At 38.5% G+C, this 123,449-nt stretch overlaps 2 protein-coding genes across 2 annotated transcripts; both read left to right on the top strand.

Moving 5' to 3' along the window:
* Nucleotides 1-26,729: 26,729 nt before the first annotated feature.
* On the top strand, nt 26,730-95,962 carry LOC140227364 (uncharacterized). Its single transcript, XM_072307776.1, has 8 exons — nt 26,730-26,880; nt 27,196-27,204; nt 36,022-36,259; nt 62,129-62,396; nt 75,643-75,789; nt 85,155-85,222; nt 88,183-88,247; nt 95,034-95,962. The coding sequence occupies exons 1-8, from the start codon at nt 26,730-26,732 to the stop codon at nt 95,960-95,962; spliced, it is 1,875 nt and encodes a 624-aa protein (XP_072163877.1).
* A 6,451-nt stretch (nt 95,963-102,413) lies between these two features.
* On the top strand, nt 102,414-119,479 carry LOC140228056 (transducin beta-like protein 2). Its single transcript, XM_072308459.1, has 12 exons — nt 102,414-102,610; nt 103,010-103,216; nt 104,237-104,288; nt 107,484-107,546; nt 108,623-108,731; nt 109,176-109,281; nt 109,997-110,083; nt 110,450-110,585; nt 111,240-111,289; nt 113,862-114,044; nt 114,833-115,019; nt 115,924-119,479. The coding sequence occupies exons 1-12, from the start codon at nt 102,463-102,465 to the stop codon at nt 115,979-115,981; spliced, it is 1,386 nt and encodes a 461-aa protein (XP_072164560.1). The 5' UTR covers nt 102,414-102,462; the 3' UTR covers nt 115,982-119,479.
* The last annotated feature ends 3,970 nt before the right edge of the window (nt 119,480-123,449 follow it).

Below are 123,449 nucleotides of genomic sequence, written 5' to 3'. Positions count from 1 at the left end.
TGGGGGTCAAGGGTCAAATTCTCGAAAAGTCGTTGGTTTTGTTATGATTTTTTTTTTGGGGGGGGAGCCAAAAGTGGGTGTGTGGTCCCCCCCCCCCCCCCGCTCCGCGGCCCCTGCACTTGATGATAATTGATCGTTGTATAGAATGACTAATTGCTCACAGATCACATATTATTTACTCTTTGTATGGTCTATCAAACAAATTATATTAACTTTTCCACCTTTCCATCTTGTATCTGCTATACATTCTCATTATGTTAAAACAATATCTTTAACTCCTCTTCTCTCTTTCTCTCTCCCTCTCTTTATTTTTTCTGTATCAAAGGAACAAAAATAAAGGTAGGAAAAAACACAAATTAATGTAGCAAACCCATAGACATTTATGTATTGGTCCAAGAATTCGACTGAAAAGTACTTTTATGCAATAGTTTGGAGATAAGAATAATCAATGTGCGCTTAAGCAGGGATTGATTTGTGTGTTATTGTGTTTACGGCCAATTGCTTGGCGCAAACCGTCATCGTGACCATAGCAGTCAAACGTCCATCAAATTCTCGTTCAAACCTTATTTTTGATGACCACAAGAGGACATTTTTTTTTTCGTTTCAAAGAAAGAGGGAAAGGGCTAAATGTCCGGAAAATAAACGATCTTCTTCAAGCATGTACGCACTAACAGTGACAAACGGCACCTGCAGTTAAACAAACCTCGGCGTCTACTTAGGAGAGGCGCAAAGCTCGCGAGTAAACATTAGTTCGTATGCAGCCCATCACGAGAAAAATACTAGCCGTAGAAGATCAATAAGAGGTCGGGACGACACTACTCGGTATCAGGTCTGTTATCATCCTCCTTTCTTCCCGACATCCTCACAATAAATATTATCCCCTCATCTTCGATCCTCTAAAGAGATATTAAATATAAGGCGGAGATATGGTGACGATGCAAGCTAGGCGGACGTGAACTCCTGCCATCTTCGTAAGACGTGCCGTGCGCCACGCGCAAGAACATGAGAACCATGACGCTATGTTTGCACAGGGGAAAACGGTCGCGCGCAGGAACGAGCGGAAGCAAAGATGCGCTTTTACGGGTTTAGATATGAATCGCGGAAAAGACTGGGAGTTCGGGAGATAATGAATTAAACAACAGATTCCTTCTCGAAAGCGCAGAAAAATCAAATTATGGAAGTGACGAAGATACCACTGTTCTTTTCATAAACATCACACACCAACCGTCTCTGTCTAACGGGGAGTTTGTCCACTGCTAAGAAAACAATGAATGACACGTGCTTTACGTAGACATAATGTAAGATCTTTGCGGACGTCTGTTGATACACGTCAATCATTTTTGATAGAATATTTTATGCATTTCAGATCTATTATCATATTGACACCATATCCTTAAAAAACAAATCGGCCAGTTGTCATCATCGTTGTAAATAACAATGTTGATCAAGAAATACCACTGTGTTATGCTTCATCAGAAACTCTTCAGGCAAGAACCATCATACGTCCATCAAATTCACTCTTCACACCATCTTCTGCCTAAAGTGCAGATACCTACGTTATACATTTTTCAATTCGTAATAGGCCTTTCTCATGCACTCATAATCGACGGAATGCTTTTATAGTAGCTTACCTGCATATTAAGCGTAGAAGTTCCTGATAATGCTAAACATCGGATCCCGAGTGTAACATAAATCACAACCTGAAAATGTGATACTGATTCAGCTAGGTATACACTTCTCCATAAAAAGAGAAAATGTGATTTTTCAATTGTCTGGTGAACTGACTTAATAGTGCATGGATATTGGAAGTCTGATCCACCCCTTAGCTGTTATATTTACATCAATAAATGTATACGACACTGCCCACTGAATGAGTGGTTTTACGGTAAATATAAAAAGTCAAAGTGCAATAGGACTAATTTCTCAGTAAATGTGATGCGCAATGTGTGTAGGTAAATTTGAGTTTTCTATTTAGCATGCGGAATAACTGAATTGAATCGAATTCATAAAAAGCAGTTTCAGACTGGATATGTATAGCGATCGGATAAACGAATCATTCCACCACTACCATTGACTACGGTCTTAATCCATTGATGGAAGACTGTTACAAAATGATGTAGGTTATCTTTCTCCGCATTTTGCCGAATTTTTCGCCATGATGGTCCTGAATCAAAGGTTTAAACTGATTAAACTTTTGAACCTTTCGTTGTAGAAGGGAGTGGGTCTGTTAACATAATTCATATTGTGGGTTAGAGGTGTCGGTAAATCTGATGTTATTTGTCATCAGCTGCATGCACGGCTGCAAATGAGCATTCTATGGCAGACGATCAAGTGAGATCTCTTTGAATGATCCCACTCGAAGGGAGTGACCAAGATGAAAGCGGGAGGGGCGGGGAGGGAGTTATGAGTTAAGAAAAGACGAGTATTGAATGATACGAGATGATACAACACTAAAGAAAGACACTGTGAATAAAAGGGAAGAAACGAAGCCCCCTTCCTTCCTTCATCCATCTTCTTTTTATCTTACAACCTTTCAAGGATGCACCATTTTACTCCCCGACGAAACATCCATTCAGGTCCCGTCGCCATTGTGTTGGGGCAAAGCTTGACTGACAAATGGTTCGAGAATGAGAATGACGGTCGTTATCGAATCGCGACATTCAATCGAACGCGCTCATTTGTCAGATCAGGCGGCTCTCAATGCGCCCGTTGTGTGGTGCACACAATAGCGCGCGCACTTCGGCCTCCGTCGGATCAGACGACAGCTCGCAGCTAGTTACACGGGCCACCGGGATCCGGTGACGTGATTATCCTAAACCTATTAATCCGAAACCAAACTATTTCTCCTTACCTCTTAAGTCCTCTGCCAGCCATCAAGAGAGAAAAGGAAGGAGGGGAAAGAGGGGGGGGGGGGTGCCGGTAGGAGAGCTAAGAAAGAAAAGGGGGCAATGCCTGCGCCACAAAAGGGCAAAATAATGCCCTGTGAATAACTGAGAGAGGAATGCAAAATGTTTTAAATGTTGAATGGAGGCTATCCATACCAGAGCAAAACTTGAAAAGACGCCTAAAAAGCCCCAAGACGTTTAGGCGGGCAATTAAAGGCGAGGGATGATGTGTGCGAAGCATCATTACTACTGATCGAAGGTTATTACGTCAACCTGTCAAGCGGCCTTTGCATTTCAAAACGGATGAATGCAAGAAGTGTCATTTTAACGACAAGAAATCGTGTAGAGAAGACATTTATGTCTGTAACTCCTATACATAGGCCTATAGCTGTTGTCGGAATGGTGTAAAGTTACAGCAGCTGGAGAATATACCGCTCTTTATCTGCACATTATTGAGTGCAATGGTATAGCTATCTTCAATGTGTCTCCCATTTGGAAATTACTCAAAGGGTGAACAGAACATAATCAGCTTCTTTAATGGCGACCAAATCATAATGTTGGACTCCTTGTTTTTCAGGCCCTTTTCTATCGCCATAATACCCCTCCCTTGCCAATATAAAATATATTAAGATAAAAACCTATGATAATATTGTTATTCCAATGCCTTCTGGGAGAAGCAACTATATATTAGAGGTGATCTATGTCTGAAATATGGGTTGAATTTGAAAGCTATTGAAACTCTATGACGACTTTTACTGTAATAACGAGTGGATAAGCTTTCTTTAATTCTTCAGCAAGTTTTCTATTGCCAAATTATACCTTCCTTTGCCAATAAAAAGCATAATATTCAAATGAAAACAATGATATGTTATTGCAAAGTCGTCCGGGATGAGTACATACTTTTAGGAATATGTCCAAAATAAGGATTGAATTTTGAAGTTGTTTGCAAGCTACAGATCTATGACGGCTTTTACTGTTATAACAATTAAATATCAAAGCTGTCTTTAATCTTTAACAGGTATGGCGTCAGTTTCTTATCTTTTTTTTAAAGTGATGTTAGTGATGTGTGAAAATTCGAATTCGGAAATTCGGTAATTATCTTCTGAAGATTGCAACTAAAACTCCTTTGGTCTTAGGGGGAAAACGGGCACATCCAGTAGTCACATGGTTTTATAAACTTTAAATGTTATCCAATTTAAGCAGCTATCCCGCGAGAAAGAGGAATGGAATATAAATATTGAGTGTAGTAAGGCGTGGTGGTGGTAATGCTGGTAATAAACAACAGTTGTTGGATGGGAGTGAAAGGCAACGCACTGGAAAAAAAAATATATTACTCCTGGCTAAGACATGCAGATATTGATGATGTTGATGAAGACTTTTATCATTTATATTGTCATTATATTTACTATCTATATCTACCTCCCTGAAGAAGGCATCATAGATATACAGATTAGAGATATGAATAATTTGTAACAATGGACGTCCCTAAATATGCATTTTTATTATTATTGTGGGTTTGTTTGTTGTTGTTTTTTGGTCTGAGAGATGGTAGGATTTTGACAATCGCCTTCTCAACAGTCAACAGATTCCTACATCGTTATTCTTTTTCAAAAGTTTATGTTTAGCCATTACTTTGCTTAGCATTGTAAACCAACTGAGACTAAAACCTTTGTTGTCTTCCTCGCAATATCACATTATTGCTCATTTCTACTGGCAAGAATTCGAATGTATCTTCGTAGGTATATATCTTGTACCGTTTTGAATCATGTTTTTTTTTTCTTCTTTGATGGAAATAAATAAACTTTATAACTATCTTAACTTAATAATTAAATTGAATTGAATAATGAGGGTGAATCAGTTGGCTAGCATGCGCTTCAGACCTCAAACGGACAGAGAAATCAGTGGTTTTTCTTTCAAAAGAATACACCGGAAATAACAAGATTAAAAGAACAAAGATCTTTACATGGAGGAGACTTAGAATATTTATGATGTCAGTACCAAACATTGCCTGACATGATATAGATGATTGCCTATCAACTAATAACATTCTACGTAGACCATTTTCAGCATAAACTAACTGACTTTTGAATTTTTAACACACTGGCTGCGATGTATCAGAAGTAGTACAAAATATAGAATAAGAGGGCGTGTCAACATGGTTTCTACAGTAAAAGCAGGACAGAAACAAAACCACAGTTTTTCCACCACTTCCTTCTCCTTCGTTTTAATCACATTGTGAATCTATTCCAGTCTATACCCGTCGGTCTCTTTCCCTCTATTCTATTTTCTTTCTACCAGTCCTTTCATACTTCTTGCCCCCTCCGAATCCTTGGTATCTGAAGTAGACACCAAGTCTGTTGCCTATCGGTCAAGGTCGGAAGCATCTTGGCCGAACTTGGTGTCCCACTGGGGACGGTCCATTTTCCTCCCCTTTTGTAAACTTTGGAGATTCATAGTCCCTCCTCGCTCTTATGTAGGACACGACAACAGAACACAATGCGATTGTTACCCGACATTCCCCCCATTTAAGGTTTGGCTTTGGGTTTTTCAGGTCCGCTTGCGAAACATAACGGTAGTATCAACAAAAGGAACGCCCCCAAAACTTTGGCGACCTTAATTCACAGCGAGCGGGCCACTCGCTCATCACGTTCTCTTCTCCAAAATGATTAAATTATCTCTTCTCCAAATCAGAGCAAAGGTTTAGTACTGGAGGGGAAAATAACTACAAGGTTATTCAGTCGTATCTACATTGATGACCCTCGATGTTCACACAGAAAAAGATCAAATTCCTTCGACTTCGTGAAACTCGTCAAAAACGCCACATCATTATTTTTGCAGTATTTTTGAAAGGGCAAGGCGCTAAAAAACGCAATCAAGAAGAACTAAAGAGAATGACTATCTCATCTTTAACGTAAACATTTTTCTATCAAAATCAAAACATTTCGTACGTAGCCTTTATTCAATTTTTGTCTGGCCGAACAAACAAAAAGTCCGTGATGACAACTTGTGTGATCTTGAAACGCGTTTCAAAGTCCGGCGATATTTGAAATGCAAACATTTTGACTTTTATATCTTGCCATTTCAGTCTTTGTTACTAATTTCACCTCTGACATGTCAAACTGTCTTTTTATTCACAACATAGAATCAAAGGGAGCTCAAAAAAAGGTCACGGCAATTCTTTCAGTTTATCATGGGGAGATACTAAAGATAATATCTTCTATTTTTCTTACATATATGAGATAGAATTTCATTGTTAAATCTTTGGTATCAAGTTGTTGTAAAGTTTTTTACAACCATGTGAAAATGAGTTTACTTTTATCATTGGTAAATGAAAATGCCATTTCTCAAAACTTTGAATAGTGGTTTGCAATTGTACTTAATATGAAACACAAAATAATATCGTAAAGTTTGTAGTCTTTGAGATATCGTTTTCAGGTTTTTTTCCTCATTTATCTATAATGAGTAGATAAAAAAGCAGTAAAAGTTTCACTCGTTCCTTTAATTCTTGACTAAAACATGCACTTGTTAACAAAGTTTATTAAATAAACAGTTATCATATATATATATATATATATATATATATATATATATATATCACAAAAAATTCAACCTTGTATCATTGAGGTGAAGAGTGACTCAGCGCAATAGGCGAAGAAAATGAAAAAGACTAATAATTTTTACCATAACAAGTAAACATGAATGTTTGAGATTTAAAGGATTTTTCTTTTTCGAAACCCGAATAAATATATCGATATCACTTTGGTCATTAGTGAGTGGACGTCATTCCGTGGTGATTTTTTTTTTCAAATTTATCATTATCATTATCATTTTAACCATTACTATCATCATTATCAGTACCCATCGTTATTATTTCATCATTATCATTGATATTATCATTATAATTATCATTCTTAGTGCTTACCACGGATTCGAATCAGGGATTGCCTACAGTCGTCTTATCCACTGAATCACAGCAGCTCTTCTTTGATACTAAAGTCAGTGACAGTAGTTATCTCTAAAGGTGAAATTTTATAAAGACAGGCAGAGCACTATCTTTCATGTACGACATTATTTGCTGTAGTTGCTGATGCTGTGATTTTTTTTCACATAACACATTATTGTAACACGTTAAAATTGGGCAATAGCGTGACCATAAATTCACCTTTGTAGATATTTTCTCCCCCCCATCTCTCTCCATCTATATTTTTCTCTATCTATCTCACTCTCTTTCTCTATCTTTTTCCCTCTATCTATCTCTTTCTCTCTCTATCTATCTATCTCTTTGTCTATCTGTCTCTTTCTCTCTCTATCTATCTCTTTCTCTCCCTATCTATCTCTCTGTCTATCTATCTATCTCTTTGTCTATCTGTCTCTTTCTCTCTACCTATCTCTTTCTATCTATCTATCTATCTCTTTGTCTATCTGTCTCTTTCTCTATCTATCTATCTCTTTCTCCCTCTATCTAACTCTTTCTCTCTATCTATATCTTTCTCTATCTATCTATCTATCTATCTCTTTGTCTATCTGTCTCTTTCTCTCTATCTATCTCTTTGTCTATCTATCTCTTTCTCCCTCTATCTGCTATTTTCTCTCTCTATCTGTCTATCTCTTTGTCTGTCTGTCTCTTTATCTCTATCTATCTCTTTCTCTTATAATATCTATCTCTCCCTCTATCTATCTATCTATCTATCTACCTCTTTCTCGTCATCTCTCCCTCTCTCTCTCACACTCTCTCTTTTTCTGTGGGGAAGACCATAAACATGATAAAAAGAAGCGAAGTGTTGTTAGTATTGCCAAGATTTGCATTATTTTGACAACAGTACATTGTACTTGCATAATACATTGTAGTAAGACCAGTGATACGATTCTGAGCAATAACATTTAGCGATATATGTCCATGCAAGGGTCCATGAAACAATACGTAACAAAAATACTGCAAATATTAGTGAAAGTGCTGGGCTGCGATTCTTACTTCCGAAACACGATATAGAACATAACTTTTTTATAATGTGTTCAATGAACTGTCCTCATCAGTTGAATGAAAGTCAAATTGACGCACGTGCCGCTTTGAATCATGCTTTTTAATGGAAATAAATCGACTATTGAATTGAATTGAATTGAATTGAATTGAATTGAATTGAATTGAATTGAATTGAATTGAATTGAATTGAATTGAATTGAATTGAATTGAATTGAATTGAATTGAATTGGATTGGATTGAATTGAATTGAATTGAATTGAATTGAATTGAATTGGATTGAATTGAATTGAATTGAATTAGATTGAATTGAATAGCAAGCAGATGAGGCTTTTTTTTTTTTTGTAGTCTAAATAAACAAATCAGCGTGTTGTAAGGAAGGAGTCAACTTATTCGGTATTTACCCACATAATTCAATGATTTAGTGATTATGAGAAGAATATCATCCTATCAACAAATCCTTGCAGGATCTCAAATTAAATCGGCTTTGCTGGCATACAGAGGATAGATACGATTTGAAGATAGATACGTAGTATGTGACCTCATAAAGATGATCCGTATAGTATCTGTCATTCCACTGTTGTTACAGCCATTGTTGATGTAACACCATGCAGGAAATTATACATGATTTATTCAAATTACATTCAGTTGCGTTCGCGGCTTGTCATCGAAGTCATAACAATAAAATAGAATACATTGTAAATTCGTATTGTTATTGCAAAATATAATATATAAATGAATTTATTTGATTTATTCCTAAAGGATAGAGCTTGTCACAGTTGTGATTGTCATATTCACTATCCGTCATCAAAAAAAAAATCATTTCCTAGTCCTTCAAGCAGACAAAAATGATACAGATCCTCAAAACTCCACATAAATCGTAATTGCTTTATGGAAAACAAAGCTTGATAACGAAAAACCAATATTATGATCAACTACTCAAAAGCGGTGAGCCGTGTTTTGTGTACGGGCCGCTTTTTTTCATATGGTGGTTTTTGCATTGGGTTTCCCCGCACAATGATTTCGCGTTGAGCCCTTATTCAACAGTTAGCGAGCTGGATGAGAGCTTGTAGGCACGTCACGCAGCGAGACTGGGCGGGCTGGGACCCGAAGCACTCCCGGATGAGACATAAGATATGTAATAAATCGTTGCTCCTCCTCGTAGAGCCTTTGCAGTGATAGCTTCGATGTGTTGGCACAAAAGTGTCATTACATAACTTCATTGGTTTGAGGGCACGTACCAGGAATATTGAAAAACGGATTAGCCCTCACCGCGGTAACTCTCATGCCACGCCATTAAAGCCAGTTTTGACATGTTTAATTTGTGTTTTTGTCAAGTCAATTTATCTCAAAGATGTATCTGTATAATCTATCACAAGTTATTTCCTTTCGTATATAATTTTCAGAACACCCACACGTAATAAGTTTATAGTCTACAAGGAATGCAATTTTGACAAGAATATATCTGCTGGCTGGCAAGAGAAACGAAATCTTCCTCAAAACATGTCACTGAGAAAATGATAGCCAATTATACACTTTTTGACTTTTTGTTTATTATAAACATTTTCGTATTTTTTTACATATATGAAATCATTATAAGAAAGAAAAAACAGCTGAAACAATACAAAATGTTCATGGTATAAATACAACAAAAAAAAAACACGATTCAAGACCGATCAATTATTAATTGTCAAGCGGTTTGGGAAAAATTGTTTCCATATCTCAATATTGAGTTCGATTAAGATATTGAGCAATTCTTTTTGCGCAAAATGACATAATAAATCAAACGTGCAAATCAGCAACAGGCATTCATTTTAACGACTTTTGTCTATCATTGCTGCAACATCTCAGATGAAACATCTAGGTTATCTTTCTTTATTATGTGGATACATAATTATTCTTCAAGCCAGTGGAACGAGTCTGACCATCAGTGTAAGATGATACTTTTTTTCCCACAATCGCAAAGCATGATGGGAGTCTCAGCCGGAAACGAACTCATTGTGAAATTGCATGCAGACGACCCTTTGTTAAACGAAAGTAACATTTACAAAAACATTGTAACGATTAACTGAGAATTGAATCAGTCAATCAAGAGTATAACTCGAAGAGCCAAAAATGTAAAGATGAAGATTATGGGCTCATTCTACCATCACCGTTTCTTCACATATTATTTCATAACGGTTCAGGAAGCATCAGAAAGGGTACTAGTATACACAAACGCACTATATTGACAAAAATCTAACCTACTCTCACAACTCTACATGTTGGTACATGTCAGTTCCTTTATTCATGAAGAGTGCTATTACACAAAGGGGGTTACTTTCTTCAGTTGCGTATTCAGCAAAACAGAATATCATTTCTGGCGAATACAATCATGAACATGCTCTACTGGCAAGTTTGTTTGGAGACAACGTTATCGTGGGAATGGGAGAATTATCAGGGGTTTTTCTATTTTTTTTTTCTTTTTAAGAGAAGAATTTTTGGAAGCAAATCATCCTTCCCCAAAATGTATGGCCTCAGCCTTCATGTGTCACCCGATTTAATGAAAATCCACCTAATTGTCAACTTTGAATTCGTTGAGTTGTTTCTTTTCTCACGGTGCTTGCTATCTGTATGGCTTCCCTTTTTCGCTGGCCGAGGAGCGATTTGTCCCTCAATTAGACACGAAGCTCTGTTGTGCTGCCAAACACGTAGGCTTCACCTAAAACGATCGAGTATGGTCGATGGCCTGTTTCGCTCCTTTTTCATCTAGACGAATATTATATTTTGTTGCCCCTGTTTCATTTTGTCTGCGGATTAAAACCCATTGCTTCGAATCGGCACGTTATAGAGCTAGATTGACATTTGCCATGCTTGGGCGTCGATGTGTGTCTGGTAGCTCTTGGTATTCCTTTAGCAGGAAGAATTTTGGTTCCTAGGGATGGTAGAGTAGAGGTTGAACCACTGAGATGAAATCGTTGGTCCCATGGTCGCAATGCGCGCCTAGAATACTAAGCAATGGCTTTCAATCCATGTTCCCCACGCTCATCCATTCTACGCAAAATGGGTTTACACGCGCTGCGATGCGCTGCGGAGGGAACGCCGGCCGCGTGGCAAGTCTCCCCCGGACGTTGGGGCGGGAGGAAGCGGGTAGTCCCACATGCGATTAACTTCTCCCTCGGCACGACTCGCGCGCTGTTCAAAAAGCTGTCAGAAAATTTGCTCTCTCTCGTTTTGTGTATTTTGTCGTAGTTTGTTACTCTAGTTTTTGCTTTGTTTAACGACGAAGGCGGATCGAAGTCATAGAGTTCACTGACAGTTTTAGTCCTGACGGGGAAAACATGACATGGTGTTCCGTCAGTGCCATTGTCCGGTGAACGAGTTTGTGTTTGCCGTGTGACTACGTGGGTGAACATACAAGAGTCCGGCGGCGGGCGGAAGGCTGGGGGAAATGTTACATCCATTTTTAAGATTACATGGGCCAAGCATTAGGGGCAAGTGAAAAGTAATAGGCTGAAAATTTCAAATTGATTTGCTGTGTATTCATACAATCCCTTTAAAAAGAATTAAAAAAAATGCTGATAAAAGGTGTAGGGACCTATAAAGGGGTTGCCTGTATTAACGTTCATCTTTAGATAACAACAGCATGAAAAGGAGCTGTAAATTACCATTATGACTCGTATCGGATAAGAAATTACATAACTGCTATTCTTTCACACACACACAGACACAGACACAGACACACACACACATATCATATATATATATATATATATATATATATATATATATATATATATATATATATATAATTTCAGTTTTTTTTTTTTTTTGGCTAACTCCTGTCGGGGTGTCGTCATTATTTTTGGCCAATGTTTTGGTATTTCATATATATATATATATATATATATATATATATATATATATATAATTATATTCATAAATTGTATGCTCTACATGATATAAGACTATTACTGTGTTCAGAGATAATGCCTTTTTAGAGGTGTAGGCCAACTGGATGTAACCCTTGCAGTGACTGACATCCCCGCTGGAGTTATATTTTCAAAAAATCATTCATTTTTAAAGTTCATGTCTTAATTTTTGAAATACAACTCCAAAGGGACTATCAAGTATTACATCACAATGATGGACAAGGCAACATTTGCCGTATTATTAATGGTCTACATAAATACACATCATTTCATTTTTGCCCCGTCCGCAGCCAGTCAAAATCTTGAACTATAATGCTCTACCTGACGATCCTACCTCCGTTAGTCACATGATTTCATTATTACCAATCACCGACAATTATTAGGAAGACCATTTAATATACGTAATATATATACTTACATACACACACATCTATAACGATATACATACATAATTATGTATATAAAATCAACTTATATCAGAGTACACAATTCCATTCCCATCAAACGCTGTTTGACTACTTAGTATAACTAACGTCTTGACAGACATGACGTGTAACTTAGTGACAATATTAAGTCAATGTACGTTCGAGATCTCTGTTATAATGTTTTGTGAAATTGAAGAAGTTTATTGCGGACTTTAATTCTTAATGGTGCACTGTCGATTTGTTTTTTGGGGATTGAGAACAAGGTTGTCTGCACTGTCTACTGGACATAATACCATATAAAATCTTCGGTCGGTAATGGGGTGAAATTAAAGAAGATGTATAGAAGATGTGAACGCCTCTTATTCACATAACTATCCTTCTCTCAATACAATGTATATAATCAACTCGTCTTTCTATATCCACATGTTACGTGTGTACGTATGTGTATTTGAGTGTATGTGAGTGTGTTTGCAGGTGTATTTTTGTGTATGTATAGAAATGTCGATGATAACGCCACGCAAGTATGTGCGTGTTTGCCTTTACTATACTCTCCTGATCTCACGTAGATATGGAAATTTTTCTCAAGAGGATTGACAAAAGAAGTGGACATCCATCAATAATAGATTGATTCTTAGGCAACGTGTGCTGAATTGCGCACTTTCAGTTTTCAGTTTACGATTTTAACAAAGCTGAGTGGATTTTTTTTTTTCGTATAAAACGGATTTTGACGATCCAAACGTATCATAGTACAAGGATGTAGTTTTACCAAAAGAAATCTCATGACTAATCTTTGAGAGCGATTCTCCTTTTTGAATAAAAAGAAAATGATGTCATGCTGGCTTGTACGGGCAGATAATTATTCACAAAGGCAAGGAAGATGTGATACATTATTTTGTTCTCAGCCGTTGGTATAGGGGTGTTAGATTACGTAATGTTACCCTCCCCCATCTCCCTTGCACCTCCTCAGCTAACACGTTCGGTTTCATTCAACGTGTATACAGACATCTCTATTCACAATGTATATGATTCTCTACGCGGTATGAATACTGCATTAATATTTGCCACAGCAGACAGTAATCGTCCTCAAAAAACAGACATCTTTGGAAGTTTAGCCTTTAAAGATGACAATACGAGCAAACGACTATGATTGTATTTTTGCAAGGCTCCAATTCAGCGGTATCGATGAGATAGCGGGGAATATTATTAGTTCGTAGATCTGCAGTTTTATTCATTTATGTCAATTTTCACGTAAACAGATCACAGGTTTGTTTTTTGTTAATGCTCAAAGTCTGTGAGAAGACTACTATACGAAGCGTACACGCGCGCCAAGCGGCGAAAGAGAGGGAGCGGGAGGCCGCTGCGCTGCGAATGCTATATCAGCACGGCTGCCACCGGGAGCCTTCCCCCTGTGGAACACCGCCTCATCAAAGTTGCATGTCCGCCATCGTCACGCTTCGATGCACTCTTATCCAGCTCTCTATCATCTGGAGGATGAGACTCCTCTCTTCTTCTCCATCCCTCCCCATCCTACCCCCCCCCCCCATCTCTCTCTTTCTCTCTCGTTTCCCTCCGAGTCCAACGGCATGCTCCTCCGTCCAAACACGAGATTTAGCTAACATCCTCTCTGTGTTGTAATCAAGACAAGGCGGATTCAATACACTCAGAAGACTGTGTGTTTATTTTGAATCTCTTGCCTTATATATAATGTTATATGATCAGGGTTCCATGAGACATAATATTACTTAAATACGACACAGCCATCATATTGTGAAATCCTGCTAGAGGTAAATAGTATAGTGGATTTTTTGTTTTTTTATTCCAGACTGACAGAATTATACATCAGTGACAAGCTGAAAATAAAAGTTGTTCTTATCAATGTCTATTGTTCTCGTCAATTCCAAGTTAAAGTCTACCAACACAAAAACCAAACGTCTCTCCTAAATCCCGAGTCTGTGACGTCACAAACGTTTATGTTCTCAAGTTTGCGTCTGATTGTTTCCTCGCACACAAACACAAACTATAGTTTGACTCTTCCTCACACACGCACATACTCATTCACAAACATGATCGTGTGCCATACACAAAGGCACATTGATGAAAATACCTGCAGTGTATCAACATCAATTACCTTACGACGCGGTATAATGATAAAACTTCTACAGTAACGAGGGACACTGACGAGAGGGAAGCGGTATAGCTTTAAACTTTGCCATTTCGATTGTCACCTAACAAGTGTACATAATACACACAATTATTGTTATCTACACTTCAACAGATAGAAGTGCATATGTATCATGTGCATCATAATGTAATCTTTATGATGCGATCTGTGTGCGTGTATGAAATAGATGGACAAGAATGGAGATAACGATAAAGATCATGCCCAATTGATATGATAATGAAAACATTTGAAATACTCCTGTATTTCATTCGTCTCTTTATTGTACAGCTATTTTCATCCCTACAATACGTTTTATCTAGAACACGAAACCTAACCTGACTATTTTGTTGATCTTTCCGTGCAATATGATGATCCTTTTGATAACATTCATGCTTACGTGTATGTGTATGTGATGAGGTGATATAACTCACACATGCTGAGGGAGAATGAAGGTAAATACACACACAAACACACGTTGACCTACACGTAGACCTACACAATCGTCAACAATTGACAGATACATAGTTCTGATCTACACATACTGAAATGCGCTCCAATCACTCCCTCTTGCACTCTATTTTAAATTTTCTTTTTTCTCTGTTCTCTGGGTCTTTTTCTTATTATTTTTGGTATTTTTTCTTATTCACTCAAAGACCATACATTTTGTTTTACCGAAGGCACCATCAAAATCAAGTAACTGCTAATGAGGGAAGTCTTCTGTATTTTTCAATCATCATTTCCAAGTAATTCATCACATGGTTTCTTGGAAATGTTATTGATAACACTTTTATATAAGGCATATTGATTTATCATTCGCTAAGTTATCTTGTATCGTAAATTCTATATGTAACTTGTAATTGGTTATTGTTATATCCGATAATTTAGATGCTATTTTAATGTCATGATATGTGAAATTCCCAATGGAATTTGAATTTGAAATGAAATGAAATGAAATTTAAAATGAAATTTAGGTGTAACTTTTGTTCTGTTGTTTTTTTTTGTTGGGGGGGGGGGGAGGCGGGAGGTTGGTTGGAAAATGAAGACATAAAACAGTGAAACACAGTCACTCCCTATATGAAACTGATACATTTCATTTTCGGTGCTCGTCCCTCTCAAATGACTTAAACAAGGCAGAGATCAACTCCGTGGGAGGCATGCATTAAGTTATTTCTTAAGCCAATGGGGACAGCGCCGAGACAAGAATACCATTCACGCTCCTCATGACTCCAAAATGACTGTTCTTCTATAAATCGTTTGTGATGACCCCAGTATAATGGGCGACAAATGAAAAGGGCTGACGAGCTGACTGTTAGCACCGTTCTGGTCGTCGCTGACTGTTAGCACCGCTCTCGTCGTCACATAGAGAATGGCAGTCACAAAAATACACACTCAGGGTTTGTGGTGATTTAGAGTGCATCCATTTTTTTCAAAAACTGAAAATGGTGACGATCACTTCCCTCCCGTCCTTCGAATTCCCATCCCCGAAAAAAGATTTATAACTATGTATAACTTCAAGCCAAAATCTATATAAGTGATATGTACTTTAAAAAAAAAAAAAATCGTTTTACCCGACACTCGCGATCGGGTTCTTCTGTCACGCGATCACAGCTTAAACACAATAATTAATTAAACATTATAAATAATAACTTAATTATTAAACTTAAATTAATTAATAATAATAATTAATCTAAACTTAAATAATAATAAAACATCACGTTTCCTCTTTCATAACTGTAGAAACACCGATGTACCGAAATGAAACGAATCCACCATGAATGAAAGGGGAAAAAAATCAGTGGAATCGTGAAGTATACAGAAACAAAAGTTACCAGTATACAAAATCAACGGACATTATAATAACAGAAAATGTTATAAATGGAAATGCAATTACACATTGATTTTTATAACTGTACCAAAACAAAATTGCTAGAAATGGAGGGGACTTCTGATTACAAAAGTCGTCTTTATTGCTAAAGATGACAATTTCTGATGAGTTGGAAAAACATATAACAAAGAAATTAGGAGAAGAATGAATGTCAAAGGTAAAACACTAAGCTTTGTTCAAATTCCATTTTCGAATGATGGTCTAGTCAATTAATAGGGTGAGAAAATAAACCCAAGCAAACAAGCAAAAAAGACAGTAAAACAAAAACACCACAAAGCAGAGAAAACTGACGAGCAGTCATAATCGGCGAATCGGAATCGTCTTTCACTGCTTACAATGCAGACTTTAAGTGATCGACTCCTCAAAAGTTCTGCGGTTTGGGGGGGGGGGGCGCTGCGGGCTCAATTAAATCAATACTAAAGCTTTTTGTGCTGAATCCTATAGCTGTCTAAGGATAAGCTTTGTGCGTTGTCTAATGACGAACACTATACATGTACATTTTATTCTGAAAAGGGGAAGAGTCGCAAAGCGATATGTCTGCCCCTGTTTGGGAGGTACAGAGATACCTCTTCGGACTATACCCAGTGAAAAGAAAAGAGGAGTCTAAAACATTCTGCAATAAAGATTAGCCTACAAATTTTGGGGAAATGTCTGGCGTTAATGGGCATTAGGGCATGGCTATACGAATCGCTTTGTAAAAAGAACGCTGTTTTGTTAGCGTTAGGCAGACCCTTTCAAGCTTCATATACGTGTTTACTTTTTCTTGAATAGACCGTCCGACTTTGTACATTTTTTTTTTCATTCGGTAAGATAAACCATAAGGGTCGATCCTCACTTTTTTCTCTTTAATACAGTATTCCCTTAATTCTATATTCATTTTCTTTTTTACTCAAGTATAGTTCATCATAACGAACTGGTGTCGGTGTTTAGAATTAGCACTTTTTTCATTTACCTATTGTTGAATAAAATAAAACGGGCTTAGTGTGAGAAATGAAACTGTTCTATACAAGCTCTACATAAAGGTCCGCTGTATCGGGTATATCACATATCGATGAAGACGTGAATTAAACTACAGTTGTATTTTTAGGTAGATGTAAATATTTCGTGAATAATATTGATGCTTCCATTGACAATTATGATTATGCTAATTATGTTATCAACAATAATGATTGCAATACATAATAATGAGATAGTAATGATAATGATGGCAATTATAATAATAATTATAATAACAACAATAATAATGATAATAATATCTTTAATAAAATTGATTTAAATTAAATTGAATTTAATAGAATTTATTTCATAAATGTTATGGCAAAACCAAATGCAATACATATCACTGGACAAAAAAAAAATCATGAAAATCATAGATTACAACTCAAAACATAGAAATGACATGTAGCAACCAAAAGACATTCATGCAATGATATCAGGGCAAATAGACAACACAAGGCTATCTTTAGGTAAAGGACGGAACCAAAGCTTAGATATAAATAGGAGTGTAAAATATGATGGAACCAACTATCAGCAATGCTGGTATGTTAAACTAGTCGGTCCCGATTTTTGAATGCGTTCCAAAATTTAATAATATGATAGAATACACCCACAAGAATAAAAATATTCAATTTCTTATTATATCAAAGATAAACAACAACAACAACTGAAGACAAAAAAAGAAAAATGCAAAAGTACCATTTTCACCTCATTTTAGAAAATACCTCTTTAAACTCTATAGGGTGAGAAAAAAATGTAGGCCTATATATATGTAATTATATATGTATATATATATATATATATGTATGTATATGTATATATATATATATATATGTATATGTATATATATATATGTATATATATATATATATGTGTGTATATGTATATATATATATATATATATATGAATAGATATATAGATATTTGTGTGTGTGTGTGTGTGTGTGTGTGTGTGTGTGTGTGTGTATCTCACTTTGCCTGAACGCCATAGAATGAAAAACAATCTTGTAATTTACACTCAGCGGATGATACGGATTCATTGTCATACCTTTTTTAAACTTATGATATTAGTATGTTTTTGAATATGTGGAGGCAATGATTAATGATGATAAAGCAAAAATAACAACACCGTTATTACTACTACTACTATTACTACTACTTCTACTATATTCTTGATAATAGTAATAATAATGATGATGATAATAATAATAATAATAATAATAATTATTATTATTATTATTATTATTATTATTATTATTATTATTATTATTATTATTATTATCATCATCATTATTATTATTATTATTATTATTATTAATCAGTGTAATTATGTGCCACCACTGCAGTACAATGGATTATAGGGTGAGGCACTGGATTTGTAAACAGAAAGATACGAGGTTCGAATCCTGCCTGGTGTATTCATCATTTTGACAAGATGCCCCCCTCCCCTCCTCCATGTCATTTTCTCTCTCTTTTTTTTTTTTAAACCAAATATTGCTTCTGATACTCTAGAATTGTCTGGTTTCTAATTGCACACCCGCATCAAGAAGGACACTGTTGGTAAATCAAATTGCTGCAGGACATTCGCACCAGGAGGAAACTGAATTCAAGATTCGTTATCTATGAATTCAGAGCCTATACATACAATACGCAACGAAACAATAATGGTTCCGTATTAATAGCTACAAGACAAAGCAAGGTGAAAAAGGTGCGCGCTTGAGCCGTTTCATTAAATGCGATGGTACACAGTGTATGATTGTCTTCAGTCATGTAGTACAGAGTTTAAGCAATATGTATGTCACATACACCATTCATTGGCTAATTGATCCCATGACACAGACGACCTGGGATCTGACCCAGAATGTTGATTTGTGTATGTGTGTGTGTGTCACTGTGTGTGAGTATAATGTGTAAATGTGAATTTGTGTGTACATGTTTCTGTGTGTTTGTCGGTGATCTTCAGTATGCATGACAAACATCTGTAATATCGTAAGCAGCTAAAAATAACGAGGACAGTCACCCCCACCATTAGTCGGCATGAATACACAGTGTGTTATCACAGTGTATTCATGCTTTACAGCTGAAAACTCAGTTTTGATTTTATGTCTGTTAATCAATTACCCAATCGATGATTATTTAATTAGTAATACACAATATAGACACATTTGATTCTATCTTACATCTACAGAGGGAATTAATCGCTTTTATCAGTGGTATATAATTTCACTGTGAAAGTGTACAAAATACAAAATGTAAAAATACAAAGTACAAAAAAGTACAATATGTACAAGTTATGCATGGTGTAGCACAAAAATAATTCACATTCCTCGCCTTTCACAGTGTGACCTATGATTTGAATTGTCTCATTTTTATCACAGTGACAACACCTTCCTAGTGTACATCTCGTTACACCAACTAGACACACTGTCCTACATGGAGCGTGTCACAGTGTGTTCTCATCACAGTGTGATTTTTAGGGGAAAATTAACGTGTTGATGTTGTGTTTTCTTTTAACTTCTTAAATTAACGTACCGTGTCTTTCACACTGTAGCCTATTGGAAGGAGCACACACACTGTGCTTGCATGCAGACGGAATAACACTGCACTTGAAGAATGAACCGATGAGTGATTTTTTTCTTCTCTTGTCAAGAATACTGTGTGCACACTTATTTTACACTGTGTTACAACGGACACACACTCTCTGAAGCTGTGCAGAAAATAAGTGCTTTGTGCCTATACGATGTGCAAGATTACATGTTTCAAAAAGTTTCAGTGTGGAAATTTTGAATTTATCCAATAACATACGAGTCAATCGACCGTTTGCCTTGTCTGATAAAGTAGACCAGGACCTAGGAATCGAGGTTCAACGTCCGCAACTCTGGCTAGTCCAGACTAGTCCCATATGGCCTGGACTAAGAACGGAACGTGCCATCTCGACCATCTTGAGGTATTAGTCGAAAAAAAAAGAAAATAGATTTTTCAGTCTGACACATCTCAAAAGCTATAGGCTGTCCAATGGCCATTCTTCTGCCTTTTCTTTCTCCTGCAACAAAAGTGACTTTTCGATGTTGTCCAGACACAATATGATCCGCGCCATTCACGTAGGCCAGTGTATGGTAAGGCATGAAGCAGAGGTGAGTACAGTCTTAGAACACAAAACAGAATTGTCCCGTAGAGTGTCTAGAGTCTGATAGCAGTAATTATCGTCCGACACATTCAGCTGGCAAAGTCGATTGCTTGTGTATATAAAGGCGTGACTGCATTGTTTGGCAAAAGGGCTTCAATTTTACAGACCGCCTGATATTTCAAGGGCGTAAGAGAAATGGGTTTGGAAGAATTTTCAAACAAAAAAATAATAGTTCAATTTGACGATGGTTACGTGAAATATGCCGTCATTGTGTTGAATATTCTTTGTCCCATGTACAGTTTGTACATCAGTATTCTGAAACATTTACATGAACACCCAAATGATCGGAATGAGGCACCTCCGTATATTCTTTGATTTACTTCCATGTGACCTGTTAAGTAAAAGCACATTTAAGAACCAAGAACCCTGGAAAATGGTCCCAGCAAAAGAAATTAAGTTTTCATTACATGAGACAGTGGCGAAAACACGCATACATTCGTACACACACGCACACACACACACACACATGCTAAATGGTTCATATAGCATGATAACCCTAGAAATATTATGCTGAGCGAGTGACCCTCGGAAAGTTCATAAGTCATCATCACTTCTTTCTTATACTAGCTGGTATCAATATTGTATACCTGAATGTATAGTATGTGTACGTATATAGGCCTATTGTTTGTTGGTTTATTATCTTATTAGTTTCTGTGATACTGTTGTAACGTGACACAATATGTACTCTGTTCTATAGCGCCTTGAGTATCTTTTTTAGGTAGAAATGTGCGTTTTATAAGAGTCTCACTATTATTATTATTATCAAATACAGTTACATAAATTATATAAAATGCTGTATTATATTATCGTTTATCCACCCGAAAGCTGAACGTTAATGCCGTAGGATTTAGCAAGTGTGCGCCGTACATAGGAAACCTGACTGAAAAGCTCCCCAGAGTGGATTAGCGAGAGCACTGTAGGGGCAGGTTGGATTACTGTCACCAGGACAATGATCCGCTGGTAAGCGCTCGGAATACCTCGACGCGATGGAAAATCATTGTATGGATTACATTTACAATTATTGTTATCATCATTATCATTATTATTTTTCACTTTGCCATTGTCGCAAAGAATGTCATATTTATCGCCTTTTGAATAATGCGAGACATTATACTCGTGTCAGCGTAGGGGTGATAGGCAATGATTTGCGCATGACTGAAGTGGAGATACCGTCTTATTTAGTTTAGTTTAGTGATCTGTAGTCACAAAGTGACTTCGACCAGCGAATCATGGTTATGATACGTGTAAATTGCCTTTAGCACAGACCATCAATTTCTACCATAAGATATGTTCGCTTTAATGAAAATGAATGAAAATCAGACAGTGGCAATGTTTTCAGTGTTCATTATTATGAGGCAAAAAGAAACGAAAACTGTAACCATATTTTGTTTCATTCATTCATTCATTCGTTCGTTCATTCATTCATTCATTCATTCATTCATTCATTCATAATTTTAAGGTTGATAATGGTTCTCTGAAGACCCGGTATAAGAACTTTACAAAAACGATTTCAATCTAGATCTAAGTGAAGTTATACTTGGAAAAGCTGAATACTGTCGTCGAGGGAATTCTAGTAAATACCTTTGAATTGAGTGAACACCAGTAAATACCTTGGGAGAAAATATTAACAAATCTCTAATGGTTGTATCTACAGGCAAAACAGGCAAAGTGTGATACGCTGTGTGGTAATTCTTTCCGTTCAAAGTTGGGAACAACACTTCCAAAGTGTACTAGCTCATTTTAAATCTTCAGTAGATCAAATTTGTCTTCCTCCGTGACGGCGTAGCGCCATAATTTGCATTCATAACTTCAAGAAAAATTGATATATCGCCTCACACCAGGGAGGGGCCCCTATTTCGCTTCTGTTATGTTGTCGATAACCCGTATGACACTAGATGTATTAGACAATAATCGACAATCACGATAGGTTCGAGTGAAGTTTTCTAATGACTCGAGGGATGGGAGTGTGGAATCTCGCCACCCTTCAAAAAAGAAACCTTGCCAAATATGATACCTAGCCGTACACCCAACACCCATGCCCTATCCAGGGGGCACGGAAGATGATTTGATTAAAAGCCATAGGTGACGACTCGAACTTTCTCATGTCTGGATAAACGAATTCCTGAGACATCTTTCGGACTTTCGCTCGATAGTTTCGACGCACGGTTATGCATTCCTTTTTTTCTTCTTCCTCTTTTTCTGGACGACTATACCAGCGCGGACAGATAACTATATGTGAGACCACCGCGCGGCACGCGAGCGATTTGAGAGAAGTTCACACCAACCAACAAGAGTGAGTGTGAAAGTTGTATGCTGATTGCGAGCAATGCTTCACGAGAAGCATGGCGGAAAATGACTCTCCATCATCATATTCATTGTCTTCATTTTCCCCCTGTCTTTGACATTCATAGCTAGACACCAAATGGCTATTATTTCACTCCGCATCAACTGACTGATATGATAATCATTTCAACTAGCGCCTCAGACATAACGGAACAAAACGTCGCGTGGTCGAAAAGAGCACTAATGCATTTCTCAATCTTTCCCAAAAACATAAATGTGGGCACTTCGGCAGAACTCGAAGTTTTGTCATATGATGAATGTGTGTCGAGATATTGGCAGCGTGAAAAAAGATATGACGTGAAAAACGGAACTGTGGTTGCATTAAACACAGAACGATTACGGTGGCATAAATTCTGTATTCTCTGCGAGACATGAAATAGGTAGAGGAAAATGGGTCGCTTGATTCAAAATAGTGATGAGAAGCACTCTTTATATTATAGAACATTTTTACGTTCTAAACTCCCTTTTATTTCCAGGCCCAGTTTTTTATAGCACACACGACTTCATGTTAAAGCAAAATGCATGTAACAAGGAGTAACGGTTTCATGAAAACCGGATACAAATACGACAATCATTAAAATACAAAATGTTCAGTTTCATACGTTTTCATGTCACGGTAACGCACATATTACATTATCTGCACTAAAGTTCCTCTCTTTACACACACTTAATGAGAACAAAAAAAACAACACACCTTTCCTTAGCGAATGTCTGCAATCTTAAATTACTAAATTTGTGTGTGTGTGTGTGTGTGTGTGTGTGTGTTTGATTTATAATGTATTCAACAAAAATATCTTTGAAATTAAGAACCATCTGAGAGTAGAGACACGAGGTCAACTCTAACATGGAGAAGATTTCCCTTTTAACAGTTAACCTTTGTGAGTGTAAGTGCCATTGACTTTGGACACTGTATAAAACGGCGATTTTTGTTTTCTGCTGCGCCCATCGGCACTCAAAGCACAATCCAAAGTGTAACAACAGGATCTTATTAAAAAATGATATAAGAAATGTTTTCATTCAAAAATTGCCGAGTTCATTCTACAAGTAATATCCTATCATCGAGGGATGTCACGAATGCTGCACAACAGTCGCTCCTTTTTGTCTTTGTCGATGAATGCTTGTACATAGTGAATATCTATCAAAATCTATCTATCTCATTAAAATTATGTTTCTTTATATGAGATGCATCAACACTATTGGGTGAAAATAATCGAGGCGTGCGGGAGGGAATTATGAGGAAAAAAGGACAGTCACTTTATTTTCACGAACCACGTGAAAATCATACTTGACCTTTTAACGGGAAGCATGCGTTCGATTCGAGTGTTTCAAGATCTTTTTTAATTTTGATGGGTGTTGTTTTCGCTCTGTGCGTGTGTTTGTCCGTCAGTCTGTCTTTCTGTTTGTCTGTCTACCTGTCTGTCTTGAATTTGTACAGATTGGCACTTAATGCTTAGAGACATTCAAAGTGTCTCCCGGTGTAAAATACAAAACTTCGAGAAAACACATATTGATTTCTACTGAAAGTAGGAACCACTGTGTTATCTATAGACCAATGTATCATTACATTTTTTGAATGAAGGTCTTTTCATGGTCAAGAATATGAAATATCAAAAAGGAGAGAGTAAATGTTAATCTAATAATTGTCTATGATGTGATAGCTTTAGCAAGCACACCGCACTTTGATTTTTTTTTATTTCAACATTGATTATGTTATTCTCTCGGCCGAGTTAAACACGTCCTTCACAAAGTTATATAAATTGAGGTCTGTCTGGAATAAGACTATCCTCCTGGGGTTGACCCATGGCATCAAGGAGGTCAAAAAACCTTATTTTTTCTGCTTTTTGTATGTTGGAAACAGCACAAACCTTTAAACCTAAACAACCTTCGTTTTCACTCACTCCAGCGTCTCTTGAGAGGATAATGAAAACCAAACGGCAGCGGAGGTAAAAAGGTGCGATAATTTTTGACTCTCTCACCCCAGTTTGGACGCCAAAGATTCATATTTTGACAAGAGAACTGGATTGACATGGAAATGAATTCATCTTTGGTGAAGGAAGCTAAGAAAGCGCCAGTTGTCATAAAATATCCCCCAGGTGGCTGGTGGTATTGTAGTGTTCACTCGAAAATGCAGTGACGTATGTTTTAGATACAGAAACGGGCCGCGGAGCGAGAGGGATAAAGCATGATGCCAGGACGGGCAAAAATCTGCGCTGCTCGTATCAAATGTCAGTTCCATTTGTCAAGACGAGAAGCTCATTAAAAAATCTGAGAACGTCAAAGCTTCTTCTCTCTCTGAGGACTTTTATGTAACCTTTCATTCTCTCCCTTTTCTCTTTACAAAAAAAAAATGCTTCTCAGAAAGGGGAATATTTTGCGAGCACGATTTTTGTGAGTCGGTCTGAGGATGAGGGAGAGGGGTACGGGCGAACTACCGCTTACCATGACAGCCCTGCACTATTTGGCTACCCCCGTTACGGATGACGGACGCTCACTCACGGGCCCCCAGCCCAAGAGCTCGTTCCTTCACGCGCGCCTAACCACTGATTGCACTTACCCGCACTCTATGACTAGCAAATGAACCAGATCGCATAGACACGGCTATGGAGGTCTTTCGGTTTTTTCTCGTCGCGGAACATTTTTTGACAAATTGGGTGCATTTCGGGCCATTCAGGCAAAGCGACCATCCAGGCGTGACCAGGAGAGTGCGCAAGACGGGAATATAAGTGCGCGATAATGGGCTAAAAATTGAGTCGCTAAGAATAGGACTAGCAAAAGATTAGAAACTTTACAATTCTCCTCGACAGATGGACCACATGACATGGGGAAGGGATGGGAAGGGGTTCTGGGGATAAAAAGTGGAGGAATAGGAGAGAATCGATAGGGCATGGCTGCATCATTTCATGTGCATATTCCCGAACAAATCCGATCCATTTTGTGCTAGCTTAGTGTATCCTATTCCCATCATAACTATTATGGGTTGCATTTATAATAAAGTACTCTGCGTTGATACAAGACTTATCCTTACAAAGTGTCGAAATATTGTTAGGTAAGAATTACGATATACAAGGAGAGGGGGAAGCACATATCGAGGTTTTAATCTGTGTTTTTATCACCGTATGCCGTAAATATGAAATATGTACATGTATTTAGTTTGTTGAGATTTATCTTTTCGCTGAGAGGTAAGGAACACGTCGGAACGTTAGTGCAGAAATGCCCAACAAACAAGCGAGATCTTCACGCTGTATCAAATGCCGATTTACTCGGCATGAAAGGGCACACGTGTAATACCGGAAAATTTAACTCAAACAAATAGAGGCTAGCTGAATGGCGCTTAACAAAGAGGCAGATCGAGAGAAAATGGACGCTTTTGTGCCACCATAGGAAGCTGTCGCTACAATTGAGGGAGACGCATAGAGCGAGAGGGAGAGAGAGAGAGAGGGAAAGAGGTGGGGGGGGGGGGGGTAAAGGAAGGGGGTTGCCGTGGCGGATGATACGAGAGCAGAATTATGGGCGTGGCCACGACGCCGGCCGATGGACGTGAGTACGGGACCAATGAAAGAGTGCCTTCGCTCGCGCTTGTCTAAATGGTGTAAGCTAGTCGAACGCAGTTCATAATAGGTCTTTAATTGGTGTTTCGCCACGAACTCTGGTCATCACATCATGCAAGAAGCTCACTTTTTATACTCTTCTAACCCCCTCTCTCTCTCCTCGGACTGTGAATCCACATATAAATATACCATTCCTAGAGACTTTCTCACCGGGATCTTAGTATTCACATCCAAGGTTGGTGCGCGCGCGGTCAGATTTTTTCCTCCACTCCTCAGCCAACGCGAGATTTTTATCTCGACTTGAGAACTTCGACGCCGGAGTCTTTCGATTTTCTCGCCCTGAGAAAGTTTGTCGCTGCTGATATTTTCGCTTCTCTGTGGCTCGTGTTTTTTGTCTCAAGTGGGAAACGATGTACGACGGCGGTGACGACTATCTGAGCCACCATCGTGCCCGGGCGCACGCCTTCGCGCTGAACAGCATCGTGCCACCAGCGCCTCGCAGTTTTCCCTACCCAAGTCTCCCGATGCAGGCAGCCAATCATAACTCACTCGGTTTCTCAGGTAAGGCGACAAAAGTCTTCTCTAAATCGTGGACTATCAGCACCTTCCCGGTTGCTCACTTCTTTTATCAAGTCAGGTGTAAAACTTGTCCCTTTATTTATCTTTAGGTGTGTTACGCTCGTTCCCCAGGTTCAAGATGTTTACTTACGTAATGTGTTACTCTTTGGGATTCTTAGTAATATTTACTTTGATACATTCAAATGAAACTGTTCACTTCGTTTTGAGTAAAGTGATACCATCTTGTTAGGTAAGAAATCACCCACTGTCAGTTAACATTATTTAGGGGCAATGTTTTTGAGCAAACCTATTAAATAGGTTTATTTGGTAGGAATGACAGTATCCTTTAGTCAGATTGATTGCAATTTTTAATCACAAGTGCTTCATGTGCTTTGAGCTGAGTTGACTCACTAAAAGGAAAATGAGAAGCCAATTTGCAGAATACTTTGACTCAGGTGCCTTCCCTGACATAATGCAAAGTGTTTAAAAGTCTCGGTAAATGAATGAGTGCTCTTTGTAAAAAAAAAAAAAAATGCATACATTCGACGACACACACACATACACACACACACTTAAAATGTGGAGTTTGTTTTGATAGATATCAATGTTGAAAGTCTGTCAAAATGATTGTTAAGGCAGTGAATCCCAGTAGCATCCAGTTAACCAAAGTCGTCCGAACTAGACATCTCCCCGCTTCGCCATTATCATCCGCTGCGCGCGTCCTCTGCCGTGGTTAAATATTTACACTCCACGCCAGTGCTCGATGGGAGTACCTGTCACCTAACACCGGAGCTTGGCAGGCTGCGCCCGCTGCAAGGGTCACCAAGCAAGCCCCTATCCCGTCGCAGGGGCCGGCCGCACAACACGGTAAGACAAGCGGAAAGCACGCCACACGGTGCGGCCTAAGTTTCTCCCGCAAGACTCGCCTCGCATCCACCTCATGCCCTATTTACAGACGGAATTTAGTCGAGTGTGGCACATCCTTAACTACGCCTTCAATCCTCCTAATTCGTTCCTGTATGTGTGCGTAAAAGGGAAAAAGAGATGAGGGGACAGATCATTTTGTGTGCTAAAACAGAATCGTTTGTATACTAGGCGGATCGCAGAGCGGTGTCAAACTTGTTTGTTGCGAGCACGAAGTTACACACTCCAAAGTTCGCGATCCCTTCTTTTCTCTCACGATGCTAAAATAAACGTTAGACATTTTAAGTGCCACGTTTGTTCAGTTCATACAGCACACACATAGATACTCCCAGAGGAATTAGAACTACCTCGCATTTGATGGCCATTCAAACACATGTATATAAACATTACCAAGCCTGCAAAGCTATTTATTTCTAATATTCTCCCACTCGAGAAAAAGGAGGTAAACCAATATAGTAATGAATATAGGTAAAACCAACAAGTCGTTTATTGCGTGTCTACGGCGCAGGGCGATTAAAAGCATTGAAGAAGTCACACTCGTGATTCAACCATGGGAATCAATTTCTTCGAGAGCATTTTCACACCCACTTAATATGATCTAGTATTTGGAGAGCTATCTAAACAAGTTAACGCGCGGAAAGTTTAATCAAATTCTGCTGTCGTGCCAATCATATTGTTATAACTGTCGTCATTCCCCGCTTTCTTCTTCTTTGTCCATGGATTTAAAGGAAGACATCTCCTCCATCCAAACGTGACAGTGGTAGATGTTTGATAGCGGAGAGGCAAGAAAAAAAAAATCCGTGAATTTCTAAAGCTATTGTTCTGAAGATGTACAATAAGATGACAAAGAGTGTATTGCTGAGTGGCTGAGGCCCAGAGCTTTTAAAGTCACAAAAGGTACAACAAAATCCCTAGATTCTAAAGTGATAATATTCAAGCAAGGTTGCTTCTTAGAATATGGACGGTAAAAGTTTCTGTCAAACGCAGACACGAAAAAGGTTAATCAATGCAACAATTGCAGTCAAAACAACAACAACAACAACAAAAATGATTAACCAGGCCTTTTATTCAGTCTAACGATTTATTGTTAGCTCAATGTCACGGTATATGCTATTGTAACACATTTGTATAGAAGCCCTACACAATTTTTCTCAGACGTGAAAATGGTGATGATTAGTTTATTATTGTTTGTGATACTGTACTGCAATGTTGCGATAATTGGTCTATGTAAACTTAACAAATGCATGATATTACCTTGAAATCAAAACTGTTATCTTTTTGTCAAAAAAGATAATGTTAATAATGTTATATATTAATGCCATTTGTATAGGGTTTTTTTGGTTGCATATGTGTTGATTTTAACATTTTGTTGATTTTGAATTTTTATTCAGTGGTTTATAGAACAGACCGTAAAAAGGGAAATCATTTTCATACAAAATAAAATGGTCATGAGATTTCCTGCATGTGATAACCATTTAAATTCAAACCACTTTTAGGAGTTTTCGTTGTGTTTTCGTTAAGAAATATGAGTTCTATAGCTTCATACCCCTTGTCAGGGACAGATCTATTTACTATGATTTAAGAGAGTGCTAACAGTCTGAGTGTTATCGTTGTCAGTAGTGACCAAAGGATTTCAATCCTTTTTTTTTTTTGTATTTAAATTTTCTCGGAAAACTTTCCATTTTCAAGGGCAATTCTACTCTCTTCATTATACCCGTGGGATGACTGCATGTAATGAAAAAAAAAAATACCTGCATAGATCTGATTTTGAAAGAAAACCGATGAACTTGATGATGAAAAGAGGGAGAAAAAAATCTCCTTATGATTATTTGAAGGGGTTGATATGTTTGTAAATATTAGTTGACATACACTCGTAAAACTATAGACAAGTATTTGTAGCAAAATGCGAAAGTAACCCTAAATCTGTTGACAAAAGACTTTCCTTTTTATGATAATCTCTTTGTGCGATTCTATAATAATGACATCACTTGTTTGTATGTCATTGGCAATATTCTATCATAATAGATTATATTTCATTGCTCTGCATATCATAATTAACCGTCAGTCCTGCTTAAATTATGTTTCGTTTCTGTAGCACACTGATGTTTACAAACACTTTTAATGGCCACTTTATGAATTGCAAGAAGTTGCCAGGTTCGTTAAATGATTGCATTAAATTATTATTATACATGGGATGGTAACTGCATAGGATTTTTTTAAAGACATTTGTAACAAACAATTAGAAAACCTTTAAACTTTCTGTGAATTGATAAACAATCAATTGAGCAATCTTGAATAGCAAATATCCAATTGTAATGATTAGTGATAATAATTGATATGAGAGGCATGTGAAATCTTGTACATACTTAACCAAGAAGAAACTATCTGATAAAATATTGTTGTAACTTATTGTTTGTATAAAGTTTGTTATTCCAAGCCATTTGATGCTCCCCTTAAAACTCAGTCATTATAATCTTAAAACTGTTAGCACTGTATTATAAAGTAAAATGTCATGGCTGTCGGATAGTGTGAAGGATAATAAAGACGTACCCGATATCAAATCGCATTGTTTCTAACGTACATTGAAATTGTGCATTATTCAACGCCGACATGTCAGAAAGATTACATTCAGATCGCTCCGGATCGTCCTCTAGAATTTCGACAGTGATAGCGTAACTTGTATACGCGACCACATTGCCGACACGCGCCGTGCGTAGCATACATTTACATAGTTTAGCAGACGACCATATTTTATTCATCCGCACCGGGCGCGGGGAGTCCCACAGGCCGTTCCGTCTTCGCCGCTCCCGTTGACAGATTTGCCACTCCGATCCAAGCCTTAACAAAGAGACCCTGCCAGGATGACACCATCGAATTTATGCAGGTCGCATGCAGTTATTAACTTATCATTTTACTGACAAATTGAAGTCTTATGTACGAAATATTTTGAAAGCCTGTAGACTCTTTCAAGCTGCGTATCGATAAATCTATTTAAAACATAATGACAGTAAGAGCAATATAATTTTGCTCCTGTCTTATTAAAGCCTATCTATACCGAGTCTTCGAACACACATAAACATATCCATACTTAAACACACATACACACACACACACATACACACACACACCTACACACACACACACACACACACATATATATATATATATATATATATATATATATACTGTACATACATACATATGTCTGTCTGTGTGTGTTTGTGAGTGAAGGTAGTTACATTGAGTGGATTGCGCTTGTGTGTATGAATGTAGACAAAGAGCATAGGTGGGTTGGTGATAATTAATTTTCTGACGTATAATACTAAATACTTCGTACTGAGAATTGTTTGTATTTTCTTCATGTGCTAAGGCATTGTTCTCACTAAGAGATATAAGTGCACATGTTCAGTCCTTTCATTGACCCGTGTTTTTAGATGATGGAGGTGAATTCATTCGTATGGGTGGAAATGGATATATGTAGAAAAAAAAATCTACCTAAAAATAGTTGAAATTGAATTCGTGCTTTACAGGGAATGCAATAAACTGAACTCTATGCGGAATCTCTGTAAAAAAAAAATCGATTTCTCTCGATCATACGTACAAACAGAGAGACATTCACACAAACACATGCACACACACACACACACAGATATATATATATATATATATATATATATATATATATATATTAATCATATGAAGAGCTTGCTTATATACAAAAGACGCTAAATCCATTGAAAATGATAAATTTAGCGCCTTTTGGAAGCAAGCTCTTCATATATACATCATAGTTTACTTTAAGAAGAAATGTATACGAATATATACATATGTACCATTGTAACTTAGCATCAAGTTTATCTTGGTGCTAATTCTTGTATGAGACCGTCTGATCTCGTCAGACAATTTTGATAATAGGGGTGTATTGTATAGGTATTAGACAATATTGTTAAGCTCAATCGAGTCAGCATCATAAGTCAGTTATTCAGGTCCTAACAAGAATTCATCTCATCTCTTTTGATATCTCATCAGTTTTCCGTAAATAAAATTTTCCCCCAAATATACACACATAAATGTGTTTATATCTTTCAGAAAGAGGAAGTATATAATTATTTATATACTCCCTTTAAGGGGGGTTACTCATACATGCCCGTGAGACTATCTGCCAGTGCAAAGTGTATGCTATGTAGCAAAGCTACCGGGGTGAGCCACGCAGCATACAAAACAGCGGTGTTATGGGATGAAGTCAGGAGCGTGGAACAACCAGACACACTTCACAATCTCTTCCTCTCTCCTCCCTCTCTTCATCCTCTCTTCTCTCTTCTCTCACTCTCTCCCTCTCTTCCCTTCCTCCCCCTCTCCCTCTCTATCTCTCTATCTCTTCTTCTATTCCACTTTATTTTAGTCACTTTCTTTTAATATCATGGACATTATGCATTTAGCCCAATGATTCTTTCCATTTAATTTTATTTCCTCCAGTCGGCAAGACCCCCCCCCCCCCTGTGATGATTTTACAATGCGCGGGAAGTAATTTTACATTTTATGTCAATTCGTTGTGAAGTGTTTCAATCAATGTTGAGTTTATTTGGCCGTTGATTCACATGTAGATATTAACCAAACCTGACGTAAATACGATCATGTTACAAAATAACAGATGGTGGAGTGTATTTGCTAGTGTACAGTGTATACATTATATTCTTCATCTCCTCTTCAAATATTACATCAGCAAATTAAATATATATATATATATATATATATATATATAATACATTATTCTTCCTTACCTGTAATTGCCTGATGAAATCATGATCGTAGACCACCCTGATCTATTCCATCATGACGACACCTTTACTGATACATGCAGCAGCTTTGGCAATTAAAGCTGAAAGAAAACTATTTTTGTTTTCATTTCGACGGTTGTATATGATAGGGATCAACTCATTGGTAGAAATAAGGACATAGCCACGCAAACATTAACGATGGAAGTATATACCGACAGTTCAAACGCGAAGGACCGTGATTACGTAATCACATGTGCTTGTTATTGTACTAAAAAAACCAGCCCAACCCTTTTACTCTGATTGTAATTGTCCGCATTTATTGATAACTCTGTCACTAAATGAATCATTTTCACTGCGCTGTTAATCTTTTCCTCACACGGATTTCATTGTCAACTTTCATTATAGATCAAACTTGAGTTATTGATTTAATATAATATCTTCTTTTTCAGAACTCATATAGATATGATAGTAGTAAGAAACTTTATCATTTGTTTTCAAAGTCTTGATAAAGAAATCAACAATTTTCAGAAATCAGTTCAGACATTCCGCCATTGGAAGTCTATGGTCCTGATTTAAAAACTGAATTATATTGTAATGAAATTTTGGTTTTGATAATGACACGAATTTGTTTTGAATGGAGCCGGTATGTCGTGTTTACCATAGAAATGTTGGTACAAAATTTGAAAAGTATGATTTTTCATAGAAATTTGAAATCAGATTTGATTTGATTCATTGAAATAAATCTTTCAAACTTGCAGCAGAAATTCAGTTTTATAAGAGAAATAGCAGTCGTATTGTATGTTTTAAAAATTTGACCATGTGGCAGTCCTTGTCATAACTTGTTGGAGAAACTTATTATAAGGGATATCTTTTTCTGTTCACCAAAATACTGCAGTGCACCACAAAAGATACATAATTGTTGTGCATGTTTGAAATAACAAGAACATCGATTAGACACATAATCTTTTTTTGTTTATAAATTTTGAATTACAAGAAACTTATCATAAGCATACGATGCATTTCTATAATGAACCATTAATAAAGTTATCCGAATTTATTTATCACAATAAGTGCTTTCTCTCTCTCGTTTTGAATACTATAATAGTGTGTAAATTTTCTTCTTAACACATCATATCTTAAAGGGATGGCACAGTATTGGTGGAGATGAGAATTGGGCTTTTGACTTTTTGCGAGATACCAAGAAAACACTTATGACTATAGTACAGAGCATACTATTTTAAGAGGAATTCAAAGTTTATTTGATGAAAATCGGGTTTGGAATGACTGAAACATCCAAAAACAAAATAAAACAAAGCGATCGTAATAAAAGTGTGGGTACCACACTTTATTAGAATCGCTCTTTTTTGGACATCTCAGCCATTTTAAAAACAATTTTCATCAAATAAACGTTGAGTTCCTCATAGAATTACATGCTCTTTCATATTTCATAAGAGGTTTCTCATTATCTCATCAAAAAAAAATGTTAGAAACCTGAAATTAGGTCTCAACCAAAACTATACGATCCCTTTAAGCCCTATATAGTTGGAACAATCTCACAATGTAAAGAGAAAGTCTATTTTTATTGTTCATTGGTATACTCAAATCATATTAAGTTTGCTCTTTTATCGACTGTTTATATTAGAAAGGACGTGCACTCTGCAGTTTTTAATAGTTGGAATAGGTTACACAAGCTATCAATAATACGATCAATTTAGTAGAACATGGCTATTTTGAATTTGTTTCATTGACAACGTTATATTTCTAACCTAAGTGTTTTTATGGATGTGCTTCATTCATTTATAATCATGTTTTTCCTTCTTTTTTTTTTTGGGGGGGGGGGGGTCTATCATTAGATGTGCGCATTTTCACATATCACGGTATCAACTGACTTTATTGGGTTTTCTACATACCTTCTATCAAAAAAGCTGTTTGTTGTTACTAATAAATGGGGAGACGGCATTAACATTTTGTCGACCATGAACAGTCAACAACAGCTTAACTTGGATTTCCTTAATATACTATGACAGTTGCACAAAAAATACGTCACCGCCTTGCTAGTGATGTCATAATCGGAGAAAGAACTATCTGACTCATAGCAAGGGAAAGGTGATCATTATGTTTATCTGACAACGATTATAGAGTTCTTCAAGGGTCTTTCAAGCTGGTATATTGCTTCTATATAAGATATTTGCGGTACTATCATAATACACAATCCAATGTGCACACGCAAACATGCACACATACGCAAATGATCGTTATTCTTATTAGCCATTTACGTTGTTTATTCTAATACAGTCTGTAATTGTTTTCTCGACTCATCGTAATTCGACAACCGGACTATACAATCTGCCTTTCTGGTGTATTATGTCTTATTCATCCAATCTCTCCTCCTCTATAGGTCCTCTATGCTTCTATATATAATCACTCATCTATAGCTACATTTCCTGTGGTTTACAGCCCTTCTTTTTTTTTTCTATCTGTGTCCTGCATATTATTTAGAAGTGTCGTATCAAACCCGGTGTACGTGCTGAGAGCGTTTGTTTACACACCAATCAATTAAACCCACAATCGAATATGGTTACTCCCCGCTCGTTGAGTAGCATGAAACTGTCAAACATGTCACCGTACATCACCGTCTTCTCCACGGCAGGTAGAAAAAACACAACAACAACAATAACAACAATCCACTATCTCCCTTTCAATCATCCCTATACACTGTAGGATTGCAGTGAACAACCTATTTTTGGAAAAAAAAAGAGGATTACTATACGCATTGCTTTCTAACCCTGGCTCGGCCGATGTTTTGGCTGAGCTTTAATGGGCCGAGCTGGATATGGCGGTCGATGGATAAACGTTGGCCTACGTACGCGCTGGAGTCCGTAATAAAGGCAATTATCTTTTGACAGTAGGCCTAATGTCTTGCACTCCTCATTAGCTGCGCTTTGTGTTGGCTTTCACCACTCTATCAAAGGGGGAGGGGTATTACATCAATATCCCTTTGACTTCGATTTGTAATGGACTTCGGACCATTGTACAATCAGAATATAGCAAAAGAAAAAAAGGGGTGGCGCTTGTTTAACGTTGTCGTTGAGCTTGCCTTTCGTGGCTTCAGGCCTACAAACAAAATCTGCAAATGCACTTTCTCATTTATGAAAAAAAGAGCCCTCCATTTTTGCTTGGTTTTTGTGTTACGTAGATAACGTAGATGATACGAGATGATAAAAGTCATAGATCCACTTCAAACATTTGAATACAATGTTAGTAATGATATTTATTTTAAACGTAAAAGCACATTTCATACTGCACAGGGCGCGGGAAAACATTGGAATTGGGGAAATACTGTAATTTTATATCTTTTGTGAGCTTTTTTCATGTTGATATTTGAACAGAATCCAGACAAAAATTAAAAACGTAAATTTTTGAAAATTTGATTTTCCCACAGACCGTAGCAGTCACTTCGGAGATTTCACGCCGCTGCCCGCCCCGTCTGGCGACCACAAAAGCGCGGCCGCTGCGGCAGCCACCCAGCAGATGATGGCCGCAGCGGCAGCCATGCGTCCGCCGGACCTGGCCGTTCAGAATCCTGCAACCAAGGACATCAAGGTGACGCTGGAGGGAAGGGAGTTGTGGCAAAAGTTTCACGAGATTGGAACAGAGATGATCATCACAAAAGCCGGAAGGTGAGCAAAAAGTTAAGAGAAAACCTTTCTCGTAGGACGTGTGCGACTCTGATCAAAATGCGCGTAATATTAACTCGGCCAAATACTGTTTGAACAGGTTCGACAGTACGGCGGCGCCTGAAATAAGTTAATGTTAGCCAGATTGTTACCGTGATGCATTGCTTTGCTCATGGCTGTTTTCAGAGGGGAATTTTATCGTGGTTGGAGTTCGTCTACATTATATAGTGATCACTACATATCACTTTTTCTCGTCCTATATATTTGCGTGTTAACAAATAGAGAATGTTGTTGTTGTTTTTCCAACATGTATTAATTAACATTGCATGTACTGTCTCACTTTGTTGTTCATTGTTCATTGGAGTTCGAGGATTATATGCACATACTTATGCATGCAGACACTTGAAAACATTTTCTGTAGCATCATGCAAGATGACTTCAGGAGAAATTTATGCATCTAAATCACCTGTCTCAATTTGACTTTTTATATTCTATAATACTTGGGGATCTTTTAGGGGATTGTTTTTTTCAACGCATATTACTTTTTGCTTTTCCAAAAAAAATTGCTGTGATTTTGATCCATGACCCATCATGACATCGCTTCAAAATTCTAGGATATTTTCAAAATCTGCTACACCATTTGATCAAAGAGGAAGGTTTAAATGTCTTTAAAAAATGACATTATGTGATATAAAATGGTATGCCAATATATTGTATATGTGTGAAGTCCTACCAAGTTTGTATTGTATTCAAATCTTGTCATTTTTTCGGCAACAGTGACAACAAGGAGACAAAAGAACTCTTTGACCTTCCCTCTTAAAGGACAAGTTCACCTTCATTAACATAAGGATTGAGAGAATGCAGCAATATTAGTAGAACACATCAGTGAAAGTTTGAGGAAAATTGGACAGTCGATGCAAAAGTTATGAATTTTTAAAATGTTTGTGTTGGAACCGCTGTATGAGGAGACTACTAAGGCTCGTGATGTCATATGAGTACAACAGTATAAAGAAAATGTGAAGAAAATTCAACATATTTTCACTTTTTTCGCATGATAAAAGAGCACTTGACTTGCCTCTTTCTAAAGGCAATGGGAATAATACTACCCATGACAAAATATGTCAGTAACGAGTCAAGCGAATGTGTACTTTTTTCAAAAGATGAAATTTTGTGAAATTCTCTTTATATTATCCTATATTGTTGTACGCATGTGACATCATACACTACAATAGTCTTCTCATCCAGCGGAGACTGCACAAAAACTTCAAAAATTCATATTTTTTGAACGGATTGTCCGATTTTCCTCAAACCTTCAATGATGTGTTCTACTAATATTGCTACATTCTCTCAATCCTTATGTCAATAAAGGTGAACTTGTCCTTTAATGTAACAGCTGAATTTGAATCACTATAAAACTGTTGTAGCTAAATCATTAGAGTTCATTATTTTCACCTAATGTTGTGAGATCTATTAGAGTGTGGATGAACGCGCTATGAGACCGTCATAAAAGATTGTAAAGTGTCATGCAGTCGGAGTATTATATGATCTATTGTTATCTCAACAACATATGGCTGTTCCACCGATTACTCTCTTCTACCACCTGTTGTCTGTGGAAGCAGAAAAGCAACGTGACCTGGGCCCCGTTTCATAAAACTTGTTATCAGTGACAAGTTGTCATAGTTGTTATAAGCTACTGAAATCCTTGCATCTGATTGGCTAAGAGCAAATTTGTCATAGACATGTGGCAGTTGTCACTGATAACAAGTTTTATGAAACGGGAACCTGGTCATTTATTTTATGTGTAAAGGTGCATGAGAAACCCGAATCGGGCATCCCCATAATTATACAGGAATAGGATATGAAAAACACGTATGGTAAAATGAGTTCAAATACATCGTTAATCTTAAGACGAACAAATAATTTATCATTGGAAACATCAAGTGTATATCATGGTGTAATAAAGGCGCTGTTGTTGTTAATGGAAACGAAAAAATAAATGGGGCCGTCTTGGAAAAAGAAAAAATGCCCCGCGCAATACTGATATCAACTCAAGCGACTTTATAGGCAGGGGGCATTTTATGAAGTGATTTGTCCGAAAGATTTGTCAGAGAGTGTGCTCTCAGCCAATCAGAAGCAAGGATTTCAGTTTACCTTTTAACCGATAACAGTTTGTCAGAAAAAAAAAATATGGCAAAACCTGAAATGCCACCCCCACATCAAAAGTCGTTATCATTGAAAAATGTACGCTAATGAAATGTAAAATAAAGGCGCAACAGTATGTGAGTTCTCCTATCACAGCAAGTATGGGGAACTCTAAAGAAAAGCTTTGAAACTTTTTAATAATACTAACGGACTCGAACATTTTGAATGCTGTGATTTCTCGAAATTATTTTCGATGTTTTACGGAACAACTACATTGTTGTCACCAGGTGACCTACTTTCAACATTGATTTCGATTCTACCGATATTCGACGCCATTTTTTTCTCTCAATCGTCTGGTCGGACTAAGATGAGAAGAATGCGCTTCTTGAGCGACGCGCGGTATCGATTGCATAATGTGAGAAGTGCTCACCGTAAACAATGATCTTGTTGGGAGACTCGCTCGCATCACGCTTTGTGCGTTGATAAACACTCGTCGCATAATCTGCGGGTCACCCAAACCGAACCATTTTTTGAGAGGCGTTAGTTGGTTGGTTGGTTCGTTTTCTCATCTGCTTAAAAAAGTACGATACAGAATAATGCACTTGTTAAACAAGGCACATATTTCCATTGCTTCTGTGATCATCAATATGTTGGCTTCATGAAAGACCGTCTCCACTATTGTGTACTACAGTTTTGTTGGTATGGGGCTGTTGATAAAATGAGTAATAACCATAAAAATACTGCCTGAGAATCACTGATGATGGTATCTTAAAACGTGGTTTACAATTCAACTTATACTTTTCAGTCGTCTGTTTCGTAAACTGTCATAAATTTTGTTCTACGTGATATAAGGCGTCTTATTTTCTTAAACATGAATGATTATAATTAACGGGATATAGAGACAAGAATAGCAAGTAAGATTGATTTGAGTAATAAAGCAAAATGTGAGTTAGGCCTACTATGTTGACATTAGTGATGATGGTTAATTATCATAATTTCTGAAAATAAGTTAAAAGAATAAAGATAAGAGCACGGATATAATGGAGAAATTGGATTGAGATTGTTATACCAGTCAGTGGTGCCAGTCACTATCTATAATATACAAAGCCAAAACACATCTTCAATTCACTTTTCTCCAGTTTCCTTTAGAGATGGAAAAAAAAAAACCCGTTGAAAAGGAATGATCAAATAAGATGAAGAACAAACAAAACCGGACAAACTAATACCTTACAAAAAAAAAGAATAAGAGATAAATAGCTGAAAACAAGAGAATGATGTTGATGGCCAGTGGCCGAGCCGCTGGTGCCGACTAAACCGTCCGGAATCCCGCTTGATTTCTCGCCCCTATTGTGCGGCGGCCTGGCGCGCACATCCTGTGGCCGAGTGGCCCGGCGCTTGGCTTCACAGCTCGGGTTCAAAATCAAAAGATTTGGGATAATCAGTGACCGCAAACAGAACTGGAAAAAATTAAAGAACCGGGTTTCTGATTCATCAAAGTAACCAACAGCTAATATGATTCATACTCGACCTACTTGGAAGGTTGGATTGTTACGACTCACACATCGCCGTTGCCATGGTAGCACGTTTCTATGGAGAGGCCATTAGAGTTACACACAATGATCCACAGATGCTTTTTTTTCGGGAAACTATTAGTATTTACATCACCAGTAGAACGTGACTCAGTTGAATACTTGTAAGGATATGTTCGGCTTTTTTAAAGGGTCGTCAAAATCCTTGCAATTATTACTACATACCAATATGGTACCTATATGAAATATATTCCTACGTTGCCATGTCATAAAATCATAATCTTATCATAACCCTTTTCATCTCGGGGAATAAATATTGCATTAGAGTGCGACATAACATAATATATGAATGTTCCGTATTTCCTTTACTTTTCACTCTTGCCAACTTATTTTGTCATTTTGCTTCAATATTCATTCCTTTATGTACCTAAAAGAAAATAGGCAATATAGTCCATTATATAATCATAGTTTAACTTTCTCATCAGGTTAACATCTTATTGTATATCATTATGGCTATGGATGTATACATACTTATTATTGTCAAATGTTATATAAACGGACTCTAAAGTTGCAGCATGTACTTCTTTCACCGTTAATTCATATTGGAGCAAAATTGTGGCGGATTTGAAGTTCAAATCATGCTGTTCATTTATTCTAGGTGAACTTACTGTATCATTCTGCAAAGTGGAAAAAAACAGCTCTCTACCCATTATATATTGTGGAATGTTGATTATTCAAGCTTCAATGACTTGAGCACGCCATTGCATCGGTCATGGGAATCATATAATTGGTACAAGGTTGGATAGTAATATTTTCCACTGTTGTCTGGACTATATAGGATTTCAACCATTCCACCTTCATGTGTGTACGTATGTATGTTTGTGTCGTTCGTTTCAAGGAACCATCTACATAAATAATAACCCACACTGTATAACTCAGGCAGGATTCTTTAGGATCCACCCGTCGATGGAATTTCAACTGACGGATATAGATGGCATTGGATGGTCGACAAACTATATCTTGTTATAAATATGAACGTTGATTTCTCAATGTCTGTGCAGCTACACGCCACTGTGTTGTTGTTGTTTTTTTTTTTCTTATGTTGAGCGGGAAGTGAGAAAATTGTGGGAAGCTAAAGCCAGTCTGCTCCACAGCCGAGTAAGTCTGACACACGAGGTTTTATATTGATAGCCTTCTATACGTACAGGAGATGTAGAGTGTCTTGTGCGGTTGTGTTTAGGCGTACTGGCCTGACCTTACAGTGTAAACATTTACGTAAAGACGCGTAGCAAGGTGTGAAGTGCGAACGGGACGCGGACACGCCATATTGAGATGGCGTTACGCAGTGGAATAAGCAATGAAGGCGAGCACAGCAAAATGAGCTCGGAGGTACGTCATGTATCCAACGGTGACATACCGCTAAGAGTGTTGTTTGGTTCTTTTTTCTGTTCTTCTTCTTTCCGATTCATTCCGTTACCTTCAACACCGTTAGCAGGTCCTAAACAAACTATTCGCCTTTCATTCTCGAGCCATTGCATCAACCTCGCTACCACATAATTATCGGGATTACCGAAACAGTTAGACCTTTTGTGATCAATCCGTTTTTCCCCTCCTCTGTCCGTAGCTTACCCCCTTCCTCTTCCATAGAGGTCTCCTTAAATGCATCTATTTAAGTACAGCTATAGTCTGCCTTTAGAGGAGGCACATAGACCTAAAACACTCCATTCTGTAGTAGGTACAATTGCCATTCACGGTGTGGTTTTAATCTTGTTTTTTGCAACCCAGCGAAAGGAGATGGCGTCGAGCCGAAACTGACTGGGCGGAGTTTTAGCCGGGGCAGCGATGATGGGAAACTAATTATTTCACCATTGATAGCATTGTGAGCAGGTCAGAAAATCCATGCCGGTTCTTTGACAGGCTTTGGTGGAAGGTGACGGGGACGAGGGGCTTCTGCTGCGAGCCGATTATTGACTCCTTTCTCTCCAGTCAATAACAGTGGAAGGGATGGGATGACACAAAAAAGAGGGGTGCAAGATAAATCGAGAAGGGGGGTGGTGGAGGGCACCATTGGAAGACGGTATCTGGAGTCTCAGCTCCACCTTTTCTTCGCTGGCTGCCAAATGGCAAAGAGAAGAAGAGGCGAAGGAAGAGCCAGGAATTAAGCACTCGCTTTTTCTTTACATCTTGTCTCATTCTTTCTTACTAAACATGCCCTGACGAAACGTTTTAATGAGATCAGACTTTAGTGAAAGTGAAAGAGGAAAATAGAAGGGAAATTATCTCGATTTCTTCCGCGGATTTGCTCTTTTTATTCTTTTTGTCCGTTCCGTCTGGCGGTAAAGACGGGTCTATTCGATGCCTCAAAATGTAGAGCAAACTTACAGTCGATCTGTCTCAAGCTAGTAATGTTAATTCGAGTCAGATGCATTCTAATGGTGATAATGTAGTTAATCATCATGATGTTTATATTTTCATTTGGTTTCTGATGTATGACTTTCATCAATTAATGCAGCAACATTAATCACTAAGTATCGCCAGAGCAATAAATGATGATTGTGATATACGCTTTTAGATGGCTAGTTTGAAAAGAAATCAGTTTATTTAAGTCCCAAAAAAAAAGAAGGAAAAGTGATTTGCTTTATGGATCACAGAGGCAGAAGGTCATCTGATAGTAATTGAGATTGCCTTTTTGGAGATCTTTAGAATTCGAAATGGAAGTGTTGCGATGATTGCCACTTGATCGCCATTCATCAACATTAGAATTCAATTTCCCGTCTTCCCTGACGGTTTGATTACATCCTTAACAATGCGTTTGTAGATACTGTCCAAACAGTCCGAGATCAATATAATGTCGTGTGGGTTTTTTCTGATCTAATATTCCAGTTCCTTACCCGCTCGAAACCCCGCGTCTTACTGAGCTGAGGGACGTTAACCGTGGTTAGTTAAGTCTATTGTTTGGCGCTCGCTGGAAGAAAAACAAATTACCGATTTGCCCGATGCCACGAAGCGCCTTTGCCTGTCGTACGCCCAGCAATCAACGATAGCATGGCTTGCCTTGGGAAGGCCGATGTACAAGAGCCTCGGAAATAAATCTAATTTTACTCTTTCTAATTAGGGTCACGGAAAAGTCTATCCTAATTCTGTTTGACGTTTCCAGACATAATTCAAGATCTCACATTTTGCTTGTTTATGTACTGCGCAATCTAAAGAGTTTTTTTTTTTTTTGGTATTTTTTTTGCATTATTGTCTCCATGGGAATGGACAATTCTCTCTCCTTCCATTAAGTTTTGATCGATTCAATTTCACGAATGACGTGAATGAGATGGATAGTTGCGGCAAAAGGTCGTTGCAAGGATTGCATAACGTACGAAAGGGTATCATTGTCTTTTCTTATGCACTATCATCATCCTGCTTGAAAACATTACGCAAGATACGGATATAACTATTCAATTCTGGCGTTCACCCTAATATACAGATGAAAAGTTAGTGGGTTCTGTTTAAATAATTTTAATTCAAATGTGTTAAAAAAAGGTTCACACACACACGCGCGCATATACATACACACACGCAAATACATATAATTGTATACATTCAATCTTATGCAACCATTAATGTGCATACATTACATCTTATTGCTCGATGAGGTCTATACTTATGTTCACAACCAATATTAAACGATATTCACCCATATAATATGCTAATATAGTGTTTACATAAAAAAAAAAATCATGCAGTGCATTATGGGACATGAGTGGCACTTCCAAATAGGCAAAGTTCTATGATGACATTGAAGTTATTGCAGAAGCTAAACGTCGAGCAAACCACGAAGTAGATTATTCTCTCTGGACTCGATCTTGTGGTAAAAAACAAATAACATACTGAAACTGAACGGTATTTAAAGCAACGAAAGGGAGTGTTAAAAAGTTGGGGAAGGGGGCAGAGAGAAGAAAGGGGGCCATGTGATGAAGTGTTGGTGGTCAGGGACACAGCTTATATCGACATACTCACAAAGGGATGAAGTTAACGAAGACCCAACATCCAGACCGATCATGAGATTCAGGCTGGATTGGCCGACTTTGGATACAGCTCAAAAGCGAGCGGCACCCGTGGGCAATAATTTTGGTATGTTTGTTCACGACGAAGGAAGACACAGACACACACAAAAAAGAGCCCTCGTGTCTCGTTTCATCTTATCGAAAGTCCCATCCAGAAGAAAAGAACTCCAGCTAAGAGACGGTGTAAACAAATCAAACAACACCCCCTTAATGGTCTTAGCTCGAATAGGCAGATGGGCTACTAAAGGGGTTTTTGGCTAATTCAAAGACCTGTTCGCGCCGCAGTGCTATCGTCTGGCTCTCGTCTGCTCAAACCGCGTATCAATGGAAAGTCAAGAGAAGTTGAAACAAAATAATCTGGAGGGGACCGTCTCAACAATCTTCTCAAGACAACAGTGTATTTTCCTACAAGAAGTAATTAATATGCTTCTGAAGTAATGTCAAGGGTGCTGAATAATGTTTAAAGCAGATTGCATAATACATGCCTAGAGAGTTATACACCAGCAGATGTCGTCAATTTTCTCCCTAATTGACGTTGTAAAGCTAAACGACTCCATAATAAGTTATGCCGCTAGCTATTACGGTAATGAGGACCCACAACGCCCAAACCGAGTATATGCTAATTTGTAGTTTTGCATGTTGCATAACAGGAATAGTATTTTGCGACTTTCTTTTGAAAGGATACTGATACAAGTCTTCCAAAGAAGAACGAAGTTTGAGCTATATTTTCCGTTTATTCATTATAATCAGTATATACCCAGTCTGGTAAAATCTTGGAAAGAAAACACGGAAGACATTGGTTTTCCCATTAGCATCGGAGCATATGTCGACAATGAAAATAAAAAAATAATAGTATCACTGTCATTTTGTTTGCACATGTAGTCATTATTGCCTCAAGAAATTAGAACATTTCAATACATCTAAATTTTGAGACTGATATCTTAACATTATTTTAAAACCATGTTGTTGTTGACATTGTGTGTCGCACAAACGTATTCCATTTAAGAAATTACGACTTCGGTTATGTTAGATTTTCTACAATTGGTTTCTGGAGTGAACTAGAGTAGCTACATATGTTTTGGACTTGTTGTTATCCTGTATCTATTTATTTTCCATTTATTTATCATGATAATAACGTTGCTTGGCAAACCAGTGAGCGAACAAAATGTATACAATTTCCCTGTTTACTTCCCTCGGGGTTTGTTACATGTTTTACTTACATCCGGGCAGCGTTTCAAAAGATCGAGCAAACACATTCACACGACCGGACAACGAATGAACATTATTTGTTTCCCGCCAAGTCTTCAAATAGTGTTCAAAAATCCCATTTCCGCCACTATCTTGTCTGTTTGTTCATGTTGTTTTGCTGCGTGCGGATGCGGCTATTACAAAGGTGAGGGAGTCGTTTTGGAGCAGTTACCTCCTTATTTGCAGAGCTCTCTGAAATACCGAACAATGAGTATATGTTTTACACTGTTTAGAAAAGAACTGTTGGTAGCGTCACACAAGATATCTGTCCTTTTGTTCTGTCCTGTCTTGAGTAGCCCACAACCGTTTGCTTCGAGGGACTACTTCGCGAGTTTGGTGCGACTGACCGCTAGATTATCGGACAGTGCAGTAGCTTTGCTTTGAAGGATAAAAAGAATCGATCGTCTTGTTGAAAACTCCGAACACCTCACGGAGGGAGTCGAGATAACGATAAAGCTTTTCATGTCATTCCCTTTGCGTCTAAAGATCCAACCAGTAGAATGTCCTGCTTGTAAAATGAAGCAAGAAAATTCAGGTTTAAATGTCTTATTATGTATGAATGCAGACAAAGAAACCGGTACATTGCAATGAGCTCGAGCGGGGATGCGGTAAAATGGCTGCAGTAGCCTGCCTTTCGAAAGTAATCAACACCAAAGCCGCATAAGTGCGCTAGTTCGCCACACGGAATTTCCCCTTCCACATTCCCACAAACAAGTAAAATTTTGTAAGCATAAGCCGGAATTCATTTTTTTTTTCCGGATTGGCAATGACAGTCTAACTGAGGTTAATACTTGAGTTTGCGAAGCTGTGGCAACAGTTGCAACTTGTTATTTTTCATCTTTTCAAAGCGTGGGATAGCTGGAGCAAAAACTTAGACCTTTTCAGACTTAGGCGCCGCTATGATACCCAACGAGATCTTCAGGGTTAGGTCAACACGGATTGCAAAACTGCTCCTCTAGTCCCACCTATTCACTCTCGCGGACCCCTCGCTGGCTTGTCTTGGACCGTCAATAGGGCAGCGGAACTGCATGATGCTTCTCCGATTAGCCCCGATCCCCCACCACGAGAAAGAGATTTTCCCCTCGATTTGTCAGCCTTTTCACCGCCGACATCACGGCATTGGTGGGACAGCTATCAGCGGAGCCAGTATCCAAACAAGAAATCATCTCTCTAGTCTGCAACAGACAATGCCAACCCAAGCCACCAATGTCAGAGCCATGTTGGACCGTTTTGCCCCAAAACCACTAGTCTCTCTCCTTTCAAAAATGAATTTACGTCAAATCTAGACAACCATTGTGATCCACGTTCCGTGTTTGTGTGCTCACCGATGCGTGCGACATTTCTCTAGTATCTCTGTCTATTTTTGTTTCTTTTTTACTTCCAGGCGACTGAAGGAATTCAGTCTCTTTTCCCCAAAAAACTGTTCTGTTTACTAGACCGGAACATTATTCAGCAACGCCATGTGTAATTTACCCCCTCCTGCATTATTTGCCTGATACAATCGTATCTTATAATCAATGCTCACGCGATGAACAAAGTATATTAAATTGTGTATAGGCTACCTCCACGTGACACTTATTTAATAAAATGGACTTTTGTTTTATGTGTAAGAAACTCCGAAATTGTAATGGAATTGAAAGAAAAAATAATGATAAAGTTTTACCAAGTCATAGATTTAATCGGGCAAATCTTAATTTCTAATGGAACTACAAATCAATAATAAATAAATAGTCATGATTCATATTAGTGGTAAACATACAGTAGATAGCCTTACTTTGTTATGGATATGCCAACGTGGTCACTTGAAAGAAAAATCCTTCAATAATATATAGAGCTGTAACATGTCACATCATGTTCAATATTCTAAGTAACTGTAGAACCAGTCATTCGTCGAAAACACTGAGAAGGCGATTTTTGTTTATAGTGAGAGGGTTTGGTAGAATGAGACTCAAAAGTTTGCCAAATGAAATGATAATGATGATAATAATGATAAGTGATTAAGAGAATTGTAATCATGTGTTTATATATTTTGCATCAAACTTTATGATTTGTATTTTCTACAAATTGTTAACAATTTGATTTATCAGAAGTGTATACTTTGTATTGGCATTACCTTTTGCTGATGGAAATAGAACACGCATGAATTGACTTGACTTAACTTAAATTGAATTGAATTATATTGAATTGAATTGAATTGAATTGAATTGAATTGAATTGGATTGAATTGAACTGAATTGAATTGAATTGAATTGAACTGAATTGAATTGAATTGAATTAATAAACATACATTTATCTTTCCTTCAATTAAACCGGGAACAAATAACCACTGTTATATTCTTGCTATGACTATGATGGATGATAACAATATCAGCATCATTCAAATAATGATATTAGCATTGATAAATCCATCAACTGGCAGTGTTTGGAAACGACTTCATTGCTTTAGATTTGGTATCTCGAGTCTTCCGCAGAGCAATCAGGAAATGCTTTCTACGTTTGAGTTGTGATTGGTGATGGCTACGATATCTTGCTGTAACATAAAATACCTTAAGATGATGTCGTGTTGTCTTACACGACCATCCAAACTAACAGTCCTCGCCTACACTATAAGACAATACAATGTTCCCTTTTTATTGACAGATCATGCTTGAATAATAATACCTTTGAAGTTCTGCTGTAACTTCTCGGAAGACAATTTTGTTTTGTCGTTGGTGGCTGTAATGTCTCACTCTAACACACAAAACCTTGAGATGATACTAGGTTATCTATCAATCATCCAAACCAACAGTCCTCGCTTAGTCATAAGAAAATGCAATATTTAGTTTTATTATACATGTGAAGTTCTGCCGCAACTATCCCGAAGACAGTTGCTATGTAAAGTTCTCTTTTGCTGAACTCTAGTGCTGTGCCTTATTCAATAAACAGGATAAGGCAGCAAAGTGATTTAGCGTATTTTCATTGTACCGACACCCATCAGGAGCAACAATTCAATTCCATCATTAGTTTTAATTGACGCAACAAAGTGCTCAAGATATTTTCCCCACCATAATTCAGGCAATATTTGAGATCAAGTTAATGGGATATGTAAACACGGTAATCATCTAACAGTCCCTTCTGTATTTCTGTTCCAGCAAGGCTGGTGGCATCTTGTCGTTGGGGGAGCTAAAGGGATTATCTCAGCAAAGCCTATTCATTTTTCATCATTGATTACCAGGAGCGACAGACTGTCATCGTGCCGAGTCGTTTCTTCAGATCCGACGTCTATAATATTTAACAAATGACTTTTACTTTTTTTGTTCCACCATAGTTTCGGCCAGATCTATATCTTGGGGCACAGTTGACGGCTATGGCTATAATTGGCTCAAAGCCGCGCCAATTTGACTTGATGGAAGGCAATGAATAAAATATCTTTCCTAATACTGGGAGATTATGTCTTGAAGAGTGGATTGTACTTCTCCCGTTTCTAATGTCTCTTTCATCCTCTCTTCCTATTCTGATCACTCTTTTTTCCCCCTCCCCTCATCCAGACATGTAACAACATGCTTCATCCACCCTGCTGCATATTATTGCTCTTTTATCATACCATCAATTTTACCAAGTGGACGTCAAACCACATGCAAATCACCCATTGGTACAGCGTTCCGTGAAGTTCTGCCGCTGTACGCAGCGTCCCCTATAGTGTACTCTGCACTCTCTGTGTTAAAGGCGTCTGTTGAATCTGAGCCGTATCATTTCTGCAATGTTTTCCCGCCCGAAGCGGTATAAAGCGACACACAGGTCGCTCGCTATACAGTGTGTAGTCATTACCAACCAACAGTATTAATCCTGTTAGCTTAAACAAGGCTGCGTCAGCGTGCGGGTGGCTTTTGTTATTCTTTGATGCATATTCCCTTAATATCTGGGTGACTTCTCTTCCTGTCCCTCTCTTTTTTGAAGGAGGGTGGTATATATCACATAATACATATTGTAATCAAAATGGAGCAAGAATCGCTTGTCGCTCTTCGCCACAACTCTCCACATGTTGACGTCTTTCTTTGTTGCCAGAGGCTGGCCTTCCGGCAAATTTTGGGTGTTTAAGGGCGTACAAAGGATTATACACATGACCACTACGAGGTCCCTAACGGCCAATCTTATCACTGCCAAAAGCATGGAACTGACCACACTACAACGAGATCAGAAATATGTACGTCAAAGAAAAACGCAAGCAAACTAGGATATAGCGCCTTCACTCCGCTCGACTTAGGTAATCGTCGAAACATTTCCATCTTGTATCCCAAGAACCGAATAAACATTCTCCGGCGTCTGCCCCCGGCGAAAAAGAATTGGATAGGTGCCTAGCTTGATGAATCAGAAACCGTGAGTTTAACTCGCAAGCCAAGCCGTCAACGCCCACCACGATACGCGAAATAAAAATACGAGAGGAGTCGGATGAAATTAGAGATAGGTGTTAATTAAATGAACACAAGATTACTCAATTGCTGGATTACTTAGAATGTAAACATGTAATTCGCTGCGATCGCATGTAGCTTCGAGTTCTCGTCACACACTCGCTGGTTAAGGTTGCAATGGCGGCCAGATGCCGTATTCGGACTTCTCGTGCCGCGGCCGTGAATAGTTTTTTTTTTTTTTTTTTTTTTTGCGAAAACATTTCCCGCCTTCCGAGAGTAACTTAGCTGATTAATTTGGCAGCTTCCCGAATAATTCTGTGAAATTTGCGCAAGCAGTGCTGACGAACCATTCGGTGAAAAGAAATTTCTCGCTTCAATCGACAAACGAAATCAAACGAAAGTGAGAAGAATATTATGATAGCCTGTTCATATAATATTATAAATGATGTAAATAATCCAAAGATACCTTGTTCGCTGTCAGGGCAAACAAAAATGTTAAAAGCACCAAGCGAAGTAAAAAAAAAAATGAGCGTTCTAATATATCATGTTTTTGTTGCACTGATGTTGCTCAATCTGGTCGCCGAAAATCATCAACTACGTTATATTGTTTCCATTAGGCTAGTTGTCATCAGGTGAAGGGAAGTAAGTTCCTGCGCTTTTAAATCAATCTTGACCTTAGATGACACTTGAAAAGAATTTGTAAATCAATGGCTTTTAAAGAACCTAACCTTTCTTAAAGTTTCATCACTTTGAGATTGCAGTCGCCGACGAATTTCAATGAAGTTCTGATCAGCGCGTAAACCAGATTCTGGCTATCTATGCTATACCTTAGCCAGGGCTCGACATTGGCGATGGCCCGCTGGCCCGCTGGCCCTCTGGCCCCCTGGCCTGAGGCCACTAAATTGGCGTCGGGCCACCAAACTTTCACATCTGTCATACCCGGTATCTTTTGATGGCCCGATCTGGCAACTAAGATTCAAAATAGATTATTATGTTTCTTTTCATTTAGTACCATACACATTTCTTTTTCGGGCCACCAACATTTTAAATTCAATAATTTTACTAGCCCAAACGGACCACCAGAAGAACAAAAAATTAGAATTGAGTCCTGCCTGAGCGCACCTGTAAAAACTGGCACCTGTAAGCCGATTGAGATTCGCTAGCCAAGGAATGGCGTGGCAGTGGTAAAGACAGCGAGCGGTACAAAGACGCTTACACACTTCTTGCTACTCAGGGGAAGATCCACGTGAAAAGCCATGTTAGAGACAAGAGCTGCGTGTGTGTGTGTGTGCGTGTGTGTTAGGGCTTGTGTAGGTCTATGTTATCATACCTTATCTATTATGATTTTATGACTTGCCATTATAGGATCCCAGATGACGTGTATGTTACCAGTTTCTTGAATACAGACTTTGAATTTTGAATAGATAACATAAACGTTCCTCAGAGCTGTATTTTCGACCCCTGTAAATTCTATAACTTGTCGTCGTTTGCATGCCGAAGGGCCTTTCTTTTCCTTTTCTTTCTTTTTTTTTTTTTTTTTTTGGACGGATTAGCCACATTGAGATGTCAGATGTAAGCAGTTTTAAACAATATTTGAAGTAATTGTAAAAAAACCGTAATTTTTATAGAATAGTAGATGACATAGTAATCTAATCGAGAAAAAAAAAGTCTCATTCCGTCTAATGTTGTATGTTCTTTTATTCTATCAAAAAGCCAAGCTTAAATGTGTAAAACCGAGAATAATTCCATGACAAAAATCATAAACAGATAAATGAAAGGTGTGAGAAAAAAAAAGTTCCTTTAAGTTTGATAAGAAACGTTGAGAGAGATTGATACAGAATTATAAACTGTGTAGAAACCAAGTCCATGTCCAACCTTAAAATAACAACCGAAATGCTGGCTACTGACCAAAAAAACCCAATCAGTGTTTTGTGTCCCATCCACGCTATCCGCTGAACGCGGTGCGTAATGCTTTTTACACCCCTCCTCCGCTTCTGCTTTGGAGTGCCCCTTTAATTAAGTTTAGAATCATTAGCCACACGGGGAGAGCGACACCTTGAGATCGGGGAGAGGGGAGAAAGAAAGAGAAGGGGTGGAGTAAAAACGGTATAGACATAGAGGGATGAGGAGAGGTAAGAGAGAGAGAGAGAAAGTTAGTAAGAGAGTCATAGGAGAGAGAGAGAAATACATGAGTGAGATAGAAAACGAAAGATAGAGAGAGAGAATCATGAGAGATGGTAGAAGCGTGATAGATGTTGGAGGTAGAATGTGAAGGAGAGCTGAGATTGGGAGAGAAGAGAGAGGAAGTTAGTAAGAGAGTCGTAGGAGAGAGGGAGAGAGAAAGAGAAAGATATAGATAGAGAATCGTGAGAGATGGAAGAAGCGTGATAGATGTTGGAGGTAGAATGTGAAGGAAAAGAGAAAGTGTAGAGAAAGAGCGGGGGAAAGAAGGAGAGTGAGAGGAACGGGAAGCTTGTATTCAGAAGATGCGACCAGAATGTTGATGATCGGGATGCGATCAGCCGAGACAAGAAAAGAAGAAGAAGAAGAAGACGGTGAAAAGGAAAAAAGAGAGAGGGAGAAGGGGAAACAGTTAAGCGGGAGGCTACTCACATCACGATAGCTACCTCATGATACAGAGACCGATGTCGATTAGAAGTGGCCAATTGAATTAAAGCCAATTGATTGCTGAGTAGAAGAGCAATCATCTTTAGAGATGGCTGGTTCCTGATAGAGGTCGCAAGCTTTAAAAATGGAATGGTTCCTGATAGAGGTCGCATTGACTTAGACAGCCTCCATCACTATCACTTCTTCTTCATCTACTACAGCACTCGTTCTGCTCCTGCAACCACTGCTGCTTCTCATTTTGGACATTTTTATCCTTCTGCTTCTTCTTCTTCTTCTCCTTCTGTTTAATCGTCCTTTGTGTTTTTCTGCAAAAAAAAACGTTTCAAGGTGTTTTTTGCGACATCTATAGCATTATTTGCAATGTCTCTTTTTGTATATGATGTATAGCATCGTCACTAATATAATCTTATCTTCTAATTGTTATGGTTTCTAAAGAGTTATTATGTTTACAGGAGAGCATGGAATACATTTCAGAGGTATTTGTTATCAATTCTTAGTTCTGCACCACTTCAACGAAATATTTGCTCAACGAAATTCCTCTTGAAGGCCTATAGATTTCTTAATCCTTGGCTGTTGGAAAACAATAGAAATATGGTGACAGATTATTTTGAACGCTTCTTTAAGAGTGGTTCTAAGGCGTGACCACAGAACCAGGAATGCAAATGAGACAATGTGTTGCGTTTGTGTATATGTGTCTTAATACAAATTATGTACCGGTAATATCTTTACCTGATGTGAAGTTAGTCCTTTCTTATCAAGTGAAGAGAAATACATTATTTCGAGACCTTGATGTTTAATCTCATTCTTGTATAGGCCGAACTAGATCACGTAATTTACCATTTTGGAATTGAGTTCGAGCTAAGCTATCTGAATGCAAGCGAACGTGCCGCCACCAACTGCGGGCACGGCTCCCGAATTCATGTCATCAGCTCCCCGCTGCCTCTCCGGGCGAGGTTTCTAGGTTTCGCGGGTGCCACCAATCGCGATTCTCGAAGCCGAACTCCTTCTGACTTTGCCTGGTTGAGCGCGGTAAAATGACGGTGGTAACAAGATCGGATGTAAATAACAGCAGAACGATGAGTTTAAATGAAGAACTAATTGTCTCCTTTTCAAAGTCAATACGTATTCAGTTTGCTTTTAAGTTGACGCGGGAGACCGTGGGTCGTGCAGTGGGTTGGTGTGTCATTTTATACCGAGCCTGCAGATTACGGTGTACGGTTACACGCACGTTACATGCTCGCCCGCGGTTCGTGGGTCTTAAGACTCCTATTCCTCTATTCGTCTCTCTTTTTTCTCTCTATCTCTACCTCTCCCTTCTCTTTCTCTCCCTTCTCTCTCTATCTTCGTCTTTATTATATCTTTCTACTTTGTCTCTTCTCTCTCTCTTTCTCTTCTCTTTTTATCTTCTCCATTACTCTATTGTATTTCCCTCTCTTTCTCCATCTCTCACATCACTGATGTTGATAATCTCTCCTGTATCTCTCTCTCTCCCATCTCTCTCTCTCTCCCATCTCTCTCTCTCTCTCTCCTTTTATCTCTCCTTGCGCAATATTTACTCTTTTTTTTCTCTCTCTCTCTGTCTTTCCCTACTCTTTTGTCTTCTGCATTTTACTCTCTTGTATTTCCCGCTCCCTCTGTCTATCTCTCACATCTTAGATCTGAAATCATCTCTCTACATCTACATCCTTTGTCCGCCAACTTATATCATGTCATGTATGCTTACATGTTCAGAGGAAGGATTTTTGTCACTTTGCAATGACTTTATGTCTCTCATTATTCCTATATATTTCTTTCTCTCTTTCAATTTCTGTATCTTTCCGCGCCTCCATTGTCGCCAGATTTTGTAATGGGCTTCATCATGTGTCAATAGCTTCAACTCCAACCCCATAAAGAACTCCAATACCAAAACCAAAAGCAAAGCAAAACAAAACAAGACAAGAATAAAACAGAAATAAAGCAAAACAAACAACCAGGGCAACTCTTCCCTTTATTTCATTCTGTTCGTCGGAAATGTTTTAAGAGTACAACACTTGGGGCCATTCAAAATTCTCAGTATTGGATATTGAACATCATTGTCAACCATTAAATGGTATCATTCTTAAAAAAATGATTTTCCCCCTTTAAACCTTGAGTTTATTATTGGGTTAAAATCTTTGCCTGCAGGCTTCAGTATTCTCTTTGGTTGCGGCGTGTTCTGCAAATATGTATTTTTATTTTGTTCATTCTCATATTCTATGTTTGTACTTTGTGTGTATCTGTGTGTATGCATTTGCATGTTTACGAAGTATGTCTGTATTCTATCAGCCTTCAATCCGATGGGAACATCACATTATATCTTTTTTCTACACTCTTTTTATTGCCTTTATGTGTACAGGTCTCAAACGTGTGCATTGATAATTCGTGGATATATGAGCCTATTCCATATTTCTGCACAAATATTGCCCGTAAAATCATAGTAACTTTTATGACTCTTCCAATGAGACATATTAGCCCCTTGAAAGCAATGGCTATTTTTTTTCTTCAAAAGAATCCCTCATTGTATAATACCAATAATGACACACAATGTAATATATATAGGGTCCATTCCCTATCCTCCGTGGAACGTTTCATTTCTCTCTCTTTACCAGAAAATCTAAATTGATAGCCAAGGAAAGTCCCGCCATTTGCTCTCTTATCGTATAATTGGATGACATAAAATCTAGTTAAGTGCCCCCTCCCAACTCTATTGAAAATAGGTTACGAAACATATCCCTTTCGCGCGTAATAGCCTAGAATTCAGAATCACGAAATTAGGCCATTTTCTGGAAGCGCGATCACAGTAAGATTCGGCGGCGATTCCACATTCTGCCCACGTCACAATAGATCCGTTTCCTTGGTGTATCCATTACGGAATGGAAGGGGGAACTTGCCTTGACATGGCAAGTAAAGAGGAGCGCTTTTTTGATTGAATTACGACCGACTGTTTAATCGCGTATGGAGCCGAATGGTTGGGTGAGGTGAAGGGCACGTTCATTTTCCTTCTGTGATCGTCTTCTTGTTTCTTGGTGATTGAAATTATCAAGATTGTCCTTATCGTCTTCATCACAGTTGTCATGGTTATCATTGTTACTCTTCGCTACCATCATCGTAGTCAACATCATCGTCATTTTGATAATCATCAACATTACTTTCCATCATAATCATCAGCGTGAAACTCATGATCATTTATTTTCTTTTGGGGGTTAATTGCACTTTCCTTTTCTTTTCGCTCTTTTAAATTCGATTTCTTTTCTTATATGTCTTTATGTTATTCTCCATCTTCTGTGTTCATTCTATTGTTTTGACGCTTCTTTGCTACAAACAAAACATTTAAAACAAATAATAAATTGTTTGATTTCACATTAATATTTCGCACGTTGCTTGCAAAATGTTAAGCAACACAAGCGACTAATTTCCTACTCCATTAGTATCACTTTAAAACGTAGAGTACCGTTACACCAGACAGTGTAGACTTTGGAGAATTTGTGCAATGGACTCCAAATCATTAATATTGAGGAAAAGGAGATGCGGATTTCGCTTTCAGTGACAATATACCACATTTCGTAGTTTGCAGACGTGGAATTCATCAGCCCCCTCTTGTAGTGGAAGGGCGAAATCGACGGATACCGATAAATAAAAAGAGCAGGATGTTGAACAATGGAATACGTCTCGGTGATCAGTTTAGGCAATTTTCACATCTCGCCGCATGCGAACAGGCGACACGCCAAAAGGAGCGGGCAAAATCTAATTTGTTTATTAAGCCTTTGCTGAGTTCTTGGGCGAACCCCCGGCGAGACACACTTGTCCGCGGCGAGCGAAACGCATAGATCGCACTCGGGCCCTTGCACTTCGCGAATAAAACGTACCTAAACGTACCCTCTTCTCTCACTCCCTCTATATGCTCTCCCGTTTTTCTCCCTCTCTTTTCTTCATGTACGTTTCTCTGCGTTTTCGATGATCATTCGAACAAAATTACCCTTATCTAATGAACTGTGCACAAATAGGATTCATAAGAAATAGTACCTTGGTATGATTCTGTTTGATGAGATCAGGCCGTAATAATTATTTGCGAGTAATTCTATTTTAGGCCACCGCTGTTCTGAGCTTGCGTCCTTTTCCAAAGATTATTCCTGAGGTGGGTTGATGGAAATATGAGGCGACAAACAAAGCAACAAACAAGCAGAAATCTGTGCCAGCGGCAAACGGAGCTTTTTGAAAGCCAGGGAAAACGATAAAAAGTGATCTACCATTCTCAAATCAAGGTCAGCGTTAAATCGCGCATTACTTTCTTCAATGACATATCTCGTCGGCCTTCGAATCCCAGTTTGGTCGGTCTTTCATTAGTACTCATTGTCAATGGAGGATGTTAAGTGGTGTAACCAGGTTGATTCTCAGCACGCGGACATCCCGCAGAAAGTTAGAATCGGAATCATGAGAGAATATTCTCAAAATAATGAATAAAAGGTACAAAAGAAGACGACGACAATAAAGAAACAAAAAAGACTAGGAAACTGGTATCGTTTCGGCCGCAAGAAGTACCTGACAACTTGAGCATGGCTGATACGGAAGATGCATATCTTGTGACAATATAGTTAAACAAGAGAGGGGGCACACACGACTGACAAAGTGAATGTGTGTGTGTATGTGTGTGTGTGCGTGTGTGTGTGTGTGTGTGTGTGTATGTATGTATGTGTGTGCGTGTCTGTGTGTTATGTGCACATAATGGGTACGAAAGAGAGATAGAGAGAGAGAGACAAAGAAAGTAAGAGAAGGAGAATGATAAAAGAGAAACTGAAAGTGAGGTGAAGAGAAGGAGAAAGGAGGTAAGGCTTGGTTAAGCCCATTACAACCGCTGACGAATTGTTACCCATGAAGAAAGGTGGAAGAGGGGAAAAAAAGAAGAGCGCGCAAAGTTTCCGTCCAGCTCCCTACGGATCCGTAGCGATCTGGCAATCGATAGAGCGCTAATTTCGATTCCCTTGTTCCAATATTGCTATGTCGTCGTCTGTCATAACACCACCTCACACCCCTGAAAATCTCCCGCCATCAGCCGTGGCACTGTAGAGTCGGCTATCCGCCCCTCTGCAACTGCGTATTTCTACTTATCGGAGAAGTCGATGCGATGAAAATTAAAACCGAAGAAATCCATGGGAAATGACCAAAACGGTAAAACCTACGATGAGGATTGAGGAGTACCTTGAAAAAAAAAATTGAAAAAAAAAATGATAGAATAGAGCGACTTTTGGACTAGCTGCCTGTATAGAGCTAGCACCGAGTGCTAAAGATCGGTATTTTCACACCCAAGCTCGAGCGCACGGAGGAAGGCGGACAGTAGATTTCAGCTGCCGTTAGTCCCGAACGTGGCAAAAATCGTTGGGCGAATGTAGAGTGACCCTGCTAGACAGGTGCTGTGGTCCACTGTTTGTCGTGGAACGGAAAAGGACAAACGTCATTGTGACTATTCGCCAGTTGATATAAGCTCGACTGGTCTTTTGAATTTCCAGAGAAAGAACTATTTCACATTCATACTTCTTGATTATCTTTCCTTTTGAGCGGAGCTGAATTGTCAATGTCATATAAATGGATGGTTTTGTGGATCTTAATTGGGAAGAATGAATACTCTCCCAGCACCAACCAGCTTACAATGATAGACAAAAGAGAAATCAAGACTACCGGCTGTCTTTCTAGCTTCACTAAAGAATCAATCACTTCGACAAAATGAAGGGGGCAATGAGGTGGTGGAGAATTCATTCGTTGATTTGAAAAGCTTCAGTATTGATATCTTGCATTTCTCTCGTGATGAATTTCATTTCGTCATCTGCTCAGAACGACATGTGAATCGCCTATTTACACCAGGCGTTTTTCTAGGAAAAATGGCCGTTATCATTCTCATTTTAATCGAATAAACAAACTTGTAGCTTAAAGTAATGATATCAACATTTGATTTTGTTGAAGGAGTACATTCAAATTCAGATTTTGGTGACCTTTAGTCAAGTTAAGTGGTCAGGTTGTGCAGCTTATTACGAGCAAAACGCTCCAACTCTGGTCGCATACTTAGTGACATTCTTCCAAAGTTACACAAGCGCTATTGTTGCAATCTTGCGACCCATTGCAACTGTTATAAGCAATTCACCCTCAAACCATGTTGTGAATCACAATATTTGTACATAATGCGCTATACCCCCTGAAACCGTCAGAAGCAGTGAGTTCGTTCAAGAAATAGATTATTAATGAACTTCCCCGCCGATGAGCGCCCGAAACTAAGCAAACGTCGGGAACAAATTTGTTGGCGGTGCGTGTTTGGACAGTCAGGGGGAAAACGTGTGCTGGCGTTGCGGGGCAAGAGGCAACGCGTGGTCCTAATTCGCCGCTCCGGGGGCCTGCTCAGTTGCATCAAGGGTACTTAACAACTTCAAGTGTGTTACCACTCGAAATCGAACGAGAGCGGGTTGGTATAATCAAAAAGAAGACTGAGAGGAAGAATGAGTGACTGGAAGGACCGAGAGAGGACGAAGAGTGAAAGAGACGAACAGACAGACAGTCAGAAAGACATATAAACAGAGTGATTTGAGGTTACAAGAGGCGGTCGAAATTTAACAACTTAGTTTTGCTGTCCATGTTGTGCATACCTCTCAAAGATTTGAAGTGAAACGCAAGGACAGCGAGGATTCGGTAGCCCCTTCAACTGTCCAAAAGTGGAAATAATCCCTCAACTTAAAATGATGGAATGTACATTAATTTTGATGATACAATCACGAACTAGGACTTAAAACATTCTCTCTTTCCATTCACGATTCTGACATTTGCACGTTCTATGTTGATTTGTCAACATTTATTTCAAAGACATTGTTGTGTGAAGATATTCAGGACCCTGTTTTATGAAGAGTTAAAATTGATTATATAGTTGATTTCAATTGTAAGTCTATGGCAGCCTGTGTGGTAAGGAAATTTAAAATCGATTTTTATCTTTTGATAAAACGGGGCCTAAGGGTACTTGAGTATGATAATTACTACTGATTATTTCCAAGATGAGCTCTAGGCACATTAATTGAGTATTCACATTTTTGTTGATACCGATTGATTACTTCATAATGAAGGTGACAAAAAAAAATGGTATGAATACAGGAGAATAGAAAGATTAATAACGTTGCTGAGAAAGAAACTTAGAAACATCTGTATTGGATACCTTCATCGCATCAACATTCGCAAAATCATTCTCTTTAGCAACGAAGAAATTATCTAACTCTACAAAATTTAAGAACAGCTTTCATGAGATATTGCATTGTTTCCTCATAAATATGAGATTGCATCAAGCGGCTGTAAAATCTCGGAAAGTTTTATTGACGGAGGTGACTGCCGTAAAATAAGTGACAAATGATGATTTCTTATTAATGATATTGAGTCCACTTCAGGAAAAGTATAAAAGGTATAATATTTCCTCCCTCGGGGCCTCTCAAAATTTGATATTTTGATATGTTGCTTAGTTAAATGAAAGGCTGTAAGCTGAGACCCAGTTTGATAATGACGAGATCGTCTTAAATGTTAACAAAAATGACACATATAATATGTATGGGAGTATATGGCAGACGATGAAAGGGGGGGGGGGTGATTCGGACAGGCATCATCCGGTACTAATCGGCGGTGTTTGTGTGGAAGATTGCAATCTGTTCTACGACATTCGTCCCGGTATGCATGGCAACGCACGCCGCGTGCTACCAGAGAAAGCGGACGTGATTGAGGCGCCGAGATTCATCGCAAACTCTGTAATTGGTGTCCACACCAAGTTGAGAATCCCGTCACGAGTTGGGTTGCGGAGGGGGGAAAGAACGCCGACTTGGCGAGGTCGAGGTGATAACTGGAGAATCGGATGCCGTCAGTTCCCCCTTCTCGTTCTCAAAGACCACAGCACGCTCGGCCGGCCAGCCTTTTCATTGCTTCACACTTTGCCTAAACTTCTCCTCTCCCTTCTCCCAACGCCCATCCCAGATTATGGAGAAGGGAAGGAATTCTCATCGGAACTGAGGGTGCCAGTTAGCGGGGTGTTGAGTCGTAAACGGTGCAATTTATTTGCAATTTATTCCGGCAGGAGGGTGCAAGTGGGGTGCTGAATTGGACTGGGGTGGGGGAGGGGAGAGAGAGAAGTATTAAGGGTAATGCGGGACGGGAGAATTGGAACTAAAAGTGTAAACGGATGTTTTCCGTATCCGTCCTAATTATGTGAGCACATGGTGGCGATTCTCATTGTAAATTCATCACTACGGATGCCAAATTCCAACCGTAATCTGAACGGAATACTCGAAACAAAATTTGAGGCCACTGAACCATTGCCCAGAATGTGTACTTTTTACGACAACATCTCCATGTATACTCTTTCATTAAGGTACAATAACTCTTTCTTTCGCCCAGTTGTTGACACCACTATAAGAGAAGCGTGTATGATTATTCCACTGTGGGTCTTGGGAGGCTAGACACACGCTCTGTGTTCCTTCTTTCGTCTAAGGGTAACAAAGTTATTAGTTTAATATGAAAAGAGGCCCCTTTTCGCACATCATACTATACAAGGCGTAAGTGCCTATCCAACTCAATAACTTCTCATTTTCCCGAATAATCTATACCTTAGTCCGACATGTCCGATGATGCGAGAGCAAATTTATGAACAACTGAAAATATTTGATAATTTGTGAATATAACAGACATCATTACAAGCTTCACCTTTGGTGTAAGAATTACGCTTAATGTATTCCCAGCTGAGGCACTTACCCTGTTGGTCCTTTGACCTTCTCTTGACCTTCTCAGTGATGCTAAGTGTCAATTACTCCTTAATATAATGATATCATTACTATGGTGGCGATAATGATGATAATGATGATGATGATGATGACGACGATGAGGAGGAGGAGGAGAAGGAGGATGAGGATGATGATGAGGATGATGATGATGATTATAGTGATGATGAAGATGTAATACAAACAACGCTGAATTTCAAGAAAAGTGATTGCACTGGCTGTAAAATTTTAAAGATAACAATGATCATGATGCCATCGTCGCCATGATATAAACGTATACTCATAAATGATTTCATCATTTCAACCTACAAGAGTAGTTTCAAAGAAAACAAAGTTGTTCATCACTTTCATGGAGATTTTGGCATTTGTTCTACAATACACGGAATGTATTTCTTTCTTTTTTTAATTCAAGCATGCCAAAATTTACAGGGAAAATTAGAATTATAGCTGATAGATCAAACAACATCAAAACCATCTTCTTGGTCGGTAATCCTTGAATATCTGGGTTATTTTTCTTTAAAAATATCTGTTTGTTTCAATAATAAGCCACAAAATAGTTTCGCAGTGAGTTTGCTTATGTATTATATAACGCGTGTGCACCGTCATTTCGGCGGGCGCGGCTGAAGTTTTGTGTTGTTTGGAGTCTAGTGTTTGATACATACGTAGAAATTAATACATTGTATCTCTGAAAAATAAATGTGTCTGTGTGTTTGACTTTGTTTCGCGTTCTCCGCTTTTCTTCCTTCTTGTCTTTTCAGTCTTCTTTTTTTCTTCTTTTCTGAAAGGCCTACGCAATATACAAGCTACCAACGTTCTAGTTGGTGTCTACCGCAAGGAAAGTAATAGAATCTTCAATTCTATATTGAGAAGCACTACCAGTATTACCAAGTTTACGTTACGTCACCGATCAACTTATTTGGTGAAGTCGTATGAACGCCGGCATTGTACTCGCTGCTGATTTTTTGAAAGAATACTCTCATGTTTGACACTCATAGCCGTTATATTCCCAATGAGATGTTCTTTACTTTGTGACATTAGTCACAATATGACAAGTGATGTCTTCTCTCGTGTCCTCCAGGCGGATGTTCCCAACCTTCCGATGCAGCATCACCGGGCTGGAGCAGAACGCCAAGTACATCCTCCTGATGGACATCGTGCCCGTGGACGACACCCGCTACAAGTACCACAACTCCGAGTGGGTGGTGTCTGGCAAGGCCGAACCACACATGCCCAGCCGGCTATACATCCACCCGGATTCTCCGGCCACGGGGGCAGTCTGGATGAAGCAGGTGGTCAGTTTCCACAAACTCAAGCTGACCAACAATAATCTGGACCAGCACGGCCATGTGAGTAGCAGTGTAAGCTCCACCTACTCTTACATCAATTTCTTGAAAAGTTTCATTTTTTCACTCGTTTGCATAACTTTCTTTGGTCTATTCGTATAAGCTCGAGCACACTGGACGTGCAAAGGCGATGGAATCGTGTGTGTGTGTGTGTGTGTGTATGTGTGTGTGTGTTAGTGTGTGTGTTTGTGCGTGTGTGCATTTGTATTTACTGCAAATAAAATCATTGAAAAGTCAACAAATGGTTCAAAACGAACATAAGACACTGAGGTATGGATGAAATGAAGGACGGCACAAAATATATCCCTCTAGCTCTCTTCACGTCTCGTTCTATCTCTCTTCATATCTCTTTCTATCTCTCTATATGTCTCTTTCTATCTCTCTTATGTGTCTATTTCTATCTCTCTACATATTTCTATCTCTGCGTATGTCCCTTTCTATATCTCTATATGTCTCTATATATCTCTCTATGTGTCTCTTTCTATCTCTCTTTATATTTTCTTTCTATCTCTCATGTCCCTTTCTATCTCTCTATGTCTCTATATATCTCTATATATGTCTCTATCTATCTCCCTACATGTCTCTTCCTGTCTGTCTATCTAAGTTCTTTCTATCTCTAATTATGTCCCTTTCTATCTCTTATATATGTCTCTTTCTATCTCTCAGTATGTCTCATTCTATCTCTCTATACATATGTCTCTTTCTATCTTTCTACATTTTTCGTTCTATCTCTATACACGGCCCTTTCTATCTCTCTACATGTCTCTTTCTATCTCTCTGTATTTCTCTTTCTTTATATCTACATGTTTCTCTCTATCTCTCTATTATATCCTCTATATGTATCTTTCTGTCTCTCTATTATCTCTTTCTATCTCTCTACATGTCTCTTACTTTCTCTTCATTTGTCTCTTTCTATCTCTCTATATAATCTCTTTCTATATATCTATATGTCTCTTTCTATCTTCTATATATTTCTTTATATCCCTCTACATCTCTTTCTCCCTCTGATGTCGCTCTTCTTTGAGTGCCACTATATCTTCTTCGTTTCTTTGAGCAGCATTTTATCTTGCGCAATAGAAATCAATTAATCTGATGCAACATGTCCGCTAGGCATGCAACAAGCCCCAAACTATAAGCCGGGCCCTAAGGCGGGAAAGCACCACAACTCGTGTTCACCAGACAACCATCTCTCTTCTTTCCTTCTTTTCTTTTCTTGTTTTTTTTTTTTCTTGCCCCTCGCCGGGAAAACTGTCAGGGGCCCGCGGAAACGAGGTCAAAAGTAATCTTACAAATGTGGCTTTGCCATAAAGCTCCCACCGTCGGCCCGCTGAACTCGTGGCTATGTCGAGCAGTGGAGTGTCTTCACTAAATTTACACGGTTCGCTGAACCCTTCGGACCGTCTACGGAAGATGTTAAAGAAGTCAAAACGCTGTGCGACCGAAAGCAGCGTGTGAATTCTTAATCTCGTAAGTCCCCCTTACAACACCCCTAATTAGGTTTACCCGAATATAGCGTGCAAGATATGATTCTGCGGACTTTGAATCGCCATTTTGATTTTTCATTCGCTTTTTTTTTTCTCTGTCCCCCGTTCTTTCCCAAAAACTGACCAAGGACACAAATTTGTAAGACGAATCGGGCTGGTGCGCACGGTTGTGCGTAGTGCACGCGCTGTATTACCCAGTGCGTGGTTGATCCATGCTAACAACACACACACCATTTTGGCGCGCAGATAGGCGGACACAAATCGCATCGATACAAATGAGATCCGTCATGTCGAGCATGCTAATGCCACTTAAGTGTGCAATACGGGCTTGGCTTGGTAGTAAAGAGATTACACAAAATTAGTGAAATGGACCTGACTTATACGACGAAAAGGGACCCCTTCTCTAAATCCCTGGCGCATGCCTGTCCAGTGAACAAATTTGAGGTCACTTGCATAATAACAAACAGAGAGTTTAAGATGAGGCGAGAGGGAAAATGGAATTTACGAGCGACAAACGAAAACCAATTCATTAATACCCTCGACATAACTAAAGTATTTTTCTGGTCCTCTTCCAGGATTTCTCCAGTCATGAAAAGTTGATTCTATAATAGTCTCAAGTCAAGGCCAAACGTCGCCTACCTGATACCATAATTGCGAAGGTCTTATTGAAACGACCGTAATGATAGGGCAGACGAAGATAACGCGATACAAGGTGGTCGATGGCACCAGCAATGCTATCGATCATTTCATTGCTCCAGTGGTATCGCTGTCCGTACACTATAGCGTGCAGGCTAACCAGAAATGAAGCTCAACATATCGGTATAGCATCACCTGTCCACATCACACGTTTTTCTACGGGATTCAGCCGCTCTGCTAGCTGAGCAAACCCGTGTTCCCGACCACACCGGAAGTGAACGATACGGACTTTTAAATTAGGTCTATCAATAAGGGAGGGGGGGGGGGTCCGTCAACTAACGTATTAAGGTCCAGTATGCAGTGGAATTCTCACACTGATTTCGGTGGAAAAATATCGAATGATTGCGGTTGTATCTAATTCTGCAGGGTGCAATCGTGGATCGATACAGCTCTTTGATGACGGAAAATAATAGTCATACAGTGCTTACTTTATAAACGACATAGCTAAAAAACAGAAAAAAAAACTTTCTGCCTTTGGGTCTGGGAGTAAGTATTCAAATCGACTGTAGACGTGGCGACCTTGTTGAGTTGAAAAAAAAAATGTATGGCTTAAAAAGACACAAACAAAAACACAAACAAAAACGAAAATTAGAAGATTTTCCGGATACTTCATTGGTAGAGTCTCCTTATTATGAAGACGAGTTCTGGTGGCAACAGTGTCACGGAATCATTGTCGCGTGTAATGAATCGTCGAGTGTCACCTCGTCGTTGAGGAAATACGTTTTCACAGCTCTCCTAACAAGATGCTTTGTGTCACCGTCGCTTTACGCACCTGCGGGTTTTTGTAGCTAAGTGTGGCTGGTGTCAGGCCGCCAACTAAGAGTCATATTTTATAAATGGGTTCATAATTTCATATGTGTCCACATAATATTATCTCGGGGTTTTTTTTCTCTCTCTCTCTCTATTTTTTGTACTTTCTTCATGCTGGAATTTCTTTGCTTTATTGAGCTGGTGTATTCCACAGAGAATTTCGAAAATTATGATATTGTTCACACATAAGCCTTCATTGTCGTTTTCCTGAGAGATTTACATGTGCAGTTTTAGGAAGGTTTTATTTCAATTTTTTCAAGCATGATTTTTCTTATGATCATAATTGTGCAGCGTTTCAAATTCAATATGATATCAATGAAAGTGTTTTTCTACAAGCCACTGCTTCATTAAGGTAGTCTATGAAATTCAGAATGGAGTAGAGCTGTGTTTATTTGAACGAAGAAGAAAGAGTCGATTTGTTTACTGAGTTGCCTCTTCTCCATCTCCTGTGTCAGAGTCTCTCCGGATGCGGAAAGGGGAAAGGGGTGGATGATGGACAGAGAGCAAGCACCGTTTAATCTCCACCTAATCCCTGGTTAATCTAAAAGCGGCGTGGTGTTGGGTGCGTAATTAGGGCTGTGTAGCCAGGTCCTCCACGCTGGTCGTTCACGCCCGTGGTCCACGCACCTGACAGCTGGTTTGTATTGCCTACTTCATCCCGACCGGACCGGGCGGCCAGCATCCCCCTGTCCGACTCGTAGTTTCTTCCCTCCGTCTCGGCTCCCTGCGCAAACCCGACGAGAGGCGACGGCCTACGAGAGAGCGCGCGTGAAGCCCGCTGAATACCGCTAGAAGTGTGAAGTTTGGCAGAATCTCCCGTCTCTCAGGGGCATAGCGGTGCGACCCTCCCGAGCTGGGCAAAGCCCCCCTGGCCTCTCTCCGGTACTCCTGGCTGGCGTCCATCTCTTGGGCTCCGTTAACTTTTCACAGCTCTGGTGATATCTTACATATTGGGAAGTGTCAAAGACTGGGGGACGGCAATTTGACCGTTTCGTCATTAAATTTCGGCTCGGCACGACGTTAAACCGGGCTCTGATTTATTGCACACTGTACCTCCAGCCAAAGCCATGCACTTAAACAAACAAATCTATTTGAAGTTCATTATTAGAGATTAGAGAGACATTAACAATATCCTAGCATACCTTCCCTCCCCTTTGATATAGTCATGTAGGCCTATACACATTGCACACACTAGCTCACCACGAAGGGCAGTAACAGAGGATACATAGGAGTATGATATTGTCAATTTTTTATTCTCGAACGACAATGACTTCTACAGGTTATTTTTACATTGGTTATGCTCTGACCCTGGATGTATCAAACATCTAAGCACTAAATAAAGGTAAAACAAAACAAAACAAAATGGCACCAACAATGTATGTATAACACATGTACATGTATGTTCATGTACAATGATAATACAGGAACCAATAAATCAAATCAAATCAATTCGAATCAAATCAAATCAAATCAAATCAAATAATCATCTCTATGACAGTCTGTTTGCACGTCAATACTTAGACATACATAGATGCACGAAAGTTATTTGAAACGTAATGCAGTCCTATAACCAACGTGAACACATAATTAACTTCTCTTCATTGTATGGCGATTTCAACTAACAAACAAAAGAATACGGTTTTATTCCATGATTTACAAATTTGCATTATCACCGCAATTGAAGAGCAATTACCAAAAGGTAACATGTATAATATAATGTCAATATCACATATAAACAAATTGAATCATTGCTTGCTTGAGTCCAGTATATATATTTTTGCCGTTCATGACTGTAATTTCCTTGTATATTATGTTAACATATAGGTTGGACTTTCTTGATGTGATAATTTGCACTGATTCGTTGATTTTCGCTAATAACTTGCAATTTGTCCATGTATAAAATGAACGATCTTCACACTAACTACTTCAGCTAAAAACTCAGAGACGTCACAACATAATTATGACGAATACCTTATATCTAGGTTATGATAACAAGAAACATCACTTCCAATGAAGAATCAGCAGTAACAATCGTGTATTACTATTATTGTACAGACAAGGTTGCCACGTAAGCGCCTTGACTATTGCTTGTTAATTTCTTTTAAATAAAGATTGGCGCAGACAACAGCGGCCTGAAATGTGAGATTCCCTGTCAAAATAGTTCACAAAATCCAATAGAATTCATGGTTTGGCGAAAATCTTGTTTTCAAGAGAACTTGGGGGAGGGGGGATGACGGGTGATGCACGTGCAAGTTTGTCTGGGCCGGTAACGTCTTGCACCTGCAGCACAGGAGCGGTCCACGCGCCCGTCTATCTCAGCCCCGCTCTAGACAGGGATTATGTAAGAAGAACTGAAGAAGAGGAAAAAAAAAAGACGTCTAAACTGGGAGCAGGGGGTATTATGATCACAAGAAAACAATATATTCGATCGAAAAATTATGAGAATATTGATAAGTGACCTTAAAATTACTCAGAGAATGCACCCGCCTGGGTGGTATTATTGTAGCGAGGCAGGAAATCATAAACGCGGACAAAACGTCATACAAAGACGTGATTTTCGTCGGGAGGACAACATACACGGGTTCAGCCGCCGACTCGCTGCTATATCGAACGAGAGTCGCGGGGAGGCAGCTGAAAAAGCGCTGTAAGATTTAATCACGGACTTCCTTTAGCAAACCGAGATGTCCTTTTGAAATTGACTTTTGACTCGAATCGTCTCAGCAATGCGGATTTAATCCACGTCTCCTCTGTCTCCGAGCGCGTTTCTTTCGCTCCTCTCTCTAGTGCATATTTGCGTGGCCTTCTTCTGTAGATGATACAATTCCTTCAGTCTTTGAGAGAGACATTGAGAGAGAGGAAAAAAATCAATTCGTATCATGATCATTGCTACGCCTGAAACTGAGTCATTGTTATCACTGTGTGAACTGTATTCTCTTTGCTTTCGATATTGAATGAGATTCATTATTTCCTCCATGATATTTGGTGTGGAGAACCAGCCTTGAAAGACGCGTTATCTCCTCAACCGCCTGCGCGCGCGTGCGAGTTTGCGTACGTGCGTGCGCGCGGCCACGTGTGTATATTAAAGCCCCATGGTGTTCTCACCTCCATGTAGCTTGTGCAATCGTTTCATGTTTTTATATGTCTTTTATTTGAAAACTAGTTTACATTTGTGTGTGTGAGTGTGTGTGTTTCGAGACAATCACAAGCGCACCTGGTGTGTGCATCTACGTAGTCTGTAGATTTTTTAGCCGCCTAAAATTGAAAAAGACCTGGCTGGGTGGGAGCACAGCTTTTGTCCTTTACATTATGACTCGCATGAATAAAGAAAAGTTTATAATTGCATGTTTGAAACCTAGGTCTCATTTAGCTTGAAGCGGACTCATAATGCAAGAACATGGAGTGGCTTTGACCGCATCTATCATTGCCAATGACCATCAGTGTGCAGACACCATAATTCATAGTGTTATTATAACAAAGTATTATTGATTGTGTGTTTGTTGTGTGGGTGTAGCCAATTAGAACCTGAAACCTGGTGTCCACAGTTTCCGAAGAGAACAACTGTCACTCAAAAGAAGATAAAAGTCTCTGTATATTCTTAACTTCTCGATAACTTCACACATACTTGTAGGGGTGGAAGGAGTTCTGATTCATTCCTACGCCTTTCAATGGTATGTCACAAAGCAATTATGACATCACCAAGCAATTCTGACATTGCGCGCTGCTTCGTATTTTCACTTTGTAAAAATACAGAAAGTAACTGTGACATCACAAAGCAATTCTGACATCGCAATGTGCTTTGTATGGTCACTGTAGGATCCATCCACTACACTGCATCCGCCACACGACTTCTCGCATCATTTTTTCTCTTCTTTTGGGAAAACTTTTGATACAAAATATAAAACGAATAATGATACTCCGCATAATTTTGAGTTTCTGATGAAAATTACGGGCCTCGGTGCCTCCAAGTGTGCTATTTTGGAACCACCTCTGCTCATAGTTTTAACAAGAGACTCTCAAGGCAATATATCATTTTGTATATCTCACAATATCATATCATATCATATCATATCATATCATATCAATCATATCATATTATATCATATCATCATTTCATATCATATCATATATCATATCATAATATCGTACCATATCATTTCATAACATATCATATCATATCATATCATATCATACCATATTATCATATCATATCATAACTGTAGAATTGATAGGTCTATGAATGCCAATGAGAAAAGTAGCGTAAACTTCCAAGAAATAAAGAAATACCACCAGTGAAATGTATTCTTTACGTTGTCTCGTTAGTGAGCACAAACAAATTCGGTATAGACTGATGAATACAAAAAAGAATTTTGAGGTATTACTCTTGTTTAGATTATGACACGACAAATTGTATCGCCTTAATATGAAACTGCAAGAGCGATTTTTAGTGTCTGGTGATTGAGTCTTGATCACATGTCTTTCCCAAATTCATGTTATGATTCTAACTCTCCAAGCGGAATGCATCAATAAAATCATGCGATTTCATGATAAAGCGATGGAAAAGTGACCATATTATTGTGTTTTGTTAAGACAGTATACTACTCAGTAATGATTAATAATTTTCTTTACATCTCATAAAAAGTCAACTATGAATTCAACTTTGAATCCCCTTGCAGCGAAAGCGTCTCTGCTTTTGTATATCGCATTATATATCAATGGTGAAGAGAGATCGAATACTCTGTTTTTTGTCTGTTCTTCTTATTTGTCCAAATTTCAGCGATATTGACCTACTTTAACTGCTAGAAAAACAGACTCACGGCGTGGATGCTCTTCAGCGTTATTGAAGCATGGTGGAATATTCTAAGAAGGGGGGAGAAAAGAAAGAAGGAAATCGGTGTCGAACACAGAGGATGTTGGTTTTGTCTGTGAAAGACCGTCGGCTGCAATGGGAAGCCCTTGCATGGGACAAGAGCCATGAAAAGGCATCGTAACTTGCTGAAAACCGGCGCGGTCTTTCCTGCTTCCGGTATAGCCAGGGTGTCCTCACGCCAAGAAACAAACAGCCGGCCGATATCAAAGCATTAAGGCCGTTGATATCCCGCTTGTGTCAGATTGGCGAGCGCCATAGCTATACAACACTGCCTGAAAAGGGTGTGTAGACGAAAATGATCTTTGCTATATGAAATAATAATGATAAACATTTGAAGGGGGACATCGATTTTCTTTTCCCTTATTGTTAGACAGCGTCACACTCGCAATCAAAGCCTGTGAATAGGACGTTGTTTTTCAGCAACCTAATTTGGCGTGCGCAGCGCGGTGTGCGGAAATGGATATAGTGCCGAATCGCGGCTATACTTACCCTGGCGGAAAACTGAAAGACAAAATATTAGGAGAGATTTTTGTTCATGGATGACAGTATTAGTTTGCAGGAGCTTCTCTATGAACACGAGATAATTTTCCAGAACCTCGCTTTAAGCCCAACAGTTTTTCTACTATATTTGTTGATATGAGGATGTATCTCAATATTTCTCTCAACCTGCGATAAAGCCTGGGCTTATTCGATCTCGATCGCCCTACAGATGTAAAGTAAATGAAATCGTTCAATTGTAAGTGTGTATGTGTGATTTACTTTAAAATGATCTATAGAGGCTGTTAGTCATTAACCGTATTCTTTTCCGACTGATGATTTGAGCGAATCGCAACTTTGTCTATTGTGTTAAAGCAGGCAGTAGATATTATCAAAATCTTTAATAGTTAACAGTCATTGTAATGGAGTTTTCATCGTGCATTAAAAGATTGCCTGATTATACGCTTGCATTTCTTCAATGCGAGAGTGTCGGAAGTGGCAAGAGCTCAGTCAACGTTGAATACATTTTGAATTTCTTCGCAGCAAGCAATTATAATGAATAACTTAGCTCGTCCAACTGGTATAGTGATTGGGCAGCTGTACAGCCGGATTAAGTTCGTTTGCTCAAGGTAAAGTTTTAAAACGATACAATAATTGAAGATTTAGGACTCCGGGGAACAAACGACTGCTAATTATCGTTATCACTTTCAAACATCCTAACGTCATTCCTCTCAACATTTGACTTGATTTGATTTGATTTATTGTTTCCTCATTATCATTGTACACATGCATAATACATGTTGCAGGTATAGCGTATATGAATATATCAATATATCTATAAGTCGCTTAGGCATGTTTTTCATATTTGTTTCTTTGCTTACACAATGAAATACCGTACTCTTGTTTGACCTACCATAGCTTTTCTGTTCTTAGTCAAGCCACATTCCCCATTTGGAGATCTGAGAACCTAGTCATCCTATTCATTTGTGGAGTCACTCTGTTCCTCATGTCGCGCGTTTATTTCTCCCGATAATCAAAAATAGTCATCATGAAATGCAGCTTACCTCCATTGCGGAAACCAAATCAAGTATTGATTAGTGATAATAAGTAAATCTATTTTTTATGATGTCTCTTAAATGTACAGCTTTCAGTGTAGAAAGTAATGCTATGGAGCATTGTTCTTAAGTAATCAGGACTGGAATTTTCCGGAACGATCAACACTTCAACTTTTCTTTCAATATTGTAAGAACTTTGCTATCATCACAGTACGATAATCTATTTTTTCCACACATCATTTGAAACCTACATTATTTTATCAATCGTCTCAGCAGAATAAGGACTATAAAATAAACAAAGAAAGAATTCATGATGTCGAAATTAAATTTGTTGACATTGTTATGATTAATATGAAGCACGCGTTTGAGTACTTGACAGTAAAGAATATACTTGGAGATACAGGCGTGGTAAAAAAAAAAAGTTTGCAGCTTTCTGTGACAGCTACAGGTGTCTTGGTCACGGGGGGTCATTGTGCACGTGGCAGAAAGCTCGTTTTCCCGCGCTCTAAACCGGAAGTCAAGTGTTTGTGCGTCGACTTCTAGGAGGCGCCATTTGCAGCTCAGACCAATACGATTTGTGCTCATCTCACACCAAGGGGCTTAAAGAGAAGTTGTCTGAAAGAGTCTCGCCGCTCTCTCCAACCACTCTCCTCCTCTCTGCGATGGCAGCAGTTTGTGTCTTTGCTTTAAAGATTTGTAATGGCGTGAGGGCGATTCAAAAGGCGTGCTTCTGATAGAGAGAGCAAGGGAGAGAGATCGCTCTTACGGTACGACGGCAGCTCTGTGGGATGACTGGAGACAGACTGATAATCTTTTCGATTCGACCCGGTGTGGTTTGATTCCCGCTGTTCAGCGCTGCTCAGACTTGAAGTAAAACAAAACCCGAACGTGTTAGGATCACTTTCCTCGCCCCGTATGAACGAACTGCTAAACGCTCATTACGAATCACAGAGCAGCTGAATCTCAGTCAATAAAACAACACACTCAGCACGGGGCTTTTTTTCATTAGATTAACTAAAGCAAATCTCAGTCCATAACAGCATAAATTTGTATAATATCAAAAACATGATGACAATCATTTCAACAACAAATATTTCATTTGCACATGGCTGCTACTGTGAAGCACAAAAGCCATTGAAATCACCAACTGAGCAAAAAGATCATATATAACACCAAGTAACATAGGAACAATAATCATGTATTTAAGATATATCTTCATATTCATGCTCTATCATCAGGCAGGTTAAACGTTCAGACCTTATAATCAGCTGTCGCCGCTAACAATAACAAACACTTGCGTCCTGATTGTCTATTTATTCCCTTATTCACGCATAAGGCGCGAGAAGTCATTTTCTATCACGTGGGCTGAAGTGACGTGTCACTTCAAGAAATGACTGCAGAATTATCAATCGCGGAGCAAGCACCTCGGCTTCAAAATGTGACGCTCGGCCCAAACACCTCGGCATCCAACTCCGCGAAATTTGCCAGTATATTAACACGCTGCCATTTTGAGAGGGGAGTGTAATGTGGCGAGAGAACGAACGGGCATTGCGTGACAAAACTTGTCGTCACCTCGTCTCAGGCAGCCTTGAGAGCAAAGTTTCACAACCGAGCTTCGCTATCACGCAGCGATTGTACACAAACACACACACACAGAGAAACACGCTCAGACACAAATTCAGACACACACACATGTGCGTGATTGATGCGTGTGTGTGCGTGTATGTGTGTGTGTGTGTGCGTATGTGGACGTACACATTAATTGAGCGATATCCTTACGTGCGCGCGCACATACACACCCACACTCGCACATACACACATTAACATCAATCACACACGATCACGTATGCAAAGTTAATTAATTTCTTTAAACTGTTCATAGGCAAACCTTTCACAGGCATACCCATCATACAATGAAGTTTACTAAGACGATACGACAAATTAATATATACAAAATATGTACAACCAAGCTCGACCTTACAAAGAAAACAGGCGAACCGGGATGTCAGTTAAAGATATGAAGATAATAAATGGTGTGCCGTTTTACTCACTAGATGCAAGAAAAACACACATCAATATATCGGTATGTCGTTATATTCCACACCTTTTGTTCGGGTGAAATTATTTTGAATTGTAGTTGTGATTGTTTAGACGGTACCTTCTGTGTGACGCACGATACTTTCCCACAAGTCTGGCCAGGGACCGCGGTGCTAGACCATCTTGGCGCCTGTCTCTTCGATTCCCGTAGTCCCATACATTGATCAATTTGCTGCCTGCGACACCTGTTGAATCCAACGCATTATTCGGACCAAGTGAGACGGAAAAATCCACCCACCAATCTTTCGCCATGTGTTTGCTTCGCCACTCTTTTGTTTTTTTCTATCCTTGGCCGTTTTTCCCCTCAGCCATTTCTTTGCTTTTCTACCTCCCTCCTCTCTCTCTCTCTCTCTCTCTCTCTTAAACAATCTATGATCAACTTAATTTGTTCCAAAGGAATTGATATTTGGCGTTTGTTGTATATGCGTGTGTGTGTGTTGTGTATTGTGTTAAGCATTCATCATGATAGAGCTATCACGAAATCGCTGTCTCCCGCTGTTCGAAGGTCGGCGATTTTCTTTCTTTCATAAAGAAGCGTTGTTTAAATAGCTGGATACTGGCTGTTTTCATTGCAGTCGAGAAGAATCAACATCTTGCTACCCACTTTTGGAAGAATGGTAAACTGGAAATAGAGTGGATATAATACGATGACCATGAAAATTTGGTTACTGTTTCAATACGAAAAGATATATAAAGCTTCAATCAACAATAAAAAGATGGGGACGTGACTTCGAATTGGAAGCATTACGTGGAAGTTTAATATGCTGCAAATATTAACTTCATTTTATTTTCTTGTTTGTACAAAGATGAAAGAAGTCTGCGTATCTTTTTTTTTTTCATCGTGAAATTACAAACAAAAGTAGGACACCACAAGTCACTATTATTCTGGACCTCTGGTCTAATCTAGTTCTTCCTCCCCTACCCCTTCCTTTTGAAGTTACTAGCATTTGAAGTCAATTCATTTCCACTCTCAGTATAGTATAGTATAGTCTCATAATAGGCCTACATCTCTTTCTATATTGATGTATATATAATATCATCTGTATATATGTATGTGTATTTGTTCATATCAACAATTTGACAGTTGTACGTTTTGTAAATACTGAACAATTTTGTACGATCTGCAAAAATGTAGTTCAATCGCTCAATAAATTATCACATCAACTCCAATCCTTATATCTGAATTTAATCATCACATTATAAGGGCTTCAGTCATTTTTGTTAGACATTTTTCGAAGCAGTATACAGCTTCAACCATTTAAGCTCCCAAATTCCAGTGTTTGTTGTTAATGTGTGTGTTTTTTTTTTTTTTTTTGTAATGGTGTTGTGTGTCATATGTTTGAGTACATTTATCTATTTTTTTTTTTGTTAACGTGTACATAAATGTGTAGGGAACGATGGGGGGAGGGGGCGCCCCCTCTTTAATTTTTTTTTTGTCAAAACAAAAGAAACAAAAAGAAAAAATGGGGTGCATGCGCCCCCTTTAATTTCGTAAAGGCGCCTCCCAATTAAGGAATTTCTGGGAGAATGTTAGTTTTTTTATGGTACTTTTAGTATATCTTTTGAGCTTTCGACGAGTCTTGCAGATGATAATCTTTGCTTGACTTAACTCTCTTTTATAAAAGATGAAAGATTGTTTCTTTTTCTTTTTCTTTTGATGAGGGATAAAGGTGATATTTCAAAAGGACTACGCGTCACTGTAAACTTTTTCGTTATTCAGTGATGGATAAATCTTATTGAACAACTATTTCATTTCGCAACAGATCATCCTGAATTCCATGCACAAGTACCAGCCTCGATTTCACATCGTCCAAGCTAATGACGTGTTCAGCCTTCGATGGAATAGCTTCGTGACCTTTGCCTTCCCGGAAACAGTCTTCATCGCCGTCACCGCCTATCAGAATGAAAAGGTAGAGCTATTCATTTCAGTTCATTTCAATTCATTTCATTTCATTTCATTTCATTTCATTTCATTTCATTTCAATTCATTTCATTTCATTTCATTTCATTTCAATTCATTTCATTTCATTTCATTTCAATTCATTGCAATTCATTTCATTTCATTTCATTTCATTTTATTTTATTTCATTTCATTTCATTTCATTTCATTTCATTTCATTTCATTTCATTTCATTTCATATCATATCATTTCATTTCATTTCATTTCATTTCATATCATTTCATATCATATCATATCATATCATTTCACATCATATATCATATCATATCATTGCATTGCATTGCATTGCATTGCATTGCATTGCATTTCATTTTATTTCATTTCATTCCAGCCCATTCCATTTCTAATTTTGTCCAAGTTATGTATAAAAATAATTCTACTATGGAGATTTTGTTTTGTCACTTGTTTACTATGGATACATCTTAACAACATACAAAAAAAAAATTACATTACCATCGAATGGATCGATAATGTAATGTTACAGGGATGCTTTAATATTGAATTAGATTATTATAATCTAATGGTAATAACGATTTTTCTTAGAGAATTAACGAAGGCCTATAAACGAACAGCAGTGGGTTAAAAGCTGTAGCCAGTGACAGCCAAGAGAGATAGAGCGCGTGCTTGCACTGCGTAATCTATCATTAAGCTGTTCATAGAGGGGCTTGGGAATCGATAGACCGTCATAAAATATGAATCCATAAAATATGAAAGAACAACCCTGGAAAACAACAAGAAGAACTCACACATTACACTAGTGAAAAAAAAATACGAGAGCAAGACTTGTAGAAGATTAAAACTCTGTAAATCTTTCAGATTATCCCAACTTCGTAAAATTATTTTTGTCGATAGACGGAAATCAGGTAAAATTTACAATGCATGTGAGAAGAATCATTTTACATTCAGACCTACGCTGTGCAATATAATATTCGCAACTCTCCTTGAAATCAATGTCATTCGCAACAGACAGATGAATGGATGGCAGAACTTTTGAATTCTTTAATAGATGTTCATGATATCAAAAGTGGAAAAGACGTGGGCTTTTTGTCATTGTTATTGTTCAACAACACAGGACCAGTCTACCATAGAGGAGGCTCTGGAAAGATAGCAATACGCTCGCCCACAATCATAACTATTTTGTGTAATTGGCATACCTTACATCCACCTCATCATGCAATCATATTGTTACAAACATAGCGGTTGGTATCTACAATTAGTATAGCTACAATCTACAATTGGTATCGCGGAGACACTGAATGTCAAAAAGTCAACAACAGGAGCAATATTATTGTCTCGTGTAAACAAAAGCGTTGGGAACCAAATTCACCTGGGCTGCTTTTAAAACAGACCACTGTAGCACAAAGAGTTTTGATCTCATCTTGGCCCTATGGCGAACCCACACCCGATTCTGTAGTGCATATACCATCAATCGATTCATTTATTAATTTCCGGTTTCATATAGACCTGCAGCTACTCTGACGTTCCTTAAACCGCCCCCTTAATTACCATTCGTGGGATTAAGTTTGTAATTAGAAGAAATAAACGTCACATGGGGGGGGGGGAGGGGTACACTGTGAAATGTTCGTCCAGCATGGCATCAAATTGTACTACCTTTACTATGTGTCTGCATGGAAAAAAGTGAGCAAGTTCTTTGTTCTTTTCGCCCGTCGGGTGTTAAGAGGACATTGTACGTATTGTTTCTGCTGCATGTTTTTCCTGTTTTCTTAGCATACTCCAACCACCTCTCGCTAGCTTTGCATTCATTCTTCTCCCTAATTGTCAGCGGGCGCTTCGTGTTTGTCCATCAGGCGAGGAACTGTTAATGCGTTCGCTCCAAACAATTAACCAACATTCCCCCCTCCTTAACATACTTTCTCGCCCCAGCTACCCCCCTGTCCCCTTATACTTAAGCCGAGCACAAACTCTTCGCTCTAGCTCGGTCTTCCTTCGGGCGCTGTGGTGGGACACAACCAAGTTTCTTCCCCCTGTTTCTTGTCGTCTTCTTGTCCGCACAAAACTCGCCTCCCTCCCATCCTCTTCTCCGTGGTAGAGCCCGCGCGCGCCGCTATTTTTGCAGCTTGGTTACCGGATTCGCGGCGCCCATTTCGCGTCCCATGATTTCGCGATGAAAGTCTCATCAGTGGAATCTAACGGGCAAATTGATGAAGTGAGTGGCACTACTGTAATGGACCGTTAATTCTTCGCCCCAGCGCGCTGTTTGCCTTTGCATCAGACTCTACGCGGTTGTGTAAACGCGAGCACGTGCGCTGCCCGCCGGCGACTCGCAGAAGCGCACGCCAGCGCGAGCGCGCTCTAAGCGCCCCGTAAACTCTGCCGTAATGCTGCCAATAGCACTGATACAAACTGAACATGGGTATACATTCTCAAATTCATCTTCTCGCCGCGGTTCTCGCAACTTTGGCCACAGATAAGCGCGTCATGTTATCCGTAAACTGACGCGAACAATGGCAATGTGTGCCCAGACGCGGCCCTGCATATTACATGGAGTCTAGGTTTTCATCTGATCTTGCGCGAGTCGAGAGCGAACACGCGTAGTTTACTCAAGTTGAACGCCGCAACCAGTTGTACAGCCCCGCGCTACCCGTCAAAATCACTTTTTAATAGCGGCTTGCTTCCAAGACGGAAAATAATTACACATCGGTTGTTCTCGACCCTTCTGTATATTTACCCCGCTTCTCAATTTCTTCAATTCAAATATGTGCAGCGGATTAGAAACTGCTCCGGCCGAAGGCCCACCCGCACCTATTAATCGCAATTAATAGGTGACAAGCATTTTCTCTTACGTTAGATGACATTATTTGCAGCCAACCCAGTCAACATTTAACTACTTGATTAAAATAATTACTTCTCCTTGGCAATATTAACACTGATATAAAGAGACGGCGTAATCGGACCTATTTTTTTCATTCCCAAAATATCCATCCGCGCACTTCTCTCTGCAGGGAAACAGCAAGACAAGGCTTCACCCTATACCAATGCCAAACACACGATTTCGTTGTTTAAAAGAATAAAAGATCTGATCAGCTGTAATCGCACACTATTCTTCATTCCTCTGAAATATGTAGGGGTCTAAATACTCTTAAAGATGCAAGAAACTCATTTCTTGTTTACTATTATGTAAGTGACTTTGATAGTAATATTTAAAATTGTCCCTGTCAGTTACTATTCTCAAGCATCTTGAACCATTTTTCTCTTTCAACAGAATTTAAACAAGCGCGTTTGAGAACACGACATGTATTGTATGCGGATGTCATTACATGATTATCACTTGACTGACTCCGACTAATAAAGATAATACTACATTTATTGACGCGCCACACTTAACTTATAGTCATTAAAAAAAAGAAAAAAACATAATTACGTGTAACTGGCAAACTTTTGGTCTGGCATATGCCATAACCCCCCCCCCCCAAAAAAAAACAAAAAAAAACACACACACACACACACACACAAAACAAAACAAAACAAAGACAACGACAACAACAACAAAAACAAAACAATCACTTTAAGGGGACAGTCTTCCCTTACGTCGATGCGGAAAGACGACTTTAAGAGCATTGATCTTTTGACAAGTTGTACATTGTCATCAGTACAGTATCAGCACACTCTTTATTCTCTTCATAAAAGCATATTATTAATACAATAAAATATTCAGAAAAAATATGCAGATACACAAAATGCGTATACAAACAGTCATTTATACAGAAAATGACACACGAAACAGCTACAGTATATCACAGACGAAAATACAGATAATCAAAATACTTTCAGGGAGATTAGTCAAAGGCACTGTAACATCCATATTGTTTTTGTTATTTGCAATTCGAACATGAAAAAAGAAAGAAAATTAAATATTTCAGCATTTCAGGATGATCCTACAAAGCCTTTTGCTACCACTACTACTCCTGTCGTGCACAGTATGTTTGGGGGTTTAAGATACCAGCTTTATTTGAGTTAACTGGATCAGATGCTGGATACCCCCCCCCCCCCCAAAAAAAAAAAAAAGAATTTTGGTTGCTTGCATCAGTAAATTGCTTCTAATTCCCATTGTTCCAACTATACTGCGAACTAATGCATTTCTGGTAACATTAAAATTATTTCATCTCGTCAGTTGTGTACTTTATACATGTTTATAAAGTTGTCGTCATTAGGACGTCTTGGTTTGTATGCTGGGGGGGGGGGGGGTCGGTGGAGGTTGACCGACCTCATTTATTCTAAGATTTACATGCTGGTAATTGGATCATTGTTTTCATCAAAGGTGACATGAATAAGAATTCCTGTTCTCGCTATTTATCCACATTCCATCTTAAACTGTGCATTTAGAAAAAAAACTGTTCGTGACACAATGAGAGATATATAAAAAGAAATGACATTAATTTTGTTTCAAATCTTTTGATTTACCTTTAATATCCTGAAAATGAAATCATAAACGCAACATGATTACAATTTATGATAAAAAATATTTCAAATATTGACATCTGGAATTATTATGATAATGTCATAACATTAAGATCAATTCATATGGAATTCATTAACCTTGTATAAGTGATTAATGAATAGGTGGGCTTTTGGAAATAGAGGGGACTGCTCAAAAGCTTAGCCAGTAAACTCTAGTCCCTCAGGGGAAAAAATCTCCTTAAAAACTGGTCAAGTTAGAAAAAGTTTTAATTCTTTACAGAACGCAGACGAAGTAGGATGATAACTTTTTTAATATAGTAACGGCCTGTATGGGTTAATCAATTCACTTATTGTTTGGTTATTGGGAGTTTTTGTTCCTCTATTAGAGGCATCTATCAATATACAAGGGATGGATGAGGGATCTGTATCACAACTATCTGTCGTCGTTACTATGGAAACAACATCACTCGGCAGTGGTAGAACCATATACATGTGGAGCAGTAACTGCTAAGCACGCGTTTCTGCCATTAGCCAGCATTGGCACCCTCTCCTGGGGGGTCTTGCTTGGACTGACCTGCCCCAGAAATCATATCATTTTCTGTCAGAGATCAGAACAAACGAGGAGCACGCGTTGTTCATCTTTTCAATCGTCGGCGCGAGGAGGGTACCTCCCTAACTAACCCTCCGAAGAGTCATTTGCTCCTGAGCAACAACATGGTTGCTAAAGTATCCATTAATCTTCCACGTTGTGTATATACCGTGCGCTCAACTGCCGTGTATATCATGTCATTTAGGGAGCTGCTAGATAACGCTTACTGTATTTCTCGCTGCAGTTCGAAAAGATCACTATCACAACTTTTTCTCCTTAGATGCTATCATCATTATCATCATCCTTCTCCTTAGATACTATCATCATTATCATCATCCTAGAGATCTTTATTGGTGATTTGACATGAAAATCTTTAACATCATCGTGGCCTTCAATATCATCAAGAGCAGCATCATCAGCTTTAATTTTGTTCATTTTGTCATTGTCATGATAATCATTCGTTTTATCACAACCATCGTCATCATGACGACAAATGAAGCTATCATTGTCATGGTAACGGCTTCATACAAAAAAAAAAATCACAATCGTCCATAGAAATAAGTGAAAGAAAGTGCTAATGTAGTTCTGGGTTAGAGAGCCCCGTATTGTATTGATGTAATATGCTGCGATCTCTTTCTTTTAGCTGTACAAATTGTTGACGTTTACGGTACACTCAAAGTGAAATGTAGTCTTTTCAAAGCCTTGTTCGTCTTCTTCAATTTCCCCCCAAAAAGACATATTCTTGAACTTCACATTATTTACATCATTCTCCCACGTGACAGTAGGTCCTATAACTCTACACTCCTTCATTTCGTGGGACAGGAAATGTCTGTGATAACCGTTTACCCCGCTGTGCACTTTTTTGCGCTCAGAAAGAGTTCGGCAGCATTTTACAGCCCATCAAATTCTATATAAACTTTGCCGAAATAGCCCATTATTTCCATACCCACGTTCGCCAGCGTCAGAATTTTCAGAGAGGGTTTTGGTAATTGATACCGCGCCACGCATCGGTTATCATTAAAACATACAGGAATCTATTGCGAAGGTTTCCCGCCAAAAAGGATCTAAGCCGAAGAGAGAGTTGAGTTTTACAGAAGGCTGCACACTCCATCCGTGTGCAGAAAGCATGGAAATTAAACCTTAAAGAAGCCAGACTCGGCTGATTGGGAACTACGCTATGCATATCGTTTCCAGCGCGAAGACTTCAGGGACCTGAGGGGGGCCCCTGCATTCCCGCGGGACTGGAGCGAGCGTAAATAGAATGGTCAAGTCCCTCGCCAAAATCGAAATAATTACGCCCCAGAACATCGCAATCCTCGCTGAAAAACATGGGGCCAGTCACGCGACATTGCTTCGCCTAGCCGAACGCGGCGGGCAATTCCTCACAAAACCGAGAAGGGGGGAGAACCCTTCATGACGTGCGGCCGAGCAGCCCGCGCTTCGTTCAACCCGACTGCACACCGACTACCGCTTCAGGACCGTTATCGTCGCTCTGTTGGCCGCTAGCCTCAAGTTATGAATATTAAATACACGTTAATTGAGACTCGGCTAATCCCAGCTCCCTAGAGCACGTCGCAAGAAAGCTCCGCTGCTTTTGGACCCTCTCTGCCTCCCGAGAAGGAAGAAAACAAAAACAAGAAAAATGCAGGACTGAATAAAAGAGGAAGATTCACTATTCCCAATTTCAGAGCTCATTATGCGTCAGATAATTTCGTGGAAGGAGCAAAAGCAAAGCGTAATTAACTGGTTGATTAAGTGAGGTCACACGGCTCAGACTGTTTGCTGAGAAAAAAAAATCAAGCGGAGAAAGTGTGGCTGGAACCAAAAACTGTAACGTTGTTTCCAGGCATCCGCTTACAACCGACAATGAAAATAGCAACACGAAATTATTCAAAATTGCCTCAATCAACAATGTCTCGAGAACAAGGATAACGGAGCAAACAATGAAAAGAAGTGATAATTATCATCTTTGGCTAAAATTCATAATTCCTCCTATTATATGATTGAACACATTTTACAGTTTTTGTTTTTGGACTTGCCAAGGTATACGTAGACTGGTAAGAGTATAGCTGTTTCAGCTTTAAGAAGAGGTTATTGGTAAAATATTCCAGCATGTTGTACTCCTGTTGATTTTATTAGACAGTACATTGTGCAAAATTAAGAATAGTGGGGAAAATGGGACATATTTTATCATTTTGTCGATAATAAAGCAATTCATCTTTCAGTTTGAAACTGCATTTTTTTTTTTTGCAATGAAAACACGTTTATTTCAAACGTATATTTTTGGTATATACATATACATTATTACGTAGAGGCCTATAAATTGCATACTATAAAATGTCAGAGTAGGCCTATACATGTGTATGCTTATTGTATAGTGTGAAAGATTTGTTGGTGTGATAACCATAACATGTAATAATGCAAGAGTATATCATAAGTGTTTAAGATGTTTGAGTTTACACACACACACACACACACACACACACACACACACATTATATATATATATATATATATATATATATATATATATATATATATATATCTTTCTCTCTTTTTTTCCTCTCTCCTTATCCTTCTTTCCCCTACACTCTTTCTCTACACTCACATTTCCTTCACATTCTATACCTCCAGCATCTATCACGCTTCTACCATCTCTCACCATTCTCTCTTTTATCTTTCTATTTCTCTCTCACTCATATATTTCTCTCTCTTTCCTATGACTCTCCTACTAAATATCTCTCTCTTCTCTCCTCATCCCTCTATGTCTACACCGTTTTTAACCCCTTCCCCTCCCCTTATCTCTTTCTCTCTCTCTTTCTATCATTCTTTATGTCCACTGATGATATCTCTGGCATTCTCTCACTAAAACTATCACGATACGTTCCCGCCCGGTTCCCCTCCATTGGTCAGTGCTATCAGCCTAATCGTCCCAGAAATAGATTTTCCCATACAATCCATCCCGTGGTAAGAACGCGTCTTTCGTCGAACCTTCCCTTCCGACACTCGGCGTCTCGTTGCGGAACCGGTCTGCCGAGTCTGCTGATGATACCGGCTGCCTTGGTCCACCTCACTCGGATGCGCTATTGCACTATCATGACTATTACTATTAGATGGACATATGGGAGCATTGGGGGCAGCCAGATTGTTTATCTCTCCTTCTCCCCCCCCCCCCTTCCCTTCCCCCTTTCCCCTTTCGTTCTCTCTGTCTTTCTTCCCCCCCCCCCCTTTGATATTGACCATCGTGAGGTTCTTTGTTTGAAACTGATTTGTGGTCACATAAATTGTTTCACCGCCTGTTTATTTTAGTGATGTGATGTATATCAAATATATTTATTATTATTATTATTATATATATATATATATATATATATATATATATATATATATATATATATATATGTATATATATATATATATATATATATATATATATATATATATATATATATATATATATATATATATATATATATATATATATATATATATATATATATATATATATATATATATATGTGTGTGTGCGTATGTGTGTGTGTGTGCTATACATATATTGACTATGGCACATCGCCCATCAGTTCCTTACTTCCTTTACTAATTTCATTCATCAAAAAGTTCTCTGATACATTATAATTATTATCCAACTCTGAATTGCCCTTCTTTGTACTATGCCTTACAGAGTCAAAGGAACAGAACCTTATTCTTATTGCGTGCCATACCAAGATACCAATAAGATTAACAATTAAATGTATATAGGGATATTCATGGAACAAACACAGTCTGCAAGAATCTTCAGTTAATTGAAGGAGGCAGACTTGACTAGAGGAAGAAGAAGAATTTTCACACTGAGTAGGTACGTTTGGTATGAATGTATTTCAATATCATCTTAACAAAAACACTTTTTTTTTAATTATCAATTCTTGATTAGTTTCTTCAATTTGGCTGGTGGTATGTGTGCTATTTTTTTTTTGTATTGTTTTTCTGCTCCGTCATGATAAGTGATACACAATGGCCCGAATTCACGAAGGTGGTTTACATCTAAATCATGGTTTATGCAAATCTCTTCTGCGTGTTTCAAATACGATTGACAGATTTCGTAAGCCAACAGACGTCCAGTTACAAAGTCGCATTGATACGCGCATGTCAAAGTTACGCCAATTGCGCGCTTATTGTGGAGCATTGTCTAAATTTGTCCCATGGTCTAAGTTAAACCACCTTCGTAAATTCGAGCCTATGTGGCAGGTGTGATTATCAATATGACTAACCAAGATTTGCATATTCGTTTGTTTGATTGTTACATACAGATTACTCAACTAAAGATCGACCACAATCCGTTCGCAAAGGGCTTCAGAGACAACGGAATGGCAAGAAGGTAATTACTCTTATCCACCTTATTTCACAATGACAACTCAAATATGCTTTCTTTATCATGTCACGTGAAAAAAAAATGGGGGAAAATGATATGTTATAACGGGGTTTGTTATCAGTAGACGATAATTTATAAGCCATTATTATCAAAAGATAGAATTATGAGAATTAAAGCGACCTGCCCACATTTCGACCATAATGCCGTCCAAAATTCGACCGCCTGCTACATGTAGAAACATATGCTTTTGCGCGTTGTCAAATTTTGTCACGGGAGGTTAAACCTTAGGTGCAACTTTTTTATAATATGTATGATATATCTATTTCATATAAAGTGTGAAAATTCAACAAAGAATCACGATCAAAGGCAATGTACACATATTTATGAAGAGTTTGATTGCACAATGGGCTAAGCGCCATTTCCAAACATTTTAGAGTAAGTCCGCCATCTTCAGACAGAGAAAAATAAAACCTTGCCAGTGATACCCTATACTTGTTACATAGCAAGGAACTTTCTTGAAGTTTGATTTAAACTACCCCGTAAATTCATATTATTTTCTATGTTCTAGTGGCTTTAATGGCAAATATTTCTGATTAACAAAATGATACATTCCAATGGGTAGGACAAAGGTGGCGTATTTGACTTGACAAAATAATGTATGGCAAAAAGTAGGCCTACAAACCCATCTTTTTGCTAAACATTTTTAGAGAGGAGCTTCTCTTGAGTAAAGTTGTTATGATGAGCGACAGGTTGTCAAAGTATCCATATATTCTTTTATCTCTTCAAAATATCAATTCTAAGCTTTAGTTTGGCAAATAACTCAGAAGGCGACTTTAGTCATGATGCTCCAGAATGTGACTATGGCTCGGCAAGGAATTAATTTTAGAATCATTATTGATCTGCGTGCAGAGTCGAGAGTTAGTAGAGACGTACGAGGTCTTCGCTGGGAACCAGGGATATCTTCGTCTGAGGGAGATATGAACTCACTGCATGATTTATTCATAACAATTGCTGACAACTTTGGAATCGCCCAGAAATGCCCGTCACAGAGATATACGACGTGCATTTGGTTGGGATGCTGTAAATGGGGTCGCATCACGGGATGAGCTGCGTAGAGGGGTTCGATCATGGGAAACAAATTGAGCGAGGCCGCCTCTAAATATAGGGCCCAGGCAAACAGGAAGCTGTTAGGAAGGTGATTAGAACATCGGGTTGAACGAACGGGGTCTACACACCATGATGGATTGATTGAAATCCAATCCAACCGACTCGCCAATCGGGGCTGCCGCGTACGGGCGAAATGGAGACGATAGCTCGACGGGGGGGAGTCCCGGCGATAGTTTCGCGGCCGACGTCCCCGAGCGATCGTCATCGGAAGGAGAGTTTAGAAAGGTGTGGCTTCTATCGCTGTTGCCTCGCACTCAACATAACTCGATGCATAGCAGAAGAGGTGTCGCGGGAGATTGTGGCAGCCCGAGGAAAAAAGTGTCCCCTCTGATCAGCTAGCCTTTGTTTTTGTTTCTTTGTTTTTGTTTTCAATAGTGACGATCGCGGGCACTGTGTAAAGTGAATTCATGACAAAGTTTATTATGATAATCAACACATGTCATGATTACACGTAAATTGGGAAGATAAAATATAGACGACTCACACTCTTTCCTGTATTCTACAAATTATTTTGGATTTAATTTCTTCGTGCTTTCCCTATCACTACTCCGATACTTTGTCATATCGTGGCTTTCATCAATCTGTAGCATACGCAAAACTCTTACGTTAAAAGTTTTTTTTTTTAACTGCCTTTGATGATTATCAGGCATTCCACTGACAGAGCACTGCATTTTGGGAATGTTGGTAATATCCAGTTAATGTGACAGATCATGACATGATATCTTTTTATATTGATAAAATACCCTTTTCACTGTTTGTTTTGTTATAAAACAACATAGTGATGAAATAATAAAAGTTGCTCAATGTTGTGATGTGCAAATTACGAACAAGTATCTAAGAATTGCGTTATAGCACATTAATACCTAATCAGTTATGAACAAGACATCAACAGACAACACTCTGGTTTTATCGCCAAATCAGATCTCACATTTCTTGTCAGATACACACACACACAAAGGGGGCAAGGCACGAGATAAGTTGGTTGTTTTTTCAAAAACGATTTCGCGAGCGGCTAGAATATTTCCCCATTTGCCCAAGTTATGATTATTTCTAACTTTCTCTTTTTTGTCGTAATGGCATTGCTGACTTCCGCGAAAGATAGCGATGATAGCTCGTCTAGATGGATGATAACAAAATGACACACTTGTGGATTCCTGGAGAATGAGTTGTGAATAGACGTCGGCGAGGAAATCTCCTTGATTGACAAGAGTAGTTTTCCTCTCTGTAACCAATTTTGTATTTTTGTTTCTGTGTTCTTTAGTTGGTATATGTATGTAACATATGAATATATGAATATAATGAATATATAGATATATAAATACCACACGCAGAGTTTTCTCTCTCTCTCTCTTTATGTATATGTATAAAGAGAGAGAGAGAGAGAAAAAGAGAAAGATATAGAGGGAGAGATAAAGCGGGTGTGTATGAGTATGTGTGTGCGCGTGTCTTGGGCAACCTCTATGGCATGACATGTTTAAGCGAACGTTAGAGCAGTGAGAGATGTCGGGCATAAATCAAGTGTCCTCAGGGTAGACTTTCTCTCTTCTCTCTTTTTCTCTCCTCTATCATATACTCCTCCTTATTGCCATTCTATCCTTCTTTCTATATTTTTTTTGTGCGTCTCTGACTTCATTTCCTCTCTATCTATCTCTCTCTTCTCTCTCTCTCTCTATATATATATCTATCTCTATTCTCCTCTTATTCAACCTGTCGTCTTCCAAAACCCCGTCTTCATTAACATGCGAGGGATCGTTTTCAACTTCTCTCTCTCTCTCTGCTATTATTATTTGACCCTCCAGGGGATCAAGACTGGCCCTCAAGAGGTCCAACTCCAAGATGGAAGACCTCGATGACGAGAAGAAAGGTAAGCTCCAAAGATTTCAGTCAGAGGAGAAGAGATAGATAGGAAGGAGTGGAGAAAATGTATAGCTTCGAGAAAGGAATAACGACCACATGAGGATTATTCACCTTTTGAGAAATTCCTCCTCCTACTGTTTCCATCGTAGTGAGGTGTTTACCCCAACGTTATTTTTTTTTTTCAGCCGTTGCTTCATGATTATGTTATGATTCCGATGAGTTTCTGTATTTTTTCTATATTTTGTGGCTACCTTACATAGCTTATTGTCCCCTTCTACATTGATGTGATTGAACCTGCAACTGCTTATATCAATGTGCAAGTACCTACATCCCACTGTAGTACTCGAATAATATGAGCGAAGTCCTCATTATCCTTCCACGAAGAGTACTATGACACATAATAACATTCATTCATCCATACATACAAATACACCTATACACATACAAACATATGTTCGCATATAAAATTATACTAAGTATGTTTATGCATATAATTTATATATACCCATATATAATGTGCATGTATATACTTATATATACGCATATATGCATGATACATGCATGCATACATAATTAGGATGTACAAGGAATGTAGTTTGTACTAATAGGTGACAATATTGTGTAGGGCTAGGCGACAGAAGTAGATAAATGCTACCTGGATGTTGCTTTATCCAATCATTTTGCCAGCTTGGCCCTTGTCAAGAGATCTAAATTGTCGCCATTCCGTGCTAGCGTTCGTGGCTGTTGACCACCAGCTGTATATTATTACTAGTATGTACATACATGATGAGGATTTTAGTCCACGTGTTGATTCCAGTGCACAAAAGATAAAAAGAAGAGATGGTATTGTATAATTTAAGCGTCCAGCAACTTGTAACGGTTGCAGCAAATTTTCAACGCGTCACATGTCTTCAGGGCTATGGACAATATAGCATATCACATATATCACATGCAATATATATCATATACCACATATTCAACTTTTTGTGTGTGTGTTTTGTATACCAATTCTTCTTTTTTTTAATCTAGTAAAGTTTCAGAAATTATCAGTGGCTCAGATTTGATTCATATCGAGTTGCTTGAAATTCTTCTTTTTTTTCCGAAAAAAAAAGAAAAAAAAGAATGACCGACTCTCAGTCGCTGTTGGGCAATTAAACAACAACCTCTATCTAAAAAATAAAACAACAACAACTTCCCCGCATTTACCAGCTTGATGAAAACGATACCTTTCTTGAAATGCCTAATTTTCCCTCTTAAAATCTCGTTTATTAACCTCTCTTCTCGCTCTTGTAAATGTCCCCACAAATAGGATGCTTCCGTCGCTATTAATTACCCCCATTTTCTTTCTCCCTAATTCTAGGCCTTAAACATGTCAGCCATCTTTTCTCATCTGATATCTCGCTTCTTCTCTCGGTGCTCCCTTTTCTCTCTCCCTGATGTCTTGCTGTTTTGCATGCCCCGTCCACCTTTTCTTCTTATTCTTTTTCTTACTCCTTCCCCCCCCCCCCCCTCTCTCTCTCTCTCTTTCTTTTTCTGTCTTTATCTCATCCTCTCCCTTCGGTATACCCTCCGCTCGGGAATCCGGGAAGACATATTTTCTTTATTAAATAACCATTAATATTTATGACCGATGAAATGTGCACAGCGGGTTTGAAATAATTATTGTTTTACGGCCAATTGCGATGTGTATGAATTTATGGCACCCGTTGTATTGACGTGTAAAGATCAGCACAGCAATGATGTAAAGCACAGGATGGGGAAAAAGCCGGAATTCTCATGCATTTTTAATCCTCTTTCGTTTAATTCAAAAGACGGTACTCAATCCATTTGATGGCTTTTTATCCTTACACGCATCCATTATGTCGGTCGGTTGTTGTTTTCATTTTGTTTACTTCAAATATTTGTTGACATGTCATTTCATAGGTTTATATTCTTTGCCTAGGCTCATCGTGTATCATTGCGTAATTTGCTGTGTTACGTTACATAATGTCAGCGTTTTACTTGTCGAAATACTCTGACGGAAAACCTTTACCTGGGTATACATTGGAATATTTCCACTGAAATTTTGGAATATATTTCCCGTTTGTTATACATATCAAGCAATTATTGGTCGGAGAAATGAAACGCTTTGAACCAGTTAAAAATATCCAGAATGCAATATCCGTTCATCGTAGCATAATATTGCATTGTGTAGATTTCGTTTTATTGTGACGTGATATAAACAGATGTTCTGGTAGCTGATGTAAATCGTTTGATTCTTCTCGGCCGTTGCCAAATATGACACAATTATCCCATGCAGATAATGTGGCATGCGTGTGTGTGTGTGTGTGTGTGTGTGTGTGTGTGTGCGTGTGTGTGTGTTTGTACGGTATGTGCTGAGTGTGAGTGTGTGTGTGTTTGTGCGTGTGAGGGTGTGTATATGTGTGACGAAAGTGTGTAATTTTGCGTGTTTATGTGTGCTTAGGTACGTACTTATGTGTTTAGGGATTACTGATGATATCACGGTGATGAGGTATGGTGTGTACGTTCCCATATTCACGGAGCCAGTTACAGTTCATTTTAGCAGAATAGAGAAGATGTAGAGAAATAAAAATGTTTATACATATAGCGTGAGATTTCTAACGAGTACATGATACAATCATCATTATATTCTGTACACATTCTGATTATCATGTTTGTAGAAAAGAAAGAGAACCTTTCTAAGAGAATTTCGAGTGTGGAACGAGATCTTATTGATAAAAGATTTGCAGGATTTAGGAGCGTAGCTGGAAAGTGAGAACACTGATGGGATATGATGAACAGGGATTGGAGAGGATGATATTTTAGCATCCTCACGTGTTTCATGGAGGGTGTAATTAACTGCGACAGAGTGAAAACTAGTATCTAAAAAGTCTATGCAGATATTAGCAAAAAATAGAGCTAAAAAAGATTACGTAACTTCGAAGTAAATGGGTAATGTTTGTTAGGATACAAGGAAACAAGGGTAGAGAGTCTTTTTTTTTTCTTTTAGGTAAAAAGGGAGGGAAGACACATAAGAGTAACTTATTTAGCATCAGCTGCCGTAGCAAGAGGTGGGGAGAATAGGGTAGTTCGCTACGCTTCATGCTCCCGTAGTTCTCCGCCAGGGCCCTGCCTGCTAATGCATCATGCCGTCACGGACAGCTAGCTCCGCGGCATCTAAGTTTCATAGAATATTAAATGAGATATCAATGTTTTAGCAGGGGCAAGACTGAAGCGTGTGTTATCCGCAGATGGGAATTATTTTGTCCTCCCTATTCCTTCTTCCCTTTCACCCCTCCATCAAAATGCAATGAACAAAAGGCAGACTCTCTCTTCCTCTATCTCTCCTCGTCTTTAAATTCCCCTTTGCACCATCTTTGTAGTTGTTGGGTTTTTTTCTATACTTCTCTCTTTCTGCACATTCCCCAAGCGTCCTATATGTCTATGCTATTTGATATGCACCCACACGGAAGTCACTCACACAACGAAACATGTCGCATTGATAATATTTCCAATTCTCCGCGATAACATGACACACACGTCAATTCTGTAGCAACCTATTAGAAAACAACAAAAGATATTTGTTTTCTTTGATTTTGTAATCATCTTCTTCCAAAGGCGTTTATATTAGACAAAAGTCATTTTATGCTCTCCCCTTTTTCCTCTCCAGCTTTTCTTTAAAAACAAAAAGACTGATATAAAGTCATAAGAATGGATTACATAAAATCAGACAAGTGAAATGAAGTTGAGCGTTCAGGCTACATTCGGACACAGAAAGTCTCACACATACTCTCACTCTCACACATAACAAACTAACAAGCAAACAAACAGACAAATATGAATTTAACCAGTAGTTTAGTATATCACAATGTTGTTCCTAAAACTCAAGATACTACGTTAAGTCACGCCTATTGCTCCATCCCATATTATGTCAATATCTACATGGACATAATGACTCAATGAAAGATTAGTCTCATAGAGTTTACAAAATGATATATAAAATTATAGTCTTTGGTTTATTGCTTACACCGTCATGGTATTATAAATGTATCGACAATAATCTTATTTCAGTTCATTTTATTTAGTTTAGTTTTGTTTAGTTTGGTTTGGTTTATTTTGTGTGCTTTTGTAACTGGTGTGTGTGTGTGTGTGCGCGAGCGCGCGTGTGTGTTTGTGTGCGTGCGTATGTGTGTAAATGTAATGTTTTGTCTATGTTGAATGCGTTATTTGTGTGCAATTTGCAGTTGGCTATTTTTAAGCAGATATGGAGATAAAGTTACCGCGGAATTCGAGATGGAATCAGGTAAAAATGTTTTGCACAATCATACATAACACAGAAAAGTCAGTGCCAACACCATGCAGATCTCTATTTGAAATTATACTGTTTACAAACTTGTTATATCAATACATCACATGGTGTGGCCCACATGTTGTTATTTTGTCATGGAAACTGCATATAGTATGAAATATTAAATTTAAGAGGGCGCTTTTGTTCAAAAGGAAAGGAAATAATGATATTTATGTGTAATCCCGGCCCATTGAGCGCAATCCAGCTTTGTGAGATATAGAATCGTTTGAAACGTAGACTTTAAATGATTTATATAAATACATTTATAGCATTTTGCGGACAACACAAAAATGTAAGACTGAAAAGGAAAATACGTGTGTGATTTATTCTAGACTTGCTGTCTAAGGAGTGTTCTCGTGAGTAATTATTTTTTCTGACTTCAGATTGTTTTCGTGAGGTAGTCATAACGAAACCTATCGTATCACATACAGTTTATTTTGTTACCATAGGAATGCAATTGACTGCCAAATTTGTGCTATAATAAAAATAAAGGCGTGTTTCATTTGTCATGAATAAAGGCAAGTGCGTTGGTGTATACATTTAAAAGAATGGATTGTTATTGTACATCATACGCGACGTGATTTTTAATGGTCAAACTGGCACGAAGAACGGAAAAATATTTAACGGGGGTGGAAAACATAACAAAACGATGGCGTAGGAATCCGATGTATTATTCAAAAGCAAAAGCCCGAGGGATTTACAGTAGCGAGACTTCCTTCAAATATCTTCAAATTTCTCATCTGCATAAATTAACGTCCAATTAACCAGCTATTACAAGCCGATGATGAAGCAATCTCCCACCACGTGTGGCGGCATCAAAAGTGGGGATACCAACAACACCCTTGTCTCCCGATAGTTTTAATTTTCTGCTTTGATGCGCATGTTTCCACGGGTGCATATTATAGGAACATATAAAGCGATGGAGGGATGTAAGCAAGTAGCGCAGTATAGAAGAGAAGACAGATCAGCGGGGCTGACTCTACTCGGAGTCTACTCCCCCATGATGTATGGGGGCAGTGAATTTAAGATGGATGCTGCTTGGGCTTCGTCTTGCTCTGTCTTTCTGTCATGGGTCGAGCTGGAGGGTGCAGACATAGAGCACTGCATCCCTCACTCCTCCAGTTAAGGCCGAAGCATCCGTGAACACACTCACTGGTACAGCACCATCTCATTGGGAAGCACCAGGGAAGGGGGTGGGGAAGGGGGGGTTGGGGTGGGGAAGGAGGGGTTGGGGTGGGGGAGCGGGTGAGGAGAGGGAATGTACACGACCAGGAATTCGCTCGGGACCAACAGATTCCCGTATTGAGTAGAACACGGGTTGCACGCTGTCAAGAAGTGACAATCGGGTGGTGACGAGCCGTGCTTGCAGAGAACATACCCCAACACTGTAATGTGAGACACCTTAAAGTGGTAGAGAGTTCTTTTCAAATTTGAAGAGGGGGTAATCTTGCCCCTTTCTCCGCTCAGTAAATCTTTCAGTTTCAAGAAAAAAAAAAGACAAACACACATGCACACACACACATACAAACAAACAGGTGCATACACGCACGTCAATGACATCACATTAGTTATCGAGGAATGCGTGATGTTTATATTAACGCATAATAGATATAGAACAGTGATGCTTTTGTGTCAGGTGCGTTATAAAAGCGACATTGGCAAATCACGTGACATACATGTACACAGTTCTCGTTTCTCCACCCCCCCCCCCACCTTCCCTAATGCGTGCATAAAGGTTTCATGTCAATATCTATCGATTACTTTAAGTGGATCGTAGGCATAACGCATCGAACCTGTCGGTGTGCTTAAGTCTTGTTTGTCATTACAGGCATTTTAGAACCCATTATCTTTATCCGATAGATAAAACATGGATGTTGTTCGCTGAAACAGCCCCACATGACTCTCTTGAAGGGTCCATGTGATCCACTGTATCATATTCCAAACTCTGACATCAATAAAGACGTCTACAGCAGTCTCAGGCAGATCCATGGGGGAAATATCAGTATCAGGACGCGTAGGCCTATAATTGCATTCTGCCTTTTGCCTGGTAGGCCTACATGCATTACCACATAATGTAGTTCTGACGGAAGATGTACATGTAATCAAACAATCGAAACCCTTCTATGCAATATTTCCCCTACTTACAAGCGACAAATTGAACATCATCGTAAAATAAGAGACTGTAGAATGGCTTGTACACCGCAGACTCGAATCATCTAGAAGTGTTTGATGGTTTGTTTGGGGGGGGGGGGGTTTGCGTAAATATTGACAATACTTGATCATGCGAGTGTACATATAAGTGTGTGGTTGAAAAGGAAAGGCATATAAAAATATATATTTTTTTAAATCCCAAATTTCCTTGCCGTCATTCATATGACCCAAATATTATTGTTCTTGCATGCGAACTGATTTTTCCATGTCTGTTTTCTTTAATCCGTATTACAGATGTGAACGACAACACGGGTGGCGACAGAGGCAAGTCGGATTATTCGGTAACCAAGAAGGAGAAATCCGACAACTGTGGGATCCTGGGAGCGGATCTTGGATCCGGTACTGGCGGTTCAGCCGGCGAGCCCTCGGGGAGTCAGCTTGGGTGCACGTCACCCGACAACGGACTCGGCTTCAACGTCGACTCCCTAGACGGAAGCCAAATGGGTCATGCGTCAGACGGACTCGGTGACGACATGAGTAAACAGCGGTCGATGTCCAAGTCGGGGTCGTCTCTCGGTCAGTCGGTGTCGAAACGGAGGTTGAGCAGTAATGGACTCGGTGGTGGCGTCGACGGCGGCGTGAATGCGTGCGACGCACGACTGTCCGATTACAACAGCGGTACGACTGGTAGTATGGTGGACGGGCTGTCGTCGTGTTACCCCCAGGACGGCGTCATGGAGGACGCGAGCCTCGCGTCGGTGCAGCCGGCTACCGCGTTAGCCGTAGCGCAAATGGCCAAGGACAGCGTGCACCCCGGCTACTCGGCCAGGTCGATGGCTACTATGGGAAGTATGCAGAGCCAAAGCTATTGCTCAGGACAAGGTCTCGGCCTACAAGGGTCAAGCGGCATGTACATGCAGTCCTTTGAGCCCCACACGACGGCGACATCGATGTACAACACCAGCAATACGGGTTACCATCATCACTCTTCCAGCGGGCTCGGCAGCCACCTGCACGCCGCGCACCAAGCCCAGGCCCACGCCCGACACCTCGCCCAACAGACGCCCTTCCCAACGTGCAACAGCATGTCGTCCATTCACGCATCCGCGCAGTTCCTGCATCACAGTAGCCATAGCAACGCGACGGACGCGATGAGTATGAACATGAATATGCACATGACGAACCATGCATTCCCAAGCCATTCCATGAAGTTCCCCGTCTAGAATTTCCTGCTACCTTGTGTGGCCCATCTCGCAAGACTCATTTGTGATCACCGACAAACATTGTCACTCTTAGGGTTATCGCTTGTGGTCTATAGAAGTCCATCATGCTACAAAAGGGGACAGAATTTTTCGTAGAGGAACGGCAAATTGTCGACTGCTGGATGAGGACATTCCTGCATTAAAGTGTACTTTGCTGCAAGAATATTCAACGAGTCTCATTCATCGTAACCCCTTGACAACTCATCGACTCAGTGGAGAAGTTATTAAAGAGCCCCCCCCCCCCCTCCCATCTCCACGCTAAGGAAAGAGATTGATATTTTGCTAAATTTGAGAATGACAACGCTACAACCGTGCCCCAAGGACAAGAACTGTCATATTATGTTCTTTAAGTAGTAACATTTCGTCACAGCAAAATACTTTTCTGCCTATTCATTTCCAGTGCATGCTATGCTATTGACCTTTCGTATCAATATGAAATCAATGAATATTGATTTGTTTCCGGTAATATGAGAGAGGATGTCCGCAGTGAAAAAAAAAGACTAACTTTTTTGTTGCTGTTAAAAAAACAAAACAAACGTGAAAAGAAGGATAAGAAAACATTCATGTTCGCTTCACCATTGACGAGCCAGCAAATGGTATTCTGATATTTTCTTTTATCAAAATCATCTCTGCGATTCTACACAATGTGCCTAGTAAAGGAAGACTTGAGGTTGTCTACAGCCATTATGTAAAAGACAAGCCAATGCATTCCACAGCGAACATTAAATAGTTCTATATTGGCATTCTTTAATGGCAGTACGATTAAAATGACTGATCATTAATAGAGACAAAATTGAAATGAAGTAACCGCCATTAATGTCGTTACCTGCCTTAGTTGCCCAATCAACACGGCGTTCAGTTGGCGTATTATGGTAGTCTTCATCAAGTCAATACAATTTTTTTTTCATTACTAATTCCTACAATATCATTAACTTGGTATTATCCCGAAAGCCATGCTTCCTTTATATCTTTAATGAAGACGATTTAGGATACTTCATTAAATCCTCGCTATAGGGTAAAGGGAAGTGATTCCGTGCTTCAAATATCAACCGAAATCATAACTATTTTGGTATTTCAACGTGTGTGTGAATGTTTGTGTGTGTAAGGGAGTGTAATGTGTTTACACAACAGTTAGTAATTCTACGCATACAAATGACGCTGTGTGCACGTTACCATACTGGCACATGTTTCTTCCATTACCCATGGAAGACTTTTCGCGAGGTAAGTTACCAAAATTTTAAATATCGCACTTATTTGATCATTAATGGTATCGTGTGTTTGGTGGATTTGTTCCTCAATCTCATCGATTTCATTAAAAACAGTCTTCTTTTTCTAAATTACCCACTTACAATTGCAATTTATCACCAATCATTCTTCGTCGTTATTAAGTTTGTCCATGCCTGTGTTCCAAACAGCATTGTATACTCATACAACTTATACAAGAAGTGGTCAATTTTTGCCTCGGAAGAGAATCACGCCTTCTGCGACGAAATAATCTGCACACATTCAGTATTTACGACAAAGCAATGCATAATGTCGTCATTATTTATTTTTCACGAGGAAAATCCTTACTTCTTCACTTTACTATAAGAATAAATTTGTGAAGCAGATTTTACGTATGTTAATCATAAAAAAAAAATTCCCTTCGTAAAATCGTTAATGATTTTATGTAATAATAATTTTAAAAAAATCGCCCCTTCGCATATGCAGTTTGAAAAGTATTAATTATGTACGGAACGAATCATTCCAGTGAAATAAAAGGTTTTTGTGACAAATAACTATGAATTATTTATGTTAAATCTACAATTGTTTCCTTCTCTCCGCTTCTTTTCTTTCTGAGTTTGAATCAAGATTGTGTAAGTTTTAGTCAGGGAAATTGTACATATGATTGCTTTCTGCTCAAATTTTCGCAAACATTTTCTGATAGACGCTTTAAAGATTAAATGTAGAATTACTTTATTTATTGTGAGACTTACTTTTCTGTGTGAAAAAAGACGTTGATAATTTCATAGTACCTAGTACTTACCTAGATTATTAGCACTAAATTAAGATGACAATATCGTCCAAGAAATAAAATGATTATCAATGCAAACTTTTTAAGTCTCAGCGACCCCACTCCCCCACCCACCCCCGACAAAGTGAAGTAACGAAAGTATTTATTTAGGAGTAACCGGTAAAAATGTCTTCTTTATGATCGACTGACAATGATGTGTAGTTGGAATATCCATGTCAGATTGTAATGATGATGATTGTGAAGCGTTTTCAATGTTATATTAGATTATTTCTGAAAATGAATACGGGTTAACAGAATTAATGAATGTGGCTGTGATACCACACTGTGAAATTGGTCCCATGCTTAATACCTAACATTTCTGCACGTCATTCTGTTGCCTAGTTGCAAATCCACTAAAACCCTCTCAAAATCCTTGAAAAGGAATAGACGGATAAGTTAATTTTGCACTGTACTACTCCATGGACATTCCAGTCAGGGTTAACGTGTCAAAACATACCAAGATGAATAAGGGATTTTAAGTGCAATCATTCTCACGTACTACTCAAAGTATAACCGTATTGAATGTTTCATATTGTACATTTGTATTTGTATACATTTCTCGTCTGTCTAACTAGACTTTGTATGTATATAATAGGTTTGATAAAGAGTACCGGACATGACAATTTTCTCTTTTTTCCTTTTTTTTTTTCGTTTTGCTGTTAATGTAATTTGTGAATAAATTAATCAAAACAAATTGATGTGTCTTTGTTTTATTTTGTATTTGCAGCGTTCTCGTCCTTATCATTTTAAAGAACTGAATGTAAGCGAATAGGCTAGCTTATTCTGAATTATTATGAATAGACTAGCTTATTATGGCTAGCTATTATAAATGACTAACCTTTATTGAATAGGCTAGCTTATTCAAGTAACTAATTGATACGTATATCTTTCCAACGAGGGCGTAGTAACAAGCTTCTTCCATGGGGTCCAAGATTTATAAACAAGTATCTGTTAATCATCTCAGGGACACACACACACACACACATACACACACACATAAATAAACAATTAAATAGATAAATAAATATATATATATATATATATATATATATATATATATATATATATATATATATATATATATATATAGATAGATAGATAGATAGATATAGATATATATATCATAATCATATAAAAGTTATATCAATATAATATATAATTTATATTTTGTATAATATAAAAGTTATAAGTGTGCCCTATGAACACTCAGTGTCACTGTTAGACAGGGAAAGTCCCCAAAACGAGAATGTAATATTATGTAATGTCGACTGACGTAACATATTTTATTGAATTGAACATATATCTATTTTTCATAATCTTTGCACTACACCGATAAAAAACAATAATAACAGTCAAAATTGATCACAAAAACAGGGACAAAAACAATACAAAAGAAATATAAGTAATGATAAGATAATGATTATGATTATGATTATGATTATAATCATCATCATAATTTTTGTTGTTATCGTTATCATTATCATTCTTATCAGTACTATCGGTATTATCATGATCATTGATATTATTACATCAAATACAGCCACAAACAACATCAAAACTTGTAAAAAAAAAAGAAAAGGCTGTGTGAAATCAATCTAATACAATCAATTCAAAACAGTACACCAAAATCATATATATTCATACTCTTCGCAAGAATTAACAAAAACGAAAACAAATTAATAAATTAATGATATTGTCCCGATGAATGACAGCCAGGAAAGAAAGAAAAAACCTCAAAAATGACGACAAGGAGGTCTCAGCGTTGTCCATCTCACTGTGGGCGGATACATCACTGAGGGCGCCCTACATTATTCGCAATGACATAGCGTTGATTCAGACGAATAATACCTATTATTACTCATTATTCTGCGATAGCCTCATGATGAAAAATCTGGATTATAAATAGGCTCCTATCTGAGATGAGTGCATAGTAGGGTTATTTTTTCTTAGGGACTCATATTCGTAAAGGGCATGTGAATTACTATGGAGTCGCCACTGGCCAATGACAATTCAGAATTCCACAGACGCCTTTTATTACTAGGAATGTGGTACGTTTGGTTAATAGATCCCTATAGGCCTATGATTGACAAACAAAATTGCTGGGTCTACATCAAAACAAATATATTATCAGATTAAATTAGAGTGAAAAAAAGGGGGTAACCCGCCGTATGAAATATGAAAAAACATTATTTAAGTTGACACATTAAAGGAAACCAAAACCTGAAGAGAAATGTGGATTGAGTGAAAGCAGCAACATTATTAAGAAATTATAAAGGGAATTCCACAAAATTCATTTTTTATGAAAATTACACATTCCATCAACTTGATACTGACATATGTTAAGGGTAGCAATATCATTCCCCCTGCTTTCTGAAAGTGGTTAGTCAAGTGCTCTTTCATTATGCTAGAAAAGTGCATTTTTGTGGAAATCCCTTTAAAATATTTTCTTTATTTTGTTGTCCACACATGGCGCCATAACCCCTAGTAGTCTCCTCATCCAGCGGTTTCAACTCCAAAACTTTAAAAATTCATAACTTTTGCATCAATTGTCCGATTTTCCTCAAACGTTCACTGATGTGTTCTACTAATGTTGCTGCTTTCACTCAATCCACATTCATCTGTGGGTTTTGGTTTCCTTTAAATAGTCAATTAGTTCTCACTAAATGTCTACTACAGTGAGCAGGTCGTATAATTATAATGCATGTATAGTCCAATAATGAAGGCACTTTTTCTGTTGGGGGCGTTCTGTGAAACATTCTTTCATTGGTGCAGGCCTATGTTTAAGTGCTGTTGTTGTTTTATCATCCATTCTTTGACCCCCTCACACCATCCCGACACTTTTCAAAACTTCAAGTTATTTCAAGGCTTTTAAGGGAATAGGCCTATTATCAGGTATATACAGGTATGGTATTACCGGACAGCATGGTAATTCCGGACACGCACATTTCTGAGTACTAATGACATTGACTATACGCGCGGGGCTTCGTAGACTACTAGACTATACCTCACAGAGCGTTGTATGGACCGAAATCGCGAAAAATGCGACACAAAAAACGCTAGTTTAGAAGAAGACGTCGATTTTCACAGAACTGTTCGAAATGTTCATTTTACAGTAAAATACGAAATTTAATACTCATTTGCCGACTTTTTCTTTGTCGTCCGCTCGGTAGGAATGTGTGCGGTGAATCGTGGGTATGAAAAGGTGTGAGGTCGATTATTCCATTACGAACATCGTGTCCGGAATTATAATGCGATTATTCACCGCGAAAAAAACCAACTTTTTGGAGAGGGGTATAATTGAAGTCTATTCTCCAAAAATCGGAGTGAATAATTTTCACAATTTTGCTGAATTCGTTATTTTCGAGACTTTGTGAATAACTGGTGTTATTTTTGGCCGAAATATCATTCTCTGATCGAGTACGGGATTCAGAGCCACGAAAAAAAAAAAAAGCGTCCGGTTGTACGATCAACTCTCCTACTTGGGGGAGGTGATAATGTTTAAACCTCCTATAACCGTATAGAAGCAACGAAGTTTATTAAAAGAATTGACATCAGATATTGTTACCAACGATAGGCTATGTAGGGCCTATCATAACAGCTCCTGTTGTAAGAACATAGAGTCCTTGTATTGTGGTTGAGTGGGTTCTAGGGCAATTAACCCCTCACACCCTACCCCAGACCCTTCCCCTGAACCTGTTATCACTAACCAGTAGGCCTCAATTTAGCCGGGGGGGGGGGGGGGTAATTGCCCTTGGGTGTACACAATTGCCCTGATACGGGTTCGATATAGGCCTATAGTGAGCACGCCAAAAAAAAAAAAAAAATGCCAAAAACATAGGCCTACTGCATGGCATAATGGGGTCAAACAATTGATAATAAAACAACAGCACGTAAACATTCACCAAAAACAACCCCCCCCCCCCCCCCCGGCCAGCAATGAATTTTGTTACTTTTGTGGAAATTAAGTGACGATTTCGTGTTTGATGTGTGCTCACTCGTGCATTAAACAGTATGATCTCATTTTACACAGGAGTTGTCAATAAGTGTAAAAATATCCCTGCCAAATTATTTTGCTCAAAGTACCGACTTATGATAAAAAGTCATGCTATTTTCATTAGGGTTGAGTTACTTTTTTGTTGGTTTTGTTGTGTGTAGTTGAGAATGACCTTTTTACAGATATTTACATTCACTGACCCCGTTTCTCCCTCCGCTCTAGATAGAATATTCAATCCCCCTCCCCCCCCCCCCCCCAATTCCCGGGGGAGGGGCTGAATGAGTATTCGTGACGTGTAAAAAGTGCAGTGTCGATCGAGGTGTACATGACCGTAATCGAATTCAAATTCACGGGAATCACGTTTGCCGTGTGTAATTCAGCTCTGAACGAAAGACAAGCAAGACGAATATTTGAATGAAAATGGCCGACCAAGAAGTCATCACTCCAATCGATTCAACTGCTCCCTTTTCTGTCGTGGTCGTCACGCTGTCTCTGGGAGCCATTATTCTGCTTTTTATGCTGGTCTGCGGCTTTGGACGAGGAAAGCCGGACGAAGAGACACGTAAGCTTTGTGTAGTCCCAGATGTAGAAAATAATGTACGTTCGTAGATATGTGAGTTGTTCTGAGAATAACACTTGACAAAGTTGAGATATCAATCTAGAATAGGATCTTGGCTTCTTTGTGAAACAGGCCCCTGAACTCTAGTACTGTAGTAGTCTTCCTTTTCTTCTTATAAATCTGATGTTGTTGTTACAGGATGTACAAATGTGCTTCTATTCTTTTATAGTAACATTTTTCCTATTGTGTGCTTTTCAACTCAAGTGAGTGTAGATGTCTATAGAATTGACTGAGCAGCTGTAGCTGTGCAGCGTGCGGGGTGAGTGACAGTCTAGGCTTTCCAGCAAGTACAATGTATTTTGATTTTGCGCATCAAATATATTCTCAATTTACAATACACAGAGCAAGAGGAAGAAAAACCAGTGAAGGAGAAGAAACCCAATCAGAATGCAAAAAAGCAGCAGAAGTCTGGTCTCCCGGGCAACAAGAAGGCATCCCAGAAGGCATACTCCCATCCTCTCCTGGCATCCTCCCTCAAGGACCACAGCCAAAATGTGCTGGACATGGACTTCAGCATCAATGGCAAATATCTGGCTTCTTGCAGTGAAGGTACAGGGATGAAACACCACTTACGCATTTCTTCCATACTTCAATAAAGAGGAACAGTAAATTGTTCAAATCTGAATTTTGATTTTTCTGAATGGGACATGATGTGGTCCACTTCAGTGTCAAGTTTGGAGCTAAAACAATCATCGTCTTAGAGAAATGACATGCCCAGACCTCAAACATTTCACTAATATGAATGTAAACAACAAACTCGGTTTCCTCATCAATTTCACTCGATACTTCTGGCACATGCTTCCTTTTGCCAAAGTAGTAAAGATCATAGTATACATATCATGTGAAGAATTTGCCTGATCTAGTTCTGTTACAAGAGTCCATAGCCATGATGAGCTGAGATAGAGATGATTTGCTTCTGTATCTACAGCTCGTGTTCAAAGTATTAATTAGGTGAGTGTTTGATATGTAAAGATCAGTTCAAATGGTAAGATACTATAGCAGTGGACTATTCTGATCATATGTGTTCATCTGAACTGATAATAGATTTCTGTTAGCAATCTACATAGTGTCTTAAGATATTGCAAACTGTCCAATCACAGATTACCAGTTGTCAGCACTTAAATACATAGATATGCTTTTTGTATTTATATTAACAGGTTTTGTGAATGCTTCTTGAATCCAAAAAAGTAAGTGGAAATACGCTCACATAAGGAACTGGTATGATATCGCCTTTGTCCTTCATAATCAAAGTTGAAATGTTTGCAATCAATTACTGATGATTATAGAGTAGATTGTGAGGAGAGAATTAGGGGACTTTATTTCTTTATGTTAAGTGCTATAATATCCTGTGTGCTCCAGTTGTCTTTTTGTTTTGATTCTTTAATGTCTTATCTGATATCAGCTGGCAAGGAAGCAACAAGATACAGTGTATGATCCAGGTGAGGGAAACCACATGGTCTATAGTTCCCTGCCCCCTTTTCAAAGGTGTAAATTGTAGTTACGGTTGAGCTTTCATCTATGTCTCATTGTCACCATTTTGTTCAACATGTTTTGGTCTTTATTTTCCAGATAGGACAGTGCGGGTGTGGAGCGTGAAAGAATTCAAGGACAAAGAGCACAAGTGAGTATTGACTTGAATCTATTTTGTTTTATCAATGTTCACCAACAATTCATTTCAGAAAAAAGGGATATCTTGTGACATCATTAAAAAAAAAAGTAGTAAAAACTCTTAAAGGTGGCAGTATTCATTAAAAATCCTGCCTGAATATTGCTTAAAGACACCCAGTCGCGAGGATACATGGACATATTTCAGCCGCGGGCGGCAGCACATAAACTCGCTTCCGAAGTTGCTACGAAGCAAAATGTGTGTGTGCGCAAGACGTCCCTAAAGCAATGTATCGCGCTATAGTATCTTGTTTGCTCGCTTGATTGATCTGAGCGCGGGGAGTATGTTCTGTGTAATGTGAATTGAATGTATGGTATACTGTATGTACTGTGTGATGCAATGTTCGCATGAGCTATAGTAGCTAGCTGCCTATACTTCGTACGACTACAGTGTACGCCTTCTCTTCATCGCACCGTCGATCGTCGTCACTCGTTAACTACAACACTGTAATCGTCAGATCAGATTATATATAGGTAGGGTGGCCATCATGGACGATGACACATCGTCATGGGTAGCGGATATTACCGCCGAGTTGTCCATTCTGAACGCGGACGATTGGGTCGGAGACCCTGTGTCTTGTATGGTAGCCCTACTACATATCGACCACCCTTATTGAAACCGACCACGTATAATTCGTGCACTGAACACTTAGTACGCACTTCTCTGCGCGCAAAGCACAGAATGAAGATGAGGATGGTGTGGGAAAATGCGATAATTCATTGTTCATTAATGGTTTTAATCAAGGATAAAATTTCGAATGAATATTTTCACCGAATCGTAATGACAGCACAATGTAATGTCTATGGAAGTTTCTAAAAGGCTTCTAAAAAGCTTCGTACAACACGGTGTTCAATACAACTCGGTTTGCGTGCATTGTCAATGCAAAAACAGCGGTCGATCCTAATAACGCGATTTAACGCGGGGAGCTGAAACGAGGCCACGCAAGTTCGTCGGTGATATTTTTGCACTGAAACTTCGAATCGAAAACGGAACAACGGCATTTGATAGAGCTGGATTTTCTCAATCACGTAGGTCAAGTTTTTTTACGTGAATTTCAGTGTTAAATATTCTTATCAAGCAGATAAACATTAGGCGGTCGATTAGTAGTAGGTCCAACCATACTTGCCCTGGCGTGTGTAAATTCAGGACGGGGAAGCGACTGTGCCCGTGCAGGGCCAACGGCCACAGTTGCACTGCACAGTGTACCTGTTGCCGTGGTAGAAGGGGGCCGTGCACCAACCGACATACCTTCAAGTCGAAGTAGGGCCTAAACTAGAATCTATTATTGTTAGATCTATCATCTTTGAACCTATAGTTCCCCTGTTTAAACGTTAGAGTTCTACCAGATCTATTGGGTTACTAGACTACATGTGTGATGGAGCTTGCGATAGATCTATTCATTTTTTAAAAATTTATTTGCAAATCCTAAATCATATTCTTGGGGAATTTGCATAACATGAATCATGATTGATATGAAAAACTTCTCATTTAATGGGACTAATGACATTAAACTGACCCAGCAAATGTCATTTCAATTACGGCATTATCATAATTTGACATAATTGAGAACTTAGAAAAGTTTTTCGCGGAATTATACATAGAAAAATAGGCCTACTTGTCGATCAAACGCAAATGCCCTAAAGTTACTGATACTAGGTTAGAAAAAGTCATTCCACTTCAATCATTGATTCATGTGTAGACTTCTACTTACACATCATCTGGATCTGGATTCCTTGAAGTTGTTGACTTGGCCAGCTGGGGTTGCTTGATTGGCGTAAGCCGTGGCAACACAATTCCACCGTGCATGTCGTAACACGAATTTGCACATTCTAAATAAAAATTCCTGCAAAACTGTTCATGCAACTCCAGCAAGTGGAAAGCAAATGTTTCATCGGCACGCTGACGCTGAAGCCTCCCCCTCTGGTCTCTTACTTGTCCTCCAGCTAAGAACACGTCTCTCTGCGTTCTCCACTCGTCGATAGCGTCAAACAAGTAGATACGTTGCCTCGAGTTGGACGGCTGTTTGATCTCCATTGTGAGGTTTCATTACTAAACCAAAGCCAAGGCTAAGCCGAAACAGTACAGCACTTTTTATTGCAAACAGTACACGCATACCACACACAATATTGATATTGACATACCGGTACCGACGACTTTCTATCAACTTTGTTATGTTATGATCCGGCCCAAAGTACTGTAAGCTGTACGTATAACATATGCAGCTGACGCAGCAGACAACATTGCACGATGAGATCATAACAACCTGCCATATGGCCATATGCATTGCAACTTGCTATACATGAAGCTTAGAGTTTTAATATTTCTTCATCAAAGCATATTTATAAATACCAAATATTAAACAACGTAATATATGAATAATTTATGATATTGTTATATAATATTTTCAGACATTTTGAAATATTATTGCTTAGATTGCTAAAATTGGCACCATAGTGCATATAAACAGAGACTGGAGCCAGATACGTACGTACACCCGACAGCTCTCACTACTTGTTGTGTCGCGGACCGGGAGAGATTTTCATGCGCGTGGCTGTTGTGCGGTGTTGTGCATGCACCCATTCGGTAGGTATTCGGGCGTCCATGTTGAAATTACAGTGGACAGCTCGCACGGCGCTCGTGCCCCATCTGGTTTTCGCTGGTGCGCTGCGTAGCATTGTGTTCGGCATTCGGTACGTACGGGGGTACAATAACGGGAGGAGCAGCTTGTCGTGCTTTTCTACTGAGCTGCGAATCGCCTGCGACGACCGGCTGCCTTTAAGAAGACTTTGAATTCACTATGTATGATTTCTCTATACTGATTTCAGTTGAATTGAGCATTTGTTAAGTACTTCCATTCCAACAGAAAATGTTCACATTGTTGGTAGTATGTGCTATGAGACTTGGCCAATTCATTCATGAAACATTTGCACAAACACATAGAATGAATCATGAATTGATCTTCATTTTCGTTTCTTTTAATGTCATTTTTATTTCTCAAGTGATCATTCCTCTGATATGTGTTACAATTTTAGACTTTTCAATCTTTTGATGTTTCTGACTGCAATTATTTGAAAACTTCACTCCATGGGAAGGTGTATATTATCATTTGCCCCGTGAAATAATGTTTTTTTCTCTTCATTTTTTTTTTAGATGCGTTCGAGGAAATGTGGAGTATGACCATGCTACAAACATCAAGTTCAGCCCGGACTGCAAGTGAGTTGACCCATAATTTCTAGTTTGTTCATACTTCCAATGGTGAAATATTAACATTGCGGTGTATCTCTCCAAAGAATATTGACTAGTCTGAAGTCATAAAACTTATTAAATGACATTACAAAAAAAAAAAAAAAAAATAGAGAGAGAAAATTTAATTACTTTCAAATATTGCAGTTAGTTTTGCAACAACAACAACAACAGAATTATTGATGTTTATTTTATTAGTAGCACATTTATGTTGCTCATCCTAATATTAGTGGATAGTAATAATTGTACAAATTGGTAAAAAGTCTAATTGTTGCTTTGGACATCTTTGAAATCAAGCAAACAAACAAAAATGCTGAAGAATCATGGGAATAACGATTCATTTTCTCCATGTGTCTCATTGCAAAATATTGAATTATCATTAGATTATTTACCCAAGGGGAGTGGAGGGATGGGAGAGTGTGATCATCAGTACAGAAGTAAATACCTGGTAATGCCAGTGTTTCTTCAAGGGAGTGAAAAAAATCCACAGTTGGTGCTAGTCATGATATGGGCAAAATGAATTGGTAACTATTGCCATTAGAATGAGCATGTGTGTTTGTTTTTTCTTTTTACCCTCATGAACATGTGTATTAAAGGGACTGTGCAGTACTTGTTGACATGAGTATTCAGCTTTGAATGTTTTGCGAGATATTTAGAAACCACTCAATGAAGTGTCAAAAAGCATACAATTCTAAGGGGAATCCAAAGTTCATTTGATGAAAATCGGTTATGAAATGACTGAGATATCCAAAAACAAAGTAAAATAAAGAGATTCTAATAAAACCTGTGGGCTGTCGATTTTGTTAAGATCGTTTTTTTGGATATCTCAGCCATTTCAAGACCAATTTTCATCAAATAAACGTTTAATCCTTGGAATTGCATGCCCTTTCATATTTCATAAGAGGTTTCTCATTATCTCACGACAAAAGTTATGAACCTGAAGATAAGTCTCAACCAAAACTATACGTTCCCTTTAGATTAGTGAAAGCAAAATTAATGTAACCATTCATCAAATAAATTCATGGACTGTACATTTGCCTTAATAGGTCCTTCATCACCAGTCTCGCCAATGGTAACTGCATTCGTGTCTTCAAGTTGGGAAAGAAGGAGGATGGCTCCTCAACTCAGATAAGCCAGGTCTTGGACTTTCCCAAGGTAAGGAAACACTATCACCTTTAATTTTTCTTAGCTTCTCTTCTTTGTCAAGGTCGCAAAAATTTCAACTTTCTTGCCAAACTTGGATGCCAATGAGATGTAACAGTAACTGGCTTTAATATCTATGTGAGATTTCATGCAAGCATGAGATACTGATTAACAAGTCATGTCAAATTACCCAAATTGTTGGATTGATGGTTGACATATTATTTGACTAAATGAACTTGCTTCAATTTTTATTGTTCAATCAGTATTCTGATTATTTTATCTTGTTAAGATTGTCGTTGTTTTTCTGCTATTATTGGTACTGATCTTTTAAACCTATTCAGACATTCATTGTTCAGTCACCGTTTATTTCTACCCCTGTAATAAATGTATCATTAAAAGTGTAACCTTTTGCTTTCAAGGTTAGCCTTACCCTTTGTAATGATTTCCTTGTCATAGAGTCGAGACCAGGACATCCTGAGTATTGGCATCGGATCCAACGCTAGTGGCAGTTTTGTGATGATTGCGTACAGAGACACAACAATCCAGGTCCTGAACACCAAAGGTTAGTCTCTTAAGAGCTTGATAGGGAAAAATAGATGACAATAGCCCCCTGAAATGTTACCTCTTCACCCCCCCCCCCCCCAATCGTCACCCCTGGGACAAATACCTCTGGATAACTGCTTTATTTCCAGACAATGGTCACAAAAACAATAGAGTACCAAAGTGATGGTGTCACAGTCTTTTGTTATAGATTGGGTTTGAACCAGGTGCAGACAGAAACACTCAGTCCATGTGACGTTGTTAAGAACAAGTTTCCATGGTGATGTGTGGCTACGACATCACACATTGGCACTCTATTGCCTCCTAGATAGCTCAAACTGCCGACCAGAACCAGTGATGAACCCAACCCTATTCTGTGACCTTGAAAACATTTAGGGGAGGGGTATGCTTTAGCTATTATACTAGTCAACTTCCGTAGCTTATGTGATAAATGTACAGAATTAAATTGACAGCTATAGCCAAGAAAATTGCCATAGACTTTTGCACCAGATAAATCTAAACAATGTGCATCATAGCATTCAGTGAACTAAAAAGAATAGTAGAAAATTGTTATCACTGAATACACAACAAGGGTGAGTGTGTACATGCTTTTGTGTGTCATGTGATGCAGTGTTGGGTTTTGGCAGAACAAGCTGGACCCAAGTAGCCTTCTTCCCAGCCATTTTACAGTGTCTCATGTTTACTGTTTTTCCTGTATGTGTATGTTTTTACTCTAGGAGAGATACTGGCCACCCTGGACACTCACCACATGAGCAACAACTATGCTGCTGTCTCACCCTGTGGTAGATTTGTGGCTTCTTGTGGTAAGTCTATCCTTTTATTGCCGTGGAAACTACGAGCTTTTACTCCCCTTCACAAAAAAATTATCATTGCTTAACCGTAATGACACCAGAATGGTATGAAGAAACAATGGAATTTCATCTTTGTGAGTTCATCAAAAAACAAAAGAGAAGAAGTTCAGCAATGATGCTGCTTCTTCAAAACATTTTAAAAGTTTCTAATCTAAAATTTCATTTAATTTTAAGGAAAATATCACTATTTTGGATGTTTTCTTTCTTTTGCATTACATATTGAAGGCAACTTTAAAATTAAGTGCAGTGTAGGAGTTTGCTGCAGAGATGTTTGGTGTTAAGTTTAGAAAGCTCTCTGTGTGTGTTGAACTCTGACAGGCTTCACCCCCGATGTCAAAGTGTGGGAGGTCGTCTTTACAAAGGGAGGAGACTTCAAGGAGGTCAGCAGGGCCATGGAGTTGAAAGGTCACAAAGCCAGTGTCTACTACTTCTCCTTCAACATCGACTCAAGCAGGTTGGTCAAGGGTTAAAGCTGTGATACCAGCTGCATTTTATCCAGCATGTGACTTAATTCATATTAGCCACCATTTAGTGGAAGGGTGAAGGAGTAAATACAGTCATACAGATCATAATTCGAGATTTGACATGGAAAAAAAAAAAGAGAGCAACCAAAGTGATAACAAGAGAGAGACCAAGTCATGTGTATGATGACATTGAATCATACAGAGTGTATGGTTTGCTGTTCTGAAAGTGTATATCTTTGTTTCCCATTCTTTGATGAAATACTTTCAGATTAGCCTATGAATTTCTAAAGAATATTGGATGATGGGCTACTATTAATGGATTTTCACATAACAGCCATGAAAGATGGGATATCTTTAGCTGTTTTCATGATAAGTCCTATAGAGGAAGATTATAGAAGAATAATGCTGATAGACTTGGCATTTGCAAATGAAGCGTTTTAATGATGCATCTGTATTTAGTGTGGAAGACATGAAAAATATATTTTTACTAGAATGAAATGCTGTTTGATTGAAGGCCATGGGTGGTTTTTTCCTTGCACTAATGTACATTGTTAATTGTGTCTTACAATGTCACACACTTTTTCACTTTGTTACTATATTCCTTGATATAATGCTGCTTTCTTTTCTTTATAATACACCCTTAGAATGGCTACTGTTTCAAAGGATGGGACCTGGAAGTTGTGGGACACGGATGGTAAATGTCTGCTCTCTTTTAAAGAGAATGATTAAAAAAGATGATGAAAGCAAATGTATTCAATATAAAGAAAGATGTCACAGTCATCACAGTCCACCTGTTTGCGATGTTGTTCATTCAAATGACTCTTCAATACAATAATAAATGAATAGATAGATAAGTTAAAGAATGAAACATACATTTTTTTCAAGTTCAAGTTCAAATTCAAATTTACATACACACATAGCTGCCAACCATTTATTAGTAAAATCTAGTTATTATTAGTAATTTCAGCATGTAACTGCTGTTTAATCCTCGTAAGATTCTGCTTGTTATCATTATTATTATATTTTTCATAAATATACTCTGTGCTCTATGCTAAACAACCCACTACTGGTAACTTTCTTGAGAATGATTAGTAAATTGTATGCAAACAAGTTTGCAACTATGTACATACACAAAAGAAAAATATGTGTTTGATGTTATACTTCAATCTTATTTGTACATGGTATAAATGGTATGTTTCACAGTCTTTTATATCTGTGTAATTAACAACAATAAAATATTGCCTGCCTTTACACAAATGCCATGTGCATTGTTTGTCTCCAAAGTGTGAAATCACTAGACTTCACCTGAAAAATTATAATTCTCATTTCTCTTTCCAATACAGCTGGAGTTTTGGACCCTGAAATAAAAATTACACTTGCAAAATTGACTTTCAAGTCTAATTATATAATAAAATTAAATATTATACAGTACCCACAAAAAATGTGCTCTACACACTTTTACTGCTAGCTAAATTGAATGAACTTCCCTGTGTCATTTGAAGTTGTGTTGCTGTATGTTATTTGTTGGGAAATTCTTTATCAATTTGAAATTCTAGAGACTCTGAAAGCAAGTTGTCTTTTTTATGCCTCCGCCACGAAGTGGTGCCGGAGGCATTATGTTTTCGGGTTGTCCGTCCGTCCGTCCGTCCGTCCGTCCATCCGTCCTTCCGTCCGTCCGTCCGTCCGTCCTTCCGTCCGTCCGTAATGAATTTTGTGGACAAGGTAACTATCAAAACCCGTTGAGGTATCCTAATGAAACTTGGCATGTATGTGTATTAGGGGGTGAAGTTGTGCCTATCAACTTTTGGGTGCACATGTTCAAGGTCAAAGGTCAAAAGGTCAAGGTCAAATACATAAAATGTCACTATTTCCACCATATCTATTGAATGCCTGAAGATATTTTCTTGAAACTTAGTGTATACATGTATTACCCAATTAAGATTCTCTGGTGAAAGTTTGGGTCATGAGGTCAAAGGTCAAAGGTCAAAAGGTCAGGGTCAAATACATAAAATTTCACTATTTCCACCATATCTATTGAATGCCTGAAGATATTTTCTTGAAACTTAGTGTATACATGTATTACCCAATTAAGATTCTCTGGTGAAAGTTTGGGTCATGAGGCCAAAGGTCAAAGGTCAAAAGATCAAGTAAAAATATTAAAACTTTTTTTTTTCTCCATACCTTGGAAAATTGTTCAAGGTATCTTCATGGAACATAGTATATACATATACTGACTGGAAGTGATTATCTAGAGAATGTAGGGTTCATGGGGTCAAAGGTCAGGGGTCAAAGGTCAAGTGCAACACTTCAAAATTTTACTATTTCCCTCCTATCATGCAATGCCAGCAGGGTTATTTTTTTTTTACACTTGGTGTATGCATACATGTGTAACCTAATAGAAATTCTCTGGAAAGTTTTTTTTTTCTTCTTTTTTTGCCTCAAAAGGTCAAAGATCAAGTGAAAGTGCTGAACTAACTTTTTCCTCCATATCTCGGAAGTGGCTCAAGTTATCTTGAAACTTAGTACATATTATGCATGTTCTACCTGAAAGTGATTATCTTATGAATTTTAGGGTCAAGGGCCAGATGAAAATGGTAACAATTTACTATTCAATTCAGAAATTGCACTTTTTCTCCACACCTGTACCTTGAAAATTACTCAATGCCTAAATGTATGAATGGGTCAAAGTCGAGTTAAAGTCCTTAAATCCCTAGATACATGCTCTCCTATTCATCCAATTAAACCTAGGTCAAGGAAGGTGAACATTCAACACATTTGTGACAAACTTGTCATTTCAATATTTTGCCAATTTTGTGAAAATGTAATCACACATTGTCCACATGTACTATCTAGACCTATTGGGAAAATCATGCATTATGGCGGAGGCATACCAGTCGCCAAAGCGACATTTCTAGTTTTCTTTTGTTTGCAGGTTCTTTAGAAATATTAACATCTTGATACATCTAAGTTTAGGCAGGAAGAAAAAATGTTCAACAAAAACGTGAAACCAGTGATGTTGCATAAACCAAATATTGAATATCAGTTATTCGACAGCACTACAGTCACATTAAATAAATGTCACAGCATTTTCATTGGCTAGTGTATGGGAAGCATGACCAAGTTAAACACCTTGTCAAATTTGTGAATTGTGCTTGACCTTTTACTGATTTATCAGTTGTATTTCTTGGCTTGTATTAAAAGAAAAGTGCAACAGCTGGGTGACCTTCATGTCAGATACTTAATATGATTTTCTTTGTTCATGACAGTGGAGTACAACAAGCAGCAAGACCCTTACCTGCTGCTGACCGGTCAGTACCCTCACAGAGGTCCAAGCCTCATCACCCTGTCTGCAGACTCTTACAGTGTGGCCATCGCCCAGGGGACCGATGTCTGGATCTACAGCGCTGACGGCAAACAGGAGGAGGAAGAGTTTAAGGACGTCCACTCCCGTGAGTCTCTAGTCATTTTGCTCCTCCTTGCATCAGCCTCATGGATACTTGCAGTTACCATGGCAACAGCTAGAAATCCTTACAGCTATTACGCTGTTGCTGTGATAGTTGCTTTTGATTAGTGTGATAGTAAGTGGGATATGACAGTGACAGGAACTATTTCAAAGAGTATCATAGACACATGTAGTTTTTATTGATTGTTCCCAAATCGTTAACAGTGATTTTGGTTCATGTCTTGGTCCATCAAGAAGAAGGTTAGGGTTAAAGTCATGTCAAAGGCTAAGTTCCGTATCAATTTGAGGATTTGGTTAGACAAAAGGTTTAGGGCAAGGTTCAATATCATGTAGGGGGTTACAGTAAAGGTCAAATTGAGGATTAGATTTACCTTTTATGGTCAAGTTCAAGGTGAAGTTAAGGTTAAGATTAATTCAGGGTTGGGATGAAGATCAAGTTGATTGTTAGGGTCATTATTCACTTAGAGGGAAAAGAATCTCGTTATCACCGTATTCTGACTTGCTTCATCTATCGCCACCACTAGTGTTCCGCTTATCTGACCAGTTCTCAACAACTTCATCATGCAGTAATCATAGTGTCAGTGGTGGCAGGTTGGTAACAACCAGTCAAGTGCTAGCATGTCAGTAGTTACCACGGTAACTGCATTCATGGCAGCGTGCAAATAATTTGCCAACACAGTCCTGAAATTATAGGACCTAGTTCTGCCTATGGCCTGAAATTCAACTACGAGCTTACTTACAATATATATTGATAATTTCAAATCATCTTCTCAGAGAGTATAGCAAAGATTGGCTTTGACCCGAGTGGGAAGTTCCTGGTATCCACGGGCGACCGCTTCATGAGAGTCTTCCACAACATCATTGGTCTGAGGGCCCAGGTCACCGACCTCGAAGCAAAGCAGAAGAAGACGACATCAGGAGCAATGAAGGAGAGATTAGAATATCAGATTACATCAATCAGGTCAGCCATCTTGACTAAGTCACATGACAATTTTTGTTTCTGCCAGTCTACTGATTTTATCCTATTAAACAAACTTGCCACTGTGTCTCTTTATAAGCAAAACGAACTGCGTGATTTAGATCTTAGAATTTCCTGTGTGACTTTGAATCTGTACATGATTCAGTACAGCATATATGTAATTCAGATGTATGATTATCCTGCACATCATATTTGGGTTTTTTTTGTTGCATGCAATTGAAATGCTAGGCTCTCTGTTTAAAGGTAGAATAAGCATTCAAGAACCGTGTCTTGTGAAAATTGATGCCATGATATTTGAAGGTGAAGTTCGAGCTGTGACGAAAAATGTGTGAAATATTTACAAAGTGAAGTTTGTCTATGCATTCCCAAGCAATCTCAGTTTCACATTGGTTGCCATGAAATGCTTTCCGCTTTAAAGAATGCAATCAATGCTATGTGATTACAAAGACTTTCGATGAGTTGTAAAGATTTTGGAACATCACTTGTCATGTAGTTGGAAAAAAAAAATACACATACTAGATCCTTTAAGGTCAAATGTTTTCAGATTACTGTAACTGTATAATGAAACAGCATTGTGATTTTCTTCTTCGTAATTTTCATCATATTTTTCCTCTATTTTTTATAAACCTCCTCTTCTGCTTCTTTTCCATCCTTTTTATGTTTTCTGTGACTCTTCTTCTTTTCTTCCTCTTTCTTTGTCTTCTCATTTTCTCCTCCGTCACTTCTCTCCCTTTTTCATCTGTTTTCAATTTCTCCTTCATCTTCTTTTTTTTTTCTTCTCCTCTCTTCCTTATTTTACCTCTTCCTTTTCTTTCTCTTTCCTTTCCTTGTCTTCTCCTTCCTCTTCTTTCTTTTCTTTCTTCTTTTTGGTTTCTCTCCACTACAGGGAGCAGATTGACACGATACTTGGTTTGAACACCGAGGAGACTCCAGCGGGGACATAGTGCAGTAGAAGGAGATTGAGCTCTCTCATTAGGTGCCTTGTGAAGGCTTTCAGTGACTTTGAGAGGAAAAAACAACAAAAGATCTTACTGATATCATTCCACAATAACTTTGTGTCGTTTCTATCGCTGGAAAGGGTTGGATACAACAAGGTTTCTGAATGGGCAAATATTGGTGTAAGAAGCACTCATATGAACAGAGTCTAGTTACAGCAAGCAAGATTTTCATGAATATTCAATACACAAGTGAAAAAAAGAGACAAGATGATAACTGTTTATTGCCGAGTTTTGTGTTAAGAAACAGTTTGGTTTATAGGGTTTCCTTGTAGTGTTCAAGTAAATTTTGGGTGTGTGTTTGTGAATGCAGAGCGAACATTGTGCCAATTCTGTGTAGTGAAGTCTTCATAAACGTTACATAAATTTACTCAAAACAGTCAATTAGTTTTTACTTTAAAGCGTAATTGTATCAAGACCGTTTCAATCTTGTCAGTGTTTCCATTGTCAGCCCTCTCACATCATATCAACTCAGGGCTTGAAATTAGTAAGCTGCAGAAAATTTTGAATGATAAAACATAGCAAGAAGTCTGTAAACAAGTACATGTTTACCTCTATGATGGTGACTAAATTAAAGAAATACAAAATTACAGCAGTAGATTGTCAGATTTGACATTAATTTCTCACCCAAGTTCACTCCTTGTAGCTCTTATGAATTGACTTGCCACTTTAAAGGCATTCTTTTTCTCCAGATTATTTGTTTACAAAGGAATTCTGCAATGTTGAAGTAGTAACTTTCCAATGGTGCAATGCCCTGTAATATCCACCAGACTTGCACAGAAAATGGGTGTTCCTTGTCAGAAAATAAAAAGTTCATGTATGTATTAAAGTAGCTATACTTCTGTTGGAGTATAGAAGTACAGCTGTTTTGTGATGTATATTTGTTTGGGTTTTTTTTAAGCAAAAACTTACAGCTTCATTGAGCTCTCATAGAATGAAATATGGTCAAAATACTAGACACAAGTGCTCTGTCGTCGACACAAATAGATAATCATGTAGTGAAAGCATTGTTTAGCAGTGTTTCCAATTTGACAAATCTGATGGTCCTACATGCTGCCATAGTCAGAGTTGAAACTAAATGCCAAATGCTTTTAATGAATGATAAGATAAAGAACTGTGGGTGACCATAATTTTCATACTCATCGTTTCCCATAGACCCTTTTGATTTATTAAATCTTTAACAATATATATATAATTTTTTTGTAGCATAATGATGGTAGGTTGTTTATCTCTTGATAGTGCCTGAATAATTCTGACAACTTTTGTATGCTGGAGTGTTTTATTCATGCATTCAAATACTATCATACAACCCCGTCAGCAGAGTGTGACAAATTTTAGAAACTGAGCTACCACAATGTTTTACTGTGTCTTTTTAAATGAAAGACTTGGAATTAAAAGGTGCATTGGCTTCTTTTCTTTTTTTCAACCCTTGATTGTTACTATTTTCATGTTACAGCTTTGCCATTTAATGCAGTCTTCTGTAGAGTTTTTAACACTTTATGTCAGCTGTTCTCAATTGCTGTAAAAATAGATACTTTCGCGTGACTAATTTTTCATGCTCGGCCAGGTAAGAAGAGTTTCGTGTTTTTAATTCCACGGAATAAAGACATCAACTACTTCAACATATATGGCAAGCAAAAAAAAAGTAATTAGAGCGAAATGTGCAAAAATTTCAGCATCTCAAAAAATTTCCACTTTTACAGACCCAAACAGTGTAAGAAAGAGAGATACAGGGAAGGAGAACATCTTTGTAATTCTCCAACTCTACATTGAGCAATACAGATATGATTTGAGTTTCATGTCACCAGATGTACAAACGAATATAGCCCTTTTCCTCTGGCCATCACTTTATTACACTCCTAAGCTTGCAGTCATTTTCATGAGAATGTCAAACCATACCTATTTTTGTTGTAAACCAGTGCTTATCTGGTTTATCTCTGATTCTCTACGTCGATGTAGGGCAATTTGTCAATCAGTTGCAATCAGTGCTTGGCTTTTTCCATGTTCCTTGTAATGTTCGGCTAAAGCACCATCTGTCCTGTCTTCCTCTCTTCCAGTTGCAGAAACCAACTCTGCATCTGTTAATTGATTATCCTTCCCCTTCTTTAAAAAAAAGAAGAAAACATATGTATTTACCGTCATTAATGTGATTAAACATGAAAATTCCTGCACAATGCTGCAATTTTATTTACATGAAATAGCTGTGTAGGTACCAGTATGAATTGACGTTTTGAGGATGACACATAATCTTTGTACTTCCCATTTTGGAAACATATCACTGGCCTGCTCTGTTTTTTCACAATTTTCTAAGCATTCACAATGGTTGATATGATATCAAAAGGCCCAGTCTGTTGAAAGAATAAAAAAAAAAATGAATACTTACTGAAAATAGCAAAATAATTTTCAGGAATGGGAGTGGTAGGTACTTCTGAACTTTTCACCAGTCTCTCACTTCAGTCCCCTGAAGAGGAAGCATCTAATGGATGGTTGACACTCATCAGTTTTATACCATGTCTGTTAGTTCACAAATTCCTTTCACTATAGAAGATCCCACCCACCCCCCACCCCCCCCCCCCAAAAAAAAAAAGAGAAAAAAAAATATAAGGTTCTTTTCATACTGTCCTGATGTTGGTTCCTTACTTTGCCTTTCTCTTTTGATTGAAGGTTTCAACTAACATTGTTTGTTTCTGCAAAAGATGTTTGATGTGTGCTTACTGTTAGGACACTCAACCCTGTTCCTGAAACTTGTGAATAGAAAAGGTCGTCATTCAGTATGATATGAATTGATAGTTGGATGCCTTATTACAAAGTTGACTGTGTTGCAGGATATTTGTGGTAGCAATCTTGTCACTGCCAAACGTTACTTCTTGAGCTGAATCTGTTTTATTATTTTTTTTCCAAGTCTGGAACACAGATGTGTTTTATTGTCCTCCACCTCCATAGCTTTTGAAAGGTACATTTGTATTTTAACCAATTTTAAGGTGACATTAAAAGGTAGACTTTGAAAGCTGTTAGGAGAGAATAATGATACCAAAAATAAACGCCATTGTTATTACATTGTACAGCAACATTGAACCAAGTGTACCCTGTTGACATGTTAGCAAACCTCAAACTACATGCAATTTTTTTTTTTCATAAACAAGACGTAAGGCAATATCTTTGCAAAGTCTATGAAATAAGGAATCACATATTTTCATTTTCTCTTCATTTGCTTTCTTTTCCATTGGGGCAGAGATGTTCATGTTTGTTGCTAATCTTTGCTGCAGCAGTTAAATTTTTGCTGGACTTTTTATCTTTGAGAAAAAATTATCATTTTATGATCAAATTGTCATTGTCATCACCAGGACATGTAAATGCGTTGAAATGTGTTCATGTCTTGCACTTGCCCATTGGCAGTTGAATTTATTTTATGTCTTGTCTTAATAAACTTGTGGTTTGAAATGCAAACATCTATCAAAGATTGATGTCTTGTTGATTTTCAGTTTGGATAATGGATGAGATAGATCCACAATATGACATATAAATTCACTCTCTAAGTTATTGCTTTTGCGAGTAGGCCTTCTAACTGCTGTCTTTACTTTGTGCATTGTTTAATGAAGAGGTAGATGAAGATAGATATACAGTATATCATATGTTTATATTTGTGCATGTATATATATATATATATATATATATATATATATATATATATATGTATACTAGTATATGACACACATAGAGAGAGAGAGATATCTTAACAGTAGTATCATAAAATATAGGAGAGGAAGATAATGAAAAGGAAAAAAGAAGAGACAAAGTTGAAGATGCAGAAAGAAGGCAAAAAGGAGAGGAAAAAGATTATTTGTGATGGAAGAAATTAAAAGAGAAAAAGAGAAGAAAGAAAAAAGAAAGATGGAAAAAGTAGAAGAGGAGTAAGAGGATCGCAGTTTGTAATCGCGTGTTTTTCTCCTCGGCTTTGAATCTGTTGCGAAAAAGCATGATAGTCTGTGTAGCAGACTTTCTTATTGAGTGTATGAGTCACCCACACAGTCACGTTTACCTATTAAATGTACGTCAATAAAACAAATTAGATCAATAAAAGTATAATTACATGACTATGAGTCCTCTGGGGACTCTGGTTTCGGTGTTTTGATTACATGAAGTTCAACTGACGTCGTTACATAAGATTCTGTACGTTTTAGACGTGTATACACACTTGAACATTTGCTAGCACCAGTTGTGTAAGACAAAAACTAACAACAACAAAAGTCAAACAAGCAAACAGTTTTCTCCATATGACTCTGCCGCTTCGTCCTCAAGAAGATCATCTCACCAGGCATTATCAGAGTCAAAAGGTAGGTGTGCAAACTACTTAGTATTGGCTTGGTTTGAGGGGGGGGGGGGATGATGCGACAGCAGAAGGGCAAAGGCATAAGATGGCGCAATTAATCCCACAATCCATTTCATTTTTCATTTGGTTTTTTTTTTCTTGCATTCTTTGTAACTGATAGCTGATATTCACAAAGAAGATATATCTTTTTATCTACTTTTTAGATAGTCATATAATCATCGTCAATCGATGTGCTCCCTTCTACAGTTGATATGCAATGAACCTAGTACATGTATCACAGCCTATATCTGCCCTGTGGTGCATTCCATGCCAAGGAGGCCGGTGGTCTGAGGAGAGAGACTAGGCTAACGCAAAAATATTCGGCGGCATATTTCTGCCGCTTGTCGTTGGCATGGAAATTAATTCACCGCCTGACCTCTTTCGCTGAAGCAAGTCCAAATTCACACTGAACATGTGAAGTTCAAAGCCGACATTTTTATGTAGGTTCATCTGAGGTAAAGCATGTGAATTCTTTCGATTGTATTTCGGTTATGCTTGAATTTGATTAGAAATGAATCGCACAATTACTTTCAGTCCCATCCATGTAAAGTTGTGTGTAGTTGCGAAAAATCAAACGTTGCGTTACTGCCGTTAGGGCCCTTTTCAAGCTGCTGCGTGCCCTTCGTCCGAGCTGCCCTGGTTTGATTAAATTTATAGACGACTCTGTGCCAAACTTACCATTACCAATTTCATTTTGTTATGGTCACAACCCTGTTACGCTCTGGCCTCGCCCTAAGTAACTGCGACCAGCCCTCGAGATCTACCTAGATCTTACCAGTTTACCACATATATTAGGGGGCCTATGCTATACGCGAAGCTCCCGCTGTATAACTGTAAGGAGCGCCCCGGGGTTAGCCTGGCCCTGGTAAGTGTAACCGTTACTACTCTTTTATGAGTGTTGGTAATGTCAAAATAATCTGCATCTGCAAACACTGAACAGACTGAAGACCGGACCTACCTATTACACTGAAGACTCTGAAGTCGTAGTAGGGTCATTCCACGGGGTTGGGGCAACAGCACTTTTTTGTGTTCCTAAGGAATTGCTCGCTTTATCCTGAAAATTTCATGAGGTATTTGATGTTGCAATGTGGTTTTGTGGGAAGGTAATTGTGTTGGTGATTACTTGAAGAAGAAATAAAAATGTTGAATCACAAGAGTTGGTGCCGGTGTGTCTTTTAGTGATGATGTCCATGCTCTTTTTTGGGGTACCATGTGTGACATCTAAAAAGGTTGTTTTCAGTTGAAGATATCTGATTGACAGATAAACAAAGTCAGAATCAGTTGGTCACAATTGATAAAGCAACATTTGTTTATCAGCAAAACAGTAATAGGATAGCAAATGAAAAGTGACTTCAAGTCATAAATCATTCCTCAACCACAGGCATACCACCGTTACATGCGATGTCCTAGTTGAACTTTTTTGGTAACGGTGGTATTGTGGTAGATTACTTGCATTCATAAATTATCCTTTCCATGGCTACGTGTCAGAAATAAAGGGCAAGCGGTAGGCAACTTTTCATCAAAAGATCAGCTTTGAAAACATAGGTCTATGTTATGTAAATTAATAGAGGGTCCCCGGTGTTTTGAGTGATGTCCTGGCTGATTTTGTAACGGTGGATCACATTTCATGGCATGCACAAAAAAAGAGAGACTGGAGAAGAGACCTTGTTGTATCAGGAGGATGGGAGGTAAGCTGAAAACCATGTGCACATAAATCAATCTGATATTGTGCCCTCTGAAGCCCTGCAGTGGCTGATCTTCCAGCAATGTCCCTGTAATGGTGGATTGGATTTCCAAGAAGTTCTCCTTTTTAAAGTGACATAAATGAGACGATATATATTGACACTTGTTTCATGACATCAATTTAACTTATCATGAAAATGTGTCAACATATTATAATGGAGAAAGTGTTGTTAAGTTCAAAAAATTATCCCCAATAGTCCAGAATCTCTTATAACAGTCCCACATACCTCTTTTCGTGTAAGTGAAAACTGTAAGTGAGACATTGCCCTTTTTATTCCAGAGTTGCTATGAAGGCCTCAAAGAAAGTAATATCTTTATTACTAGAATTCTGTGCAGACAGGTTTTGATTGTTAGCCAACATGTTTCATTTGCAATTAGGCATATTTTTTCCACCAAAATATGTTATTGTTAAGTTAGTATGGACTGAATCCTCAGAAACCGACTATGATCAGGTAGTCTACTGGCATTAGATCAGGTAGTCTCTCTATGTCCTGTGAAACATCAGTTCTGGTTGTGGGATTTGTGTCGGGATAAAAATTTTACTTTGTGCATAATGATGCATGACCACAGTCCAATTCATTTTAAGCTATAATTCTAGTAGACCAATCAATGTTCCTCTTGCTTGGTAGCCTCTTGTTAACTTTGCGGTCAGGAGTGGATCTGACTTTATTGCCGACAGTACATTTTGCATGAAGCCACCGAACAAGAGCTAGATTTATTGGTCTATAATTTTGGTAACCTTCCCCAAACTACACCCTCTCCAAACAAATTAATTGATATGAAATACAATTTTAGTAATAAAAAACAACAACAAATGAAGAATGATGAGTGCTGAAAGTTGATGGAGTCACAACTTCTTCGTGAAGAATGTTGATCAACCTGTCAGCGCATTTTATTTCTTTTCTTTTTTTCATTTCACTATCCTTGAAATGTATCTTCTATTTGTTTGGAGTGGGTATTTGTTATATGAAAAAGGAAAAGCATGTGTGATTAGTTTCAATGTTAATTTTTAATGCAATATATATAGATTTTAAATATATGTATTCATTTTAACAACTATTTGTGCTTACCAATTATTTTTTGCATGTTCACATTTAATGTTTTATCCACTTATAAGTTCAGGGATGACATCATTATACTGCAATTAATATTCAATTCTATTGTGTGTCCATGTACAGTGAGGAAAATTAAAGTATTCAAATTCAACAAGCTACAGTATTTTTGGAACGTATCGACCATGTGCTGTCGTTGTAATGCCATGTCTTGACATACTTGTAGTTTAGGAGAAATAAACTAGTAAGTACA

The sequence above is a fragment of the Diadema setosum genome, chromosome 4 (genome assembly GCF_964275005.1).
Source record: "Diadema setosum chromosome 4, eeDiaSeto1, whole genome shotgun sequence".
Lineage (NCBI taxonomy): Eukaryota > Metazoa > Echinodermata > Echinoidea > Diadematoida > Diadematidae > Diadema > Diadema setosum.
The sequence above is the reverse complement of the archived record's forward strand: the minus strand, read 5'-3'. Positions and strand labels throughout refer to the sequence as shown.

Bases quoted from the DNA above. Each gene is read 5' to 3' on its own strand.
- LOC140227364 (XM_072307776.1), top strand. From the start codon at position 26,730: ATGTACGACGGCGGTGACGACTATCTGAGCCACCATCGTGCCCGGGCG. The intron at 85,223-88,182 runs GTAATTACTCTT...TTGACCCTCCAG, and splicing joins GACAACGGAATGGCAAGAAG to GGGATCAAGACTGGCCCTCA. The intron at 88,248-95,033 runs GTAAGCTCCAAA...TCCGTATTACAG, and splicing joins CCTCGATGACGAGAAGAAAG to ATGTGAACGACAACACGGGT.
- LOC140228056 (XM_072308459.1), top strand. From the start codon at position 102,463: ATGAAAATGGCCGACCAAGAAGTCATCACTCCAATCGATTCAACTGCT. The intron at 103,217-104,236 runs GTACAGGGATGA...TTTATTTTCCAG, and splicing joins TCTGGCTTCTTGCAGTGAAG to ATAGGACAGTGCGGGTGTGG. The intron at 104,289-107,483 runs GTGAGTATTGAC...TTTTTTTTTTAG, and splicing joins TTCAAGGACAAAGAGCACAA to ATGCGTTCGAGGAAATGTGG.